This window comes from Limanda limanda, chromosome 5 (assembly GCF_963576545.1).
Source record: "Limanda limanda chromosome 5, fLimLim1.1, whole genome shotgun sequence".
Taxonomy (NCBI): domain Eukaryota; kingdom Metazoa; phylum Chordata; class Actinopteri; order Pleuronectiformes; family Pleuronectidae; genus Limanda; species Limanda limanda.
The window spans coordinates 13,037,732-13,181,910 of record NC_083640.1 but is presented as its reverse complement, the minus strand read 5'-3'; the positions used below and the strand labels follow the sequence as shown (position 1 = coordinate 13,181,910).

At 41.7% G+C, this 144,179-nt stretch overlaps 6 protein-coding genes across 8 annotated transcripts; 3 read left to right on the top strand and 3 right to left on the bottom strand.

Annotated features, from left to right (window-relative positions):
- Positions 1-6,103: 6,103 nt before the first annotated feature.
- Positions 6,104-26,730, top strand: sv2ca (synaptic vesicle glycoprotein 2Ca). Of its 3 annotated transcripts, XM_061071930.1 has the most exons (13): positions 6,104-6,701; positions 16,459-16,639; positions 17,520-17,697; positions 18,679-18,685; positions 22,891-23,024; positions 23,430-23,519; positions 24,443-24,553; positions 24,689-24,777; positions 25,122-25,286; positions 25,483-25,616; positions 25,763-25,969; positions 26,199-26,358; positions 26,547-26,730. In XM_061071930.1, exons 1-13 carry the CDS (start codon positions 6,104-6,106, stop codon positions 26,728-26,730), a joined length of 2,238 nt encoding a protein of 745 aa, XP_060927913.1. The 3 variants fall into 3 exon arrangements, with proteins under 3 accessions (XP_060927913.1, XP_060927914.1, XP_060927915.1); XM_061071931.1 differs by lacking the exon at positions 18,679-18,685 and having other exon boundaries at positions 17,520-17,671; XM_061071932.1 differs by lacking the exons at positions 18,679-18,685; positions 25,763-25,969 and having other exon boundaries at positions 17,520-17,671.
- Positions 26,731-31,032: 4,302 nt separating this feature from the next.
- Positions 31,033-62,627, top strand: iqgap2 (IQ motif containing GTPase activating protein 2). The gene is made up of 38 exons (XM_061071600.1): positions 31,033-31,290; positions 34,911-35,010; positions 40,243-40,399; positions 40,900-40,977; positions 42,754-42,830; positions 44,785-44,852; positions 45,747-45,860; positions 45,978-46,156; positions 46,679-46,766; positions 46,942-47,105; positions 47,651-47,738; positions 47,926-48,089; positions 48,225-48,385; positions 48,815-48,939; positions 49,129-49,292; positions 52,477-52,567; positions 53,112-53,279; positions 53,362-53,504; positions 53,870-54,040; positions 54,189-54,272; positions 54,458-54,529; positions 54,620-54,689; positions 55,116-55,324; positions 55,462-55,614; positions 55,736-55,899; positions 56,042-56,266; positions 56,608-56,748; positions 57,587-57,671; positions 57,817-58,049; positions 58,498-58,630; positions 59,430-59,532; positions 59,617-59,758; positions 60,530-60,617; positions 60,713-60,925; positions 61,008-61,168; positions 61,311-61,454; positions 61,616-61,724; positions 62,011-62,627. The coding sequence occupies exons 1-38, from the start codon at positions 31,245-31,247 to the stop codon at positions 62,122-62,124; spliced, it is 4,989 nt and encodes a 1,662-aa protein (XP_060927583.1). The 5' UTR covers positions 31,033-31,244; the 3' UTR covers positions 62,125-62,627.
- Positions 49,441-51,446, bottom strand: f2rl2 (coagulation factor II (thrombin) receptor-like 2). Its single transcript, XM_061071601.1, has 2 exons — positions 51,158-51,446; positions 49,441-50,839 (listed from the first exon to the last, which is right to left on the bottom strand). The coding sequence occupies exons 1-2, from the start codon at positions 51,219-51,221 to the stop codon at positions 49,794-49,796; spliced, it is 1,110 nt and encodes a 369-aa protein (XP_060927584.1). The 5' UTR covers positions 51,222-51,446; the 3' UTR covers positions 49,441-49,793.
- Positions 62,628-62,950: 323 nt separating the features above from the next.
- Positions 62,951-65,955, top strand: f2r (coagulation factor II (thrombin) receptor). Its single transcript, XM_061072150.1, has 2 exons — positions 62,951-63,035; positions 64,383-65,955. Exons 1-2 carry the CDS (start codon positions 62,951-62,953, stop codon positions 65,603-65,605), a joined length of 1,308 nt encoding a protein of 435 aa, XP_060928133.1. The 3' UTR covers positions 65,606-65,955.
- Positions 65,956-67,931: 1,976 nt separating this feature from the next.
- LOC133001672 (uncharacterized) lies at positions 67,932-70,407 on the bottom strand. The gene is made up of 6 exons (XM_061071301.1): positions 70,151-70,407; positions 69,408-69,550; positions 69,244-69,311; positions 68,857-68,985; positions 68,286-68,381; positions 67,932-68,196 (listed from the first exon to the last, which is right to left on the bottom strand). The coding sequence occupies exons 1-6, from the start codon at positions 70,292-70,294 to the stop codon at positions 68,108-68,110; spliced, it is 669 nt and encodes a 222-aa protein (XP_060927284.1). The 5' UTR covers positions 70,295-70,407; the 3' UTR covers positions 67,932-68,107.
- Positions 70,408-73,983: 3,576 nt separating this feature from the next.
- On the bottom strand, positions 73,984-129,025 carry LOC133002032 (single-stranded DNA-binding protein 2). The gene is made up of 17 exons (XM_061071763.1): positions 128,970-129,025; positions 104,832-104,904; positions 101,018-101,079; positions 100,635-100,719; positions 82,388-82,477; positions 80,504-80,563; positions 80,327-80,390; positions 80,176-80,246; positions 79,662-79,729; positions 78,784-78,832; positions 78,671-78,706; positions 78,512-78,566; positions 78,351-78,421; positions 78,151-78,229; positions 77,969-77,997; positions 77,763-77,861; positions 73,984-76,669 (listed from the first exon to the last, which is right to left on the bottom strand). The coding sequence occupies exons 1-17, from the start codon at positions 129,023-129,025 to the stop codon at positions 76,640-76,642; spliced, it is 1,077 nt and encodes a 358-aa protein (XP_060927746.1). The 3' UTR covers positions 73,984-76,639.
- Positions 129,026-144,179: the final 15,154 nt, after the last annotated feature.

Below are 144,179 nucleotides of genomic sequence, written 5' to 3'. Positions count from 1 at the left end.
TGCTTATATACCCATATATATATATATATCAATCCCCAAAACATGCCTGATTTGTGTCATCAATTTCCATGACTTATTCTCTGAGAATTCACAGTAAGGTTGAAAGGTGTCTGACATGTTAAAGAAAGTGAAAACCCTAAATAAAAAAACCCCTGGATGCATAACCTGATCCGGATCTGCCCTAAAATTTGAATTGTTCTTAGAAAAAACTCTTTATAGGATTTTAGTGCTTCTGATCTTCTAATTTTCTTTTACAATTATATGTATACTTTAATAGCTTCCATGTCATGTGACCCAAACCAATGGAAGCACCTAACTTTTGATATTTTATAGGGATATTATTATTTCAAACAAATATTCTTCCAATGGATCCCATGTTATGTGACCCACGTGTCCTGCGACTCCTGCCATGTCTTCTTATAGACGTGCACAGGTGAAAAACTGAATGAAGCTCCCTCTTCCCCACGGTGTCTCCTCTTCATCACGGTGACACTGCTCTCCTGCGCTGAGATAAACAGTCACCGTTCATGAACCGGTGAATGGATGAAGAGTGTGGTCTGCTCGGATCGGAACTCTCCTCTCGGCTTCTCGCATCCGTGCGCTGCGGCTCCGCGTCATTCAGTCACCGAACCGGAATTACCCGCATCACTCAATGAAATACAATTATTGATTACCCTGCCCTCCCCCCGCCTCCCTGCCTCCCCCCTCCTTCCCTCCCAGCATCACTCTCTTCCTCTCTCTCTCTCTTTCTCTCTCGCTCTCTCTCTCTCCTCTTTTTTTCCTGAAGTGCTGCAGCGAGAGGACTGCACCGGGGGGGAAAAAAATAAAAAAAATTCATTGTCGTGCTGCAATCGCAATTAGACAACACATCTGATCCTATTCTGCACGTTTAAAGAAAAGAAAAAGGAAAGAAGCACACAAGATTGTTTCTCGGAGTCTGATGCAATGGGTTTCCATCAGCTCAGCCCACTCCTCTCGCCATAAATGACGGTAAGTGCGGACTTTTTCTGCTCTGAAAACACGCTGACTGTGTAATATTTGTGTAAAAAAAAAAACAGTGTTTGCTGTTTCCCTCCTTTGTAAGCAGCCATATGCGGTTCTTGTGAGGGATTTTGTGAAGTTACTTGCATCTTTTTTTCAGTGAAATATCCCATGGAGGCTGCATGGGCTCATGCAGGGATTCCTCATTATTTATTCATAAGTTTGTGTATCATTTGTTAAAAGTTGTTCCCGGGGATGTTTTTTTCTTCTGTGGGTGCAATATGGCTCCTGGAAAAGTAGAAGAGAAACCGGCATCATTAGCTGGAAATAGGCTACAGGCAGAAGAACTGATAGAACTGGATGTAAGGAGTTTCATTTTCACATATTTGGTATTTCAGGGAGACATAAAAAAACTCCAAATTCATCTTATACTATACATTTTTGTGTAACATTTTTGATTTATGCTGCATAAATAAGTATTACTAGTATTTGGTCTACTTGAATAGTATGTAGTAAGCTTGAGATGTTAGTTTGGTTTATGAAAACAAACTGGAGCTCATCATTTACCCAATGTATTTCTGGATAAATGGTGGACTACATGTCGTTGGCGTGGGCATGAGTTCTGGTTTGCTGGCTGCAGACTGTGCATGTTGTATATGGTGCAACCCATGCAGCCACCTGCCCTGGAGCAGTTAAAGCACTCTGCACTACCGCCGGAAAGAGGAGAGGATGCGAGGAGAAGGCAACTGACTCATCCGTGAATTGCACCTCGAGAGACAGTGAGCGATTGACAGGCACACAGCCGGTGAACTGGAAATCTGTGGCAAAGTGCTTCGTCTGCAACGTGGAGGCTGCTGTAGTGTGGTCCTGCTGAGTTAACAGTGAAGGTGCCCATCAATGGGAAAGCATTAGATGACATAAAAAAGTTAGTGAAGGTTGCAGAAATAATTCCATTGGGCCAATTTTCAAGTTAATGGAGAATCCTTTTTCTGCCATGGTAAACAGAAATCTCACTGTGATCCTCTGCATCCTTCTCCTTCTCAGGCAGCTCCTGACCTGTGATTTTGTTAGTTTTCCTAAAGTTACGCAGTGTCCCATTTTCTATCTCAGTGTCTCAGAGTTAAAAGAAGGAAAGGTGTCAGTGCAAAGTGTGCTGGTATCTTAGGGGCGATTAAAACCCTAACATGAAATTATCCTCTTGTCATCCTTACATCTGGTATAATGACTTATAAAGACAGATTTCCTCTCTTGAAATAAGGTGTCAGCACAGTCTGTCCTGATGTACAAAAAGAAAAAATATGATAGCACTCTTTCTTTTTCAATGAAAAACTAATCTTTTTTATTATTTCCATCTGAGACAGAGGGTTATCCTTTTTCAAAGCATTCGCCATATAAATATGAACGGAGGGGGAAACCTCAGCAAACCATGGTCCAGAGGTGATTGGAGTCAATACTAGCATTATCAATGCTAGCACTTGAGGAAAGGCAGATGCCAACCCGCTCCAGCTGCATTATGTATGCGCAGATATATTATTTATGCATCTATAAGATGTAACAGAATGGCTTACAATCAGCTGTGCCTCTGAAGTCTATCTTTTTCTGGTGGAGCTTTACATGTCGAGGAGAGACCTGATTCCCATCGAACGTTTTATTCTTTCCCCCTGACCGTTGGACAACCATTTTATTAACCGCATTAGAATCTTGGTAATATACCCCCCACCTACCCTCGCACCCTCCTCCAAGTCAGTAATGGCCTCAGTGTTTGATGAAATCTCTTAACGGAGGACGTCCCAGGCTGGCTGGGCTCCTGCCTCCCAGATGAGGTCATGGGCTCTCCGTTCTGATGGGATTACATGCGGCTCTGCCCACTTAGAGATTGGACCTGCTCCTCTCTGATGCTAATAGAACAAACTGGCCGTCGAGCCGGTGTACTTGCGCGTGTCTTTGAAAGGACACGACAGTGACAAGTCAAGCCGGACGGAGCTGGAAAGCATTAGTGATTCCTATACCGTCCAAACTCTAATATAGAGAAATAAACAAGAAAGGTAGAACATTTAATATGACATAGAGTTGCAGTGTATAAAAATATTTTTGGGTTCATTTCTCGACCAGGGGAGTGCTATTGATTTTCCTGCAAGATCTCATGTAAAAATATTAAGTATTTGTCTCCTCCAGCAGTTGTGGGTAAAACAACCTTAAATTCTAGAACAGAATTGATTTTTTACTTCATTTTCTAACAACCTGCTCATACCGTGACTGCTGCAACACATTGGCATCAATCCTTTTGACAAAGAGTTCTGCTGGTGGGAAACTCTAATTGTACTTATATATGCTTCGTTAGGATCTTCTGACTGAAGCTGTGAATTACTATTATAAAAAATGAGTTAAATGGACAGAGTTAACATAAATTTATTTAAATCTCCCATGTCTCTAATCTCCTCATCCATCTGTATCTTTATGCAAGAGGACGTATAGGGCCAAGTGGCCTGACCTAGTGTTTTTTTTTCAGTATTTTTAAAGAGGTTGAATGAAAGCAGGGGCAACATCCATCATGCAGATAGAGGGTATTGCCAGAGCAAGGCCTATTTTCATCCATCGTCACATGGTTCATATCGCAATGCTGCACCCACCATATTAACTTTAATTATAGAGTATGCCCTGGGTTCAATGTGGATCCTGCTGCTTTATTCTTCCCATTAACTTGTTAATCAAAAATCAAGTTTAGTGTGTATGGTTGTCTTGAAGGGAAGAAATGAGAGGTGAACAAAATGTCACGAAGAAGGGTATGATAAAAAATGACCAGGACTTGAGAGCTTGTGTGAAGACAACTTGGAGATAGAACTAATAGTCTTCAAAGGCATACTCCAGGATTTTTAAATGTAAGAATGTAAAAATATATGGGAAACAACAGATGCAAGATGGAAGTGAAGCAAGAAGATGCAGGATACAATTAATTGCAGTAGAGACGGTGTAAAACTAGAATGGCACCAAATTTCACACACTCCTTAATATGCCAATTTCTTTCATCAAGATCAATGAATTATTCCCTCTGGAAATGTAAAAATGTCACATCTGCTCTGTGTAAATTAAGAAGAGCAAACTTTACCCAAGAAGACCTGAACCCCAAATAATGAATTGCATTCGATCAGTGACACTGAACTCTGACATGCCCCTAGCAGGGCGTTAGACCATTGAGTTTACTCTGCACCTCAACATTGTTCCAGCAAACGATCGATTTTTGCACAAAGGAAATAAATTGCTAAAAAGCTGTTGCGATGAATCATCCTTAAAGCAGGATGTCTGCGGCGCCACCGGTGTCACTGACGGCATTAAAAAATTATGGGCCGGTGTATAAAGGAGTGCACTCATAACTACAGAAGTCATCCAATGAGCCAAAGGAGATTAGTGGAGTCACCTTGAATCAGCAGTGTCATTTTGCCCAGTAAAATGGCATTATGGGAGCTGGAGCTGGCCCTGTGATTTGTGTCCTCCTGACAAGGCTTCAGTGTTCATTATAGAGGCTGTGGTGAGCAGCTCCTCAGACACACGGGAACCACACACGCGCCGGACAGCTCTGACCACACTCACACTAACACACACAAACGGAACAGCTCTGACCATCTCCACTCTACCTCTAAGTATATCTATCTTATCCAAATGTTTCATATAAAATAGAGGATTCTTTCTCATTTAACCAAGTTGAAGTCACAGTAATGTTGTATTTGTTAAGCAATGGTTGTGTCTCTGTGCTGTCACAGATAATACAGTGAATAAACAGGCCACAGTGAGGCCTGTGGAGTCAACATGATGATAATGAACTATAGATCAGAGTTTGAACACACATGAAATCATATTCCATCATTCACACTGTTAGGCTGTGGGTCTCCCGCTCACCAGTCCTGGCCTTGTCAGATGGGAAAGGGCTTCCCCATCCATGTAACGGGTACGTGTGGGTCACACATTTGCATGTTTTTAACACAAACTGATATCCCCAGAGAGAACAGGCTATGCACATGTGTGACACGTGCATGAGCATAGCATGGACAGGGAAGCACTTCCCTGCTGACATGGCGAGGGCATATGGGAGGGAGACCCCTAGTCTAACAGTGAATCATGGGAGTGTTCAAACTCTGATCTACTTTCATCATCATCACGCTGCCTCCACAGGCCTTTCTCTGGTCTGTTTATTCCCTGTAATATCTGTGACAGCACAGAGACACGACCATTGTTAAACAGATACAACATGACTGTGAATTCAAATGAGAAAATTTCTCACATCACATGAAACATTTGGATGAGATAGAGATACTTATGAGTAGAGTGTAGATGCTCAGAACTGTTCTCTTTCTGTGTGTGTGTGTGTGTGTGTGTGCACTTGTGCATTTATCTACGTAGCCACACTTGACCATTTTCTCCATCCCTCCTCGCTTTGCAAGGATTGAAGATGACAGTGCCGTTCCGGTTGGATCGTCAGTCCCATTATAATAAACCAGCTCTTTATTGGGGGCAAATTGATTTTGAGGAGAGCCTTGTTTATTAGCTTCTGTTCCTCGGAGCTGATCATGAGTCAGCAGATTCAGCATATACGTGGGAAAATGCTCATCTCTTTCAAAACTACGTCTAATTCATGAAATAAAGATCAAGGAAATTGAATGTTCATTTTGAATAGAAATTGAAAGCTTCACAGCCAAAGCCTTTTTTTCCTGACATCAATCCCAGTGATTAAAGAGGCCTATGCAGAATGGCAGGTGAATGATTATAGAGTGTATGTGCTGTCTATAAGATGTCACCTGTAAGTTTGGGATAGGACACATGACTCACTATCTGATGAACGTCTCCCTCTCTCATCTCCCCCCATCCTCTTTTTTTAATCTTTCTCTTACCCTCCCTCCCCCCCATCTCTTTCAGCCAGGCCAATGATTGCCACAGCCATTGTGGGTTATCTCCCGTGGTGACTGCAGCCTCAAGAGTTTCCTTCCCTGCTGCATCTTCAGACCCACCGATCTTGCCATTCCTACAATTCTCACGTCAGCGTACATCCACCTCTCTTGCCCCTCTCCCCCTTTTCTTCTTCTCCTGAGTATCTATTGAGGCCCTGTGAAAACCTACCTGCGGAGCCAAAATGGAGGACACTTACAATAACAGGACTTCTCTGGTTAAGGGGGCCAAGGACATAGTCAAGGAGGCCAAGCGGCATGCGACAAAGAAAGTAGGCAAGGCGGTGGACCGTGCAACCGATGAGTACTCGTCCGGCCGCAACTACAGCCGATTCCAAGACGAGGAGGATGAGGATGAGGATTTCTACAAGAACCCGCCGCGGCAGGATGGAGAGGGCAACCACGACAACGAGGAGGGCTCCAGCGATGCCACAGAGGGCCATGACGATGAGGACGAGATCTACGAGGGCGAGTACCAGGGGATCCCCTCGGCAGGAGACAGTAAGCATAAGGACGGCCAGGTGGCGCTGGGGCAGCTGCAGTCGGATGCCACAAGGGACCGTAAGGAGCTGGACCAGGAGAGGCAGGCCGATGAGGAGGAGCTGGCCCAACAGTACGAGCTCATCATCCAGGAGTGTGGCCACGGGAGGTTCCAGTGGCAGCTGTTCCTGGTACTCGGGCTGGCGCTCATGTCAGACGGCGTGGAGGTGTTTGTGGTGGGCTTCGTTCTTCCCAGTGCAGAGACAGACATGTGTGTACCCAACTCCAGCTCCGGATGGCTAGGTAAGGCTGCTCATGTATGTGTGTGTATTTGAGTCCTATTACTGCATACTTTGCAGACACCAACACACATAATACTTGCAGTATGACACACATCCATGCATTTTTTTTATTTCAGGTAATGCAGAAGGCTTTGAGCCATCCCTTTTTACAATAACAATACTCTTCTTTTTAATAAAAACATAGGGTGCATCTTTCTGATGAAAACTATGGGTATAGATATAGCTGGAATAAATGTGATGATATCATACTGATGTCATTACGGATATGTAAGCTTGGGCCTGGAGACTACAAATTTAAAACAGAAAGTGTTACTTTTCAAAGTGGTGATGTTGAGTGGGAAAATCGTGTATTTACCAGGCTGGTAATGCAGAAACATACAAGGTGAAGTGTTTTAGTGTTCGACCCATAATTGGTATATTGGATTTTTTGGGCACTACTGAACAGATTTAGTTTCTCACAAGTTCAACAATGTTGTGGTACAGACAGATTGAATTGATGGATGATCCCTTCCAGAGACTATTGATTAATGATCTGCATGTGATTAAAAGTGTCACTTCAATTTCATCACCCTGTTACTCTAAAGAAATCACTTTATCAGAAGACGTTATCTTCGGTACGGTGGATAACTAAGCAGTGACAGCACTAATAATGACAACACAAGCTTTTGGTGGTCAGGGCACTCTTGAATATAAATGTGCAATTGATCCCACACTGTGCATAGTATACAAGCCTAGAACATCACCTCTCCTCCAACTATCCAGAAATCCAGAAGCCCAAACTTCCTTAATACAAAGCTGCCATCTTACACCCAATGACATCTTTTGGAGCCAGTAGCGATCAGGAGTGGGTTTCGTGGCATTGAGGTCCCGCCCATTCATGCGCTTGACCAATTTCGAATCTGTCTCTGCTGTGAGATATGAAGTTTTACACCATTTTAATAGCATCAAATTTGTAAATAAAACCAAAACAAACATGAACCATTGAACATACATCAGTGTGATAAGAACTAGCAGAAATTATGGACTATCGTTTGAGTAAATGTATTTGATATGCACTTTGACTTTTTAGTTGGGTCCGCATCCCATCCACTAACATGGAGGATGATTTTTTGGCTTCACTTTAGAGGAGCAGTCATGTCGTTCATTAGTCTATGGACTATACAGTGATGTTTTTGATAATTAAAAACAACCACATTCAAATTTAAGGGATTTTATTATGCAAGAATACTCAATTGTTAATTTTTTAAACATGTAAAATAGACGAGATTTTAATTTGCCTGCCACTTGGACGAAAGGGAGGGTCGTACTTCTTTCTGTGGCGCGTTGTTTGACTGACAAATATCACGTGTTTGTGCTTTAGGTTTCTCACTTCATCCTATAGTTGTTCTCCATGTGTGTGAGGGGTTTCGGTCCACTGGTCTCTGTGCCAGGATTAAGCAGGCAGCTAGTATTCCCTGTGAGCTCTCTGTGTTGAGCAGGAGTCCCAGCAGGCCTCATGGCTGCAGGTGTGTAATCCATCACCACAGAGCTGTGTGTGCAGGGCCTGACTCACTGTGTCTGTGTCCGAGTGGCGAGGACATTAAATCAGGAACGCGGCACCTTTCATACTCACTGCCACCGACAGACGTGACAATACATCAACTGCGCCGCAACATCCGATGCTAAATTGATACGACAGGGCCAGTTTGAGGGCGGAGGCAGTGAGAGGAAGTTTGAAAAAATGGATTTCAGAGGGTTAATGTGTAGAATAAATACTTCACACACACATTCATTATCATAATTTTCGATTTTACCTATAGTTGATGATTATAACTTACTTATATTGTTTATTGCATATTGGGAGTATATCTGATAAAATAGTTTGTCAGTGTGGAATCAGAGATAAATCCTCACAAGATGCTGTGCATCGTCACTTTTCCGTCGCTTTCCAACTATTCATGTTAACTCTCCTCTTCCTCTTTATAGCCAAGCAACGTCCTGGAGGCTTTCATGCTCTACGCTCTGCTTCTCCTTGTTCGTGACTCCGCTCCTCACCCCCTGTCCCTCCCTCTCACCCTCTCTTCTATGTGCCTCTTTTCTTCTCCCATCCTCCCCCATTCTCCTCTCCTTTCTCCCACTGATTGCCCAGAGGCTTCTCCCTGTTGAGGTGAACATGATTGGTGTTTGTGTGTTTGTGTGTGTGTTTGTGTGTGTGCATGTCTGAGCATAGCCTACATGATTACTACGACCTTGCTGCTATCCTTTTGGAGTTTTCCACACTAATTACACTTAACTACAGCCAACAGAATGTGGTGAGCTGATGTTTTTCAGGTGCCATGGTAATATCTTATCGCCTTGACGTGCAGAGATTAACAGTGGCCAATTAAATCAGTGAATGGTTTTTGATTGGGATGATCAAATTTTTTAATCGTTTAAGCTTTATTTAACTGAGCAGGACAATGAAGCTATTATTTTATTTGTGACAGCCTCACCATAAGATATCCTCCTACTGGATTGTGGATATATAGAAAAGTCTTCAAAGCGCACAGTGCAGAGATCTGAGGACAGTTTTGGCAACATATTATATTTTCACTCACATCTTTGTAACCACTGCGCTGGTGACTCTACTAGTTGGCTGCAAAGAAGGAGTTGAGATGCTTCAGAGGAGATGAGGTTACACTCCTCCAGGTTACAGTAAACGTTCTGTTGTAATCTGGTTTCTTAAATATCTTCTACTATATAGATTATAAAAGACAAAGCACATTTCTTGGCTATTAATGCAGAACAATTTATCTCATGGATGTCTGCATATGAGCAGGTGCTTGAGAGAGATTTAAGTTTTGGACTTTGGTGATGTGTTTTTCCCCCCCAGCATTTGTTGATTGAGTAATCAGATTTTCTACTGCTTTCGTTCAAAAGCCCCAGCTTGTGCTCAGATTGGCTCAGCTTGTGCTCAAACTGTGCAATTGCTCTCGAATCTTTTGTCGCTTGGGCGGAGACAAGTAGCACCCCCTGAAACAGGTAACTTCCAAATATATCAAACATTTAAAACCACTGAAATCGCGAAATTATCCATTCTATTTGAAATTTCAGAGTCTGAAAGCATTTGGATTAAATAGCCATTTAGTGTTTGTGTATGATAGATAGACAGATAGCAACTGAGCTGCTCTCCCACCACAGTTGCATGGTGCAGCTCCATTAACCATATAACAGGCAGTGACAGAGGCAGGCTGCGCGGACTGAGCTGGGCGTAATGGGATAATGCAGTATGAAAAACGCAAAGGCCCGAACAGGATGGATGAGTAAAATACTGATTAGATTACTGAATTCAATTTGGTCCCAGCCGTATCCACATCTTGTCAGGAATCTTTAATGAGACATGAGGACGGAGAGTTTGGGCGGGAGGAGATGAATCACTGTAAGTCCTTTAGATGGAATTGGACAATGTGGGTGAAGGACACGAGAGGGAAAACAAACTCGGCGAGACGCCGTACGTGCAACGTTCAGAGGAGAGGTGGAGGAGGAAAGACAAGTTAGAGCGGAGTAATGGCGAGAGAGGAGTTGGTGGACAGCAGCAGAGAGGTGGAAGATTGGTGGTATTCAGTGCAACTACAATGTGCGGGAGAGGCTCAGCTATCATCTCAGATACAGCAGACAAAGGGAGTGCATCGCCCCTATCATTACTTATTTGTTCTCTTGAGTGTGTCTCTCCCCTGCTCAGCCGCCTCTCACATCCCTCTCAGAACCTGTTTTCCTTAAACAGCCACCTCTCCTTCCCTACTGTTGCTCCTTCCTTTCTTGTTACCACTCTAACTTCCTCTTTCTATCCTCTTCCCTACTGTCGTCTGATCTCTATTTTCTCAGTTTGGCTGCATTTTCCATCTCTATGCATTTCTTTCTCCATCTTTCCCCCTCTGTCTGAGTGAGCCAGCTGGCAGGCTTTGCGGGACTGGGTGGTCCAGGGGCAGCTGAGCATGGCTAAACTGCAGTAAGCTCGCAACGTCACTACGGAGATTACGCTACTTGAGTATTGCAGCTAGCGTGGGAGAGGAAGGGTGTGTGTGTGTGTGATGCATTTCAGCATATGGACCAAACCTGCTGCCACCAGCAATATCAGCCACAAGTAAACCATGTCTAACAGCTCGCTCTTATCGGAGGTTCATGGCATCGCTGTATTTCATGTGAATTATTAATAGTCTTTAATGAAATGAAGGTTGGATCATTACTGGTGCTGAGGGAGTCATTTTAAACCCCTGCACTCTAAGCCCCACAATGAGTTACTTCCATATAGACTTCATTGAAATCCTGCCCCCACTGATGTGACTTAAATATGACAAAAAGCTTCAATCTGTTTTTCTGCGGAGGTGGCAGAAGACAGAGGCATGAATCCGATCAAACTGACACCATGTAGTACAAATGTGATTACACGCTGCTCAGTGTAAAGGAGCTGATGCCAGTGGAGCACAGAGGAAACTAAGGCAAAAATAAATGAGAGGGACGCACAGTGGAGGAGGGGAAAATGAGAAGTGAGCCAAGAAATTGGAAAAACGATAGGAGAGGGCACACGCTGCGAGAGAGAGAGAGGAAGGGAGGTAAAGGGTGGCAACAAAAAGCTGTGGAGAGGTGAGAGGGAGATGGAGATAAAATAAGTAGAGACTGACCGAAACAGAGAGAGAGAGAGAGAGGGGAGAGGAACACTTTCAAAGAGCTACCACAGTGTTGATGTAGTGCGCACCAGGTGCACAGTTGTATGATAGTATCATCATTATGAATAAAACATGACGGGTGTTTTGGGCGATGCTGAGACCGTTTGCACCGCGGAGAGCAAAGAGCATGAAATCAGAGAAGAGGTCGTGATGCAGCTCAGCGCTCCGACGGCTCTCGGGGGTGGGGGGGGGGGCTCCACATGTGACAGGACAGAAAACACTGCACCAGGGCCTTCCCCTCTCCTCCCCCTCTTCACTCTGTTTCTCTCACCCGATCCAGCAATTACTGAACTCTCCTCCCTCATAACCCTTTTTTCTCTCTTTTGTCAACCCCCTCCCTTCTTTGTTGCTTGTGCTCTTTCTTCTGCCGCGCACATATTTCATCTGCCTGCATCTGTGCTTGCTCTCGTATTCATTTGAATTTTTTTTTTTCATCTTCCCTGCTTTATCTGTAGTTCCTCAGTTTAGCCTCACCAGAAGAGATTAAACATATGTGCGATATTCCAATTTATAAATTAAATGGAATGTGTGTTTACTGTCTTGGGGAGCTTATGGGGACAAAAAATAAGTAATGTTAATTGTGAAATTTTACGGTGAAGACATGTTAGGCTAGGTTAAGTTTAGGTTTACATTAAGCTTAGGTGTAGGTTTACATTTAGGGTACTTTAAGGTTAGGTTAAGGGTTATGGTGAGGTAAGGAGTAAGTCTCCAGGAATTCAATGTAGGTTACTGTACAGTCTCTGAAGTCATAGTGTGTGTGTGTGTGTGTGTGTGTGTGTGTGTGTTTTCGTAGCTCTTATGCTCCATATCTTATCCTGAAAGAACAACACCTTGTCTTTTCTTCAGTGTGATTCCTGCTGAATATTTACCACTCGTAGAGAGATGTGTTTTGACATCTCAAACTGAGTGTCAAGGGGCGAAACCTTTTGCGTCTGCCTGAGAGGTCTCCTGACACACTGTCATTTCTGATGGTGCTCAGCGTCTCCACGGGTCATCGAGTCAGAATTCAGCTGCATTTTACACTCTTGCGCTGAGACGTTGGCACCAGCTGGCATCCATTCAAGGATATTTACCTCTAACATGTCGGAATACATGTCTGCACTGTAGGAAATCAAAACTTTAGATTTTCACGCTTTCCACAGTTTCAGAGGAAAATTTCAGTCTTGAATTGGAGTATATTGATTCTATCCATCTTCCTTTGACAAAGGAGCCACATTTATAGCTCTACTAAATCAATGGTGGGGCAGTAGTAGGTGATAGAACCCAGAGAAGGGGTTTCATTTGTTAAAATGCTCCTGTGGTACAGCCTGATCATTACCACCGGTTCAGTATTGACAAATTGACCGTAGCCTCAGCGTCAGTATAATAAAACATTTCATGGGTGATAAACAGTGTTATACTGTTGAAATAGAGTGGATCATAAACCTCTATAGTTATCATCAATGGAGTGTGTGTTACCTTTATAAACATGTTGTTTTACTTTGGAGTAAAATCAACTGCTTGGTTTTAATCGCAACACTGTAGTGTGGGTGACTGTATCTGTCTCAAGTCACACTGAGTCACAGAGTGTGATTCAGAAAGAAATTGGAGCCAAAGGAGACGATTTTCTGGTGAAAATATGAGCCGTAATTTTCACAGGTTAATTCCCCCAGAAGCAACTTTCAGGTTTTTTCGCGATGAGGCGTCATCATGTTCTGGGATATCTGTGCTATTTTCGAGCTAAAGTTATTTATTTCCTGGTTTGGGCACTGCTGACATCATGCTCTGAGATACAATACAGCAAGTCGGACAGAACGTCAATGAATTCATTACGTAATGGAGTCTCCTGTGAGCGACGTGCTCATTAGTCAACAGTTTTATGCCTTTATTTTTAATGGCATTTAAGTAGCGGTGACCGGATGTTCTTTCTTTGCCTCTTTGTGCAAATGTCTCTAAAACCCAAAAACCAAAAAGAAAAAAAAGAAATGTATTGTTTTAATGGGAAGTGTAAAAATAAAATGAAAAGACCCCTTGGTTGTTTGGAAGAATGACATTTAAATGGGAGGCCAGTGGGTGTTTGCTTGTGCACTGGATCTTTAGCCTCCCCTCATTGAAGCAAATATGAACTGTTTGGAGTGAAGTCTCCCGTTTCATTTAGAGTTGAATTTATGGCACCTTCAGGGAGGATCGAGATGGCTGACAAATGTGACGGATAGCTGTGTTTTTGACCCCTGAAGCGAGAGAGTCAAACACATATCAGTTCACAGCAGAGGAGAGAGACCTGACTGCAGACTGCATTACAGAGAGGAAATGCATCTTGCTATTGAGATTATTGTAATGGGATGAACAAAGTGTCCCTTCGGCGAGTCATGCTGTCCATTTAGGACGAGATGGCAACATTTAAAGTTTCTTCCTTTTGTGTGGACTTAAAATTTTCAAATAAATGAAAATACCTGTGTTTATGTGTTTGCGTTTGGATCTGATCTGGATCATGAACTCTATATATAGATGCCGGCGCATCTCCACTTCCTCCGACTATCCAGAAATTAAGCCAAAATATACAGGATACTTACGTCGCAATCTTGCATCTGCCGACAAACACTCTTGACCCATCATGAGTAGGTCTCAGCTATCGTGATGCTTCTCCCTGTTTTTATAGCATCAAATAACTAAGCTTATTAGAAACTTAGTCACTTGGGACATGCAGCACTGTGATGAGAACTGATCTCTATAAACAGATTCTTCATGTGAATAAACAAAACCTGTCCACGTTTAAGCAGTCTTTGGATGCCCACAAATAATGAGTCTATGGAGAGCAAAAGAAATGGAACACATTGACTGAAATGCATCGGCTATTAGGTTTTGGATTTAACAACATTCATATACACATAGATATAAGCCAAAATGTCGTATGGAAATAAGGAACCTACAAAAGGTATCACTGTTTTTGTTTTGTTTTGCTTGTCTGACAGAAGACTTGGCTGGATATGCACTGTCTACACGAGAAGCCCCAAAACACAGGATAATTCATCATCAGACGTTAGCCAATTACCTCAGAGATTGGATAAGAGCTACCTCTGATTACAGAAACTTATTTTCCTTCTGTATAAAAATAATATTTAACCTGTACTTTTGAGTATGGTCCCTGTCCCATCCACTAACATGAAGGAGGCATGGTCTATAATCTATACTGCAGCCAGCCACTGGGGAGCGATAGAGATGCTATTGCTTCACTTTTGGGGGGAAATCATGTCGTCCATCTTTACACACAGTGTATGGTAAGGATGTGGATTGAGACAAAACCTCACCGTTACTAAATTAATCCACACTTTAATCAGGAGGGAAAACTCAAAAACAGAAATTGCTGCTAACCACAAAATACCAGAAACAATGTCGGCTAAAGCAACAACAATGGGCTTCTCTCGCTCAAGAGCAGAATTATGATGATCAGAGAGAGAAATCGATGCTGTTTTGCTGCTGCATTGATTCGATTTGTGATGAGATGGATTATAAGAGCCAAGGACCATTTAGTAAAGTCACCCAGCAGTACTGGTCACATTTATCTCCTCAATGATCACACGCTGTTTTCAGTTCATTACACACTGTATTTACTCAATGTTGGTGTGTGTTACCGCGGCCGAGTGCTTTTACACAGTATCAGGTTCATTCTCATCAGTCTGTGCCACAGGTTTAAGGATCCAGTGGGAGCGGCAGCAGATTCCATTTGGAAACTGTATATGTAGCAATCTCTTCCTGTCATAATCAAATTTGAAAGTATAGGTCTGATGTGTTACTTGATAGATGTGTGTGTGTGTTTGTGTGTGTGTATCTGGCAGCTATTTTTTATCCATTTGTCCTTCTTTTCAAAACAGCATGATCCTCTATAAATTAAACTTTCCATAAGGAGTCAGTCATTCACAGTGGTGAACATTCAGCAATAATGGAGGCACAATCTTAATGTTGCTCCATATTTTAAATTGACACTTCACCATTTGTCAGCAGAGGCACATTTAGAGGACACCGTTTCTCCTCTTAGCTGTGAGTCAGTGTTCTGGTGGCTTCGACTACTTAGGCTGAGATATTTTCCGGAATTTTCTGTCTAAATTACTAATAATTACATGATTAAGTGAGAACTGTCCTTTACTCTCCACTTGTGCATTGTATCTTACACATTACACCAATTTTCTTCATGCGTTTGTCTCACTATTATTTACTGTTGCTGTTGTATCATTGCTTCACTTACTATCCCAAGTTTGTTAGTGTTAGCGATAAATTACATCAGAGCACACAAGTGGGTAAAGGTTAGCGTAAGTTACCTTTGTTATGTCGTAGATTTAATTTGTTTGTCCCTTTGTTCAGATCCTTGCTGTTAAAGAGGAGGCTGCCCAGCACTTCCTGACTTTAAAGGTGTTGGTGAGGTCATGGCTGACATCACTGGGCCAAACCAAGAGTAGGGGTTTCACTTTAAATAGGAACGTTTATTTGGTTTACTAAGGGAATCAAAATGTGTTCAGATTATTCATATACAGCCATCCACAAATGTAAATTAACTTCATGATTTGTACAAGATTGTTAGTTGATTTTACGTGTGTTCTGTAAAGCTCCACCTGCTTTGTTATGGCTCTGGCTAAAGCAGTGTAGGTGTGTATTGAACAACCTAAGAAGCTGGATTCTGTTACTGCACAAGGATAAGTGAAGCTGTGCTGCAGAAGCATGTGTTTTATTAAATTAATTGTGTCGTTGTCCTGAGTTTTATTACTTAGATTTTTACTGTGAATGAAATGTTCACCTCTGAGAAAACAAGACATCTGCTGCATCTGCCTTTACCACCTTCCTTGATGTTCGAATCAGACTCTCTCACAATTTAATAATGCTAATTCTGTTCCTAAAGATGTTGTATAGGTGTGTGAAGCTAATCCAGCAAATTCTAAGTGGAAAATGTTTTTTCTTACAAATAAAAGAAAAATACTGAGCGAACACTGGCACCAAAATCATCTTTATAAACTCCCAAACTGTAGTTCTAGATACAGAAGCATGCACTGTATATTAAGGCAAATAAAAATCCCAGCCCCTCTCTTCTCCTTTTCTCCCCAGGCAGTGTTGTATACTTGGGGATGATGGTTGGCGCGCTCTTCTGGGGAGGGATGTCTGACAAAGTTGGCCGCAGACAGATTCTCCTCATTTGCATGTCCACAAACGGCTTCTTCGCCTTCCTGTCGTCTTTTGTCCAGGGATACGGCGTGTTCCTCCTTTGCCGTCTCGTCGCAGGCTTCGGGTAAGTCTTGATGTAGTGGAGGTCACTCTGGGGCCGGCGAGGACGGTCAGCGGGACGGTCACACTCTCTGAAAACATGTCGGAAAACAAAGCGTGCGCCAGTGCCAAACCAGGAAGAATGTTTCCTTTTGCATTGCTCTGTCTCCCCTAATTATTTTTCCCTTTGTTGATTTTAACTGAATCATTTTGAAGTTGAGAAAAACTGAGAGCAGTTTTCTTTAATGACTATGTAAAGCTTTCTCTCTCACTTCCCTGTTGATTTTGACAGTTTTATCATCAGGGGTTTTCTCTACGCCCGTCTGTCAAGGTTTCTCTCCATCTTAACAAAAACTAACACTGCCTACGATGTTTGGAAGAAAATTTTCATTTTCATTCAGACAATGTTAGAATCTCTTAAACGAACCTCCAATCAGATGGTGTTTTCATCCCCTTGCAACATAGTACAGAAGGTGATTTATTGTGTCCTCTTCTTTGTGAGTGTAGCTGTTCCTCTAAGAGCTAATTTGGTAATTGAATCTGCATCATTGTCCCCAGAGACATTCAGACTAATTGAAAAGGCTATTTCAACCTGCCAATGCAACGTATGCCACTGAGTCATGAGGACCTTTTTTTTTGTATTACCTTTTGGGGATAAGTGTGCTTATATATCTCCCTTGTAACAATGAGCCGTCATAGCAAAGATGCAAAATGTGAAAAAGCTAACAATGTCCATTAGACAGTGCTTGAACCACATAATTAGGGATCAAGGCAAAGCATGTGAAAGAAATTTGCTAAACCCACTGTATGTGAAAAATGTAAAACATAAGGTTAATTTCCTCCCCTGTTTTTGGTTCTAGCTGCCTTACCCCCCGTCACTGTCCCATTCTCCGTGGTTCTTGCAGGATAGGAGGTGCCGTGCCGATCGTCTTCTCCTTCTTTGCAGAGGTGTTGTCCAGGGAGAAAAGAGGAGAGCACCTCAGCTGGCTGTGTATGTTCTGGATGATTGGAGAGATCTATGCATCTGCTATGGCCTGGGCCATCATACCACACTACGGTGAGTTCCCCACAAATTATCACAGCGTGCACCTAGAATGGGAGAAATCACAGTCATCAAATAAAGTTTGATCTCATAGAAGCTCTAACAGGACAAGTGTAAGAGAACAGACGTGATGTGACTGTATGCTGAGCTCCTGGCTGCCCTTTAAAAATCTGTAAGGCCTCCCTGTGTCCCTGGGTTCTAGAGCCAGTCTTCTCTTCCACGAGAATCAATCACTTAATATCTTTGAGTGGCTGCAGGCAGGGAGAGGCAGAGGTTAAGAGATTACCGTATGCATGGATACCACAGAGCAGACGCAAGCTGAAATGGTGAGAGCTGTGAATTATGACAGCACTGCGTCAGATATCAGCTGGACTCATCATAAAAGGAAACAAAAGGAAGCGAATGGAGCTCTCCTCCTCTCCTCCTCTTCTCCTCATTCTCCCTGCTTTTTTCTGCTGTCCTGCGGTCCCTCCCTTTTACTGCCTCCCCTCTCCTCCTGTTCTGTACTCTCCCCTTCTTTCTACCTCTGTCCTTCCTTTTATTACCTCTCCCCTCTCTCCATTCTCTGTGTCTCTGCAGAGTGTTCTTCTTGATCAAGCATAATTAGGTTTTTCTCCTTGCTCTAATGGGACAAAGCTACAGCTAGAGGTGATTTATGGCCAGACCATTGCTTTAGCCAACCTGTGACGTCAGTGAGAGAGAGACAGTGTGTGTGTGTGTGTGTGTGTGTGGGTGTGTGTGTGTGTGTGTGTGTGTAAGTGGCATGGATGATGTTTCACTGGGCTACAGTGCACATCCAGGTCTTCTTCAAGGGAAATTGAAGGCAATAACATCTGACACCATAAGAGGTCATTCGAGTTAAAACACACACACATGCACAGAGGCACCTAAGAACCCACGGTGACAACAATTGCATAGTTTTTCAATAAAAGACTTGCATGTTAGTTAAAGTGACGCTTGCACACATGCACACATGGATGCAGAGCCTTCTATCGTCCGTCATGGAAGTACAGATACAGAAGCACACTGGTGAAAGCAGAGTGAGTCTTCATGAAGAAACGCTGCTGTCAGATCAGCTGATATCGTACTAGTGGCCTTACTTTGCTCTTATTCCCTCTGACACTCACTACCACTCTTGCCTCCCTCTCTCTGAGGAGGGAACGACGTGTCTTGCATAAACACTCCAGTGCTCACCAGTGGTTTCTATGTTTGTGCTGCAGTGAGTTCGGCCAACGGCACTAAGACGGGCAAAAAAATGCCTCTCGCCTAGATACCTTCACGCCTTTGAACCAAAACTTACTGGTGTCAGCGATGGGTTGACACACGCGTTCCTCGGCACGGGTGTTTAATACACCATTAGAGGTCTCATTTATCTCCTCCACTCGCTGACTCCTAATGTTTCCCAGAAGCCCCCCTGCCAGGCTCACAGCTGGAGACCTGGAGGAGGTCTGCCTGGCACAGAACCTCATCACACTGACGGGAGTGCTGCAGGGGTTTACTCGCTGCCAGGCAAACCTACCACTAAGAGTAACATCATTAGACACTTCTCAGATGTACAGATTAAAGATGAATCATCCCCAGTGGGCTCTGCTTCATCGTCTCATCCAATTCTCAACTTGTATTATATTTAAAAGGCATTGTAGATTGTCACTTAGGCCTTCTGAAATGTAAACCACTAATTATCTATCTCTGTACAGTCTCTCGGCCTGGGTGAAGTGTAGCACTGCTGACTCAGTCAACCATAAACTTCAATTGTTAGTCAATTATGTACATAATCCTTGTAATGAGATTTCCAATGGCATGGGCGAAACACTAACCCTGAGGGGCACGAGGCCGCACTACATATCCGTAGAAAAGGCAATCATTGCTGAACAACTCCTTCCCTTTTCTCTCTCTGTTACTCTGTCTCACTCTGTCCCTTACTTTCTTTATTTCTCTCTCCCTGAGTCACTCCAGACGCGCACACACAAACACACACACAAACACACACACACACACACACACACGCACACGCACACACACACACACACACACACACACACACACACAGGAAATAAACACTCAGACTCAGCTTCGGAGAAAGCAGGGGTACAGACAGGCGAGTCTGTCATCTATTAAAGCCATAACTCCTGGAGCCAAACAAAGCACAAAACAAAAGAACAAAAGACGAGAGTGACACCCAATCACTGACTCACGTATCATGTAAATTGTCCCACACGTAAGATGAGTCAGCACATATAAGATTACTCAGCAAAAAAACTTTACTTTAAACTGACCTGTGAATCTGTGCAATACATATTTTCTGTTGCACATTGTATAGTGTTCTATAGGCTACATCAAATATTGCACTTCTAGTAGATATACAGTAAATACAAAATACATAATTTCCTTTTGCTGTTTTATTTTTTCCATTTCAATCTCTCTGCTCTGTTTTTAGCTGCATCCACCACTTAGAACGGACGCCCACACTCCTTTGTAAATACATATTTTATAGTTGATATGTATTGCTATCAAAGCCGGATTTTAATATGCTGGGAGATTAATTCCAAGCAGTGTTTTGTTTTTTTGGCATAAACATTAGTGTTAACCCCCTCCCCACCCTCTGACTCCTCTCCCACGCCTGTTGATGAATAATGGTGTAATTCCCTCTGGAACGGCATCTCCACCAGGCACGATCTGTTGAGAGACGTGGGAGGTCACGACTGTCACGGCAACCCTTTTTCTGTGCTTCCTCCCCAAAAATTTGGAAAAATACCAGCAAAAATACAAATCTACATATACAATATTCTGTAGTGTACATTTGTAGTTCCACCCTGGCTGGTCCTGGCTTCACTTAAGCCTCACTTTAGTTACATCACATGTATTTCTCTCTGTATCTTTTACGTAATAAACTTTTGCAGAAAAAAGCAATGCATTAAACAATTCAATATTTGGAGAAACAACACATACATCTGCATACTTGAATCCTTACTTTTAATTGAATGTCATATCCAGTGCCTTTTAAGGTCTATGAGGAAACATCTCTGTTCGGTTTAGAATGCAAAAAAAATTGCATTTCAGATTGTGGGATGCTTTCTTGCAATAGTCTGTCTTTTCTTCTCCGAATGGTTTAGAAAGGGTTTTAGAATTAACTGAAATTTTTCAAAAGGAAAAGGAAAATGTGCCCTGTTGAGTACGAATGTTTATGTGTTTGTTTTTGCTTGTGTGGGTGGGAATGTGGCATTATAGAATTATGTTAGTGGTGTCAGTGTCATCTGCATATGGTAATTCATGTTATTAATTTCTTTGCTTTTTTTCTCTGTCACCGTGAGGTTTTCTGTGTGGGTACGCGTGGGTATATGTGTCTGTATGTGTGTGTGTGTGGGTATGCTACAATGATTAATGAGTCTTGGAGACTGCCTGTGGGCTGAGATCAGGTGCAACAAGATTTAACTTAGCAGCAAACACTCAATTCCTTTCCTACACATTCAATTAACCTGTCCCTTTGCACCTCTCTCAGCTTCCCCCGGAGAGCCATTCATCTCAGAGCTAACACATCGCTCTGCCGGAGCCACAGTCTCTGTATAAAAAAGGCTGCGGTCGTGCAGTGCTCCTGTTTAGATGCCATCTCTTTTATTTGCAGATCCTTTGTGTTTGCAGAGTGAGATTCAAAGACAACATTTAGAATTGGCTTCTCAGATCAAGTCGCCCAGTGATGAGGATACTCCACTATAATACATTATACTCAACATCTAAGATTAGTCACTGGCACTGCTTCCTAAAAGCCTAATTTCAAGGCTTATTAAGTATCATATTTATTTATAATTGACTACTGAGAGTATATTTATAAATGAATAATACAAACATTTCTGGCTTTAAAAAAAAGGGAGTGCCATAGTATGTTAAATGTTCATTCGTATTATTTGTGAGCTCAACAAAAACTTTGAGATTATTATGAGATTCCTTATATCAGGGAATGAATAATTTCAGATACCAAAATATCAGTCGATATATATGATTCCTAAGAAGTCATTATCAAACGTTTTTGGCAAAGAAATACATTTGTGGATTAGGTTTTCAAACTTTAAAATTAAAAAGACTTAACACAAATACAACCAAATATATATATATATTTTTTTACAGACAATGAAAACGTTTTTTTCTGAGTTGTTTATTCTCTAAAATAAAAGTTTTCACATTGGTGCAGAGTTGCATTCAGACAGAAGCGATATATTCATCGTGCTATGATTATATCCAATATTTTGTCTTGTCAGTGGCCACAACAGTAGTCCTTTTTCATTTAAGCTGCACTTATTCATATTTTTGACATGATCAGATAACAAAATTTGACATGTTGCCTGCAGTCACAAAGCCACAGAGTATATCACAGTTTTAATCCTCTTGAAGCCATTGTTTTGGTTTGTTAAAAACAGTGGCTATCAGCAGAGAACATTGTGGGACTCTGTCAGCAGTTATGTCAAAGCAGCTTTTAAAAGAAATAACAAGAAACCACTATTTTTGACGAGTCACTGAAGACGACAAATCCAATGAAAATCCCTATCATCATTATTACCATCACACTGTGCAGCTCTTACTCAGCTCTACATGGAGCTTTATAGCATATTGTAACTCATTGTTCTGGTTCCATTGTTGTTAGATGTACTGAGTTGGTTCACTCTCACTTTCTACCAGCAGCAGTTAGAGACTAGCTGGTGAACAGGCTACTCTGGGCAGAGAACCTTCCTTCCTCAGTAGGTGGTGGAGACAAAATCAATGTTACATAGAGAGTGAATATTGGACTCAACATTTGTTCAGCAGCAAGAAATACGACTCGGAAACAACTAGCTATTGTGTCTGTATATGCTGGGAGTGTTAATACGCAACTACAAGTTCATCACACTTATATTATGGTGAGAACTGTTGTTACAGTCATTATAATTCTTCTAGTGTTTGCTTTATGTTGTCTTTATTACTCTCTATGTAGGGCAATATGATGAACAGCTTTATTTTGTCAGACAACTGCAATGGCCTTGTTGCATGTCAGATTCCGTCTCTGCTGTATTGGTCACATATAAATGATCTTAACTATACCAGGTTTAGTTTATTCACTTCACTAGACACATTCAGGATTGTACTCGCAAGAAGATGTAGTGTTTGTCATGTTAACTTCAAGTACTTCAAGAGCACTTCCTATTCTGCCTTGTCATCTGTCCTTATCTGATTCTCACGGTCACTGTTTGTTTCACCCATAACAGGTTGGAGCTTCAGTATGGGCTCAGCGTACCAGTTTCACAGTTGGAGGGTGTTTGTGGTCGTCTGCGCTCTCCCCTGTGTGTGTGCCGTGGTGGCTCTTACCTTCATGCCTGAAAGCCCCAGATTCTACCTCGAGGTAAACAGAATGACACAGTTTTACAGCTTTTACACTTCTTCTGAATCCGTATCTCTAGCATTTCCACACACCACAGTACTGTGTCACACACCATCTCTAGAAAAATACATCCAGCAAATATAAGAGCATTTGGACATTTTCACAGTGATGAGACCAAACCTCAGTGAGTCATCTGAATCCAGGGCTTATAGACATTTAGCCACAGAATAGAAGCTGAGATCTGTGACAGCAGGTTTTCTGCTGCTGGATAATTAGTCTTTGAAGTAAAGTGAGTCACTGTTGTCGTGACTCTCATCATTTTGGCCCATCTTGGAGAAATCAAAGAGTCTATGTTTGTGTGCCGCACCCATGCTTTATCTCCTCCTCTCTCTTTCTCTTCCTCTCCCTCGCCTTCCCTCCTGACAGGTGGGGAAGCACGATGAAGCCTGGATGATCCTCAAACAGATCCACGACACCAACATGAGAGCGCGTGGGCAGCCGGAGAAAGTCTTCACCGTGAGTGTTTGCTTCTGCAGCGCCGCCGCCTCTGCCGGGTTTCCTTGATGCTTAAGGAAGCAAAGAGGCTTATGTTCTGCCACCACTGGGACAGGTTTTTTTTACGCTTTCACTGTGCGGGATCGTATCTGAATTATGAAGCTTCTGAAAGCTGTTTTGTGTCATTCAGGCTTATGTGCTGCGTGAGCTGCACTTTTGGGAAAGCCTCTTAGTCAACACGTTTCTTGAATTGATCATTTACTGTAGTACACACTGTTTATATTCACTTGTCTGATTCTGATTTGACTTTCATTACTGTTATATTATATTGTGATGCTTTCACTCTGGAGATGATCACACAGAAATTAGTGAAAAACCATGATACACATTGTCGCAGTTATGATACAACATTAACTTTACCCGAATGTAGACTGCCCTGATTTTCCTAATATAGTCAGGAGCAGGAACAGGGGCGGGACAAGTGGGGCACTGGCCCCAGCTAAGATCTGATTGGCCCCTGAAGTCTTTTCTTTCAAAACATTTTTTGTCAATTATGAACAACACTAACAAAAAAATATTTGCTCAAAGCTAAAGAGCTAACAGTAAACCATGAATGACTTAAATGTGCCCCTTACTGAATCAGGAACTGTGTCTGGATGTTGGACATTGATGTTGCCCCTCGATGTAATTTCTGGCCCCTTTTTGGCCCCTTCCTTAAATCCTAGATCTGTCGCCAAATATTGTGATTACTTTATTATTTCTATTAGGCATTGGTTCTCTATTTACTCTGTATGCACTTTATATTTTCATTTTCACTTATTTATTCGACTGTACCTTTTTGTATATTGTGTTACTTTACTTACTTTGGGATTTATAAAGCCTATCTTATCTTATCTAATCTTTACTATGTCTAGTTATACTGTTTGTCATGATTCATTTTACAGGTAAACAGGATCAAGATCCCCAAACAGTTGGATGAACTTGTTGAAATGCAATCCGAGTCTGGCAACCCAGTATCCAAGTTTTTCTTTCGGATAAAGTCTGAAACACAGGGGGTAACTATTTCTATTTTTGTTCACTTTTATAGAAGCAATTTATTTTCTTTATGAAACACGTTCCTGTCCTCCCCCCAACCCCAGCATTTGTCTTGTGATCACATGACATGTAATAAGTCTCTTGTCTGTCTCTAGATCTATCATAACCTGATGAAGTGCTTCAACTACCCAATGCGAGATAACATGATGCGTCTTGCCACGGTGTGGTTCACACTGTCATTTGGGTGAGCTCCTTTCTGATGTAATTTGTGTCAAGGAAAAAACCAGACAAGTCTAATTTCTCGGGTCAGATAATAGCACCAGGCAGCTGGACTCGCAACCATATTACAGTTCTGTCATGTTGATCTCTCTGCTGTGCAGAGGCTGCATGGTCTCGAAATCAATCAGAGTGTGTGGATCAATACTGGCACAGAGATAGGAAGGAAAAGCAGCAAGAGAGAAAAAAAAAACAGCTTGAAAACACTTTTTAAAACCAAATAGAAACGGCAGGTGTCCTTGTTTTGTACTTTGTCTGTCTGGTAACCGAGGAAAGCATCTACAATCAGAAAATGTCTCATTGTGGTTGCAGGTATTATGGGCTGTCAGTCTGGTTCCCTGACGTCATCAAACACCTTCAGGCAGACGACTACGCCTCCAAAGTGAAGATCCACAACAATGAACGCATCGAGGACTTCACCTTCAACTTCACCCTGGAGAACCAGATACACAGAAATGGCCTCTTTATTAACGACCGGTAGGTCAACTAACCAGCATGATGAGTGGAGGCAAAATCTGATATATTATGAAGTTGTAAATGTGAAGACAAAGAGGGAGATTCAGGATCTAAAGTCATATGGATGTTACTGTACTGAGGTATAATATATAGTTAACAGTATCTGTTTATTTTGATGATAGAATATTAAAGGGAGAATCTTAATGTCAATTTTCAGATTCATCAATATGAAGCTGAAGTCCATTACCTTCATTGACTCTACTTTTCGTAACTGCTACTTCGATGACGTGACATCAGTGGGCTCCTTTTTCCGCAACTGTACTATCATTGATGGTTTCTTCTTCAACACAGGTGAGACACAAGGATTTCAGATTCTTTCATTCAATGCAATATTTCAGATTCTCTGATTCATCAGGGGAAGTTGTGTAATGTAGAAAAAGGAAAGAATCTGCTCGAAAATTACAGATATGATAGACGAGTGATCTGTTTGGTTGCAGACATCTATGAGTCCAAGTTGATCGACGGCACAGAGGTGATCAACAGCACCTTCACACACAACAAGACAGGCTGTCAGATGACTTTTGATGACGACTACAGCGCCTACTGGGTTTACTTCATCAACTTCCTCGGGACCCTGGCTGTTCTGCCCGGCAACATCGTGTCAGCCCTTCTCATGGACAAAATTGGCCGTCTGTCCATGTTAGGTAAGAAAGAGGGGCGAGGGCCGGGCTCATGTTTGTGTGTGCACTTGAGTAATTGGTTTTCACATTGACTGTAGGATGCTGAAATGATTCATGCTATGGATGTAGCATCCATCACTGAGTATGAAGGCAATTTCTATTATAGCTCCAATAATTTAGCTGAACATTAGTCAAATGAATGACACATGCACTAAATGCTCCTTCACTCTCTTTGTGTCTGTTTGTCAATCAGGTGGTTCCATGGTCTTGTCGGGCATCAGCTGTTTCTTCTTGTGGTTCGGCACCAGTGAGTCCATGATGATTTTCATGTTGTGCCTTTACAACGGCCTGAGCATCTCTGCCTGGAACTCCCTGGATGTGGTCACTACTGAGTCATTCCCTACTGCCAGGAGGTGAGCTGACTTATCATACACTCCCAGATAAAACATTTAAATTTTAACAACCTGTAAATTGAACAATTTAAAAAAAACATTGGAATTTAAAAAACAGTAAATCCAACTTTCCTTTTCTGTTGAATTTTTAGGTATTTTTATATATTTGTCTAAACTTGCTATCTGTCCCTGATTCCCTCTCTCCACAGAGGAACAGGCTTCGGGTTCTGCAACGCTCTGTGTAAGCTCGCCGCCGTCCTGGGGAATCTGTTTTTCGGTTCACTCGTCGGCATCACCAAGGCCATCCCCATCCTCATGGCCTCGTCTGTGCTCGTTTGTGGAGGCCTGGTCGGACTCAGGTTGCCTGACACCAGGGAAAATGTTCTCATGTAACACCGGCGTGGCGTTCATCAGCATAAAAAAACCTGGATCAAACCTGGGTGAGTCCGAGAGGACGCTCAGGCAGCGTTGGGTATAAAGTGCAAATTGCTTGGTTCACATATATCTATCATATCATAATGTTACCTCAGTGAAGCCACCCTTTCACATTGTAATCATACACGTTAAACTCCTTGGATTCAGTGTAAGTTAATAATAACCTCAGTCATTTTGTGAATGTATTATCTGGGAGTTTGTACAGGTTTTCTGCTCAGAGACTTTGTTGGAGTTTCAGTTTCAGTGACTCTTTGCACCTTCCAGCTGCAGCCGTGATCCTGCGCGGAGTCACTGCTTGGTTAAAGCTCAAGGCTTTTAATATTGATACGGTCTTATTAAGACAAGCCAGATGGGGAGACAAGTGAAAAACAAGCTGTAATGAGCACAGCCAGCCTGCTGCTTGACAACATCAGGAATAGATGATCAGACAGAGCAGGCACACGACACACCGGTATGACAGCTGGCTTGCCCACAGGACCCACATGCACAGGTCTTGTTGCAGACACTGTGCAGAAAGTCCCTGTGCTTGAAGACATACAAATCCACACATACATCTGAGACACAAATACATATTTAAAAATAGACCGATACTATTTGGCTCAAAGTGACATTTGCTCAGACGTCTCCAAACTTTTCAGAGTTAATGATAGTAGGACACCAAGCCCTTTGCATTTCCTACCCAACTGAGAATCAATAAGGCCATAATGAAAAACTGTATATTCTTGTACTAATAACTGTCTAGTGTGTTCAATCTGAGGATGTTTGTATTATTTTCTGCTTCGTTATTGTAAAAGTTGGAATTCTACTGATTTTATCCAAGTGTTGTTAGTGTGGGTCGTCACGTGTGTATTATTTGTACAAAGGCTCTCTGATGAGCTCTCCCTCTGAGTTTCGTTAGCTTTGTGTTGGATCTTGCTCGTGGCGGTGGCATTCACATGTCATGCCATGCTGCTTCCTTTTTAAAAATACTGAATGGCCTTTTTTAAATGTGCCTCTCCTTAACTGGAGCAGTCTGCCCATAGTCATGTGGTGTCCCGGGGGATATGAGGATCAGACAGAAACGGAAAAACAGAAGTGAATAGATCAAATACTCATGGGGGATTTGTGATTATGTGTGGAATTTGTTAGGGTGTGAACCTCTTCTCCTTTATTAGTCTTCCCCTTTTTTTGATAAAGCTTTTATTTCTGTGGGAAAAACCTCCTCTCATGAAGAGAAAAATCTGTTGCTCAATTAGTGACAGCGTATGATAATATGATCAGATGATCAGATGGTGTAAGTTACCAACGCAAGACTATAAAGTAATAATGTAAATATCAATCAGGGCCTCTTTGTGCCGCCCATGATGAAAGTGTCTCCTAAGGAAACATTGGCTTTTTTTTCTGATTTTGTGTCTTCAAATCATCTGGGAAAAAATTGGCCAAAAATCCTTTCAATAGTTGTTGCGAACAAACAAAAATCTTGACGATTAATTTGATTTTTAAAATAGGGAAAACATTTTTTTGAACTTGCCATAATCGAACAATTGAAAACATCATCTACCTTGACCGGATGTGTCCTGTCTTTCAACATTCGAGCCTCAATTCATCATAGAGAATATCAAAGGGGGTGAAGTGTTAAAATACCTCTAAATATTTAGTAATCAAATATATTTAAACAGTTGAGACTGTTGAGGTGCTTGCAGTTTTGTTTATTTTGTCCTTGGGGGTTGTATTTTCTGTGGCTAATAGCTGAATAGAGTTCTCCCGTGTTTCTGTGTTATTGCAGCATAGAGGTAGTTTCTTGCTCTGCAAAAGGCTCTCGAGACTATTCCAAAAAAGAAAAAAAAAAGGCTTCCAAACTGGTACTGTACACGTGCATCAATTTCCATAAACCTATTCACAGATTTTCAGTTGGAAACACATAATGAGGTGTGCTGCTATTGTGCAATAGATATTTTTGACCATATGATTTTAATATTTTTGAAAACTAGAGTCTGACATATATTAAATGAATGCACTGATGTCAAAGCAATGACTTTTGTCCAGCGTCACTGCAGTGAAGTACTGTATGTTTTTCGGCTGGTCTACATTTTGTGTTACAGTATACTGGGGATAATTCATGTTACTCTTTATGTTTGAGGTATTTTTTTTTTTTTTTCTCTGTATTCATGTGCGTTTATGCGAGTGTGTGTAAGAATGACAAAGCCAGAGTCCTGTATGTGTGTGTGTGGATGCACGAGTATAAATATTATGTACATATCAAAGCTGATATTGGTGAAGTTCTGGGTTAAATGTGTGTAAAATCCTTGATCGATTCATGTGTCTCCTGCTCTGTCCAAGCGATTAATCCATCTCCTGTATCTCTGTTGTACATCTCTGTGTGTCCTTGGCTTAAGTCCCTTCTCACCTGCTACTTTGTGTGTGTGTGTGCGCGTGTGTGTGCACCAACTTGCATGTATGTAAGAAAACTTCCATTATTTTGTGGTCAACTTTGCGTTCTTACTGTAAACTTCTTCTGGCAGAAAATGATGGCAATATTAAGAGTTTTGTTGAAGAAAATGTGAATGTATCACTCTGTTGATCCATTTTATGGAGGTAATTAAGTGTATGTGGAGAATACAGTTGTGTGTTTTATTGTATGCCAGTCATAGGATGACTGAGCTGTGTGTTCAGAGATCTGTAAGTGGGGAAAGATGTGAAGAAATATTTGCCAAATGATGCTCTGTGAATAATGTTTAAAACTGGAAAGGCAGGGATTGCAGACTGTGCTGCATATATACAATAATATATATACAATAAAAGCTATGTTCTCTAGCAAAACGATGCTGTGCTTCTGTTCTTTTTACACATTACATTACTGCAGTTGTTTAATGACATTTGAGCAAGATGGAGTCCTAATTTCATTTCAGTTTGTTCACTACTTACATTAGTCAACCTATTTGGTGTGATTACAACTATTACAGTTTACAGTGTAATATAAAACAACTGTTAAATAAAGTCTATCTTCACGAAGGTAATTCAGTTTTGCTGAAACTGTTGTAGAAACATGTTATGTCTATTGTATGGTCATGTTAGAGTTTACACAACTGATGTGCTGCAGTTTTGTGTTACCAAAATTGTATCTATCATCATTGATATGTGTGAAAATATAATAAGGGACACCCCCCTGTGTACTTGGTTACTTAGTGTAAATACATGCAGAGAAATACTTTCAATAAATTTGTGTTCCTTATGGTTCCTTCAAACATAATCTCAAAGTAATGCTGCCATCTAGTGTCTGAAATAAAGTATTGACATTATTAGAGTACTTGGTATAGCAATTCTGACAAAGTCAGATGTAAAAAAATGCAATTATATATATTTCTATTATTGTATACATGTGCCTATTATTCCAATATTATTTTCAATAATTAAAAGAACTTTAATTACGACTTTAATTACATTTGTTACAAATATTTTTAAACTGGATTTGCCAACCAGGTTGTTAGTCTAAGACTGTATTTTTCAGAATACACATTGGTAAATTACATGTATTTTATTAACAGTATGTAAGTTAGCATTTTATTTAATTTGTATTGTAGTACAATTCAGAATTTATTTTAAGTTTTTATTTCTGAATTCTTAAGGCCGGTTCTGGACTTAGACAAAGGCTTCGGACCAGAGGTGACTTTTCTGTCTTTGAAACAACTTCAATGAGGAGATCTGTCTGGCCAACTTCTTATCCTCTTCTAAATCTCTCTAACAGACACATCTGTACAGGTGGGCTTTCTCCTAGTTCTGATTATTCCGTCTATTTTAATAATTTTATGATCTCCCCATGGACATCCGGACTGCAGACAGTTTACACATCTTCCGCCGCAAACTAAAAACATACCTCTTCCGACTATACCTTGAATACAATTTTGAAACTAACAATTTAGTAGCACTTAAATGGCGCTTAGTTATAGCACTTTGTAGTTTTGCTTTATTTTTGAAGAAATTGTACTTTCTTGTTGTTCTGGGTTTGTACCCTCTGGGTTGAATGCACTTATTTTAAGTCGCTTTGGATTACAGCGTCAGCTTAATGAAATGTAATGTAATGTAATGTATGACTGTTGGGGCACCAATAAGCAATTACGCCCAGGGCACCCAAATGGCTAGCCGCGGCCCTGGAGGTGGTCGTCCCTTCGCAGTGAGAGCAGCGTGCGCCACCCTTTTCCACCAGCAGATGGTGCAAGGTGCTCAAACTCCAGCTCCTGTCCCGTCAATCATTGCACCTCAGATAAGGAGCCCGGGGAGCCGCGGGGGAGCAGAGCCCGAGGAGAGAGAGAGCAGCATGGGGGAGGTCTGCCAGTGACAGTCGGCTTGTTTCCACATGTGACTCCGGAGAAGGACACTTTCTGTCACTTTGTCCTCATCGACTCGGCCGGGGAGGAGGCGCGGCGCTCTGCGGGCTGTCACGTTAGTTTTTAGTTCAGACGAGTTCACGCGAGTGGAGGAGGAAACGAGGCAGGATGCACCATGAAGAAACCAACACTGCACACAAGCCTCGCTATGGAAGTAAGTAGCTCGGGGTTTTTTTGGGTTTAACGCGGCAGTACCGGTCCCGGGGATCCTTCAGCCGGCTGGCGGAGAGTGTGTGGTGCCTTCCCCGGGAGGTTTGATCAGCAACAGGTGGTCGAGCTCCAGCTGAGCAGCAGTGGGGCGCCTTGTGTAGGTGTGGCAGGAAAGTGACGTTCAACGTGGTCACACGCGAATGAGAGTTTACAAACTATAACTTGAAAAGGTTCCAGGTGAATATTCACTTCACTGGTTGTTAGATTAAAGTTGGGAAATAGTTTAGTTTGGGTTCCAGGTTAAAGATGTTGAAAAGTCCCGACCCTCATTGAACTGCACCTTTTCACTTGAAGTGCACTCAGAGTGTTTTATCATCTATTTATTTAATGGTGGCCTATCAGCCTCTCTGCACATTTGGCATTTTCTCATAGGTTAACCATTAACTTGGGATTTGGCTGCTGTGGAGAAATCTATAACCTGGCTCCATTAGTATGCCAGGAATGTACCTGAGCGTTGTATAAAATAAATAAATGTTCTACGTTTGCACAATGCTTCACTAGGTAAAGTTGCACTGGAGATATCCTGTCACTTGACCACATCTGGGTGCAAGGTACAACTTCTGAGAGATAACGCCAGTAAATGATGTCATCAGTGGAGTCCATCTGCCTTTGACTCCACTCATTGTAGAGACACAAATAAAAGTTGGACTCTTTCATTTGCTGCCCCTTATGTGCAGCCTTATAAGCCTTGGTTTGTTGTTCCCAGTTGGCCTCCCCAGAAAGTTGGGTAGCTAAAAGACAAACAGTGTGAGTCATAATCCTAGAGCCCGTAGCTCTGGTTCATGACAAACAAAGGCAACAAATGCATCCTGAGGGTTAAATATAAGGCTCAGTTCAAGTGTGCAGAAAAGCGACTCCAGGAAGTGTGTGTGTGTGTGTGTGTGTGTGTGTGTGTGTGTCAGCAGAGGTAGTGTGTAATGGGGTTGCTCTGGCCTCTGAGATCAATGTTCATTCATACAGATTTATAACCGCCGCACAGCTGGGCTGATGTGGTCGGATGGCCGGATATAGAGCTCATGAGGGGTTAGGGGCACTTTTGTGTGTGTACTTATACACCATACTAAGACTTAGACCTAGATTTGTCAGCTGCACATTCATTCTGCCCATCTTTCGCTCCACCACATCTCTAAGGTGCCCTACTGGAATCAGATCTGGTGCCTGACGGAGGCCAGTGAAGCTCAGTAAACTCACTGTCATGTTCACGAGACCAGTTAGATATCATGATGCAGTTGAATCCAAATTCTGACCCTTTCATCTGTGTGTAAAGTTGTTCCTAGTGAAGTGCCACATCAGTGTATATCCGTATATTATGCACTAATTTGTCAGTTTATAGATTTTGAGCTTAAACCTTTGCTGTCAAACACATCAGTTCTGCAGTTAATCCTACATTCATGACAGTTGTAATGTTCTAGAAATGGAACATTACACTTAAACTGTTGATTCCATTTAATCATCATTTTGGAGGCAGCAGTTGAAACACTGGTTCTTCTATAGTTTTTTTTCCCAGCCCATACTCAGTATATTAGTGAGGGTACACTAAGCAAGAGCCAGGCCTAATACAGTACAGTTCAGCTACAACACAAACTCCATCCTCAGAAGTGATCGTACAGTTGTAACAACTTCTATCTCAAACAATTTCAGTAGAGATGAAACATTGTAACCTTCACAAACGTAGGATTTGCTGCAGGACTGCTGCATCATTAGTTTTAGCTGGGTGTACCTAATAAACTGCCAACTGAGTGTGTCAAGCCTGTATTGAGACCTTGTGAACGGATGCAGGTGGCTGATGAATAGACAGAGTTAAATGGAGAGAGCTTGAGAGCTTTAAAGCCCCACAGAGACTTCATGAACAGAATATATGTTCCACAGGGAAACTGTTTCAAAGCTGCACTGCAAAAACAATAAGTATAATAAAGGATTTGCAGGCATAACATGCTACAAATGACATGACTCCACTAAGTAATTGAAGCACAGATCAGCATTACAGAGCTACAACTCTTAATCTACCCTTGCAGCACTGGGATAATATTGTTTAAGCTGATCAATGAACGGGTTTAACCAGTTTCACATAAAGGGATAGTTCCCCGAAAAATTAAAATCCACTCATTATCTACTCCCCACTGTGCCGATGGAGGGGCGGCTGACGTGTTTGAGTCCACAAAACTTTTGGAGTCTCAGAGGTAAACAGTGTTGCAGCCAGATCCAATGCAATTGAAGTAGCTTGTGACTCCTTCTTCAGATGTAATAAAACAACAGGAAAAAACACAACATGCCTCCATACTGCTCGTGTGGTGTCATCCAAGTGTCTGGAAGCCCCACTCTCATATTTGAAACGCTATTAATTTACACATTGTTTTTTATGCCCGTGAGACTCCAAAAGTGTTTTCAAACACTTTAAATTCATGTCACATGTGGACAAAAGATAAATTGACTGTGTTGTGTTTTTGCATGAGTCTTTGCATTATGTGTTTTATTCAATGATATTTGAGATCCTATCCTTAAAAGTAAAAACTACAACGTCAGCTGCTGGTCTATAGTTGAACTCAAGACAATGCTCTTGGTCAAGTTTGATAAAGAACTGTTTTTGAAACTGAGCAGACATTGTTCCTTCACTCAGCCATAAATAAAGAGATTTGATTGGATTAGATTAGAGTGGGGTAAGAAGTATTTTGAGGGGGGGGCATGGATCTCATTAAGCCGCAGGTAACTCTCAGCAGAAATTACTTAGACACCCCACTAAGGCCACCACGACATGAGCATTTCTTTTCCCACATAAAGGGGCTCAGTGGAGCGTGTGATAGAGGATAATGTCTGAGGGGTTATCAAACTATTACAAAATCAATTAGATCCCTTTTATAACAGTAAATATCCTCTTAGCCTGATTTTTTTTTTTGCGTTCTGTGAACTCTTTAACAAGATGAAATTGCAGTATCAAAGCTCAGATAAATTATTTTTTTCTGCTTGAAACCTGTCAATTTACCCATTTATATATGTACAAGTAACTTTTAATGTCCGTCTAATGACCAAATTATTTTGAGAAAAATAAATATCTGTGGTGGGGTGAATTTGTACAGTGGACAAATAAGCTGTGTTATGTTAAAGATAACCTACTGTATATCTGATTCTTAAACCTGCACTGGCTAATCCTCTTATTGAAGTGACCTTTCCTGGGATCTGATCTCTTCTGAAAACTAGAATTGCACTCAGAAGAGCGTATACCTCTGCCAGATCTGTATTTGGATCCATACAAAACTGCACACACTCATCAATACCAACCCTTTTAAATATTTCTGAAGTTTTTCATTCATTCACAAATATTTTTCTGAGAAATCAATGAAAACGTTGAAAAGCTCTACCTAGCAATGTTGGTCAAAATAATGGTCCAGATCTTCCCCAAAATGTATTGAGTATTTTGCTCAGTCATCCAAACCCTCCCTGGTGGAGGTATTTATAATTTTTTTATATTTCACGAGCCCTACTTTTACCTGTAATTTATTAAGCAAAATGAATTGGCATATTGGAAAATGATTACATGATAACATGATTTTGATGATTTTCTTTCAGCCATTCAGGATGATGAGAGGCTGTCAGCAGAGGAGATGGACGAGAGGAGACGACAGAATATCGCCTATGAGTACCTGTGTCACCTGGAGGAGGCCAAAAGGTAAGACGTGAGGCAACACAAGGAGCTGGCAGGAAGGTGGGAGGGTGGGAGGGAGGGATGAAGGGAAAAAAACCTTGCAGATAAGAGCAGCTTAATGGCACATGCTGACTAAAGCCAACCACTTTCCTTTAGGTTGTTTACTCTGTCACATCTCGGAGCTCCTTGGAATATGGGTGTAGTTTTTTTGTCAAGCACTCCATGGTTTCTTTCATGTTTGATTATCTAGAACAGTTTCACAGTACAAGTTTGCGTTTGAACTTTGTTATGCAGATATTAAAGCAGCAGGACGTGTTTGAGAAATTAAGTGATAAAGAGAAAGTGAGGGGAATGTGGATAGATAAGGGAACAGAGCAGTGTGTCATTAAAAATGTTTGTGATAGCATGGAGCTGTAATGAGATGACACGGAGCTATAAGCATCGTGTGTGATCAAAACACGGGAGGTGCTGACTGTGAGTGACTCTCTTTCCATCACACTCTTAAAGGTTCAGTGTGTAGAATTTAGTGACATCTAGGGCTGAAGTTGCTTAGCAGCCTCACCATCTTCTTCCAAACATGAGAGAGAACCTCTGGCATTCAGTTGTCATAAAAACTCCAAAAGTGTTGTTTGTCCAGTCATGGCTGCTGTAAAAAACATGGTGGCCTCCGTAGAGAGGACCCGCTCCTGAAGTAAATATAAAGAATATTTAGATATTAAGAGCTCATTTTAGGGTAAAGAAAACAACAATTCAGACAATTGAGATAAAACACACTAGTGAAATTATCACTAGGATTATTTTATTTTTAATTTCTGCCAATAGATCCCTTTCACTTACATCTTACACACTCGACCTTTAAAGGCATTAATTGTTGAATAAATCAAATAACAATCTAGAAGGGTATTTTATATATTTTGAGTTGGGGAAGTGGATATTTTTGTTCCTGGTAGCTTGCTCTCATTTCCACAATCATTTTCAATTGTAATTCTAAAGACAACATGAATCTGATGAAGAATCAAGGTGCCTGAGCAAAACTAAAACGTGCTTCAACGAAACCACTTCCTGTCTCGTAGAGCAGGGCATCCACTAGAACAGACAAGAACAGGAAGTGTGACCTAGCCTATTTTAACACAGTGATCTGTGACAGCCCCTCCCTGTCATGAAGAGATTATTCCCAAAATGGAATATTTATGCTCAAATCCATTTTAGCAAGCTGTAGTTTAGTGGTGATTCAACAAGATTACTGTTTGACAACCAAACATGCACTTTGACTTTGTAAAGACTGTTTGAATAGCCTACATCATCTGCTTATGTCACGGGATAATAAGGGTCTACAAGGGCAGTCAGGCTAGACTAAGCACAGATTCAGTCATACATCATTCAGTAACTGGGCCACACCTAGAGTATGACACATTTGTCTTGGAGTCGTTTGCTGCTAAAAGTTTAGTGGAAGAGCTGAGCTGTTTACTTTACAGTTTAGAGAACAGTTGTTTTAGTGAGACACTATGGTAAACCACAGAATGGCCACTATTTTACTCTCGTACACACACTTTTACTTTGTGGCTGTCTGTTACACCACCCCAGTGCAACTGACTTCTCCCTCACTCCTGGTAATTGTGCAATGGAGCCTCTATTCTGGGAGAGGTGTCACATTCGATTAGGATTAAGACAGAAGTCTAATGAAGCTGTTGTCCACAGAGAGCATGGGATTAGGTCCTGCTCTCTGGGGTCAGGAGTCAGCAGTCACTGAAACCAGGTCGCCGTGAGGAGGCAACTCTCTAACATACAACTGAGTTATGATCTTAGAAGAAGAAATTATTGAATCCCCAACTCAACAACATTGGTAGTGACAAATGTTTGACCATGCACAAACAGGCCAATGTTTGTAAAACACCACTGTATTTAAATTAAAATTGTATTATTGGACATGGAAAGAAAATTCTGTTAATTATTTTTAAATCCATAGATTCATCATGTAACAAAAGGTCCGGTCATTAGGACACTGATATTTGTTTGTAATTATATTTATTTATATGAATGAAGAAATATCTAGTTTGCTATTCATTCTTTTTTCATTTTAATTGATTAACAATTTTGTAATTGAATTCATCACCGTTCAAAGGGTGACAATTTGTTTCTCCTCCATATTTACGTCATTGTTAATTCTATTAGGTGACCTGTTTTTATTAGTTGAGTCTTAATTAGCTACTGTGTGAACGTGTGTGAATTATTTTCTGATAGACCTCATGATGAATAGCTGAAGCTTATGCTGGTGCTAATCAAGATTCGAATAAAGAAATAAAACTAAAGTTATATCTCTGCTTTATCTACTGTGACACAGCTCTATGTCTGCCGTGATAAGAGACAGACAATTGGAATAAATCTAGGTCATTCCAAAGTCAAAATGTCACATATGATCTACTTGCATATTTCATTTGAAGCCAGAAAACTTTACATGCTTTAGTGTTCAAATTCTGCTATGTTTTGAGCTTAACTTTGTGGGTGGTGTTGTCGGTACACACACACACACACACACACAAACACTGTAACCAGACTTTGTACCCTCACTGGAGAGTAAACAGTTGCTGGTTTACACTAGTAGCTTTTTTGGATGCTGACCATTTTGTTTTGGCTTAGATACAGGTCCACTCCTGAGCTATGTTGAGCTATGAATGATACTATCCTAATTTTTATAGACACCCTGTCCCACAGCACACAAACTAAGTCTCTCTCTTTGCACACACAGAGGCACAGGCACACATACAAACTCATGACCAGCATGACTAAGCTAGATGACGCAAGAAGAAACTTTGTAGACAGAAATACTGTGGCTAAAAACAAAGGACTGTAGTTTACTAAATATGTGTTGAGATGTGACAAGCTTAAAGTCCTGCAGTCCAGAGAGCTGTGTTGTGTTGAGCCCGGTGGGCCACAGATTGGACAATGACAGGAAGGCCTGCTGTAGAGGTTTGTAAACAGGACTATACCCTGTCTTGCTTCAGGAGACAAATTCCCCCTGCATTGTTTTAAGTACAGGAAGTGAAGCTCTGTTGCCAATGCAGGATGTTACTTTTCACTATGTTTTCATGTTCCCGCCCACAATGTTTTTGCTTTCTTTTTTAGACAGGTACGTTTTTTTTCGTTTTTTTCTCTGCAATCATCTGTGTGTGTGTGTTTAACTTCTTTAGGACCTTTTCCAGCATAAACACTGACCTTGTCAGGACCAGTAGACCTCATGGGGACCAATGCCCGGGCCTTATGAGGACACAATTTCTGAGGTCCTACTTAACGCTAGGGGTATGATGTGAATTGTGGGTAGGTTAAGGTTTGGTATGAATGGTTCATGGTTAAGGATAAGGTTTTTGGTGAGCCTGTTCCCATCGACTGGAAGTCAATGGGAAGTCCTAATAAGGATAGCTGCACAAAGGGTGTATGAGAGAGAGGACCCTGTGTCTGTATCTGTTTTTGAAGTCATTCATCCACAAATGGGCTTTTCCTGTCAGGCAAGATGTGTGGTTGTTGTAAGTTAATTGATGCATCATTATGGTGATGCTACAATAGCATCTGCTTGATACCAGGTCCAGAAATGCTGACTCAACATCAGTGTGGGTAATTACATTTGAGAGTAGAGCATGTACCTGGTAATCCTAACCATACCAGTAATTGACTGTGTGAAGTGCCGGAGACATATGTAATAATGACTTGAACTTTCTTTGATCCCTAACCTGTAAAAAATCCCTTTCATATGTGGGGAGAAAATGTCTTAAAAAAGGACTAGATCTATGTTGTGACATTTGTTGACATGTGTTCCCGTATTATCCCAAATGTTTCCAACATTGTTCAACCCAGAGAATTACAGGATTGTTTCATTTTGTTTGCCTTTGAATTGCTTCATATCTGCTTTACTCTTGGTTTAGCCCGCCTCTGCTGCAACTTCTGGGGCAAATTACTTTTGACAAAGGAAAAACACGCTGCTAGCCATTTGTTTTTACTGCTCATTTTACAAAACACTGAAGTATGGTGTAGGGTTTCTTGCATCAGCTGACGTTCTTGGTTTTCGCACATGCTTTATCCTTTAAAGTGCCACACCCAATCACCTCACAGGTTTATATTGATAGTACATGATGTGTTGTGGTTATCCTTAATGTGCTGACACTTATTTTGGGAGAGTGTTTCCGTAGCACCCACTTGTCCTTAATTAACACAAACATGGAGTCCGTGGGCCTGGATGTGGGAAGGTACACTTTATTGCTTTAAGGCTCAAAGTAGACAGGAGTTGCTGGTACTAATGAAACTCATAAATGAAACGTAAGCAAACTATATTACCGAGCACTGCACACCTTTACAAAAGCTATTCTCAACTGTACAATGACGAGCGACAGTTTTTGTCATTTCATTGTGCATCAATCAGGGCTGAGGTGTGACCGAAGTAATAAATATGGTGTCGCACTTCCAGGCAGTCAGATAATGTGTAACAGATTTTCAGACCATGATGATTCACAGTGCTCACAAATCATTCACTAGCTCTTAGGAATGTATTTTTGCAAAGATCTCAGGGAATCGACGGGCACAGGCTGCAGCTCTGAAGTCACGATTCAACCTTCCAAAGGGAAATGACATCAGTCAGAAAGATGATTAACAGGATTCAACGTAAACTGAATATTCTCTGTTCAGTTTTTATTTTTTCAAACATCTCAGATTCACTTCTACTCACATTGTTGAAGTGAAACTCATTAACCTTTGCCATTGATCAGTTAAGACTTAATTTAATTATCTTTAACCTAAAATTATACCTTCACATTGTGTCATACTGCAATTCTTTCCACAGCCCTCTTCCCAAAGCAGGTTGGGAACAGTGTTAGTGTTGCCTGTAACAATACAGTTATCTCAGGCCAACACATTTGTCAAGTTGTTTAACCAAAAGCTTGTCAGTTAACTGTAGCAGCAAAAGCCTCAGTGTGTAATGAATAAATAATGCATGACTGGTGCCAATTTAATGAAAGCCAGGCTAAGATCTCAGGTGCCAAGGTAAACACACCAGACGGGTGTTTTTGAATGAATAGCATCACATGGTGTTAATTATTAAAAAGGTGTCACTAAACTGAGCATGACATCTTAATGCTCTGGGGATTTTAGTTTCGTAGACAATGATAGCTGTACAATCTAATAAAAATACATATATTTTTACATTAGCTGATTAGAGATGATTATGAAAATGATTTGCCTGGCCTGAGGTCGATGTTTGTGTACTTTCAGGTGGATGGAGGCCTGCCTAGAGGAGGATCTACCTGCTACCACAGAATTGGAAGAAGGGCTGAGGAATGGCGTGTATCTGGGAAAACTCGCCAATTTCTTTGCCCCCAAGATGGTGTCAGAGAAAAGGATCTATGACAGAGATCAGGCCCGATTTAAGGCGAGTCTCCATCATTTTGCATTCAAAACATTTCAAGCTTCCCTCTTTAGGTAAGGTCCTACTACATTTGTTTTCGTCACCAGGCTGTTTCTAGATTTTTCAGGCATTTCATGGCAGTTTTACAGTTTTACAAAGTTTTACATTAGAAAAGGAGTGGAGGCAGGCTAGAGTTTGGACTTCCCTGTAACACACAGCTTTGCTTTTCAGAAATAGCCTGACTTTGAGCTTATTTTTTCCTCCTTGAATTTTAAACAATACTTGTTGATGTTGTAATCAGTTTGGTTATTCAGTAGGGGGATGTTTGTTTTAAGTGAGCCAGATCAACTGTTGCATGTGTTTTACATTCATTGATGATAAGGTTGCTTTTCTGTAATTATTATTATATATTGTATATAATCATATAACAAACCCTTTATTATTGTCAGTAGTGGGACATTTTCCAAGAATCTCTTTGCAGTTCCTTGTATTAATGTTGCAATATTTCTCATTTTCATCTCCAGAGCAAAGGGCTGCACTTCAGACACACTGACAACACGGTGCAGTGGCTCAGAGCTATGGAGTCAGTGGGCCTCCCCAAGGTAAACCGTTACTGATGCAGACACGTCAAACAATCACAAAAAACATGTATAGTGTAAAAACCCAATGAGCCTGATATCCCAATACACACATACACACACATTCCACTGCTCACTTCTCTCTCTCTCTCCCTCCCTCTCTCCGTCTCAGACTCGGGTGACGTCTTTAACTGGGTATCAGACTTGACTCGCCATTTTTGTGACTGTGTGCTCTGATCAGAAATGAGCTTGGTTTAATTACCTTCCAGGGATGAGTCACATGGTCTTGCTCTCTCTCTCTCTTTATGTAAAGTATTCTCTCTTTCACTCTTGTGTATACATACTCTCTCACCCAGATGCGCTCACAGGTACTGAAATTTGGCACCAATTGATTTAATGTGAATCGGTGTCTGGTAGTACCGACGTAATTCAGTCGTTACCTTTAAAAGTATGGAGGTCAGTACCCAACCCTATTACAGATGGTACCCCGTTCACAGAAGGATTACAAATCATAAACTCATAATATTCTGTGAGAGCTTTCTCCAACTAAATAACATTCCTTGTTCTCACTGAAACATTTGATTTGCGATGGAGCCACATTCATTAAAGTGGAACAATCTGAAATGCCAGTGAACTCGCTGAAGCAACAGTCTTCATCAGCACAACATCATGTTATTAGTTGTTGCCAGTTGTTGAGTTGATTATTTCAGCAGATTTTATTTGGAAGATTTTTTTTCTTTTCTTTTTTGCAACGTTATGCTTTATACAGGACTGAGATCTGTATAAACTTTCTCAGCCTCAGTGGTATAACAGATGTCTTGCAAGTGAGCTGGAAACTTGTGCTTGATGCAAAAATAAACTAATCATCCAGTGAGATCCTTTTAAGTGATTCTTTGCACCATAAACTATGATACTAAGGGGCACTGACTCTTTGGATTGGTATATGGATTCACACACATTAACACAACCCTTGATCCTTAACTTCTCTTCTCTTACCTACTCTGCCAATGTCACATCATCTAGGGCAGCGCTTTGGTTCAGGTTAGTTTTAAAGTTGTTGGAGGAGCTAGGATTCAAACCACAACCTTTCGATAAGTGGATGACCCACTTCTTCTCTGAGTCAGAGCGGTTTCATTCTTATGTGATGGTTTTGCATCTTCATATTCTACCTGAAAATGTCTAAATGGATTACATCTCCGTGACGAAATACCTCCTATAAGAGTAGGTGTGACACAGAACAGTATTTAACACATTAAAGAATTTGAGTGAACACAGCTGTACAGAGGTGTATCCTGGAAATGAAAATAAAGTGAAATTGATGGCCAATTATCTCTGTACTTCTCTTTTGGGATTTATTTTTTAAGTTATTGATTAACAGGCTTTTTACGAATTGCCTTTAGGAATAGTCATTCTGGTAATATAAGCTTAAATAGGCTTTAACATTATTCCATGTTTTTGAATGAAGCCAGCAGAGCAGAGGTAAAAGGGCCAGAACAGCATTAAAACCTTTTATATTATAACCTAGTCTAATGCAATAGCACTGGAGTACAGTTTACCAGTGGGAAGTTTGTAATCCTAAATAACTATGTAAGAGATTTGTGTTGATTCAGCTGCACATATTTAGTAATCTTTATATTGCTGTTGCCTGGGATTATATTATAATATACAGGTGTTAGTATCATTGCATGGAGGACAGTTTTATTAGTGATGGATTGTGTGATCCTGTTCAGTTGCTGTAGAATAGTGTCAAGACCCTGATAAAAGGAGAGTGACTGATTCCTATTGTGTTTTTTTTTTCAGATATTTTATCCTGAAACGACCGATGTGTACGATCGCAAAAACATGCCCAAGGTGGTGTACTGCATACACGCACTCAGGTAAGACAACACGGATAAAAACCTAGTGATTTTTCACTTTGCAGCTACTGCACATTTCTCCCTTCTGACAGTTAAATTCCTCCCCCATCTCTTAAATCTTTTGTTTGCTCAGTGGAAGAGTAAAGTTTTCCTGAAGGTGCAACACCTGACTATCAAATGTAACTTCACTTCTGAGAAAGAAATGAAAACCAGTGGACTAAACTGCTATTGTTTGTAGATGACCTGAAGACCAAGTGCTGCTCTCTGGCAGCTAGAAGTAAACTGTGACCTGTAAATGTTTCTTTTCATTTTACTCAATGGTTATGGCAGACAATGTCAAACACTCGTTTGACGTTTGAGGTTATTTTGCTTTGCACAGAGACATGTATTAAATTAGATAGTTTGAGGGCTGCTCATATGTAGAATGAAAATTGTGTGGAAGTGCATAGTTTTTTCTCTGGAGTTCAGGCACTGGCTATTATTGGGCACATTGAGTTCAACCTCATGTATTTGCCAATAGGAGAACTAGTGTAAAGTAGTGATATGAAACGAGAAGTGGAAATTATTATTCCTACTTATGTAAGGCAGTTAGAAATTCAAACCTCCTTAGGATTTCTGTCAAACAGGTCAATGTTATGCTATAAAGCACTGTTCATTGAGCTGCAGTTTGCAGTTCAATGTTCTGCAATGTCACGTGGTTCCAAGCACTAAATTGTCAGTTTGCTCAAATAGCAATGCTCAAATTCACAGCTATTTTAATGTTTGTTACTCAAGTGTTTTTTAAACGCTTAGATGAACATAACTACACTAAGCTAACTGCTCAACGTCCAACACAGCATGTGAGCAGGGGCTTTGTGGCAAATCAAATATATTTCAGTGGTTAACTCTTTACTTTTAGTTTCACCTCAAAGGGTTACTTCTTTATCATGGTTTCATTTGTGTGAAAAACTCTGGTTGTATTGTTACATAGTTAGCTTGAGCATTTGGTCCTTACTTTTTCAGATAAGATGACTTGGAATGCACTAAAGTCAGTTTTATCTGTCTGACCCTTTCAGTGAGCCCCATACAGATCGAGGGAGTGGTTATGCGAGCTCCTTGGATTGTTTTCTCTGTTCAAGTGTTTTGGTCAGGTCCTGAGAGAATTGGTTTCCTTCCTTCCTTGTGCACACACGTGCTCTTCCTTCCTACGAGTCCAGTGTAAGTCCCATAAGACCTAGTGAATACTCTACGTCCCTGGGTACAAACGCATGTAGATGTGGAGGCAGGCAGTGGATGCTCATTACGTGTGGTGGAAAATTTAAACGGGAACAAAGTGTAACAGGGAAAGGACATAGCTTCTTCTGACAAAGTGGCTGAGACACAGAGCTCAATTTGTATTTAAAATGAAGAGGAAGACATGAATAACAAGGAGGATCCACAGTGTTGAGAGCAAGCTGCTCCAAGCTAGTCAGCTGACTGCTTTTTACTCCTGTGGCTTGTCATCAGCCACTGTCATTACCCCCAGTCAGCTGTTGCTGTGTTTGTATCTCAGACTGAATCATCTGCCTGCATGTTTAAATGTTACTGTTAGCATAAGCGGAGTTTAGATAGTCGTCAAAATCCCACTGTGTCTGAAGGACAGAGGGCATTTCATGTTTACACATACACTGTGACCAAAGGGCAGTCGCCTCTACAACTGTTGTGTTGGTGCTCGACCTGCCTTAAATATCTATAATTCATCATCGCTTATCAGATACCTGCGGCAAGATGAAAGTTTAATGAGGTTTCCAGTCACCTGCTTGTTCAAATAGTTGCTCAGTTTGCAGTCATCAGATAGTGCTTGTTGTTATCTTAGTCAACACTGCCCCCCTGTGTTGTTAGTGGGACACCACATGGGGAGTAGCCATCAGGAGTAATTAAAAAAGATCTAAAGCTTTAAACTGCTTTATTTATTTTTTTTGTGTGTAAATCTTTACCCCCTTTTGTTTTATTTCAGCTTGTATTTGTACAAACTGGGCATCGCACCGCAGATTCAGGACCTTCTGGGTAAAGTGGCCTTTACAGGTAGGATCATGTGAAAGGATGTTGCAATCAGTGTGTGCCATCATGCCCGTGCATCTGTAATCATTTAATTTCCTGAGGAGAACTCAAAATCCCTTTGTAATTTTTTACATAATACTTAACACTTTTGGTATCAAGACAATGAAGTGGTTGCTTTTGATATTCTCTGCATATGTTGTCCACTGATGATTCTTATTTAATAAGAATACATTTTGCCTTAGGTCTTTAAGAAATCATCATTTGTACACGCACCTAGTTGAGCATGTCTCTATGTATTGTTTATACATCCTCTATTTCGATGTTTAGATTAGTACCAAATAATACTCATTAGGACACATAAACAACCAAGCTTCAAAGCATTTGGCCCTTGATTGTCCTGAATAAGCCTTGGGAAACTCATATGGGATTTCTCATCACTGCAGAACAATTCTTATTTTCCCATTTTGACTCAAATTTAACCTTCGGAAAATGTCAGTATTTTTTGTTTGTTTACTCTATGTTCAAGTTTTTCTCTACCGCTCAAATGCACTTATTCTGAAACGGTCTTGTTGCCAGCAGAAGGCTGGCAGTCACCAAAAACCTAATCTGTTATTTACTTTTTCAACAAGTTCATCAGTGCCACCAACATTTAATATGTTAACCTGTAAGGAACTCACTCATAATGAGAGACCAGTTAAATAGTTTTTATGCATCACAGACAAATATTCTCAGCAAAACTGAATAAGTCACAAGAACACTGATGAACATGTATTATTTTCATCTGTGGTCAAAATAAATTGTATTTAGATATTTGCACTTAGACATTTGACTTCTGAGAGAAAGAAAAAGGTTTTGAGAATGCTGATTGTCGTTTTATGCATGCTGTATATTTTAACCAGTAATTAACCTGACTTCCAGAGGAGGAGATCAGTAACATGAGGAGTGAGCTGGAGAAGTATGGTATTCAGATGCCAACTTTCAGTAAGATTGGAGGTATCCTGGCCAACGAGCTCTCAGTAGACGAAGCTGCCTGTAAGTCCTCTTACCGTTTCAACTAGATATTTTTTTACTATTTTAACAGAGACTTCAAAACATGAACTGTAAGAATTAATTCCCAATGTCTGTTTGGCCAACACTCTTTATCTTAAGTGCATGCTGCTGTGATTGCCATCAATGATGCGATTGACAGAGGTCAGGCCTCTGGGACGATGGGAGCCCTGAATAATCCCAATGCAATCCTGAGGAACATCCAGGAAGCTCTGGCCCAGGACTACCAGGACCGTCTAACCCAAGTGAAGGCTCATAAACAGGATCAGTCCTCAGGGAAGGTGAGAAGTCAACAAACCCCTTAGTGACCTCTATAGTTTGTCTGTTGTGTTTTGCTTAATTACAGGTAATATAAATATTCTAATATATATATATTCACCCCATTTGGGAATAGGGTTACAAAGTCTGGTCTAAAATCATATGTCGACCTATTGACTAAACAAGTGTCCTCTGACTAGAGTGTACAGACAGCTGTAGTAACTGAGGAGGACCCTGCACTGAGGTCTGAAAGGGGTCAAATGCACTGACTCACTCCACTTGCCCTGCCAGCACATTCCAGTGGCTGCAGTGTCAGCTGTACTTCAACAAACGCTAACCCTCCACATCATCTGGCATCTCGCCTCCCATTCTTCTCACAAATACTGTAAAAACAGGATCCATTTCCATTCATCTGCTTAAACGTGACATGATGCAACCTCACGAGTATGAATGGGGAAAAATTGATCTGAGCAAGTACAAATTAATTATGTTTTATTAAAGAACCATCTACTAAATGTTTTTTATTTTCTTTGTCCATCTCTTAGAGTTCCTCAATTGCTACTGAAGAAAGAGACGTTTATGAGGAGCTGCTCACACAGCAGGAGATCCAGGGCTGCATTGACTTTGTCAACAGTAAGGTCTTTCCCTCCCATGAGGAAAATACATGGGAAAAACTGTGTATTGTGACAGTGCATGTAAACACAGCACATCTGGAGAATGTACAGAGCAAGAAAATCTCATGAATTTAGACTAAAAATAAAATGCATTATCACTCAGTGACACTGGCCTTGTTTTTCCCTGTCTCCAGTCCAGACGGCCGTAAGGCAGGTGAATGAAGCACTGTCCACACAGGACACGGCTGCACTACTGGCTGCACTTAGACTTGAAGCTCTGGCCCTGCTGGGGGTTCAGGAGTCTAACAGCCACTGGTACCTGGAACATTTTACCACCTACTGCCAACATAAGTCCAAGGTATGCTGAGTCAGCTTGTTTGCTCGGTTATTTGTGAGTCGGGGCCAAGGAGCCAGATCACCACTGTTTTATTATGTTTTTCATTTATGTAGATATTCAGTAATAAGACCATATTAGATAGTTAAATGAAAAACGAGTCCTTGCATTTCCTCAGGGAAACCAATGAAGCATTTAAAGAACATTTTCAAACGGGAACAAATCCCACATATTAAAATGGAAACACAAATGATTACAGCATCTTTGACCCTTTTTCTAAACTGAATTGTGTATTTTTAGCTTTCCATCTAACACAGACAGTTCTTTGGCTGAGGATATTTAATGTAGACATTGATGAAGAACTGCAGCTGCTGCTGTTTTGCTGTTTCACTTCTCAGTAAACTGCAGTAAACACACTGTTATGAAGAAGAATAATCAGCTAATCAGCCTCTTTAACTTCAGTTGGAATGGACTTTTAGACACTTTATCCTCCAAGCCATTGCATTGAAATTTGCTGAATAAGCATTGGATCCTTCTGGTATCTCTGGTTCACTCTAATCTTGCTGCAGGATGGAGGGAGGGCCGTGATGGTGGACAAAGAGGAAATTCAGAGAGTTGTCACCTCTTGCAATGACTTTGCGGAGGCTGAGAAACGAAGTAAGTACCTTTTTTATTTCTTACCGTAGATTTGTATTATAATGACTGATCAGTTGAAAATCAAAGGCATTTCAGTGTGTATTAGTATTGACGGGTAAAAACTGGATTTTCGTATTGAGATCCTTTTAAGGAAATGGCAAATCTGTATGTACTTGATAATGTCGTTGATGAAAATGATCTTGACCAGAACTGGGAGCAGTTGCTGCCATCAATACCGCCATTCGTCTTGGCGATGCTTTGGACACAGCGGAGGAGCTGACAAACCCTGAGGCACAACTTCCTATTGTCTACCCAACTGCTGCCAACCTCTATCAGGCTGAGCTTTTCAGTTTGCAGCTACAAAGTGGGAGGGTGAGACATCATGTATAACATTATGACACTTGCATCTCCACCCTCGTGCTCCTAAAGCTGTAGGGGATGTATACATATATATATTGCAGATAAAGTGACTTCATGCTTGTGATTCAGACCTTTTGTTTTTATCAGTCTGGCCTGAGCCATGAAGAGCTGAGTGTAGCTGTGGAGATGCTCTCAGCCGTCGCAGTGCTGAATGAGGTGCTGGACACCAAAGACCCACAGGCTGTGATCGAGCAACTGACTGACTCTCCGCTGGGCTTCACCAACATGGACCAAGACAACCTCAACAGGTACGATGGCTTCAGGACACATAGCTGTGGACTACTGAAGAAGAAAAGCATAAGATAAGTTCTTAGAAGGAACAACAATAATTGTATGTGTATATATGGTAGCACATTTGTGACAGCAGGCTCAGGGTCTGTGTTGGCAAGCATTTGTCCAGTAGAACAGTTTAATCATCTCCAGTTGTGTAGCAAAGGCCTAACTAACCTGCTGACTTATTTTTGTTGAATTAACTTTGGCAGTTGGGGAAGTAAAATTATGATGATATGGAAAAATGTATCTGACCAACAGATAACAGTTTGAGGAAGAATGTCTTTTAACTTAGTGGTTAGCTTGCAAGTCACTGTGCACCAGCTTTCCCTCCACGGTTACTTGGTCAACACCAGGATGGGCTACTAAGTAGGGACTCATATTATGTCATGAAACTTCTCCTCCAGGTATGCTGACACCCTTATCAAACAGCGGGCTGAGGCTCTTGCCAATGGCCAAGAGTTCCTCACCTGGAACGATGTTCAGAAGTGCATCGACACAGTCAACGTTGAGGTCCATGAAGAACATGAACGTAAGAAAGTCTGCAGAGTTTCGGTTTACATGTTGTAGCATGTGCCTTCATCAGTTGAAACTAATGAACTATTTATACAAACTAAGAGAAAGCTTTTGAGCGAGCATTTCAAATCCTTAGCTGTAGACATTTAATAACTTTTTTTATTGAAAAAAATGAGTGATCACTTGTCAAATGTTTGTTGTCCAGGCATCATAGCCATCGCAGAGATCAATGAGGCTCTTAACTCGGGTGACCATCACCAGACTCTTGCAGCCCTGCTCCTTCCTACAGCCAAGCTGAGTGGGGTGAACGCAGCCACAGCCAAACACTACCATGACGTCCTACAATATAACAAGCAACTTCTCTGCCAGGTAATATAACCCTATTTTTTAAGTATATTTAGGACATGGGAATTTGCTAACATATCCCACATCCCCACAATGCAAACTTTGCAAAGTTCTTTCATGTGGAATTAACCATTGTTTTAAAAATACATTCCTTCTTATTACTTTGATCAGATTTCCACAGCAGCCTCTCATTTCTCAAATGTGTATTCATGTAGGAATCCCAAGCGCTTCATTGTCTTTTTAGGACATTTATTTACATATTTTACAAGTAATGAAAGAAGGAACGATGCAAGTAAATATCTACATAAATACAGAATATGATGTCTTGTAACACAATTTACATAATCATTTCCTTACACTGTACAGAGACTTTGTGTTACAAAGATTATTGTTGTTTTACCGAGCAGTAATTGCAGCATTACCTCAGTCCTAACTTTCACATCATTGTTTCTTGTGCTTCCCTGCTGTGTCCAACAATGGCCCAGCAAGGAAGTGTTCTTTGTGTCCGTGCGCACACATCCAGTCTCATGTCATAGCCGCCCGCCTCTGGGGTATCTCACGGAGGGAAATGAACTGTAGTTCTGAGGCTGGCGTCTTGGAAAGGAGAAAACACAGGAAGGGGTCCAGACAGCTGTGGAGGCAGCAGAGACACACCGCCACTCTATAGTATCCATACAGCATGTCGTCCCCGGTGGAAAACAGACGGATGTAGTGGGCGATATGTAGGATGCCGCTGGGCAAAAAACACACCACAAAGAGGACAAAGACCAGAGTACTGACCCTGATAAAAGCTCTCCAGTCACAGCCAGATTGACCTAGGTGGTATACTACTGCCACATGAGCATAGATACAAATCAGGAATGGCACTATGAAGCCTGGAAAAACCAGCATCAGCCTGTACAGCATCAACCAGGAGTGAGGTTTTTCTTCTAGGGGTAGAACGTCATGGCAGGTGGTGACTCCCAGAGGGGTAATGTAGTAGCTCTGCCCGACGAGAAGCTCTGGCACAACAGCTGCCCCCAACAGGAACCATACAACCAAGCATGTCCCCATTGCCAGCCTAGTCTTAGTCATACTCCGGTACAAAAACGGTCTGACCACAGCCAGGTATCTCTTCAGGCTTATGCATGCTATAGTTTGAGCAGAACAGTAAACATTACCATAAAACAAGGCTGTGATAAGCCTGCAGGATATCTCCCCAAATATCCAGTTGTTTCCACTGAAGTGGTAGTGAACACGCAACGACAGGGAGAGCAGGAGTAGCAGGTCGGACATGGCCAGGTTCAGGTAGAGAACCACTGTGGACATGGACCTGGCTCTGAGTCTGACTCTGAGGAAGCCCAGGATGTAGGCGTTGGAGGGGATTCCCACCAGCATGGCCAGGATATATGTTGATGGTATGACCCAGGTACTGATAATCCCAGTGGTGTAGGCTGTCACTGGGTCCTCTGGGTTCACGTAGAGCCATGGGCGGTGAGCTGGTAGATTTCTTGTGTGGTTAGGTTTGTACAATCCCCCTTTGAAGGTTTTTGGTATCGCAACAGAGTTTTCATCTGACCTGGATCGATTTCCTATAAATGGTGAGGGAAAAAAACAATCCTGTGGCTTTAAAGCAGCTTTAGTTTTTTAACAAAAGTACACTATAAACGATATGTTTTTTAATCATTATAAAAGAAAGCCATTCTATCATGAAACTTAAAATGTTTCAATATTTCCGATTCAATTATATTTATAGCTGTACTAAAATACTAAAAGTTGTGTGGTGTAACTTTGATTTGGAAGAGTAATCTTTAAGCAGTGTAGCAAAATTACTTAATGTTTCTTGACCCTGGCTTAAAAAGTAACATCGTTTTTAAATAATGTTTTTTATAGTATTGTGATAAACTTACCCTCATGCTGAATAGTCTGCACAGCCATTAGACAAAAAATTATTCCTGACACAAAGTGTGCCATATCACTCTTCTGTGTGTAGCCCCGATTCTTAAGAAAAAGTTTCTTGTCCAAATCCGTCTTGATGCGGCGTCTTTTCAGTAAAAGTTCTCCACCGGTGAAATTTACCGTTCAGCATCTCTACAGCGCAACAGTGGAACTGATGACGGTGTGAGCTCCAGCTCAGCTTCCTGCTGGTGTATGTGGGATGTTTGTCTGTTTGTGTGGTGCAGCGAGCATGTTTCCTGCCCGGGGTTCAAAACTAGACTGCCTTTCTGCCTGCGTCAGTCACGGCCCACTGACTCACTGGGGTGGGAGTGTACTTCTCAATGTTAATAAGTGCTGAACAATTTACACTAATCACTGTCACAGTAAGTATTTGTGTTGTGGTTTAGGTCATTTATGGGTTTGGTTTTATAAGTAATTTAGTAAGTAATTTAATTCAGTAAACTTTTTTCAAAGGTTTTATGGTAAAAACTTTTTTTTCTGGTAGATTTCAGTATAGATAAGTCTCGGGATTGTCACAGAAAATCTGATATAATATCACTTACACACAATTTTTGAAATATTATTTTCTTAATTAGAATTTATAAGGAAAATATTTTTTGTGGCTCGTTGGGTATTTTTTCCACTGCATTATTTGCAGGAACAAGATTGATCCTGAAAACACGATTAGCTGGTTGGGAATGTGGAAAATTGTCGGTCAGATGCAGATATAAACAACAAAGCTACGCCCGGTCTGCATTTATGAGGACTTCCATCCTGTTTGCTCTGTGGCCTCCAGTCCCCAGTAGAGTTCTCTAAAATTAGTCTCAGGCAGGAAAAATATTCTTTGTGCTTGTTGTGGTGGTTCACTGTCAGCATCTGTTTTTACAAAGTGGCTGGTTGAGTGGGGGTGAAGATATGATCTGTGGTTTTCATGTAACTAATTATAATTGTTTCCCCTTTTCATAGCCAGACACAGAGAAAATGTTACTGTCTATTTGCTGTTGCTCTAATAGCTCCAGTGTTGCTTTGCAGTGTTACTGCTATAGAGCTTAAAACTGCATCTACAATAATCCTCTATCCTAACCTGATTAATTAAAATGGTATTATTGTAAGAATAACCTTGACATTGAAAGTTTTTACTAAAATTGCTTTGAAAGATTCATAATCTAATATCAATTTTGCATTATTCAGCTATGCATGTACAATGCTTTGTGTGCATAAAATAATATTTGGTTTCTTTTTTTTCAAAACAAGAGAAATGAGCTTGTGCTTTTTTTCCCCTTGATTCTAGAACTCTGGAGATGAGTCTGCAGTACTGTGGCTGGATCAAATTCAAGAGGCCATTCTAGCAGCCAATCAGGATGAAGAGGACGCTCTCACATGTACGTACACAGAGCTGAACTTCACTCATCCATGTCAAATTATCCCAAAGAAAAGTAGAATACAATATTCTGATTGTCTGGAAGTTCATTATTTTCACATCATAGCACAAGTTCATCACTGCTCTAAATTAGTGTTTGTTTCAGTGCTGCCATTAATCAATGGCTCATTGGGTATTCAGTGCTGCTGTAAAAGTGTCATGGTTGCTTTGTTTGCAGATTGTTTCTCTGCTCTGTGGCAGTTCAGACTTTTGCAGATGATGAAATTATGTAGTGATAATGAGACTTTGCACTTAAGTACAAACTGTTTCATGTTTATTATTGAAAGACTCTGATTTTTTTTACTTTAATGTTATCCTTTTTCAGGAGTTTATCTTCCCCTTCAGTTACATGCATACTGCAGTGTTTGTTGTGGCCTGTGTGTTGTTGTTGCTGTCTTCATCCCATCTGCATCATTATTATCGAATTACCTCCTTGTGTTGTTTTCATGTTCAACTCAGCACATCTTGACTCTGCTTCTTTGGTTCACTCTTGTTTATTTGTCCAGTGGCTGGAGCAGTAGCTGACATTAACAGGAGTGTGGCTGAGGGTGACTCCCAGGATACACTGAAGAATTTGCAGGCTCCATGTGCAGGACTGAAAGCGGTGCTGCCTGAATGTGCTGACACGTACCAGGCTGAACTGGAGCAGACACAAACTAGCAGTGCTACTGAAGGTAACTGAGCCCACACACATGATGATTAGTGATGGTAGTCTGTAAAATGTTCACTAATGGGGCAGCTTCTGCTTTCCTCCAGGCAACACAGACAGTGTGTGGGTAAAACACTGCATCAAGGGCAGATATGACTACTACTATAACCTGGAGACTGGAGAGGGCGCCTGGGAGGAGCCTGAAGGATTTGAACACAATGGTGGCCAGCTCAGTAAAGACGAAATCCAGGTACTGTAATTTGTAGGGGCACTACACCATTATATAATGTGAATTAACACACTTGCAGTTGCTTCAAAATTCATCAGAACCCTTTACTTTTGCCAACTTTATTGTGTTGTAGATTACATTTAAAATGATAAACATCGCTACCTTTTGCAATCTATACTCTATAAACTAAAAATAAATAGAGACATATGGCTTTAGAAACAATTGCAATTAAAACTAAACAAAGAATTATCTCAATTAATAAACAAAAAGTTCTAGAACAGTGAATTAGTCCTAATATCGTCTGACACCACATCCAGTAAAGAATTAATTCCCCACGTTGGGACTGGTTTAAAAAATAACTTGAAAACATGCCTTTTTACTCTCAGACCGTCGTCAGCTGTGTGACGGCAGAATATAACAGGGAACAGCTATGGTTGGCAAACGAATCCCTCGTGACGCAGCTGCAGGCGAGGGTCAGAGGTTACCTGGTCCGAAGAAAACATGCTCAGAGAATGGAGTATCTACATCAACAAGAACCACACGTTGTCAAATTGCAGGTAATGTGTTGCTCCACTGTAAATGGAGAATAATGTCAGTCATCTGATCATCTCAGTGAAAATTACGTCAGACCCATAGTAATTATTGGCTATCCACATGTAAAACACATCTTTCAGTGATTTCCATATATGTTTCTTTTTCTTGCAGGCTTGCTGGAAGGGTTTCAAACAAAGGAAAATATACAAAGAAAGAATGAATTTGCTTCAGAAAAATGTTGCTTCTGTTGTCATGGTGAGAAATCTCTAGACTACATCACAGTGAGTTGAATAGAAAACTGTAAAGCTATTGTTAATGTCTCTGGAAGTCCTCAGCCACTAACTAGATTAATCATTGTAGCTGGGAGTAGGACATATGGTAGGAAACATTCATGAAATTGCTTATAAATCAAAGACTTGACATGAAACGGATGTTTTTAGATCCAGTCCTTGGTGAAAATGTGGAAAGCCAAAAGTAAATACAGTCAGAGGCTGCAGTTCTTTAAAGATCATGTGAGTATCACTTCACTCTGGCAGTGTCCTCTGGTTTTTGTACAGTTTTCTTCCATGTTGTGTGATTCGCATTGTTAACTTTGTTTGTAGGAAAAAGAAATAGTGAAGATCCAGGCTTTTCTAAAGGCCAACAAAGCCAGAGATGACTACAGAACTCTAAGTGAGTCAAAAATACATTGAACACTCCTGCAGGTTGCTGAGGAGCTGAGCTGCATTGACATAATGATAATGTTGTGATGTGAGACCAGACATTGTAATGATTCTTTTTTTAGATTGTAACGTTTGTGACATCAGTGTTTTTCTAGTGTTTAATGTTGCATTATAGTAAGGAATAAGTCTGCTATAGCTCTACTCGCTTGAGTCATATTAACATTGCTTCTAAAAAATAAGAAGTCAACTCTTTATTTGTGTAAATACTAAATATATCTATTGTATAAAAGCAACAGCTGCCATAATTATTGTGATTTTTGTCTATAATGCCCAGCCCCAAGAAACGCATGGGAATATAATAAAACAAATATTATTACTCAAGCGTGTGTGTGTACATAACAATGACGAGTGCTTTTGATCATTTACCAAATCTTAGCCGGAGCCAAAGATCCTCCTCTGTCAGTTGTGCGTAAGTTTGTCCACTTGCTGGACCAGAGTCCTCTGGATCTGCAGGAAGAACAGGAAGGGACGCGTCTCAGGGAGGAAGTGGTCACCAAGATTCGCTCCAATCAGCAGATGGAGAAAGACCTGAACTTGATGGACATAAAGATTGGACTGCTAGTGAAGAACAGGATCACCCTGCAGGTTGGCAACCCTCACTTTTATGTGTTCAAGGGGTAGATGTCATTGCTTGGTTCCTAACTCTGATTACATTTCTATAATAAACCTTTCTTGTCCAATTAGCCTGTCATTAAATTGGATGTTTTGTTTCTCTTGAACAGGATGTTGTGTCCCATAGTAAGAAGATGAAGAACAAGAAAAGTAAAGCGAGTAAAGATGGCTTGACGGCAGGAGACAGACTGGGAATTAAGGGCCTGAGCAAAGGAAAAAGACGGAAACTGGAGGCCTACCAACATCTCTTTTACCTGTTACAGGTAAAACGAAAACCTGTCCATTTACCCCAAATTAAACTACAACTCGCATCTATTAGATTTTAAAAGGTTCGGTAGCCGAATCAGACTTAATCTTGCTCCTTCTCTCTCTACTCCCTTTAAGACCAATCCATCTTACCTGGCCAAGCTGATCTTCCAGATGCCCCAAAACAAGTCCACTAAGTTTATGGACACTGTGATCTTCACCTTGTACAACTACGCCTCCAACCAGAGAGAGGAATACTTACTGCTCAAACTATTCAAGACTGCTCTGGAGGAGGAAATCGAGTGAGAACTGCTGCTCTGAACATTACTGAAGAAATATTCTACCCTTGAGGATACTAGTCTCCTTGAATACAGGTTATGTTTTACTTTTGCTTGTTTCGTGGACTCTACTGATCTGCTGTACCATCATCTTCATGTGCCTCAGTTCTAAGGTGGACCTGATCCAAGACATAGTGACGGGGAACCCAACCGTCATCAAGATGGTGGTGAGCTTCAACAGAGGTGCTCGGGGCCACAACACACTCAGGCAGCTCCTGGCCCCTGTGGTCAAAGACATCATAGAAAACAAGAGTTTAGGCATCAACACCAACCCGGTGGACGTGTACAAAGCCTGGGTCAACCAGCTGGAGACGGTTACTGGGGAGGCCAGGTGGGTGTCAGGCGGAAAATGATATACAATATATATCTATATATACATGTACGATTTACAGCATGAGACACAAACCTATTCTTTGTGTAGTTATATCACACAATTATTTTCTGTTGAGAGAACATACTTTGAGCCTTTACATGTTGTAGCCCTGTGTGTGTACTTTGAATTACTGCTAATCTCTTTTCAAAGCAAACGATCAGATAGTGTGTTAGACTGACCGTCTGCAGCCTCTGTTTTCCTCTCATTTCAACATCTCAACTTCTCTGAACCCATTACCAAGTTTGCTTATTGTGTTGGAAATATGTTTCAATGTTTGCCTGATTTTTGTCCTCACTTAGCAAGCTGCCTTATGAAGTGACTCCTGAACAGGCCATGTCACATGAGGAAGTACGCAACAGGCTGGAGGCGTCCAGCCTGGCACTACGGACTGCGACAGATAAAGTCTTGAACTCCATTGTCTGCTCACTGGATAATATCCCGTAAGTTTGGGGATCTGTTAAATGTCAACTGTCCATTCACAGTTTTGTTTTTCGCTTAGACAGTTTTGTTTTTTCAGATCTTGGGCGACTCAGTAGGCTCGATTTTATCAACTGTATTTATTTTTAAAATCAGATATTCAAGGATGAATAAATATGACATACCTTTCACATTTGTCACTGAAAGTGTTCAGTTTTACCTCTTCCAAAACAACAAACAAACAAAACTGCTAATATAGATACTATGCAAAAAAACCTACCTTTGTAAAAAAAGTTTAAATTTAGATGTGGGTTATGACTGTATGAAAGACATGAGTCAAGTCTATTTGTCTCATGCTTTTATCTAAAAGAATCTTGTTATCTTCTCATCCTATTTTTACTTAATCGGTAATGACACACTGAAACTGAGTTTCAGTGTGTCATTACCTGTTCATTCTGGTTATTAAGGGTTCAGCTGCATCTTAGGACGTTGTCATTACAAGATAATTATTGCAATGATACAAGCAGTCATCTGCTCAGGAAAAAACAAGTTATGTCCAAGTAACTTTCTGTCTGTTTTCATTCTTTAATCTAAAACATTCACACAATTGTAAACTGTACCACTAGGTGGTGATGTTTGATTATACAGGGCACTAAAATTCTTGGATTATAATTATTAATACTGTGCATCTAAAGAGACTGAAACACATTAGTACGAGCCGTCATTAATCCATGTTTTGAAGCATCAAATAAGTGGTTTATGCTCCCTTTCATTAGCTTGCTTTATCATTTGTCATATTTTATGTGAATGCACGTTGTTTGGTGTTTCATGTTCCATCATTGCTTTTTGTTTTGCATGTAGTTATGGCATGAGATACATAGCAAAAGTTCTGAAGAACAGCCTTCATGAAAAGTTTCCAGATGCCTCAGAGGATGAGCTGATGAAGGTAGCAGCCCTCAAAAGCATGACAAATAAATTGTATACATTTCCACTCACAGCCCAGTATATGCCATCTCTTTGTGAGCATGCTGAGGTGGGAGCAGTTAGATTTTATGAAAGGTTTTAATGTTGTGTCCTTTTTATCATGGAAGATTGTTGGAAACCTGCTGTACTACCGCTACATGAACCCAGCGATCGTGGCCCCCGACGGCTTCGACATCATCGACATGTCAGCAGGAGGGCAGCTCCACTTGGACCAGCGTCGTAACCTGGGATCGGTGGCAAAGATGCTTCAGCACTCAGCTGCCAATAAGCTGTTTGAGGGCGAGAACGCACATATGACTCCAATGAACAACTACATATCTCAGACATATGAGAAGTTTCGGTAAGAAAGGAGAAATTATGTTGCATGCGTAGCTGGCACAAGTGATCTGTAGAAACCTTTGCCTGTCCATGTGAGTTTGGCTCAGGGGCAGCATTGAGGGAAAAGTAGATCCTCCATGATGTTTGGTTCATGCTTAGAAACAACACTATAACTTTAGAGGAAAGAACGAGTGGTAGAGAGAGAAGAAATGTTCCTTTCAATAACAAATACATGAGGATTAAAAAGTAAATCCTGCTGATGAACATGTTTTTGTTGGAGGGTCAGGTTAAGTTCACCTGGTGGAAGCTACTTTATCAGCAAGTGTTGAACTGAAATCTGGCTGGGCCAGAATTCAGGTTTTTATCTGCATCACATGATCTGTGATTGACTTATTACTGGAAGCCCATGAATCTTAAAAAAAAAGAATATTTGAGGCTGATTCTGTAACTTAAAGTTATTTTTCTTCCAGGGTATTTTTCCAGTCTGCATGTGATGTCCCTGAACCAGAGGAGAAGTTTAATATTGACGAATACTCGGACATGGTTACCTTGAGCAAACCTATCATCTACATCTCAATTGAGGAAATCATCAATACACACACGGTAAGTCCAAACAAAATGAGCCTGTGCAATAAACTGGATTGAATTGACCTTCCTGCAGATGCACAACAATGACTCAGTCTACATTAAAAAAAACACTAGTAGAGGAAAACATGCCGGCTCACAAAGGGCATTTTTGTCAATTTAAAGAATACTTACTGGATCTTGATGAAACAAATCAGGGACTTGTATATGTATTGGTGTGTAGTATCTTGTGCGGTTTGACTGAATTTATGGGAACTGTGTGGAGGTACGTGCTCTTCTGAATTCTATTCCCGTAAGGATATTGTTTCATCCCTTTCTCATCCTTTTTTAAAAAATGACTTTCCTGCACTCCCACGTACTTTCTTTCCATCATTGTCCTGTTTCCTTTCTTTATATTTTCAGACCACTTCCTCAGAAACGAGGTCAGTGGTGAGGATGTCAGTGTGTTAAATCCATCTGTCCCTTTTATTATCAGTTTCACTCACACTTACAGGGAACAATGGAGAAGGGCAAAAGTTCTCTCAGCCTTTATTTTTTTTTATTTAATAATTTCCTTGTTTAAATTGAGACAAAATGCATTCATTATTATTTGGTGTTAAATGGTGTGTTTGTTGCTATATAGAACAAAGTAAATATTACCCTCATGTATATACTAATATGTAAATATAAAATACACGTTTTTATAATATACTAGGCAAGAATTGGTTTGACTTGTACGAGACACTTCCTAACCTGTGATCCATAAATGTCCTCTGTTGTTTTTTACAATGCCACAAACAGTGACATATTAAACAATAGCATCTCTGTATTTCCTCAGCTGCTGTTGGAACATCTGGAGGCCATCGCTCCAGACCACAGTGACTTACTACACGAACTGCTGCAGGACCTCGGAGACGTCCCTGATGTAGAGTCCTTGCTCGGTACTGTCAAACTCTTTATTTATAGCAATAACAAGTTTGCTACAGGGCGTCTATTGTTTTACAAGCTGTGCTGTTTTGTTTCAGGGGAAGGAGCCGTCGACTCAAGTGACCCAAACAGAGAGAGCGGTCTGAACCAACTTGCAAAGACGGAAATCTCCCTCACACTAACCAGCAAGTTTGAGCTGCTGGAAGGAGACGACAAAGACCTGAAGGCTCTCATGACTAAGTAAGTTTGTGAAAGGCGGACAAAATAAAGTCCTTCCTGCTAAACCTGCTGCTGAATTCTGCATTTGTAAATAATTACAAAGACAAACTTCCTAAAATAACTGATTTCATGTATCGGACCATGTAACCACTCAAGTGTTCAATATAAAGTTTGGGATTGCTGTAAACGCTGTGTGACGCACTTCACTTCACCTTTCTTGACGCAGTGTGTTTTTTATGGCTATCACTCAGTAGCTAGCTTTTGTTATCTTTCCTGCTCTTCTATCATTTCCTGTCCATAAAGGAAGGAGTTTAGTGGTCAGGGTTATCTTGCCATAAACATGTATCCGTCTACATCACTTTCTTAAAACAGTCTAAGTTGGAGAGCTGGTCTCTTCATTTCTGGCATGTAGATTTTTCATAAAGAATAAATGTGAATGAATAATTCTGAGTTTACATGTACATATAATTGTGTTTGAGCCATGGTAACATGCCTTTGGAAACCAATCATGGGAATCATTCAACAAAACATAAAAAAAACAATTTGCTATAAATTTCATAAAATACATAATATGAAAAATAAGTCCTGCCTTTAACAACAAATCTATCTTTCACTTATTCGGCTCCAAGCCTGTGTAAATGATTCTTTCTTTATGATTTAAAGGAATCTGATCTGACACAACATTCAACCCAATTAGCAATTTGAAAGTTTTAGCCGATCAGTATAACTTTCATTTGTGTAATGTCAGCAACAGCCGAGTTCCTGCTCTAAAAGATTATCTTTGTGCTTCAGGACAAAGAAGCTAATAGTGGATGTGGTTCGAATTCAACCTGGAGAGACTTTGCCTGCAATTCTTGAAACCCTTGCTACAGCACCACAGGTAAAAAGAAAGAATATATGCAATACATTTAGTTTTTTGTTGTCTTTTGGAACCTGATGTGGTTGGTAATTGCTAAAGTGACTTATTTCCTGAAGGAATTGGAGCACACAAAGATTGTGGAGCGCCGGGCAGTTCAGGACGCTCAGACACCGGAGGGTCTGAAGAGCAACCCGGCCGTGCTGGAGGACGGCCAGCTGCCTCTCGAGCAGAAGAAGAGGAAGATCCTGAGGAACCTGAGGAACCTGGAGCAGGCCGGACTCGCCAGTGCTGGTGACAAGTACCAGGAGCTCATCAATGGCATATCAAAGGTTGGGACATGCGCCTTTAACTAACTAGAAAACTCTGTTGGATGTGTTCAGCCTCTACATGTGTCAAATCTGTAATTGACAGGACATTCGCTACCAAAGACGCTACAGACAGAGGAGGAAGGCCGAGCTTGTGAAGCTCCAGCAGGCGTTGACAGCACTCAACTCGAAAACTGCCTTCTACCAGGACCAGATGAATTATTATGATACCTACATCAAGACGTGCCTGGATAACCTCAACCGCAAGTGAGTTGTGCCACGTTAGGATGAGGTGCTTTACAAAATATCTTTGTTCATATACGACGTCTGTGCTTCCTGTTGGTTTGACATGATGTGACCAGAGTTCTTGTGATTTCTTAAAATGCATCGCTGTGTTTTGTTTATTCAGGAATTCCCGCAAATCTATAAAGCTGGACAGCAAAGGAGATGATAAGGGCAGTAAGAAGTGGAAGCCACAGTCTCTGAAGTACACTGCAGCGAAGCTGCATGAGAAGGGAGTGATCCTGGAGATAGAAGGGCTTCAGACCAACCAGTGAGTTCAGCCCCTCACCACAGGGAAAAATAGCTGATGCATTTGATTCAGTTTCTCTAAAGTCCTGTGGAAATTCCCAAATCCGTCAATGATGGTCCTATTTTCCCCATTGTGCTGTGGTGGCACTTTTCCCCCATGCTAATGTGTTTCTCACATCTCAGGTTCAAAAATGTCATGTTTGACATTTCACCCACGGAGGAAGTCGGGGATTTCGAGGTAAAGGCCAAGTTTATGGGAGTGGAGATGGAAAAGGTCCAGCTTCATTTCCAGGTAAACACTTCACAACATTTCCCTGATATGAAGCAGATCACTGGTCATCACTAAAACTTGATGACAGACAGTTAATGTTCCTGTTTGCCTCATGGAAGCATCATTGGAATAAAGCAAGTAGTTTCCAGTTCAGACGCTCTTGTTGTGATGAGTCAGTATTTTTGAGAGATTTTAGACCCTATAATCATCTATATAATAACTGATTGTACTGGCATTATTATTTATATGTTGTGTACATATCAACTTGCCAAAACTGAGTGTCTCGTTGCAACTGTTGTGTGTCCAGGACCTTCTTCAGCTGCAGTACGAAGGCGTGGCCGTGATGAAGATGTTCGACAAAGCCAAAGTGAACGTCAATTTGCTCATTTTCCTCCTAAACAAGAAATTCTATGGGAAGTAAGAAACTAACGGGAGCAGAGCAGGAAGCAGATTGTGCCTTTTGAGTTTGTTCAACAAAATGAATTTAGTTAGAAAACATGAGATGGTTCAGGACAGAGTTTCGGCTTCTTCTGATTCTAATTTGAGGCATCCCCCCTTAATGAAATGTTGTTTTTGTCCAATTAAATATGTCCATTCTTTATTTTCCATGTGGTGACTGTAAATGTAAAGTATTTTTAAGAATTGTCTTATAATGGTAATCCTGTTTTGTATGTAAAAGGTCCTAGAAAACGTTATTGCTCTCTTGTACACTGAAAAAAACAGTTGGATGAAAATTTCAGCTGAAGCAGTTCTATCTCTGTCTCTCTATCTATCGCTCTGTCTCTGTCTCTTTCTCTGTGTCTCTTTCTCTGAGCTGTGGTGCAACAGCATAGCTTTATAAAATACAGTAGTTTACCAGTGCCTTTTTAATGAAAGCATTTAAAGCAACATGTTTTAATTAATAAAACATTTCAAACTTTTAAAGCTACTGTCGCTGTATTTTTGTATGTGTATTATCAATAAATAAGTAATTTCTAATGTTTGGACTATGTCAATAATGAATTACACATGCCCAACATTTCTCACATTATTGTTTGTTACATATTTCCATAAACAAACCCTTTGAGGGGGAATATTTAAAGCTCATTGGTCATGTCACATCATTTCTCTGCATTAGAGGAGGAGACGCTGGCAGTGAGGAGGAGGAGGCGTGTCCACACTGAACTGTAATAACAGGTTTTATGCTGGATGAAAAACATCGAAGCGACTGTGGTGACAAACAGATCATTTCAACACGTATTCAGAGGATGTACAGTGGAGCCATGGTTCACCTGTCTGCTGGGCTGCTGCTATTTGTTTCTCTCCAGAGCTCAGCACTCGCCCTACAAAATGGTAAGTTGCTTTTTAACCATTGTTTAGAACTTGAACAGTTTGTAATATTTTATAGGACAAATTAATGTAGTTTTCACTGGGTTAATCTCTGCTGGGTTTTGCAGATGCAAGATTCCCTTTTTTTTTTATTAGTTTCAGTCCTTTGATCGAAAATTGAAATGTGGTTTTTCGTATTCATACAGATACTTTAGCAGAACAATGCCACAATTACCCAGATGTCATGGTGTAGATTATAGGCAAGACTGTTGGAAAGGCTTTCAGGTCATGAACAGTGGTGGAAAATAACTTGTTTCATTTGATTAAGTATAATTCAGAGGTAAGACTACTTGAATATTTTTCAATTATATGATAAATATATTCCCTCCTCCCCTTATTTTATTTGATAGTTTGCAGCTTTTAGAGATTTTACCTATAAACTTACTTTCCTTGTATCAGGCTTTATGATTCACTGCTAGACTGACCAGCAATATATATAGTAGTTAAACATCAGCTGCCCTCAGACTTTTAAATGCCGCTACATATTAATGTTTCTGTAATAATCTGAATATATAATAACACTCTTCTTTAAGTGTATTTATGTATTTAAAAACATTTGAATGACAATACATCTGATTTTTAAACTGTGATGGAGCATTTGCTTTTTTGCAAAACAGTATTTAATACTCTTAATAACAGAATCCAATTACTTACAAAATAAAAAGGCCGCCTTGTGATCCAAGACTAATATGAGGTCACTGAGACCTTTGACTTCTGAAATCTAATTAGTTCATCTTTGTGACAACAGGTGAAAATCTTAAATTCTCTAAGGCAGACTTCAGATAAACAAGGCCAACAACAAGATTTTAGTTTTAAGGGCACCCATACCTTTACTTTGAATTAACCACATTAAATCAGTAAATCTGTGAGACTAAGTGAACTAAATTTGAAATAATTATCTCAAGATGTTCTTATGGTAAAACATTCATGAGGCAAAAAGAGGTTTGTGTGATCACAGTGACCTTTAACCTTTGACCGTCAGAATTAAATCAATTCTTTCTGTGAGTCTCCGTGAATGTTTTTACCAAATTAAAACAAATATCCTCATGGTGTTATAAAGATATCGTGTTCACAAGAATGAGGCGTACATATGTTTGGACAACCCTGAGCAAATTGCCTGCGTGTCGCAGAGGCAGAAAAATCCCTCATCCTCCTGAGTTGCTCTCAAACTTACTGAGTTAAGAGTTAATTAAACTAAAATAATTTATACTTAAACGCCTCCAGTCTTAAAAATCCTCATTTTGAAGCTTCTTCCCTTGTGTCTGGATTCCAGAACAGAAACCTGAGTTTCTCTCCTCTGTCTCTTTAAAGGTTCCCTGCCTCGGACTTTCTCTGGGCACTTTGTCCTGGTCACCTATGAGCCCGTGGACTTTGTTGAACTGTCGGCATCAGACGGAGTGAAGGACGACGGGGGGTCGGGCTCCGGATCGGAGGAGGAGCTGGTGAAAGGACACGGTCACCACGGCCCACGCCATCATCCACAGAAGCACTATTTTGTCTCAGAGGGGGTCAAGCGTTTTCTCCAAGGTCGCCTGGCAACAAGCTTTATCCCGACCGTTTACACCCTCGTCTTCGTCATCAGTGTGCCCCTCAACCTCGTTGCTATGGTGATGTTTGTGCATCAGATCCGTCCCAGGAAGCCAGCAGTGATCTACATGCTGAATCTGGCCTGCGCTGACCTGCTGTTCGGCCTGCTCCTTCCTTTCAAGATAGCCTACCATTACCATGGCAACAACTGGATCTATGGCTCCTTCATGTGCGGGGTTGTGACGGCCGCGTTCTACTGCAACATGTACTGCTCTGTCCTGCTCATCACGTGCATCAGCATCGACCGCTTCCTGGCTGTGGTCTACCCCATGAACTCCCTGACCTGGCGCAGCCCTCAGACGGCTACGGCTGTGTGCGCCGCCATGTGGCTGTTGGCCCTCGGGGGGGTCTGCCCTCTGCTGCTCTCAGGACAGACCGTCTATTTGCCAGACCTGGACATCACCACCTGCCACGATGTGCTGGATGTGGAACAACTACAAGCTTACTATCTGTACTTCTTCCCCATCTACTCTTCGGTTTTCTTCTTCATCCCTCTCTTCTTCACCGTCGTCTGTTACGTCCGTATCATCCAGGCTCTGGCGGAGACCAACGTGGAGAACCGCTCCAGGAAGACTCGTGCTGTGGTGATGGCTGCGGTTGTGCTGGTGGTGTTTGTGGTCTGCTTCACTCCCACCAACATCCTCCTGATGGTGCACTACGTTCAAGTGTCCCACAGCTCCAGTGACGACTCCTACCAGGCCTACCTGCTCTCCTTGTGCGTGGGCAGCCTAAGCTGCTGTCTGGATCCAGTCCTCTACTACTTCGGCTCCTCTCAGTGCCAGAAGCAGATGGCTGCTGTGTTCCGATGTAGGCGACTGGCGAAGGTGGAGCGCAGCTCAGAGACACACAGCACGAGAAGCAGTGGGCGGACAGACAGCAGCAGGTTAAGCAAGATGGAGAGCGCTGAAACGGGCCTGGACAGCCACTACAGCCGGCTGGTGGCTTGAGTGCATGAAGAGGCTGAGACACTTCCAACACACACCCACACTATATCACATCAATGTGTATCTGAAACATGACTGCTTCTGTTTGACCAAAGGAAAAATCTAAATACCACATTCACATATTTCCATGTTTCTGTTTATGTGCACAGTGTGGTTTGAAAGGTTTGGGGGGAGATGTGTGCAGTCTTGTTGAACTGGATTTATTTTCTCTTTAATGAGTTTTTCTTGGATGTATCATTGTTCAACATATATTTACAGTCATTTTACAGCAAAGCATTTTTCTTTCAAAACATGACTTTTAATGAATTACAGAATATACAACAATAATAATAATAATAATACTTTTCTCTTTAATCAGAAGGAAATCATGTAATGTGATGTAATTACTGCAGAACAATAAAAGTGTCTGTTAGGTTTTTAAAGGTGAGCAGGTAAAATCGCATTAATTAAGTGTGTAAATACCTAAGCTTGTGCTGAAGCATCAATCAAAACAAAACTACTGCATTACACATATTTCTGCTTAATACAAAAGTTTATCTCTTGTGTTTTTTCTATTACTGCTCGCTGTCCTTGTCGTCTGGGCACAGCTCTGAAACACAGGAAAACATTTAAAAAAGATTAACAGTGAGATCAAAGCAGAGGGAAGTGTTCCCTCTTGGAATTACTGCAAACATAATCGAAATACACAATGCATGACCATGTTAAAAAGCAGCATCACCACCTTGTGGAAACTTGTGTAAGTGGCAGTGTCTAGTAAAGATGAGGACACACGGTATATTCTTCAATAATAGAGCGGTGAAAACTGCTTATTACTGACCGGTTTTTCCATCGTAGCTGTGGAAGTTCTCCGGGAAGTTCAGACACCCGACTTGCTTCTTGAAAATTTCAACATATTTGGGATCTATTTGTCCTGTCCTGGCTGAAAGAGGAGAGAGAGGTTTTCTTTAAAAGAAGGAGCGTGCATGTTTGAAACTCAGTCCGAATGTGTGGAGGAGGACGGGACTCACTGAACTGCAGGATGTATCGACCGGTGACGTCCCCATTTCTGAAGGTGTCTGTCCACAGCAGGCAGTCCGGGCACGTCTGCAGGATGTGTCCTTTGTGCTCAGACAGATTCTCTTTGAAGAAAAGGGACTGATTATCACATGACGTCTATGTTTGTAATTGCAGACTCGACTAAAGATAAATAAACTCACTGCGAAATGTGGTTGCAAGTCCTGACACTGTTGCATTGACCTCCCCCAGGATGCACCGATTACTGAAAAACCCAATAAGTTGGGACAGAGGTTTACTCTCACCTTGTATTTTATTTAGTGCTGTAGAACGTTTTCCGATTCATTTAATGTACTTTAACTTACAAGCAGTGATCTCCCCATCGCAGTGTCACAGTCTGACTGTCAGAAGTGGGAGACAAATCTATCCAGGAGCTCTTCAGAGACTCCAGCGCCTTGTGGTACTGCTTCGGGTCTCCAGCTCCCATCACATACACCCACTTTCCAAACACCTAAGCAAGTCAAGATTCCAATGTAACTCCAGTATTTTACTCCCATCTCCCCGTGCTTACTAATAATGCACTTTCTATAATCATGAAATCAAACTGTCTTTGAGATAAATAAGAAATCTAAGAGTGTCTCACCAGTTTGGGGTCATCCGGTATAAAAGGTTTGACCAGGTCCTTGCAGTCGGGTGCGAATGCAGCACTGAGGGAAGTGAGAGCCAAGAGCAACACAGCCCCACGAACAGCCATGTTCAGACTGATGAGGATGAGAATCGCTGCAGAGGAAGAGCCTGCGACAGAAACCGTCTAACACCGATTCATTTCCCCGAGGGGCTTCAAATAAATCTATATATGTATATGCTAATCTGGGGGAGGAGGGGGTTTGTACATGCCCAGCCGTGCTGATTTCTTTTCTCCAGCACTGAATGCTCAGCCCAGCAGTCCCCTGGTCCCCCTTGTCGACGGCCCTGAATGAACTTGAGCAACGTGCCGAGACCCGTCCTGGACCCGGAGCAGCTTTTCATTGGCAGAGGGACGGTTGTTTCCCTGTGGGGGGGCCGTGTGGACTCCTCTCAGCGACACTTTAAAACTTTGACTCCTTCTCTCTCCCCCTCTAATGGAGACGTTACCCGGCAACAGCCTTTGTTGAGGTTTCTGGGAAAAGGAGTGCAAAGAGCTGCACCAGTGAATGTGAAGCGTATTATGTTGACATGGGTCAGCACAGTGCCTGGCAACTCTGGCTGTTATTTGAGAGGGGATGAGGAAATGTTGGTGCCGAGAAGCCAGTTTGCTTTTCCCTGAGCAGAATTAAACGGCTGGAACACAATGAAGGAGACTGAGAAGTGTTTTTTATTTCTGCACACACAACCAGTGGAAAACCGTGGAGCCGTTAAAGAATCTAAACTACATTCATGTCGCAACACAAGATTACATCAGTGCACAAGCAGATCACACAACACAAGTTAGTTCATGTTAGGCTGGACTTGTTTTAGGTGTTTGGAAGCTGTTCACTTGGCCGGAGGCTCAGCCTCAGTCGGATCCTTCTCCGTGTTCTCGACGACCGGTGAAGCAGGTTCCCTGTCGTCTGCACACAGATCTGAAATAACAGAAGAGCCATGAAAACGGTTTGCTGTGATGATGGAAGTGTGGGCGGCAGGAAGATGCAGAGCTGAAATGACGACTGACCTGTGCCCACAAAGTGGTACTCTGGGAGGAAGTTCAGACACTTGGCCTGCTGCTTGAAGGTCTCTAGTTCGGACGCATTCAGAGAGCCGGTCCGTGCTTTAAGAGAGGGGAACAAAACAGGAAGTGAGGAGGTGTGGGGGCCCAGAGTCAGGAAGACAAAACCTTGGATTGACATAAAAAAAAAACTTGAAATTTAAAGGTTCAGTGTGTAAGATGTAGGTGAAATGGATCTATTGGCAAAAATCGAAGATAAAATATTCCTAGCGATGTTTTCACAAGTGTCTGATCATGTAAATTCAACCCTAACCCTTTTTTTAATACATTAGAATGGGACCTTTTATATTACTCTCTACGGAGGCCGCCATGTTTTTTACAGTGTACAGTAGCCCAGACTGTACAAACTAAACAACTTTTGAGTTTTTATGACAAGTGAAGGATAACACGGGTTCTCTTTCTTTGGAGGGGGAGGGTGAGGTGAGGGGGTTTCAGCTGCAACGTGCCACTTCACCACTAGATGCCACTCATTTTTACACACTGAACCTTTAATACAAAGAGAAAAAGAAAAACTTACTAAAGAGAAAAAGGTATCGTCCCTTTGTCTTGCCGTCAGGGAGGAGGGTGTAGTCTTCGGAGAGGAGGCAGTCGGCACACGTCTCATAGTACTTCCCATCATGATAGGACGTGTGACCATTGATGTTAACTGTGGAACAAAGATTCAAAGCAGCACAAAGTCAACCACTGCTCTTTTTTCATGTCGAGGACACAGGAAAATACATATAAATAGTATAAATACAGCAGATAATATTAGTTTGTGATATATTTGGATGCTTGTGTGACTGTTTTTAATGAAATTCAGACATTTCTTAGTGATGCAAATCAACCACATAACATAACAGCGCATAGAGAGAGGGATGGTGAGTCTGAAACAAAAACACTGTGAATATGTCAAGATGCGTACAGTTGGTGTGGGTGGTCATTCCAGAGATGGTGGCGTTGGCTAAACCCTGCAGGCATTTATCATCATTTCTGTAATGAGAGAGAAAAGATCCATGTCAACTTCTCAATATCAACTATGAGCAGTGAGTTCCAGAGGACTTTGTGTGTCCTGTGCAGAGTCCTCACAGGCGGTCGGCCCAGTAGATGGTCATGACGCTGCTGTCGGAGGAAGCCGACAGTTCCACCCAGGAGCTGTTCACTGTCTCCAGGTCGGTCTTCAGGCCGGGCTCGTCCCACGTCCCGACATGAAACACCCACTTCCCATAGATCTGCCACACACATCATATATGATAAGACATGAACAATACAGTGTAATATAATATGACATAACATTACATCACATCACATCACATCACATAACATAACACAACATAATACAATAAAATATAATATAATATAATGTTTATCCACTTAAAATGGACAACATTTTTAACACACAATTGCACAACAACTATATCCACTGAGGAAGATCATGTGCAATATGATCAAAAGCTCCACAACAAGCCTAATGGACCTTGTGATGAGAAACTTTAATCAAAGACTTAATTTATATATTATCTTTTTTTATTTTCAAACTTGACAAATACCTATTATTGGTTTGTTATCTGCTACGAATTGCTACTAAATCCCAAATTGTGATTGCTTAAGGCATATAATACTCATGCAGTAATGTGAATGGACAGCTTATAATAATTTCCAGTATGCACCATATATTTTCCATGCAGTTTTCTATGTTTAATCTAATTGTAGAAACATAGAAATGAAAAACAAAAAACAAAACTCTTCCTCATCAATAACCCAGAGGACTGCAATGCAGAGCCTCCTCACGGACGACACGCAGCTCACAACAAGCGACCAGCGTTACTCACAGGGCTGTGGCTGTCCAGGACCAGAGGCTTGACCAGCTCTTTGCAGTCGGTCGGTTCAGACGAGACACCCAGGGAGGCAAGAGCCAGCAGAGCCGCAACCAGCTGTGCAGCCATGGTTTGAGACAGCGGGCAGCCGGGGAGCATCAGCAGTGTCAGGGATCCTGCCAGCTACAGCCTCCTCACAGGGACCAGGGGAAGTGCTCTGTAACAGTGGGCTGGGCCACACACACACAAAAACACACACACTCACACACACACACACACACACACACACACACACACACACACACACACACTGCTTGTTTCAGCAGGGGCCTGTGTCCTATTTAGCCCTTTACATAACAGCCATCTGGCAGAGTCTGAATACCAAGACCCCTGCTTCTTTCAATAGGCAATCACCCTCCTGCAAAGAGTCTCACACACACACACACTCACACACACACACACAGCAGAACGAACACTGAAACTAACTCCTCTGCTGTCACATTACAATTCACGTGCACTCTTACGCAACTCGGACTTGTCTCTTTTGTTTGCTGGGAAAAGTTCAGTGACTTTTAGCCCACTGAAGAAAAAAAGTCAATAATAGATATTTTGTAAGAGTGTTTGCAAAACATCTAAACTGGAGATTAAATGACCAACGATGTTGTTTGACCGCAGGGGTTAGGGTCAGGGAAAGAGGTGCAGTTCGGTCCAGCGAAGATTGGAAAGCACCTTTTCTTGTTTTTGTGGTATGTGGATGAGATTTGATAAAGAAACAGCAGATGATAGACAGTCTTTTTTAAATAGATAATGTTAAGGGAGGTTATGTAACTCATACATCAGTGGTGTTGACCCTTTAAAGATGTGCACTGACACGACCTGTGTTGTGAAACGAACAAAAAACTCTTTCAGTTTCCTTACTTTTCTTTCTATGGAGATCTGTGAACCACACGGATCCAGAGGGAGAAATACTGGATGCATTGTTCAATTTGGAAGCAAACGTTTTGGGGTAGATAATAAAACGAGCCCCTTAAAGAATGACAGCTGCGTGAATGTGGAACTTACACAAGACGAGGTTGTGCAACTCTTTTTTAGAACATAAGCCTCAACATGTTTTTCTTCTCTTAGCCGTGTTGAACTGTTGCTTCCTCCCCATCATTCAAGGGGAACTCTGACTAGTAGTCGCCATGAAAAGACTCATGAATGAAAAAGTATTGAATCACATTCAGCTCTGCTCAGTTTTTCCTTCTCTGACTCCCCTGACTTTTTAGATTTGCTCGGTCATCCAAACTCTTTCTCAGAAATCACCGCAGGTTACCGAGCCATGTCATGTCACGAAGTTACCACACAGATTGTATTCAATTCAAAAAGTAAGTAAACAGACAGTCACTTCTTTTTATCAAGCTTTTTATGCACAGATGAAAACAACAATTGTCCATCACGATTCATGAACCGTACAGTTAATGTGAAATCAAATCACTCATCTCATCTGTAATACAGAAAAGGTTTCTAATAACTGGTACAGATTCATCAAACAGGTGATTTGAGGTTCACAGCAGGTGACGACCTGTTCTTTTCAACGTGGGTTTTCCCTAGGGTTCTTCCTCCTTTACGTCTGTGGTGGCCTCCTCCTCCTCATCAGGACACAGGTCTGAAACAGAGGTGCGAGATGAGGTTAACAAGTGTCTCAGTATGTTACCCAGACTGGTGACTTCTGGCGGCCGCGACAGAGAAACTGCAGCATCTCACCTGTGGTCTCTGAAAAGTGGAATTCAGCCGGGAAGTTGAGGCATGCAGCTTGTTTCTTGAACACATCAAGATCAGCATCGTCTAACTTCCCAGACTTTGCTGCAGGGGCGGGGGGGGGGGTTAGGGTTATAATGTTATCTTAGGGAAAATAGAGTTGGTTGAGAGGAGAGTTGAGCAGGTACAGAGATACGTGAACTCACTGAAGAGGAAGAGGTGTCGGCCCTGTTTGGTTTCCCCGCTCCACAGGATGCACCCGGCGCAGGTCTGCAGGTGCTTCCCAGCCTGCTCGTGCGTGTGGATCTTGAAATGAACTAATAATTTCGCACAGAATAAAAGTCAGTGTTACAGCACATGTAATATGTCCTTGATAATAACGTACTCACATTTCACTTCGGTGTCGTTTCTTAAGAAGGTGCCATTAACATCTCCATAAATACATTTCCCGTTCCTGTTAAAGAGAGTTAAACATGAACAACAGAGACAGGAATTGACAGAAGCCCACCTTATGCACTGGACACTTGCCTTTTAAAACAATTTAAGGTATTAAAAAATTTCACAAAGTTTAACATTTACACTCTGTCCATCCAGCGCAGGGTCATATTGTCACTATCAGGTATGGGTGAAAGCTCTATCCGGGAGCTGTTGAAATCTTTAAGTTCCTTTAGAAACTCTTCATTGTCTGATGTTCCAACGTGGAAAATCCATTTTCCAGAAACCTACAGGACAAAGATGTGCAAAAATAAAACCCATAATATTATCTAACCATCTAACTTTAAGGAATATAAAACACTGGCTTGACCTAAAACCTTCCAGATGTTTATAACTCTCAAACCCCAGATGTTGGAATTTGGAGAATACAGCTCAGCATGAACACACCTCAGTAAAAAAATAAATATATCATTGTTATCCTATGTTAGTGTTATTTCATGTAAAAGCACCAACAGGCAAACTAGAGTAATCCTGAGGACAATGGATGCACCTGGCTTCGCTCCTCCAGAGGTTTGATCAGCTCTGCACATTCTGGATCAGACGCAGCCGTCAGAGAGCAGAGAGCCAGCAGAGCTAAACAGAAGTGAGCAGACATGGTCAGCAGAGGACACAGGAACAAGTAGAGGACAGCTGGACTCCTGCAGGAGGGACTGGACAAGCAGAGGGGATGCTACATTTATATGGGAGAGAAAGAGAGAGAGAGAGAGAGAGAGAGAGAGAGAGAGAGAGAGAGAGAGAGAGAGAGAGATATTGTGGGGTTGTTTTTTTCTATATTTAGCTTCTGATAAGTTACCTTTTGCCATTTCTTGTGTTTAGTGGCTCATTTCCTGTTTTATTTTGAAAACCACACCTTGTCTTTGTTTCCTACTTCTTTCAATCTCTGCAGCCTAAAGTATCGATTCACTTTTATTTTATTTGTAAAGCGCCAAACCTTAAAAATGATTGAGAAACCCAACAGTTCCCTCACTGAGCAAATATAGAGAGAAAAAACTCCCTCTCAAAAGGGGCGAGAGAAGAGAGAGGGAGGAGAGAGAGACCAGAAACTTTAGCGTAACCATCATAGTTAAGCTCAGTCACACTGGCTGTCATAGTGAAAATAAGAAGAATGACATTTAGCTAGTGAGGCTATTAATGATAACAGCAGTGGTGAGATACCTGCAGAGATCGAGAGATTTAGTGCATGATGGGAATTCCTACAGCAGCATAACCGAGGGATGGTTCATACCCGTGTCTCCTCGTCTGCCTTCCCTCCTTCACGGATGTCATGCCACAACCTTGTTAGATGCACTAGTGTCTTGTTTACTTCTCTTTTTACACCCTCTGTTCCCTGTGGTGCGATGTCAACACCACTGCTTCACTCTGGCTGAAAAAGATGTCACCAGCCCAAGATGGCAGCGTCCATATCTGGAATAATTTTCATTTTTCTACGGTGGAAGGCAGTGAAAATGCGTCATCCATCTTTTTTTTTTTTTACAATCCATTACCTTACACATACACCAGGACCTAAAGAAAGGAGTCTAAGCAACAGATCTTAATCGGCAAACACAGTCATTCAGTCGTGTTCATGCCGGCACACACACACAGTCCTCGCAATGAAGAGCTGATACTTTCACTTAAGGGAAGAGAAGCTTTATACCAGCATATTCAAAACCCATGAAATACTTCTCTGTATTTACAAAAACACAATAATAAAGAATAAAAAAGAGAAACTTAACACATCACAAATGGAGTCCCACGTTTTGCCACAAAACAGAAAACATGATTCCATTTACAAATGCATGTTCTTGTACTCCCACTTATGGCTTCAATCTAACAACAACAACAACAGAAAAAAACAACATAATAATATTCTTTTAAAAAAGTCGCAGTTCAGTCGTGATGGTGCATCATCAGTCCATCACTCCATTTTGCGATAACTCTCCGGATTTTTCTTTAAATAATAACAATAATATCAAATACACATACAAGACAGAGGAGCTACATTTGTGAGCTGTACACTTTGCAGTAGGGGAGGGTAAAGGGGAATGTTCACAGGCATATTGACCTTTTATACATGATACAATCCTGGGCAGTGAAAAAAGTTCAAAACGTTGATTAAAAACAAGCTTATTTTAGCTCTGTACCAGCCATCCTCTCATAATCCTCTGAGATCACAGTTATTCCGGATGACACTAAAGTATGGGTGACCGAAGTGAAGCTTGTGTCTTATGGTTTTAAATCTTTACGGTTTATCTTCGATTTCTGTCGTTTTAAAATTTCTGTCCATTGAACTGTGACGTAAACCGATCAATCATTTGGATCCGGAGGTCAAGAGAGGCCTCAGCAAACAAAAGCCTGACTAATATTTCCCTATCTGTTCACCTTAGATAACATCTTTACATCAGACAAAAAAACTTGTTTGTGTGGTTGTGCTGTGAACAGAAAAAAAAAGTCTGAGTTGCAACAAGGGTGGTCTGCTCAATGCTCAAAGATCACTTGCATTAAACAAACAAACAAACCCAAAAATGTATTAGAAGTTATCGTTTATCTGTTGTTCAAACCTTCTTCCTCTTTGCTGCAGTGACAGTTGGCATTAGGGCTGATCTGGTTTGAAGGGTGCTGAATGGTATTTGCAGAACTTTTGGAATCTGTCCAGTAGATCGCCTTTGATGTCAGCCGCAGTATGGCAGCAATGGCTCTGATTTAATCTTATGGGGGCTGTTTTGCCACAACTAAAAGGCTAAAATTATGATTCTGGGTCTTTGCTTAAGAGATATTTCCCTAATTACCTCCCAGAAAACGTTTTGGCCATTGTAGAAGCCTGAAATGTTACCTGGGAGGTATTTCAAAAGTTTGAGGGACATTTCTTCTGTTGCCTCCCGGTGCTTATCAAGTTTGAATGTGTGTATATTTCTGAACACGATCTGGAGCTATGGCAGCAGGCGCTCAGTCCCCCGGAAGGGTCTCCTAAGCTGTACAGGTTGAAGGGTGGAGTCCAGATGAAAAGAGATCCGCTGGTCCTCAAGGTGGGAGGAGCCAGTCCCGTAAAATAAGAAGTAATGTTACGGAAACAGCGATAGAGGAAACTAATGGCAGAAAGGAATTTGTAACTTCTTTGTAATCCCTCAGAGGATTTGCTTCTAGTTTGACCAATAGCTTTTTGGTTTGCTATATGTTAGCTAAGGTTACAAACTTGAACTAGAAATTTCTATAATGCTATGACGGACATTACCAAGCCACTTCATGGACTTTACAGTGTTACTCCACTTTTGTTGTTGCAATATGTTTTATCATCATTATTATAATTTACCATTCCGCCACAACTTGTGACATCAGTGGCTACAGCTCAAAAGTCCCGTATTCTCACTTTAAGCCTTGAACAAAGCTCAGTTTTCTCTGTAGCTGTTCAATGCAGAAAGATATTTCAAGTTGTGAGGAGGCCTTTGTGTGATTTATGTTTTAAGTCTGAAAGTCGCTAACATTGCCCTGCACTCATGTTCCTCATCAGACCTTGGAAATATAACAGAGGTGAGACAGAGGGAAGGATTTTGCATTTTTCACATTTGTGGCTGCAAAGTTTGTGACGGAAAATTAAAAAATAATCATGAAACCCATTTTATAAAACATAAAACACAATTTTAGAAAGCCCCAAAAGTTGACTCTACAAATATCTATGTCGATTAAAATCGCATGTTAATATGATTGTGATGTCTCTCGATTCTCCGCCACCAAGTGATTTCTCACGTAAAGACAAAAGATGTGACAACAAGTTTAGATTCCATTTTTACTGTCATCAAAACAGGGGCTCTATCTCTTTAAGTCCTTGGAAATTTAAACTTTAGCATAAATAGGATACTGGCCATTTTGTTTTTGAGCATGAACTCCGTGACATGATTCCAAAAGGCAGAATCACCTGTCTGTGACTGGAGTGATTGTGCACAGTCACATCGTTTGCAAATATACAAAGAGTTCTCCTCCGGGGGGGTTTCATCCGTTTGGTTCCTTTGTACAGTCTCATGGTTGCAGAGGGAGAACTGATGAATGTTCACCACGTAGAACAGGGGGAGACCAAACAAGGGAGGAGGAGAGGTGAGCAGAAACCAATGAAGGAATGGGGGAAGAGATGTAGGGTTGAGGGGGCGGAGAGGGACGGAGCCCTGTGGGCAACTGTCCAGACTGGTTCAATGGTGGTGGAGGACGAGTCACTGGCCAAGATGACGTCACATCCAGTCTCTCTGCTTTTCACTGCACCAGCGCACTGAGCGAGTGATCGAGGCGCCGCCCAAACCTTCACACACTCATCGTCATGTTTGGAGAATACTGCGGAGACAAATGTCAAGTGTCACTAAGTGTGTGTGTGTGTGTGAGGGGGAGAGAAAAGCAGTTTTGTATTTGAATCCTTGTGATTCCGTTCACGAGGATACCAATATTCTAATATTAACCCGAATAAGGTCTACCTCAGAATAAGCAATAATCGAACTAGGACATGTGGAGTATTCCGAACATAGTTATAGTATGTAGACATGTATATGTCTTAATTGCATTATAATGTCCTATTGGAGTTTTTACAGCATATGGCCACATCAACAGGGGACACACGGGTTTAAACTAAATAGGTGGTGCTTTTGCAAAACTTTTTAAGTTTAACGTTTAAGTTTTTGTCGAGAGTTAGATGAGATGATTGCTATAACTCACATGTCTGTCTGCTAAATTTGAAGCTACAGGCAGCAGCTGCTCAGTGGTTAACATAAAGATCGGAAACTGCTCCACAGTTTAAATAAACAGTGATCTCTACTTCCTGCTCCTTGTTGAGGGAATGTCGCTTTGGGGAACTTCCCTCAGCAAACATTCCATATGGAAAATCCTGTTACGTCGATCTATCACTTCCTTCATACGTCCCGCAATAACATAAACATCTCAGATAACTGCTGCTGCTAATATGTTGATATAATAAGGTTGAAATAAAATATTGACTTTATACTGAAACAAATTCTGGCATCATTACATAACAGATTACATTGAGAAATGTGCATAATTTATGAATATATGTATGCTAAAATAAACATAATAACTAATTATACTGAGGCAGGATTAAGGAGCGATACTGCAGCCAGCCACCAGGTGGCGACTGAAAAGTTTTGGCTTTACCTTTTGGGACCTTTCATGTCTTCCATCTTTATAAACAGTCGTTAAGCTAAGCTGTTTGGCTGCAAATTGTAGCTTCACATTTAGCATGAAGATTTACGGGTTACATTGAATTTTTAATTGTGTATTTCCCAGAATGCCACCCACTTCTTTAAAAGCACTGCAATGTTTTTCAATACAATTTTGGTTAAATTTTATGTAAGTTCTCTGCAGCACCACCCATCAACTCCCTATGATCAATCCGAACAGTAGCTGACGACTGACTTACACTTTCATTCTGAAAAGGGTTGAGGAAGTTTCCTCCCATCTCTCCATCCTCCCTGGGGGTCCCCGGCTGGTTACTCATACTTAGGTTACCAGGCGAGTTCTTTACAAAGGTAATTCAAACGAGACTTAATGAGAATACTGTGCCTCAAAAATCACTGTGCAATTTACAAAAATGGAGGTTCAAAATAAATAAAAAGCTTCTCTCACCTTAGGCAGACTGTCCATATCACCTGATCCTGTGAGGGAACATGAGTATCTTAATAATGCAAATCGCCATTATCATGTGATAGATTTTTTGTATAAAATAAATTTATATAAAACATAAATAAATAAATAGAAGCAGAGATATGGTGTCAGTGCAACACCTACAAGAAACTTGTTCCTGTTACCTAATGATCCGTTCATGTGATGAGGTTCCATTCCAGCCATTCCCCCTAATGGGCCATCGCCACCTGCTCCCATAGGGAACTGAAGCCAACAAACAAACACGAGAGGCAGTGATATACCTGTAAGAAATGTGACCACAATACAAAGTAACAGTCCTAATATCCGCCCCCACACACAGTAATATATTAAGGGTATGACTCACATTTGGTCGGTTTCCACCTGGAGGGACTGTGTTTATCAAAGTGTACATGTTGTCGCCGGAGTTGGTTGAATCTGATATAAGAGACGTAGGAACAATAAGATGATAGAAGAGCAAATCATTGTATATACACACTAATGCACACATGCATACACAGAGCTTGCCTGCTGGACTTGGCATTATTGGGGTCCCAGGTGGCCCTCCGCCTCCTGGAGGTCCCTGAAATTACAGGTTTGTTTTCCATAAGATTCATTAATAAACCCATGAATAACAGCTTACATGCAGAGAAACGTAGTTAATAAACTCAAACACACAGCACATACCACATAACTTCCTGGAGATGCAGAAGAGTATGGGGTCTAGAAAAATGCAGAAGGATAAATCATTAAAGAAATGAAATAACTTTAAACTGAGGTGTCTTTGTTAGAGCACTTACCGAATTGGAGTTTGGAGGATTAGGCCAAGGTCTTCCCCCACCAGGTCCCCTGAACGCACACGCACACGCACACACACACACACACACACACACACACACACACACACACACACACACACACACACACACACACACACACACACACACACACACACACACACACACACACACACACTTAGACTTTCTGCCTTTGGCAAGCTTTGTCGTTTCTAATTCATTTGGTCAGAGTTGGCAACAACAAAGTCTCCCAGTGCCAGAGAGAGGTGATGGGAACAACAACGAGAAGAAGAAAACAGAAGCACATCAAAATAAGACAAAATGGAGGAAAGTGGCCTCTCAGCTCCAACAACCAGGATCATAGAGTAAAGACGAGTAAGGATGTGTGTTCCCCATCTACTGCAGCTTGTGAATCCTCACTGAGAGCCTTTTTCTTCACGAGTGCCTTTATACTATGTAAGACAATCTAAAGCCATTTCATCAATTTATTTCATTTCATTTCTTTTTTTAATACTATGTTACTGCTTTAAAACATTTTTTAAGTCTTCTACAGATCATTTTTATTTGTTTGTTTACCCTGTTTAATCTCTTTACCTCTTTTCCTTTGCTTTTTTTAACTTATTTTGAATTGTGCTTTTCGTCTTAAATTTGTCTTTGTTGTTTTAAATGTTTCTATACCACACTTTGAATTTACCTGTATTAAATTTGTTTTATAAATAAAGCTGTCTTGCGTCGGAGTGATATACATTGGGGGTTGGATCATTTAGATCTTAAGAGATAAATGGAGGTGAAAAAGGAAATTTGATGAAGCCTTGAGTTAGTTACTCTGTTTGCTTCACCCTCTCTTTCTATGTGGATGACATCGTGTGGATTCCACTCACATGTTCATGCCAGGCATCCCAGGACCAACCAGGGCGTTCAGTGGGGGTCTCATTCCACTTCCATAACTCTAAAACAAATCAAACAAATAAAAAAAACATCTGTAGTTATATGTGTATCTGAACCTTGGGCTGTATATAAAGATGGACGACATGTCTCCACTTCTTCCCGCCATCCAGAAATGAAGCCAAAGTATCTGGAATACAAACGCTGACATCTTTGCCCATGACATCATTGGGAATCAGTCTCAGCTGTCAATCATGAAGTTTCATGAAATTTTTATATCTTCAAAATAACTCATTCAAACCAGACTTACTGGAGAAATTAACACTTGAACTAACATCAGTGTGAACCACCGTAAATGACAGGAATCATCTTTAATTAAAAAGTATTTGACATGTATTTTTGACTTTTGGGGAGCCGCCATGTCATCAATCTTTATAAACAGTGTGAGATCTGGACGGATTATCAGGAACAGTTTTTGTAAATATCCCTGTGAATCATGTGGCTCCGTACCTGAGGCCCGAGCGGTACCATGCCTCTGGGTGGAGTCATCCGCTGCATCGGCCCTCCCATACTGGGATGTCCTGAAACACAGAACATCAACAGTCAGCAGCAAACACAACCAGCCATACCTGTAGTCCAGGGTTAAGGACTATAGGTTTACCTTGCTGTCTTGAGGGGTCCATTCCACTGGGTAACATCGGCTGACCTGGGACTCCTCCAAGTCCCTACAGAGGAAAGAGGGTCCTTCACCAACAATGTCATCACTTAGCACACATACTGACACTTTCTACAGTCTGCAGTTCTTTCTGCTGCCAGCAGGTGTCAGTGGGGCTCTTACCTGATTGGGTAATCTGAGGGGTGGTCTGGGTCCTCCGGGGTACCGAGGTGACATAAAAGGCTATAAAAAAAACATGCAGGAGTTATAAACACATCATGTGCAGGACATTCACTCAAGCTGGGGCATCACAAGGGTGCAGTGAGGGGAGTCATGCCCATGTTGAGACTATAACAACAACACAGAGATTTTTAAGGACAAATCTAAATATATACAACATAATAAAACCTAGAGTAAACACTACTAAACTTGGCAATAAATCCTGTGTCGCCAAACCACATAAACCCTTTTTATAAATCTTTCTTTCACAGGGCTTGTACAAACTGAGCACTGCAGGGACATTTCTCTCACTCTCCAAAAACAGGAAACCAACCAGAGCTACATGTTGTCTGTTGGGTTTGGGCTCATTTTCCTTGCACAACAATCCCATGACAGGAGAGTGGGGACGACGACCACATTTTCATTGGATAGCGTTTACTGTGTGTGGAAAAAGAGCGAGGGGAGTAAAGGACGAGGTTTGTTAATCATGATGCCAGTCTGTGTGTGTGTGTGTGTGTGTGTGTGTGTGTGTGTGTGTGTGTGTGTGTAATCTGGAAGCATGTGTGAGAAGCTCTTTTGCAGCTGTGAGTGTGTTTTCACTTGTTCTCGCCACAGACGGTAGCAACGCTGTAGCCATGTCTGCTGACTGATTCCACTGAGGTGAGAGGAGTCAGTCTTCAGTGTTGGCGAGGCAGTACTGCAGCTGGCCACTAGAGAGCAATGGTCCACCTGTTATGACCGAGGTTGTCTCTTTAATAAACTAACTTCTTATTCCCTGCTGTGCTGAAGATCCGTTCAAATGAAAACAGAAACGAGCAACACACATATTCAACTACACTATATATGTTATATTTATGATTATGATTATAAATGAAAAACTCATATAAATAACAACTTGTCCAGTGTTAACAACCCCCCTTCTCCCCTTGCCCACTGTCAGCTGGGATTGGCTGCAGTGACCCTCAAAACGATAGGCAGTATAGCTAATGGATGGATGGTTGGATGAATGGATGGATGGATGGAAGGATGGAGGATGAAGCGATGGATGGAAGGACGGATGGATGGATGGAGGATGCAAAAAACGTCTGAGTCCAGTTAATCAGAAACTTCTGCTATAATGAATGAATTTCCTAAAACCTGAATGACGAAACTGTCGTATTTGAAGGACTAATTGGTTTTGACAGGACCTTATTTTTCAATTGATCTACAGACAGAGATGGAAAACGCTGTTCAGATCCATTTCTCAGAATTTTTTGAAAGCGGAGCTGAGAAATGTGCATGAAGGCTATTGATCTTCACGTCAGACACTATCACAGATAATGACGGCCAATCAATGTGCAACTGGCAGAGTCTTTCTGACGGAGAACAGACATGATCTGGGACAAAGACACATGTGGATATTTCCCCCTCTCTCACAGATTAAGGAAACACACTTAGGTGCACATGGCCATAGTTTACCAAGTGGCTCTTTTATTATTTAACTGTGTGTTCTAAAGAACCCAAAAATTATCTATGTCTCTCTCTATGTGAGTGTGTGATGATTTCCTTATCTTTGCGAGAACCATTTTGAGCATAAAACTTTGAGTGAGGACATATTGGGAAATTGGGGACATTTCAGTCGCTCCTCACTTTGTAATTGGACTATTTGAGGGTTCAGATTTGGTTTAAGGGTTAGGCTTAGAATTAGGATCGGGTGAGATCTAGACAAAGGGTTTAGGGGTTAGGCATTTAAGCATGATGGTTAAAGGGAATAAATAATTCCAATGTGTATTCTCACTCAGATGTAACTACAAGAATGTGAGTTTGTGCGTCTTTGTGTGTGTTTGTGTGTGTGTGTGCACCGTATACCTGGAAGAATCCTGGAGGGACTGGTCCCACTGGCATGCCCTCTCCTGGGGGGAGGTTGCCGAGGACTGGGCTGGGAGCTGCTGCAGCGCTCTGAAGGCAGGAGACACAAACACACACACTTGACACTTACCATCACAATTCCAATAGGCCATTATGCATTTAGGTAATTGAGTATTTTCATTTGATGCCACTTACATCACGATGCACAGTTAAGGATTAAACCACCAAACAGAGTAAAATGGTACCTATACATAAATACAGTAATCAAGATCCAGTGATATCAATTCGTATTTCATATTCGACATTTTCTGCAGTTTGAATGGCCTAGTTTTACTTCTGATACTTTGACTACATTTTTCTAATTATGTTACAGGATTTTATTTGACATTTTCAATGCAGGACTTTATTTCTAACTATATTTTTAGACTGCATTGTAGCTTTTTTTTACTTCCCTTTCACTTCCCGTCTGCTTTAACTTACAAAAGCTCTAATGAGGTTGCCACCAGTGAAACAACACAAGAGCCATAAAAACAAACAAACAAAAAAAGCAATCCAAAGTTCTTCCCCTGTCTCTCTCTCTCCGTCTCCCCCTCAGCGGGATGTTTCCTGTTACTGCAGATGCCCTGCCATGCTGCGGCCCAGGTTTATTTTTGTACCTTGTGTTTTTTGTTGTGCTTTTCCCAGACGGGCGGCACTGGCACATTTCAGCGCTGCCTCTGTCTGCTTCCTGTGGCATTGTGCTCCTGACTAGCCCAGAGCTACCACCCAGTGTCGGCCTCTTCCTCATCCTCATCAGGAATAAAGAGCAGCTAGCGACATGCGGTGTGGGAGAGTGTGGATCCATATATATGATAATCTGTGAATGCGAGCACATAAAGCCAGCTTGCTGCCTGGGTGTGTGAGTATTTTATTCAGCCTCTGCCCACTCTCTGTTCTACTTCTCTGATGGCATCGGGCTGGGTGTGAAGACTCCAGCGATATTCACCCACAGTCTCTGAAGTTTCCGCCAGCTGACTTTTTAGGTCAGACAGGAACAAGGTTTAATAAGCGCCGAGATAAAAGCGGACCGACGACGCTCCTGCATCCTCCCCTGCTCCACCATCACCACCACCACCTCCACCTCCACTGTTCCCTCATCCTCCCTCGTTCTCCTTCATATCTCTCGATCGTTAACGTTTGGCAAAAGACGAACTGGATGCTTTGCAGATTTTTGACTCCACATTCTGCTGCAAAAAGAGTCTGTGTTTGTCTCAGCAGATGAATGTGCAGATGGACACAGATGGATATTGTATCTCCATGGTTCAGTGGTGTGAGACTGGATTTGGCTTGTGTGTGTGTGTGTGTGTTTGTGTGCGTGTGTTTGTGGTGTACAACACTGTGCACAGCATCAAGTGTGTTTTGTGAGTTTTTTCCCCCTTTCTTTCCCTCTTCCGTCTCGCAACCTGGATTACCCAGAATGCTTTTACTCCACAGCAGCCTGGAGGTCTGCTGAGTTTGCCTCCATGCCCACGGAGAGAGAGAGGGAGCGAGAGAAGGGGGAGAGAGAGGAAGGAGGGAAAGAGGAGAAAAGAGGACAAAGCTAAGATTATGAGTGTGCATGTGTGTGCATGTGTGTGTATCTGTGTGTGCATGTGTCAGTGAGTGTGTGTGAGTGCTCTTAATGTTTGTTTGTGTGGGAGAAAAATGAGAACTGGGGAAGAAAAAAAAAAGAATCTACCTGACCTGCTGACAAAGCAGCTTTTTCCAAATACAGCAACAAGAAAATAAATAAATACACAAATAAATAAATAAGCAGCACAAGGATATCTCCCTGCCCCCAAACCAGCACCGCTCCTCATCTATACGGTAAACAAAAACATCACCGCCAACAATAATAACTCACATAGACTCAAATGACTGAGGAGAAGCATCAGAGGGGAGATACATGTCCTGAGAGGTTGTATACACCAATCAACTACTCTGTCATTTCATTTCATTATCTATATAGGGGAACAGGAGCCAATCTGACCTGAGCGAGACGTTGCAGGACAGGTCGCCAGTCCATCATGGCGTTGTTATTTAGAGACAAACAACAATTCACCCTCACATTTACTCAATATTTATCATATGATATCACATTATTGGGAATAATTCTCTGATCAACACAAGCTTTAGATTTTCTCCCGATCCCTCTTATTTGCTTCTTTTTTAAAATCTTTTTCGAGCCATATTCTTCTTGACCTTTGACCGATCAGCTCCAGAAGTTAATCATTTTAAGAGAGCCTCCCAAGTAACTCCCCGAAAAAATAAATTTTGTGCCAGAGGCTGGTTAGCTTAGCTTAGCACAAAGACCGGAAAAGAGGAAACAGCTGGATGGGCTCTGTTTGAAGGAAACAAAACCTACCAGCAGCCAATTTACAAGTTGTTTCTCATTAGATTCAAAACATCTACTTCAGTCCTTTTTGATTCTTGGGTCTCACCCCAGAGTGTAAAGTGCTTACAATATATTGGGCTATGTATTACGAATAAGATTTAAGATTTAATTTGAGCCAAAACAAAGGGCAAAAACTAGCTTTGCGGGTTTCTGTGGCTAGGCAGGGAACCTCTGAGAAGCCAAGATGTGCTGTAAGCAGTATCATCCAATATAAACGTAAACATTAGGACCTTTTTTAAAGATAATGATTTAAATGACATTTAATGTTAATTTGATTGGTAACGGCTTATTTGCATAACTGTCGATGGCCGTTAAATTAAACACGCTGATGTACGGAGACCTTTACTGTACCAAACTACACAGTCAATGCTGTCTGTTGATAATAGTGTTAACAGTGAGACTGCAGAGCTTCCCCTGATGAAATGTGACCACATCAATGTGAAGCAATTACCTCATATTAGCCACAACAGTGTGGTAACCAGGAAGGGAATGTTTACTGTGTGTTACTCTGAATTTGACTCGGTACGTTCCTGTCGACCGCCTCTGTTTAGATACTGATTCACAGCCGAGCTCAGCATATTCCAGCACTTAACCTTTGCAAATATGAGACACACACACACACACACCCACAAACACACACCCACACACACACACACACACACACACACACACACACACAGTTAATGAGGAGTCTATCATTTACACTTCTCACACACCAGTGTTTACACTTTCCTGACAAGGCCGAGGGAAGGAGCAATGAGATGCTGATCTGAAGGATTTACAGATTAACTCACAGTATCAGTGTACTGTACCTCATGGTGAGAAAGTAACTGTCAACACTGACTTTTCAATGAGTCTTGGCACACAAGTTTAAACAAAAGTAAGTACTTCTGCTAATATTTACAGAGTTTATCATTATAATTATTTTCATTACTTTATACTGGAGGACCTGATAAACATACTTTTACCAGCTTTTATTGACATGTGTCATATAAATACAATTTATTTTTCAATATTGCACTTGACCTAAAGGAGCTGGCTGCGTTTTTCATTTTGAGAAAAATTTAATTTCTCTTATTTAGTCTGTTTCAGAGTTTGTCTCCCTTGATTCGCCGCTGTCGTCTTTACAGAGACTGCGAGAGACTTCATTCAGCTGTAAGAGTTTGAAAACAGACGATCAATCTGTCTGTCTACGAGTCACTGACTTGTTGAACATTTTGCTCTTAGTGGCTCGATGTGCGCTGTGATCCATTTAGTCACAGTCACTGGTGTTGTGACCACGAGGTGTTTGTGATGAAACCTGAGACAGTGGAACAGCCACAGCTTGTCCTCAGATGAACACTTGCATCTCCTGGATAACTCATTGGTCTGCATGAATTATTCAAACCAACAGGAGACCGCTACATCGAGACTTACACATCGAGACAACAGTACAACACAAGACAACATCGCTGACATCCTCCATGAGGACAGAATTAAGGGGGTAAACCAAGGTAAAAAGGAAAAGTGGATCCTGATTTCCAGGTTTTAAAAACGAATGAAGACAAATTAGTCTCTTTTCCCATGTGGACTAAAGATTCATATTTTTGTTGATAGAGTCTGTGCGCAACATTTTCGTTGGTAAAGCAAAACAAACAACAAAAAAAACATTGGATATCACAATGATAAATAAAGTAAAAAAATATATTCCTGAATGTGCCCCTTCATAGAGATCCACAGCAACACTTAATGGGTTCCTACTTGGCCTGTGTCACATCCCTCCAAAGACACAGACCAACAAACAAACTTAAATGGTTTTCAGTAGAGCATATACATCCATCAAGACCAAACAGTCTCCATATAAAACCACATTTAAATTCACTACCAAGGAAAATGTTGAATAATCTTGCAATGTGAAAAAGTCCTGGATCCCTTCTTTGATCCTGATCCACACCAAGATTTAAATCTTAAACTCTTCCCTGACCCACATCGCATCCTTCCACCGAGTTTCTAGGATATCCGTCAAGTTGTTTTTGTGTAATCTTGCTTACGAACAAACCATGAAACGAACCACAGAGAGGTGACAACATGAGCTCTTTGCTGGAGGTAAAAAAAACAGAGAAATGGTCAAAATTTGCAGTAGGTGAATCAAACATTATCAAAATGACGTCCTGTGAGATTGACGTGAAGTTATGAGTGCAGGTTTAGACGGGTGAGGACTAAAACAGTGAGTAAGAAAACCTCGGCCAAACTTCTGTCACCAACGTGCTCCAGACATGACGCACTTGACTGATGTACAACAACGCCGCTGCCTTACCCAGCATGCTCGGCTTTACATGACTGTGGAACGAGTGCTGAACAGAGAGTTGACTCATTAAGAACAAGAAGAAAATTGCGCAGAACACATTTTATGTAAAGTAATAAAAACATGCTGTGCCCTCCTGGAGAAAACACGAAATGAGCTGAAGGAGGTGCGGACGTTTAAATGTTGTGCAATTTCACTAGTTTGCAACCTAATCAGACTTTAGGCGTATTGCATTCACACTACACTAATCCCATCAGACTAAAGGGCTCAGTAATACTTAATGAGATAACTCACAAACTCTTTAATGCCTTTATGTTTACTGATTGTCTTCGCCGCTAACGTGTGTGCATAATGTATGCATACGTACATTGTGCATGTGTGCGTGCGTGTGTGTGCGAAAAGGCAAGAAGCCATTTTCATTCAGTACTTCAGAGACTGAGAGACCCTCAGAGACGCGTGAGTGGAATCTCAAAAGGCTGTCTGTGTCCATCTTCTCCTCTCTCACTGTCTGTTTATCTCTCTTTCTCTCTCTCTCTTGCTTCTCACAAAAATCAACTCTCTCTCTCAAAGGAAAGCGCTGCAATAGTCTTTATTCTTTCTGACTGTCAACATGAAAAAATTACAAAAAAACAACAAGAGTGGCATTCAGTAGAGCGCAAACCTCTGGCAGGGCACAACAGTCCCCTTAACCTCAATCAAACTGAACCAAATTTCACACACTCATAGACATCAGTCCTCTAGATAGGCCCCATTTATTTATTTAATATCCACGATGCAGTGTCAAATAAAATTTCCAATCTCAGAATGATCCTTTGTCCACATCCTTTTCATTTCATGTATTTATTCGACTTGGACGATGCTGATTAATCAACAGCTAAATTACTGTAAATGAGCCAGAGTTAGCTCAACAGGCTAATTTTCATCTGTTGGTTCTGGCCTGGTTTTTGAAATGGTAACCCAAAATTTAAATAAAATGACTTGTTATAAGTCAACACATACAAGCAATATACTGTATGCAGACTAATTTTCAGACATATACAATGCACAACAACATGTAGCAACACAACATATGAGGCACAGCGAGTAGAAACCAACAAAGACAAACTGCAGGCAGGCAGCAAAAGTCAGTAGGCAGTCAGTCGTCTGATGTGCATTTCTTCAGCTGACGAGTGAAAGAACGATAAGTATTTACTTCTCTTATCCGCACTGGCAGCAGATTCCATTCTTTAGATGCCTTGACACAGAACGCTGTCTGACAAAAAGCACTTTTTCGAGTGGGAATGATACAGTCCCCTCTCAGTCTTGAGTGCCCATACTCTTAACACAACAAATGTCTTCAGTGGAGGCGGAGCGGTGTTGTGTAATATCCTGTGAACTAAACAAAAGGTTTTTCCCAACTTAAAAGTCAATGTGTATTTAAAAGTTGACAGCTGCTTGTGGGAGTCTGATCAAAAACTTTAGGAGTGCGTTTATATAAAGTTTCAAGTGGCTTCCTTTTAGATTTGATAGCCTGTTCCCAGCTTGTCAAAAACAATACGTAAAATGTGGAATATCATTGCAGTTTTAAAGCTGTGTGATTGTCTAACAAATCTAAAATTACTTTAGTTAAGTAGTCTGTTCAATAGTGTGTTGCGTAATCCTGCTGGCAAACAAACAAATCAATCCACAAACCAGCGGACGGGGGTGATAACATAACCTCCGTGGTGGAGCTAACAATGAATTGACCTCACAAACAAACACTGGCTGTGTATCAAACATGTTACGCAAACCCATTTTAACGCCGTCAATTTTTTTAACTCGAGTTAAAGCAGAGCTGCAGCTGCAGCTTCAGTATCTGTGTTTCGCCTCCAGTCTGACCTGCTCTCGCTTTTTGTTTTAATATTTCGCCACCTAAAATATATATTTTAAAGCTATTGTAGCGTCCCACAGGACACGGAACTTCTTCGTGGTTTAGTAACTGGTATTTTCCTCTACACGAACATGTGCACCTCTCGCTGTTACTCCGTCTCTCGCAGACATCAACACTTCACTTCCTCATTGATCCCCGATCCCCCCATCCTATTGGTCCAAACAGTCACATGTCCCACCCAGACCCCTTCATGACCGTCAGACATCAGAGCGCTCCTTCAACAGTGTTTTACTGAGCATAACTCAAAACCAAACATAAACATAAACCCAGTCCGTCACACTATTAGGCTGCAGCTATATGTTTTTATTTATTTAAAAATAGGGTACTTCTTATTTCATACATTTTCCACAAATATGGGGAGGACTCAAATAGCCCTACAAAGTTCTGTGTTTCATTTATTTCAAAGTAGGCCGACACCTGCCTGTGTATTTTGTTTGTTTGTTATTTGTTGCTTGTCTGTTTGAGTAGCTAGCTTAAAGCAAAGAAGTAGTAGGCTTACCTTTTATTGGTAACCTAACTGTTATGGTTCATTGTTTCTGAAATAAGAGGACTGACTGCTATGTTCACAGCAAACTTGAAAAAAAGAAAATATTAAGCCATGGTTTAACTGCACTATAGGCTGAGTCCTTGTTTACCTGAAATGTGCACTTTATAATTTTATTTTGTACCGCCCTGTTAAGCAATGTTGTTTTTCAATAATATAAAACATTTGCATAAAGCAAGCCAATCCACTTTTCCATGTTGATAAGAGCATTAAAACGAAAGTAAAATTATGGAAAAATAATAAATGAAGGAACATTCAGAATAGATACAAATTTGCGATTAATTGCGATTAATCGCGAGTTAACTATGACAAAATGCGATTAATCGCGATTAAATATTTTAATCGTTTGACAGCTCTAATATTTATCCTCTAGTTAAAAATGTGTCCCTAACAAATGCATTAGTATAAACGATTATTATTTGTATTTATTAAAAATGAACAGGCAGTGTTTCACCTAGAACAGTAGAACCGTCCAAGGGTTTACTGAGATGTAAAAGTTAGAAAAGATCCTTTCATTTGTAAACTGGACCACAGAATGTTTGACAGTTTTATACTCATGACTATAAAGTGAAATATTGTATCATCAAGAGATGTTGATAATTCAAGTGTTTCAGTTCTAACATGAGTTTATGGTGGAACTTGGGCCATAAAAAACATCTTTTCTCTGAGGTTTTCACTAAAATGTGAAAACCTCTTTGTCAGAAGGACAAAGAGGCGAGAGCACTGGTACAGAAATGTAAAAATGCAAGTTCACAAATTTCAAGTTCATTTTTTATTCTAGGTGTCTTCACAATTCACATAGCTGTTGGGTGGGGCCAGTGGGGGCCAGTGGGGGGCTTTGAAGGGGTTACCACTGAGTCTCAGGGCCGCCCGCTGAACAACAGGATCTACAAATGACACACCACACAGGAAGGAACTGCTCCTCCTCCCTCTCCCTCTTTCCAGCTCCCTCCATCCTCTCAAATGCCATTAGTCCACTTCCTGAACACACACACACGCACACACATAGGTTTGTACTTGCATTTCTGACTTAGACTTAGTGTATATGCACACACTCAAACTTTGCTGTCTGTAAGTCACTGTCAACAACATGTTTACGTCTATGTGCTAAGAACTTAAAGTAAGAAGACACCAGGGAAGACAGTAAAAGAGAAGACGTGTGTTTTAGCAGCACAGATTAGAATTGGTGTGCGATGCTTTTGAACATGTATTATTCAAAGTCTCCCGTGGCGACCACAGACGGATCAACAAGCACCACTGTCCAATCCTGAGCCAGACTCACTTTTTAATTTCAAGGCAGATAGGCTTAAAATCGCCCTCTGGCACTCAAAGCTCAGATCTTAACCAAAACACACCATATGCTACACCGACACTGCAGCAGGTGGAAAAAACACTCTCCGTGTGAACTTCACATCTCTGGTGTTCGGCAACGGGTTGCTCTGGCTGAAATTCTACTTTCTTTCAAGCTGGGTCTTGATTTTGTTGGTTTGGTCTACTCAACAAGAGTGTAAATATTGACTATATTTGTTAATGTCAACATTGCGTGTGAAAAACAAAGACTGTATATAAAGTTGGACGATATGACAGCGCCCAAAAGTGAAGCCAAATCATTTAGTTCTCGTTTAGGAATGAATAAATCTTACTAACAAGTCTGCGTAGGGACCTTTTGTTTGATCGGCTGTTTTATGTAATTACCAAGATATTTTTAAAACTGCAAGTGAACATCACCCATAGTTAACGTTTATTGTCTTTAAGACAAATCACTATAAAGCACTGGGCTTAGACCTGAAGGCCACAGAGAAGGTAGGATGTTCAGAGAGTGTAAGGGAGACAGTATTTTTAGTGTTGATCTTTTCACTGTTGACAAAAACAAGCTGTAGCTCAATACTATCCTGCTGAGCTCCGAGAACATGGTGATTTCCATGTGGTAAGATGGAGCAAGTCAGGGTCAAACATTGAAGACATTAGTGTCAACCAATAAAGTTTTCAATCTTTTCAGTCCTTATCACAATATCCTATACAGCACCATTGCCATGTTACCTGGTAATCACCTGCAACGTTGCATGACCAGGTGGAAGCACTACATTAATCTACTTGGCCTCACCCGGTGATTACAGTTAGGGAGATATCAGCTGCAGAGGGGGTGGGGGTCCATGCACGCATTTCCTTAATCGCTGATGTCATTATCGACCCCTGTAGACATCTCTGCAGCTCTATACTATGAGATGTGGAGCAGTGAGCTGAGGCACTGTCAGATACACGTACAGAGCTGTAAATGAAACTGCCTGTGCTACGGGAGACAAACTTCCATGTCACGTAATTCACCGACACCCGGGCAGATAAGGGAGACGGACTGAACACTGAGTAGCCGAGAGGGTCGAGAGACACGGAGGAAGATTTAAAAACCCCAGCTTAAAATGAGGATGAGAATATATCGCGGTATTTTCCATCTCCAAGATCGATACGAGATAGAATAGACTATTGAATACTGATTGAGAATATCGATCCACCTGAAATCCAGACGTTTTCTTAATCTTTAACACTGAATAGTGATGCTTTTATTTTGCAACTGCAGCAATTAAACAGGAGATTGGAATTAGACACAAAAACGCAACAATCCAAGCTCACTGGAACAAACTGCGTGAAGTCACTTTCAGTGTCTTATCTCCTGCTGGTGCTGGAGGCCCAGTGGCAGGAGTGAGAGACAGATAAGGGATATGGGTGGGTACAACAGCAGAAAAAATACAGGGGGGTTAGTTGGGGTCAGAGAGAAAACGTGCCAGTCTGATTGTGTCAGCACTTCTCTCTCTGCCATGCTGCTCTGCCTCCGTAGTCCCAGTTCCATAACTTTCCTCCTAAATGGGTCAGGAAATACCCCACAGGTTTTGGCTGAGGTGTCTCGACTTCAATTCAAGAAATACCTTTTGAGTGCAGTGCTGGGAGGCGGGGCTAAGAAACGTCACATACCCACCTCCACAGACGTCTTAGACACACATGTAAACATTTGTCAAACCAATAAGCCAGCTAACGCAAAGTTATTCTGGTTGTCTAGCTGAGAGACGACTCAGACTCAGCCAAGGCAGAAGCCACTGTCTCTGAGGACATGAAAGAGCAGGAGATGAGGGACATGTCTGCATGGTAGATTAAGGGTTTAGTTTCAGCTTGGATTTGAAAATGAGCATAACTTCCCAGATTCCCACCTACGAGCAGTCGATGGTGGAGAGAGGCTGCCCACCTTTGAATAGAGGCTGTGTACTTCTTGAAATAAGTATAAATCTTATGAAACAGAGACGTCCGAAACCGTGAATTCTTCGTAAGCGTTGGTGCTGCAAGGTCCAAGACAGTTTGAAACACTGAGCAACATTATGAGCCACGTTCAACAAATAAATGTAGATATTTTTATTTGATGACTTTGGTAATAAATGTGATTTTAAAACCAGCATAATGCATGTCATCACTGTGCAATTGAGTTTACAGCAGCATCACTTTAAAGTAGACAGAGTCCAATGTGCAAAAATTGACTTAACCAGAAATATTCTTGAAGCTTTCTGGGTGATGCTGATGTGGCACTTTTACTCTGACAGACACGTAAATATGCTTCAGCCCCTGTATCTTCATAATCAATAATAATAACTGCAGTCAAGCTAGAAATGACTCTCCTGTATCATATACAACTGTGTTTGAGCTTGTTCTTGTTCCAACACCCTTGTGTCTCTCCCTGCCCTCAGTTAACCTCTCTCCTCCACTCTGCACCACACCCTCCTCTTTGCCCCGGCCCACTGCGGAGCAGCAAGGCGTGCATATGTTAACATCACGTAAACACTCCGCCTCGGCGTGTCCAAACACGCATGTGACATGACTCAGCGCAACAGGCCACTGGAAAACACATTCCTCCGAGACCAGAGGGCTGAGCTCGCAACAGGCCAGCGAAGGAGGAAGGAAGACGATAAGAGACTAAAGAGGAATGTAGTATGACAGAGAGCGGGGACCGAGAGTGATGAAGAGGAGGGAAAATACTGATGTGAACAGCGGTGATGAAGCTGTGAAGAGAGTGACGGGGAAAAAGCAGAAGGAACAGAACAAGTGATTGTAATGTTTTTCCAAAGAAAGTCAGAGATGTAGAACAGGCTTTAAGCAGCAGCTCAGCGTTCACAGTCACTGAAATGTCCCTCGTTTAGTTTTTCTGTTACAGAACACGACAATCATTTCCATCACTGCTCAACCTATATGGAAATCCCTCCTCTGCTTCTCCCTTCCATCCACCTTCACTCAGCTTACTCTTCATTGCCATGGCAATGATGTTACAGTGAGTCACCTCCACATCTCCCTCCTCCTCAACACTGCCAAGAAGGAACATGGGAGAGTGTGCAAGAGAGAGAGAGAGAGGGAGAGGGAGAGAAAGACGGAGGGAGGATGAGGCAGAGAGCCTCTGTTTCCCTGGAAACAGACTGGGGGTCTCCCCAGCCCCCATTGGTTCTCAACTGGTTGGAATCAGCTTGTTACCCACAATGCTTGGAGCCAACAGAGTCTCTGTTTCTAGGTTGTCTCTGTCCTCTCTGTCTTTACACTGCTTAAATACAGACAAGCACACAAACAGTTTTGCACGGGATTATGCTAAACTATAACCACTTTAGAGCTCGTCAGACTCTTTGGGCCGATGTCAGGGAGTAAAAAACTTCTGGTACCAACAGTATTAAGAAATGGTGTCTTGACAAGCAGCTGATATTTTTCTAGGACTATACTTATACGAATCGACCTGCCGTAAATCACTCATAATGATGCCTTTGTTAAAACTGTATCATTGTTTGTCACTTTCAGCTATTTACTTTTGTATGAATGTTGATTAATATACATGAATATACATTGTCCCTTTTCAAATAAAAAAAGGTAATGATTACCAAATATTTATTAAACATATCTGGCAAACAAATGTAATTTAGGCTTGATTTTTTTTAAAGTTTAACTATAAACATTTTTGATTTAAAAGAAATAAAAGGAAAATACAACCAAATATATATAATATAAATCACATCTTTTCTGAAAAATAAAAGTTTTCATATTGACCAATATACTGAGCCTCATATCAAACGTCATAATATCAATTAATCAGTCGGCTCTAAATCAAATAATAAAACATCAGCCCCAGGATCTTACAGATTTTTAAAAATATAATTGCAGACAGCTTCTCTTAACATATCTGCTGGACTTTTCAATACGTGTTGTATTATTTCCTAGTTAATAAAAGTAAGGCTCAAATATTGCCTGCAGGCACCACAGTGAAATTGTTTAGGGAACTGATAATCAGTGTGAAATTAGTTCCAGTAAGCATGGAAACTTTCTTCTAAGGCTTCATGTAGCTCCAGGTAATTGTGACAATATGTTACAGAGGCTCGGAAGAAAAACAAGGTATAGATGGTTCAGCTCAGGTTAGAAAACTTTAGCTTGGACCTGAACTGGTGGAGCTTGTTATGAGGCAGCTCTGCCTGAGACGACGACTTCAGGGGAAAGAAAGTCCCATATTGGATAACATGTCTGCCAGGATGTCAGGATGTGAAGGCAAAAGATGTATTTGATTTAATGTGGGCTCTGGATGGTCGTTTTAAAGACGACTAGAAAAGATCACTGATTAAAAAAGCAAAACGTCTTTAAATTGGATCAATTTGCGTGAAAGAGTCTGGAAACACAAAAACAAGTTGATTAAACCAGTTAGATTATGAAACAATAATTAGATAATCGTGTGTGCAAAATGGGGGAAAAAAACTGAACAAAATAGATGGAGTCTATTTTCCAGGGAGCGTGAATGTGATCAGTGAATTTCATGGTAATCTGCTCGTCACATTTTTATATTTCCTGGTTATTAGTGGACAAGCTCGAGCAATGGGGCCATCATTGAAATTAAACATGTATAATTAACAATTTAAATCTCACAGCATTTTTCTATTGCAACTCTCCGTCAGTACTGCCTTATTACATTTGCAGAACATGAACTTACAGAAAAAGTGAATCAGGAGTAAAGTCCAGTTTTATGAATAAAACTGCGCTTGCACAAAAGAAAACCAGAAAAAATGTCCACGGTCAAATAGATGAATGAGCGTCCTTCTGTTTAGTGTCACGCTGCACTGACACTGCGCACTACTCGTTTCTCTCTGCAGAGAGGAGTTGTTTTCAGTTAAACCCCAGGGTCACCACGCCTTCATGTCCTCCAGCCTCAACCACACAAACACACACACACACGAACACACACGAACACACAAACAACACAGTGCATTATGTTTCAACAGATATCAAACACTGAGGGTGCATCAGGACGCAAATGAATAAAGCAGCCCGGTATCTTTATTACTTATTTATAAACAGGTGTATCCTTTCAGCTGCACAATAAAGACAGAATGTGTGTTTTGCCCGCGAAATTGGCCGCCGTGGATACGGTTCCAGAGGGAGTGAGTGTGAACGCGATATCAGGCGGCGTGAGACAGAGCTTTTTTATCGAAGGGGGGTTGCTCTTGGCACTGCCTCTTGATCTCTTCTTCCCCTCTAACTGCCGTGTGCCTGCTATCTCCCACAGTGATGCCACGCGATGATACCAGCCTGACTCCCTGTGTTATAATACTGCAGCCGGTCCACGGGGCATTAATGTTCGCTGCTCCAGTTCATTCATCTGTCAACCCCTTTGTTTGTTTTAACTAAATCAGCCAGCAGCTAGTTTTTTTCTCTTTGCAGCTTTACAAATGTTTGCCAAGTAATAAAATCTGTGATTTGTGGAGGTTAAATAAATCCGACAGGTTTAATGAGAGTATTAAAACGATAAGACAGAAAACAATACTGCACACTACTACAATACTACACATCCTTCTCGGTTTTTACACTGTCTTTTTTATTTTCTTGTGAAAAACAGTCTTCATCAAAACTAGAGAGCACTTAGTAGAGTACATACCTCTGGAAAGGCTGAATGGCCACTTTATCACCATTGTAAGTGCATGTATTGAGATCAGATATAAACCATGGGGATACACAGGCAAAATATCCATTCTCTCATTTAGCTGAAAGGAATTTTTCTAACCGCACATTAACTGAGCATCTCCCTAATTTGATTCACCTAATTTGAATCTATATCCAGATCTGCACAAGATCTAATGGGTTCTGTCTTGACCCATCTCACATCCTTCCACCAATTGTTGTAGTAATCCGCACAGTTATTTTTTATGTGATACTAACAGACAAACAAACAAACAAACATAAAAGAACAAACAAACGGACAGGGGTGAAAGTATTATAATATGATACTCAATTTGCTCCTTAGGTTCAGGCCCCATCATTCCACCAGGTTTGGTGAAAATAGGTTAAGTTTACATAATGGCCATCAGTTAATTAAAAATAAAGTTAGGTGTTTTCTTGTTTTCTTTATCGTTAAATTGTTTTGAGCTTTTCTTCTGCGGTTGAGATATCTCAGTGCACATGTACACGTCTTCTCTTTGGGTGTAGTGCAGTGCATTGAACTTTCTTGGCCAGTGTACATTAAACAAACCAATACTCAAAATCAAATAATAATCATTAGTTGCAGCAAATAAACAGTGTATGGGAGTCAACATGAAGTAAAAGTATTTGACGAATTGGATTTGTATTTTCTTTACCTGGCAGCAAATACGTTTTCTGAATATTATGAGATGTAGAAATATCCAGCAGCTTGTCAGAGTGTCTGCTCTGCGTGTGAGGCTGCACGCTCGGCTGATTCTGCATGTGTCCTCGTTTCCCTTAATATTTGTCTTCTTGCTTTCTGGCTGACTTTATAACAATTGCACTTTTCCTCTTTGAGAAATTATACACACAGCGAGGAGACAAACATTTATGTGATGACGGTAACTGTGCATGTTCAGGCTTTTACAAACAACATTCACAACCACATTACAGCTGACACAATACCCAGTAAAAAAATGTATTAAAAATTCTATCAGGAGGGATTTTTCAACCAACATCTTTGTTACGGTTAGAAAGCACGTTCTTATCAGGAGGCTGCACAGCTCAACCAGTACGGCTGCTGGAAGCTGATGACCTCCAGATCTCAGGACTCAGGTATCGCTCACTCTGGATGTTTTTGTATTTATTGTTTTTTGCATCACTTCTCCACAAACTCCATGAAGGTTTCTAACGTGTCAGTCCCTCTATAGCACCAGTCTGCCTCCAGAATAATTCACAGTTAGAACACATACAGTTTGTTTCTTGTAATTATTCTGCTCGGTGTGTGACTCACAAATAAATACTCAATCATGCACCAACCAACTTTGAGACATAAGTAATTCAATTAATTTGACCTTCTTTTGAGGTAGACTTTAAAAGGATTTAAATGTCAAAGTGTAGTCGAGGTAATGCTGATCATTCTGAGTTGTTTCCACAGATAGTACAAGCTGCTTCATGCTGGTTTAATTCTTTCTTGCTCAGCTTTCATTTGATCATAGTTGTTAAAGAAAGATCACTACGTTTTAGTGGGAAAAGAAAATATTGCCATTGGATTAAAAGTACAACATATATTTGTATTAATATAAAATACATTCATGCTAGTAAATATACTTTTTAATCAACGACAAGATCAGGAAAAGCCTGAAATGACCTGGATGCCTCGATGTTGATTCTTCTTCAAAGATTGAAAAGTGAGAGCCTCTGACTTCTGTCTCTTATAAGGCAATTTCCGGGTCAAGCATAAGAGTTTAAAAATAACTTGATTTTATGACTGCCTGGCCTCTCACAAATGGAAACTACTCATTGAGCATCGAGGAACACAATTTACAAAGCACTTAACAGAACTGTAAACGGCCTTTCTGATGCCTGAAAAGCCTCGTCTGAGGATGGAAATCAATAACTCGGCATCCCACTTTGTTCATCAGCCTTTCCTTTCTTTCCCTTTTAACATTAGACGACTGTATTAATGTCCTTGAAGACCATCCTCAGACAGTAAAATGTAGTGATATGATAGAGACACATAAAGTACACAACCACATGCAAAACATCGTAAAGAGACTTAATGGAGAGACTCTTAAATCAGAGAGCAAACTGTATTTACAGTTCAACCTGGGAGAGGCGAACACATACCGTCGAAAGCCCCGTCACAATCCCATCAATTATCTCAGGAAAGAAGGAAAAACAACGATGGTGCCAACAAGCTCCTGCGTGTTGCCGGCATTAATTAGGACTTTACTCAGTAATTAGCAATCTTAAAATAATTACCATCAAAATGTCTGATTAAAATCTCCATCAGTCTCAAAGTCAGGAGACTCGGAGAGAGCGACGCCACTTTGTTTCCCAACCAAGTCCACCGCAGTCGTCCCCTCATTTTGTTTTAATTGAGTGGCAGATATGTGGGTAGTATACCTCTGATTGGATCGGAGAAGCGGCGCGGCGTTGCAACAGTTGATTGAAAGTGACCTTGGTCTAATTACAATTGGTCTAATTAGAATTCTCTGATTAGATCCCAGCAGGAAATGGAGGAATAAAAACGTTTCTTGTGGCCTCAGCTAATGACGTTAAGATATATGCCGGATGATTTCTGAACTGAATTGATTCTGATCAGATAAGAAGGAACAAGATAACGACGTTGTCATCTTGGGAACAATTGACAATAATGGATGTAGATGAGTTCTGTTCTCTGTTTTTGGTGTCAGACTAATAAATCAGACAGACGTGTGCAACTGTTTGTCCCTCTTTTTGACTCTTTCCCTCCTTCTCTCCATCTCCAAGTTCTCCATGTTTATTCTACTCTTTGTGTCTGTCTCTTAGGTCTGAGGTCGAGCTGCCCTCCAGCTCCCTTTTTCGACGGAGCTAGGATGACATCATCCCATAACTGCCTCGTCCTCGGAGTGCCTATTCATCACCCTGATCATCATTGCCCGCATCAGCAGCATCACCTGCGTATGCACAGGCATACAGACACACACACACACACACACACACACACACGTACACAAGCACACACACTTCTACTGCAAGAACAGAGGAGAGAGGAGAGAAAACACTGGTTCTGCAGTATTGCAAGCCTAAAGGAAAGAGCTAGGGAACCGCAGAGAGGAGAGAGACCGGAGGAGGGAGGATCCTGCTGGTGTAGGCAGAAACCCCTGACCTGTGCACTTCCAACAATACATCTCAATAAACCACAGAACAGGCGAATCTGATGAGTCAGACTTCAGGCTACAGTGGGAAAACAACAATATAACGAGCAGGAGAGAGAGACAGAGAGAAAAAAACTTCCCAGTCTCCCCCCAACTCCGCCTCACTCTGCAACTTCCTGCGAGGAGCTCCACACTTCCTCTCCCTTAGTCACCGGTTAATCTGAAACTTCAAGGGCTCTGGCACCGCTCGCTGTATTCCGGTTACTGGGATGGCGCACGACTGAATCAACGTCCGGTGTGTGGAAATTTGCAGCAGGAAAGTGGAGCCACACTGAGAGCGCACAGCAATAAACAATGTTTCCACCATGGGCCACTGTGTGCTCGCCCACTGCTCTCCGGCCTGATGCTCACAATACTTTATATGTGTGTGTGGTGTGTGTGTGTGCTGCAGTGCTCGGGTCGAATATAACCAGCAGGTAAATACTTAAAAAGTACGTTCTCTCCTTTTCTTTATCACACACTGTATCACACACAACAAGCGTTCATTTCAGATTTCAGATTAATGATTCACAGGATTAAACCAGTTTCTAAATGGTGGTCATGTCAGAACCACAGAGTTGAGTTCATTGATCTGGGTTTAGACACTGATAAAAGTTGGGGAATCAAAAAGTCTCATCCTTATGGTCCATCTGCACCTAAACCCTTGGCATTGTTAACACGGCAATTACAAGAAGAGAAACGGCAAAACTATAAGCTACAATGATTCTTCAGTCCCCTTTTGAAGGTACATTCAAATTCACTAGATGAAGATATTATTTGGATCTATATTTAATATGTATTTTAAATTGTTTTATCATAATTATATACTGTGCTTATTAAATCCAAGTATAAAATACTATTTCATATCTATTTATTTGATAATGAACACTTTCATGTGTGTTAATCGGAGAGTGCCGTATTTCCAGAAAGAGCAAGGAACGCTACTTCATTGTAAACTCACATAGTCATGAAAGGCCTTGGCCTCGCTGGAGTGTTCACACGAGTCTCTTCTCTCCGGAGCTGCACAGTACAGGTCCCAGAAAACACTACGACAAACAGAGACACAGTCGCACAATTAGAGGAAATATGACAAAAGAGAAACACTGAAGAACATGACAGATACATATTATGGTTCATATTAGAGGCAGGGTAATACAGCATTGAGGGCACGAGTATGATTCTATTATCAATATTGCAATAGATGACTGAAGGTGTTTTGTGAGTTAGGATTTGTGAACAGAGGAGGTGGAGGGAGAAAGATAAATTCATTCAATGGTGTCAGCGGTGAAATACAGCAAGAGGGGGATTGTAACTCGAATCATTCCACAACACAGAAACACTCACCACCACCACGAGTGGAGGAACCCCGGAGGTTCTCCTAATGTGATGTTCTTCTCCCATCGGATCTACACGAGAAGGAGAGAGCGAGAATGAGATGCTTCAGAAACATATTGAGTATTAAAAACATCTGAATTATCTGCTCTTTAGAATCGGAGAGGGTGCGAGGGAATTCCTAATACACGCCATTATGTAATTATACCATGGATTCATAAGTGGATAAGTGAGTCTATGTGTGTCTAAAAGCTTGTCGATTCACGAGTACAGGATAATGAGCGTGTGTGTGAGCACGTGTGTGTGTGTCTGTGTGTGTGTCTGTGTGTGTTTGAGGTCAGAGAGATGTTTCGGCCCGAGGAGCCCAATCAAACCTTTGTACAACCCACACACCCTTCGGTCGGCTCCTCGCCCACATTATCTGTCCTTGTGCTTCCACTGCACTTCTTATTCAAACTTCCTTAAAACTTATTTAACACATACAGTACTTTTTATTTCTTCTTTACAGTTCCAATTACAACATGTTCTCCCTGTATTTTCCTTTCTTTCACACCTGTGGGCTGCAAGTTTTGGAAAGTGACTGTCCAGTCGCTTAGCAACCATACATATCAGGCCTGTGAAGGATGGTTTCTATTCGTTTTTAAACCAAAAGGAAACCTATACCTTTATTACACAGTGCGTTTATTTTCCAATTCACAAATAGAACAGTGAAGTATTTACTCAAGGCTCTATTCTCTCCTTCATTGGATTTTACACCAGAGTCTGTGCAATTGTGTGTCTTTTTTTCTTAACATAAAAAAAACATAAAACATAAAAAAGGAAATATTGAAGAAACAAAAAGCTTGACAGGAGCACCAGCAGATACAAAAAGCATTCATCAGTTTCAACAATGAGTTTCAGCTTAAGTTGAGTGTGTGTGTGTGTGCTGCAGTGCTCGGGTCGAAAATAACCAGCAGGTAAATACCAGTACGTTCTCTCCTTTTCTTTATCACACACTGTATCACACACAACAACGTTCATTTCAGATTTCAGATTCACGATTCACAGGATTAAACCAGTTTCTAAATGGTGTTCATGTCAGAACCACAGAGTTGAGTTTATTGATCTGGGTTTAGACACTGATAAAAGTTGGGGAATCAAAAAGTCTCATCCTTATGGTCCATCTGCATCTAAACCTGTGGCATTACTAACACAGCAATTACAAGAAGAGAAACAGCAAAACCATAAACTACAATGATTCTTCAGTCCCCTTTGGAAACTACATTCAGATTCACTAGATGCAGATATTATTTGGATCTATATTTAATATGTATTTAACATTTTTTTTATCATAATTATATAATGTACTTATTAAATCCAAGTATAACTTATTTACTATGGTCATATCAAATACTATTTCATATCTATTTATTTGATCTTGAACACTTTCATGTGTGTTAATGGGAGAGTGCTGTATTTCCACAAAGAGCGAGGGACGCTACTTCATTGTAAACTCACATAGTCATGAAAGGCCTTGGCCTCGCTGGAGTGTTCACACGAGTCTCTTGTCTCCGGAGAAGAGACACTGTGTGTGTGTGCGTGTGTGTTGGGATGTGTGTTTCAGACACTGTTTGACCATGACGAGCACTTTGGTTGAAGCATCGTGATGCCTTAACACCTTGGTCAAGGTCAGTGACTAACACGAGCGAGCTCTGACGTCACCGGCAGCAGGGACAATTTATGTTTGCACACAATGTCACAGTGTGAGCGGCAGCTGTGAGCAGCCGTCAGACTGTAGTGCCGTCAGACTGTGATGCCTCGTCTGCCTCTTCTCTCTATAAACACACTTACATCACTCTTTTATCTTCCATCATTCAAGTCATCTCGTGTCCATCTTATTTAATTTCCTCTGCTGAAATGTTTCATATGGATGACAGAACAAGACGGACGCACCACCTGCAGTGTTTGGCAGCGTGAACCAGCGCTAACACAACAGGAAAAAGTGAATCAGGGCACTTTCCATCAGACCGTCCTGACCTCAGCTGCGGATCAGACACAGTGACTTTTAGAAGGAATGCTTGGCTTTGAAGTCTTTTCAGTTTTTTTTTTAGAGGGGGGGGGGGGGGAATCAGGAACTGCCGTCTCTTTGTTTATCCGACATGTTCTCATTAGGTCGGCAGTTCTCTTGAGGACCTGGGTTAACATGAAACATTCTAGGCAACCAGCCATTTCCATAGCTATGGTAGAGATGGATCGGCTCCTCGGTAAAACTCCTGCAGAACGGGCAAGACATTTAATTGGCTGTAGCCGAGTCTGAACACGATTGCAGACGGTTCAGGTCAGGACACTTTTTAGCGAGCTCTTTTATCCCTGCTTCATCTGGAAAGCACCGAAGAAATAGCCCCGACTGCGCCCACATATCTTGTCTTCTTGTGGTCTGCGATCTCGGGAGGTTCATTCATTTACCTTCACTTCACTGAGACGCCTTCAGTGTGATTGCTGTCAGATGTGGGCTGTGTGTGTTGCAGAGGTTGCTCTCATTGCACCAAAAGAGATTTAAAAAGAGCTCAATCTCCAGAGTTTTCTTTCTCCCTAAACCAATATTTTAACCTTCTGCTGTTAAGGTTAAAGTGTATTTTTGTTATCACTGTGCAAGCCATCGCTTTAGTTTGACAGCTTTTTGTGTCCTTTTCTTCTGAGCTGTCTGTCTGTGATTTGTTATTTGCGTTCAGGTATTTGTGTCCGATTCGTGACTCGTCTTTCTGGGCTCTTGTTTCCTGAGCCAGAGGATACACTGTAAACAGATGTGCTTGATACAAAATTGGATAACAGGCCTTTAAAGCCACGTTTTTGCTATTCCAGCAAGAGCTCCATTATGGCTTAATGCTGTGTGCATGTGTGCTACTTGTGCATGTGTGCGTGCAAATGTTTGCATGTGTATTGTATACAAGCAGCTCTGTTTATACTTGTTGCGCTCTTAGCTAATGCGTTCCCACACTTGAACATGACACCGCCTATCCTTTTCATCTCTCACATCCGCGGAAGAGCGAGCGAGTGATATGACAGAGGAGAGAAACAGAGGTGTGTGTGTGTGTTTGTGTGTGTGTGTGTGTGTGTGTGTGTGTGTGTGTGTGTGTGTGTGTGTGTGTGTGTGTGTGTGTGTGTGTGTGTGTGTGTGTGTGTGTGTGTGTGTGTGTGTGTGTGTGCGTGCGTGCGTGCAGAAACACTAAGTTAGAGTGATGAGCATTGGTGCCAGCTGATGATGTAACCTTTTCCATCCCCCTCTCTTTGTTCTTCTCTTCTGGCCAATGCACAACAAGCCTCCAGCCACCGTCTTCCACGTTGTAATTTACGGTCATTTAAAGCGAAGCACCAGAATCAGCTAACCTCGTTTTCACCCCGTCACCTTTTTACCTCTGCTGAATTACAGTGAAGACGAGCTCGCGGCTCGGGGAGAGAGCGGCGGAGGGATAGATCGAGAAAGCGAGGGAGCGGAGAGATCGCCGAGAGAGAAAGAAGAGAAATTCGAGAAAAAAAGAGGACAGGAATAGGATTGAGGGAGATGGACAGAGAGGAAGCTGCTGAGCAGAGATGATGTCAGTGAAAGACGTCACCTCCAGGCTGAGCATAACTCCCCCTGTGCTCCGGCTCCAGTCCCACTGAACGTAACACTCATCTTTAAAAGCTTGTTTGCTGCCACTAACCTCTCGGCTCGGCACGGCCCGGCTACACTTCAATGCTTCACTTACTGGACACAGTGTATGAGGATAAAGACCCCCCCCCCTCACAGAGGACACACCAAGCCCTGTACATGACCCGCGCTCTCTGGCCCACAAACATGACTTACCTCTGAGAGGAAGGTCTGTGCCGACTTCTGGGCTCCTACATGCAGCAGGTACTCGTAAACGTACAGAGCTAACCTGCACAGAAACACAGAGAACAGAGAGGAGGGTCAGTGGGTTCATTAAGATCCAGACAGTCAACATTAAGGTGGATTGAGGTGGTTTCTTTCCGGATCCCCTAAAAAATGAAAAGATGGAGGAACCCGTGTGTGTGGATAGGAATTGCCAATCAGCCCCAGGATGTGGTAACGTGCGGTGATGTGAGACGGGACGAGATGTCACAGTCTGTTACAGATCTCATGAGAAACAGAATTTCACCCCACAGCTTAGGAGCACTAGTCGTCTCCCAAACGCCTGAAAGAAACAACAGGCAAGGCACCCTTCAAATACAAGCAGAAATCACCCAGTGGTATGCTTAATCTCAAAAAACACCTGTTTGAGGAGGAAACAACATGGGAGCGTGCTTCGTGGGACCACACTGTGGAACACCTCACCGCCGTGCTTCAGGATCTCCTGTCACAGCTTGGATCACACTATGAATTCATTACAGGCTTGATTTGTTAATCAATTTCCCTCCCGGGGCGTCTCTGCTGGAACCAAAAAGAACATGGGTGGGGGGAGTTGAGGGGTTCACTGGTCTATGGACACTGATAGATTAGATCGATAGCAGATCGCACCGACACTGAATGGCGGCCTGTAGATTCAGTCTGCTGTAACCACATAAAGGGCCGTGAGGGCAAAGAAAACATGTTCATTTGCGACTGATCCTCACATTGCCTCTAAAACGCAATATTAACCAGGTTGGGGGCTGATTGGTTTGATTTGTAAGTTGCTCAACAGAGAAAAAATAACTTTGAGGTGTTTTGATATCCTGGGGATGTGCTGTTTAATAATATAATAATGTACTTGGCCATAAATGCATGCTCAATTAAAGGCTGGTGTAGTGAGATATAATGGGACCTCAAGTGTGTTAATTTAGCAAATTGTTAGTGAATTATTTAATACATTTTTCATTGACTGTTAAAGTCAGAAACCGGTGAAAATACCCATAATTTATAAGCTTAGTGACAAATTAGTGGCTCAGTATAACCGAACCCCACAAAAGATATGAAAATTACACCATTTACTATTTAATATGACAAACGACAGAATCACTTTGTCACACTCGTGTAGCTGGAAGTAATTTGAATGTAATGTGTGGGATTTTATGCAAAATAGAAGACATTAAATCATTATAACAGTTTCTCCCCTGTTCATCTGCAAATTGATTCATTGGCGTATCGATATGATGCAGATACAAAGAAACTGCAGGTAAGGCTTGTTGTGTGTTTGTGTGCTTGTCTCTACGTGTTGATGGTTGATCTGTGCTTTGCCGCAGCGAGACGGATGGTCACGCCGGGACGGCTGCTGTCCTGGAGCCCCCCCGAAAGGTGGTAACGGGCCGCCGCAGCCCGTCCAGACTCCTCTTATAACGAGGTAAAAATAAACTCCCCAGACGGCCCTGTCTGCCTGTCTTAGGATGATGGACTGCCCACCTTTCTGCTTCGCACACAGGTACGCTACTACAACACCCCCCCACCATCCCTCTCCTCCATTTCCATCTCTCTTCTTCATCACCTTCATCCTCAGTCTCTCTCTCTCTCTCTCTCTCTCTCTCTCTCTCTCTCTCTCTCTCTCTCTCTCTCTCTCTCTCTCTCTCTCTCTCTCTCTCTCTCTCTCTCTCTCTCTCTCTCTCTCTCTCTCTCTCTCTCTCTCTCTCTCTCTCTCTCTCATGCCTTTTGTCTCGCCTGCGCTGATTTCCTCGTGCACTCTTTTTGTTAAGGGGCCATGTTTGTTAAATGACGACAGGATGAAGGGAACCACGTCCTCTCTATCCCTCCTTCCCTCCTTCCCTTTCCCTCCTTCCCTCCCTCCCTCCCTCCCTCCCTCTTTCCCATCCCTCTCTCTCTCCGCCGTGGCCTGGCAGTAATGTTTAACCAAAGAGATAGAGACAGAGTGTTTCACAGGGACAGCGCTAACGGAACAATGAGAGGCTTGACAAAACTCTTGACACCTCGACAACTGAACATGAATAAAAGATGCTCTCATTTTTTTCCCCCAGGCACTGTACAAGACTGAACATCTCTAGAAACAAACTTGTTGAGTCGCCCTATTGGTTCGTTGTGTTATTACGACGCGCTTTTACGTCAGCAACTTTTCATTGATACTGGAAGATCTTGTACAAATACAAATACACATTATTAATGTACTTAAGGAGATTTTTCAGGTATCCCTTGACTTATTTTCTGACAACTTTTTACTTTTTACTCCCTACAATTAAACTCCAGTATCTGTGCTCTCTAGTACTCCTCACATTCACAAATGAATGCGGCAATAATACAGAAAAGACGATCGCTTGTTGTAAATCTATAAGTGCATATTAAGCACAACATATGTAACACGGCGTATAAAGATGACAAGAGATGGAGACCTGGAAAAAGAAGCGCAGTTCTGATGTCTGTGACAAACATGGAAGAAAGTGAAGAATCAGCCAACATCGCTGATAACTTCGACGACGAGGCAGAGCAACAAAACATTCTCATCCCTGGCTTAATTTTAATAAAGACTACTTACTTACATTACCTCCTGGACAAATTTGAATGCTCACAAATATATGCTTGTTTAACTCATGTTTTTAGAGTATTGTTTTTTTTGGAAATAAGATGTTCAAATTGAATAAAAATATAAAATTGTATTAATGCCTTTTACTTTTATACTTCGAGTACATTTCAGAGCCTGCACTGCACTTATACTTTTAACAAGGTAAAGTGGTTCATTCAGTACGTTTATACTTTTACTTACAGTCTTTTCAACACAAGTACCTGTACTTCTATTGAGTAAAAAACATGTGTACTTTTGCCTGCTCTTTCTGCGAGGATGAGTCTGATTGGAAGCAGTGGACAAATGAATTGTATCAGTGGGAATAAAGAGATGAAGCTTGTCCTCAGCAGACACTGCCCTGTTTCCAGTCAGCCATGTTTTACCACACATCAACACAGCCTTTCTTGTTGGCTGCCTTTCAAGCAGACTGAGATGTTTGACCTACGCTTGATTCCACAGGGGCTATAACATGTGATCTTTGGCTCCGATGTGGAGGAAGGGTCGACAGAAGTGAGGAAAGAGAGGCAGCGGTACAAGGAGAGGTGATTCAAAAATAGAAAGAAAAACATTAGAGGATATCAGAGGTGAGTAGGCTAATGCAAGCTTTGGAGAAGAGATCAGAGGGAAGGAAAAATGAAGAATGTCTTCATTCTTTCACTGCTCCTGACCCTACAGACAATACTTTCAATGCAATGATGATTGTAAACACACACAATCTGACTTAAAACCACTCCTCTCTCTCCATCCTATCAGCTTTTTATTCTAAACGCACCAGGGTAAGAAGAGTGAGAATATAACTGATAAACAGACAGCAAAGCATTTCAATATCTATTGGACTTTGACTCAAAACTACTAATTTCCTCAAAGACGAGTGACAGAATTTGAAAACGTTAAAAGTCCTCATTGTTCGGTTACCACTTGTTCAGTCAAAGCCTCCTGCTGATAACAGAAAAAGCCCCCAGCTGACTGACAGAGTGAAAATACTGAGCGGAGATAAAGGTTGAGGATTAGAGGACGGGGCACTGTTCAAGGTTAAACAATCCTCTGAACTTCACACATTGAAGAGGAAGCATTACATAGACTCTTGTCATTAAACAAACTGCCACTTTATTTAATCTCTACATTTGGTTTTACGGTAGAAGTGCTCCGCGGGAGGCCTCCGCCGCGCTAAGATCGTTTCTGACTCCGCATTACTTAATTCACATTAAAGCTGTTTCGTTGTTTGCCCTTGCTGTCGGACAAACACCATAAAATTAAAGAGGTTTTTTTTTGGTTTCCGAGCCGTCTACCCTGGCAATTTGTGTTGTAAATAAGAAGCACTTCACATTAATCACAACTGCAAGCAGGATGATTGAAGAGATCAGGTGCCTCCCACTTTGCTTTCTCTGTGTGTGTGTGTGTGTGTGTGTGTGTTGAGCAGGTAAAAGTGGAGAAGGTGGGGCAGAGAGGGGAACTTTAACATCAATGCCTGACCCCTTTCTCCTTCAGATTCAAGTGGGCTTTTGTCTTCTTCGAGTCACATTTAATTAAATTCGTATTCGGAGCCGACGCGGATTTCTGTCTGCTTCTCTAAATCTGCACCAGTCCAGACAGCCGGCGAGCTCCAAACACTCGGAGACGGAGCTCGGCTTAATGAAGGCGGCAGGAAGGAGAGAAGAAGAGTATATCTCATAGCTCAACCACAACCTGCTGTTTAAAGCGAAGACGTGAACCTGTTTTCACGGGATCAGCATTTAGTGGGGACCAGAAGATCACTGCTAATCAATTTACCGCCGTGGCGATCAAAGACTGGCGGAGCCTCAAATCACAACAGACAATGGCTTCACTGATTGGATTTGCCGGTGATAGATTAGCTCCAGATTATTTCGCCCTTGTAAAAGATGAAATGGAAAAGTGATTACACTTCTGATCTGAATCGCCATGGTAATTGACATATTTACAAGACTTGCTTCTGTGCTGCCACAGCCTAACAACACAAATCTAACCAGGATAAATTAAATGTTAAGTGTGTGGATTCTTTCCAGTCAACATGTCACTGCCATTAACTATGGATAAGATACCTCTTCATCAGAATCATAACAACTGCAAAACAGCAGCACAACCTTGCTCCAACATTTATAGTTGTAAACAGCATTTCCTCATACTACAGTCCTGAAGACAGCCCAGTGTAGGTCACATATTACTTCTTTTGTAGCTGCACCCATTTTTCTCTAAATGTTGAGTTACTTTGTACAACAGAGTATTGTGGTGACTTAAAGAGGAAAACAATTGAGGATGAGGTAATGGTATTACAAAGAATAAAGTCTGGTATGATGAGAATAACGTTGTAAATAGGCTGGGTGTCATTTTAAAGGAGAATAAAAGATGATGAGCTTGATGAGTGTACACATTGTCGACATATATGTGTACAAGAGCGTAGCAGAGAGAGATGAATGGTTCTGGTGAGGAGACTGGAGAAAGGAAGCTTGGTAGGATGGAGGTGATGGGTGCTAGCATGACAAGTCCCGAGATGAAATCTCGTAAGAGCCGCAAACTTTCATATTCTGATGTCGAGGATTCTCTCTGACTGGGGTCTCAGTTAGCCTAGCACCCTGCTGTGAAAATGAACACAAAACCCCACAACATAACGGTGGGACTCAATTCCAGATGCTCATAAGAGAAAAATCTAAAGTGACTGCAAACATAACGTACAGAGACAGACTGAAGGATACATACGCCTGGAGTAAGCGCTGGATTTCCTATGCACAGCATTTAAATGATACTGTGGTAATATAAAGACGTCTTGATGTCTTTGGTCCTTACGATGACCAAAGGCTGCAAACTATACAGCAGCAGAGGTGTAAATTTGTTTTTCTGGATGAGTTCTGGGCATTTAATCCCGCAAGTGTATGAATGGCCACTTGAAGGCAACGCTGAGATATTTACCTTGTAAACCTCTTGAGTGAACAGTGGATTAACCTGGATTAACATAAGCATTCATTTGGAGTCTTGTTTTTGATGAAACCAGCTCCTTTTAGCTCTATTTTCGTCTCCATCATCACCTGATGAAAAGCTGTAGTTTGCTGCATGGCTTTCAACAGCTACTTGCAAATCAATTATAACTCTTACACTGTATTGATAATAAAGTGAAACATAGGTGACTTAATACGGGGACCAAATGGATTTTTGGGGGACTGATGTTGATCCCAAAGAATTCAAATTCCAATATATCTGCTGATTTCTAGACTGTATAAATTAAGTTTGGCAATGATTTCTAAGATGTAATTATAAAACCTCTATGAAGAAAAAATTCTTGAGGCTTGATATTTTATAGTTAAACCACTTACTTTATCAACAATGAATAAAACATTTTTAAGAATTAAGGTTTTCATAATTCAGCATATGGGCAAAACTAAACGCCAGTTTAGTCTAATCAGCTCATCAGCCCAATTAAAAAATAGGAAATGTTGGCTCTTGATTTCTAAGGTATAACATCAGAGCAAGGAGGAAAACCACAGACAGAGTGAGGAACTATGATAAAGAGAGGCATGGGGTAACAGGAGCGTAGCAGAGAGAGATGAAAGGTTCTGGTGAAGAGAAGAAAGTGAAGAAGGGGGATTAGAGAGGCAGGAAAAAAAGGAAGCTGGGTAGGATGGAGGTGATGGGTGCTAGCATGATGAGCCCCGAGATGAATCCTCATGCGATCGCTAAACTTTCATATTCTAATGTTGAGGATTCTCGCTGAATAGTGTCTCAGTGAGCCAAGCACCCTGCTGTGACCTCCTTCTGAAAATTAACGCAAAAATTATTCTTTGAGTCGGGCTGAACCAGACATCCTCTAAGAGAAAAATCAAATGACTGCATGCTGTGCTGAAAACATAACATACAATAAGGACAGACTGGAAGGTACACAGGGAGGCTCTGCTTAGGAGTATGCACTGAATGTCATTATATTTTTATAAATGAATTTCAATGAGCTCTGTGTGAGAGGTAATAACAATGGAGAAGTAATCCTCGAATGAACTAAGTCATCGTCCCTCAGTTGAAATATTGTAATTATTCTCCGGATATGCTTACCTACTACAAAAGACTAAATTACCACCTTAAATCTCTGCTGTGTGTTCACAGCAAAGAATAATGTTAGTAAAAGCGACATCGTGAAGTATCTGCTGAGAGCTATAGTGTCTTTGAAGCACTTAGCTTTCAAAAGAATGGAATACCTTAAAGAATTATAAAGCAATGAGGAGAAATAAAGTAACTCCTTAATTTCTCATAGACACAAAAAGCTGAGAAAGCTGTCTGCACAACAGATTAGACTCTAGTTTGGTACAATGTTTTTAGACAATATGTTAAAGTTTAAAGCCAATTCTAAGATCGTCAGTAAAAAGGGTTGAAAACGAACCTGCTAAAGAGGTTAAATGTTTTTAGTGTAGACAGAACAAATAGGTCCTTGTTGTACAAATCTTCTATCCAATCTGTTCTACTTTCCTGGTATGAAAATACACATATGAAGGACACAAATCAGATGAAAGATATTGTGAAGGTGGATGAAAAGATGATTCCACCGGCAACATCTGTCTTGGACAGAATAAATGACCCCCTGCACAGTGAGTTTTTAAAATCTTAAGGCTGGAGATTTAAAAGAGTGTTACCTTGGCTGGTGGGGGGGTGAAACACTGAGAAGTCGCAAGATGATAAATAATATGTACCTTAGTCGAAAGAAATATTATTTAAATTCAAAAATATTATTTAAATTCAAAATTAAATAAATATTCTGTACAGTTTTGTTGTCTTGACTGGAAGTCAGGTTTCCCACCTGAGATGATAAACAACTGAACTGAACCAATGTTGTGCTTTTATTTTGTCATGTCAGAAATCTCCATAACTGTATTGTATCCAGCGTCTGCTTCTGTATCTTCTGCTAATGCAGCTTGTTTGTGTTATGTCACGATTTCTCAGGCTGCATTTCGTCAGTATGGGACTGATGCAACGCAGGCAGCGACAGCAGTAACCAAAAGTACAAAGACATATCCTGCTGAGCCATACTAAGCTGAATTTACAAAAAAACAACGTGCATCAGATTTGTTGAGGTCCGTCAACGAGGTGTAGATGCACAAAAATCAGAGGAATTCTTCCTACACTCTCATCAATATGAGCACCTTCTGGATGAAAGGGAAATCAATATTTGGGAGTTTTTAAACATCCAATGCTCCAGACTGATAATATAGCATTTTTGCCCCATGATTCCTTTTTGGAGGACACACACGTAAACATTGATAAATAATAAGTTGACCGACATACTGGCCTGGCGGATTTATCGGTGCAGCTGCGTTGCTTCAGCTTTAACATGCTGCCACTGCCTTCGTTCTGTATTGTGCTTCTATTGTTTAGTCCACCCCCTTCATAATAAGATGAGTCTAGATCAGTGATGGAGAGATAAAGTCCTGCTGTTAACTGACGTTTGCTCCTCTTTGTTTGTATCCTTGCTCACTTTCCTCTCACCGCAGCGCTGCAGGCCGCAGGAGCAACACAGATCCCTGTCTCTGACTCAGAGGTGGGATCATCGACATTATCGTCCTCATCAAGCTCAGGCCGACGGCGGCGCCAAGTCTCCAATCAAGCCTCCATCATCAAACAGAGGCCACCTGTGGATGAGGCAAGCGTCGACAGCCCGGGCCCCCCCGAAAAACACTCTGGCGAGAACGGAGAGGGACCCCGCCATGAGAGAGAGTGCCACGATCAAACTGCTGCCCCTGCTGAGGACAGCCCTGTATGTGACAGCCAAACACTTTCCCTGATTAATCAAGCCTAGCAGCAGGGCTTTATGTGCCATTAAGAGCCCTGCTAAATGACTTCACTCCATTCATTAAAGTGGAGCATCCTCTGCGGGCGGAGCCACTCGGCCAACAGACCGACACACGGACAAGTAAGAGCCGGGAGAGGGATGGTGGTGGGGCAGCGATGAGGGTGGCGAGGGCAAGATAAACAACGACAAATATAGACCCATTACAATGTTGAATAATTCATCTTATACGCAGGGCAATCGGGAAAACAACATGGGGGGGGGGGGGGACAACCAGGAGGATTATAGAGCCTTTATACATTGAAGTGCATCTTCAGAACAGGGCTATTTATAAACACACCTTGTCTGGGAAAGCGACAGGATCATGGCCAAATCACTTTATATGGAAAATCAGGTTCCAGTGGACTAATCCCTGATGCTTTTCATTACGCTAAAGTATAGTTTTAATGAATCTCTGCGGCCGAGCCGGGCAGCTAGGTGCGAGCGGATTAAATGTGTTGAAGCAACGTTAGCTGCCTCTTCTGACAATTCACATATGCACGACTTGAGAAAAGCCACAGTAAAAAGCTACAGTACAACTCATACACACAGTTTGAAAAGAGGTAAAGAGGGGAAAAAAAAGAAAATGGAAGAGATTATAGAAAGAACAGGCAATGATATGCATCGATAGTACAGAGGGAAGGACAAAGATAGGTAATTTACCAGTCAACAGAGAGATAAAGATGAAGAGATCGAGAGAAAGATTAGCAGCAACAAGAGAGGGTAGATAGGAGGAGGAGAAGAGAAAGAGCCAGGGCAGAGAATGGGAGGAGGGCAGGAAGACAGAGAGAGAGAGAGAGAGAGAGAGAGAGAGAGAGAGAGAGAGAGAGAGAGAGAGAGAGAGAGAGAGAGAGAGAGAGAGAGAGAGGGGAGGGAGGGAGAGAGTAAATGATTAATGAAAGGAGCTGGGAGGCGAAAGCAGTGGAGGGGAGGATAGGACGGAGACGAAAGAGGAGCGATGCTGCTGCGGCCTGAGAGCGAAACTGAACAAGGACAACATCATGAACTGCTGCTGCCGTCACACACCGTTGTCAGGGTGGATCTCTGAGAGAGACTGAGCTGGTATTAGGCTGACGCGACCCTCTAATTCCAGATTTGCACGAGTTGGAATGAACCCGACTTGAAAACCCTTGGGAGCCTGAATCGCAGTCAGTGAATAAGAGGATTTATTAACGTTGAAGTTATATAGACATAAACTAACAGGTCGTTTTGCCTGTTTTTGTGTTGTCATTAATTATAGAATGTTAAGCTATGAAACTTTATTATATCTACCAAGTAATTCCCCAAACCTCTACTCGATGTCACACTTGTTTATTGTAAATTGCCAAAGGAAGAACAGAGCTGAGTCTAGTGTGATTTGGACCATACATTGATTACTGATCAAGTTTGAATTCTGAGGTCTGCGTAGCGAGTTGAACATTTTTCTTTGTCCTCGGGATAAACCACGACATCAGAAACTGCTTCAAACCGCTAATTGGAGAACAAATATAAGCAGTTCAGTAAAGGATTCAAACTTATATACGATACAAACCACATACAAGAACAAAAATAAAGCTAATTCAGCTTTATTTTATGAAAAACATGAATATTAATATCTTCATTGCAGATAAACCAGGTAGGATGAAAACAAAGTTTTCCAACTTTACTCTGCATTGTAAAGTTTATTGTAGCACTGTTAGAGGAGGTCTCACTGTTCGTAATGATAATTCTGAAATAGGCCTAACATTAACACAGGCTAAACAAAACTGTTTGCAATGTGCTCTGCGCTGCTAATAACAATATTTACAGTGAGCAGGATATATATTGAAAGTGATGACATCGTACATGTTAAAACTGAGCATGTGCTGTAAAAACAACTCAAAACATTGAGATTATTCTGTACTTAAATGTGATAAGACTGTTCAAAGACTTCCATTAGGCTTCTTCAACTTCTCAGTCAAATACATGCCTTCAATTAATCCCCAACATGGCGGTACGCTGTGGGTCTATCGCTGGACGCTCGCTGATGCATTTCTAATTGGTATTTTTGCTGATGGTCACATTTTAAATCTATATTCTCCATTACCCTTCCACAGCAACCCCTGGGGTCTCCCTCTAATGGCTCCTGCTAAAGGCAAAGCACTTGAATGGATATGCTCACATAAAGTAGATTCTCTCTGACGCTGACCGGACTCTGCTCAGACTTTTGTTGAAGCTTCAGTGCGTAGCTGAGACTCAAAGTTTAACAAAACTCGTGTCTGCGTTTAAACAGCCCGAGAAGAGACACGCGTAGTTAGATAAACTGCGTTTTATCTGCTCATGTTCACAGATTTGTCTCACATGCTGCTTTGCTTAGAGAATGTTTGTCGTAGCCTTTATCCTTCTCCTTTCTACAACACATAGTAAAGCCCTTAGTGGAGCTCTGGCTGGGTGACAGGCCTCCAGCACCGGCTTGGCAAAGAGAGGTGCGGCCTGGCTAAGAACAGTCGGGGTGAAGAGCGCTGGCCGACTTCAGGAACCGTGTTTGAGAGGCTGATCCAGCAGCACAAATAAAATCTTGGACAATATGCAGGTGGCGGATAAATGCCATGATGTGAGTTATTGGCACTTGTTGACATACACAGCATAACAGTATACTATCTGTTATAAGCTGATACCACACTTGGAGGAAATACTTCTCATATTTTGCCACTTAATAAAAGAGGTAAAACTGCGAGGATAAAAAAGAAGGCAAAGCGTCTCTCTCTCTACATTCCTCCTGCGAAGAGAGGAATTTGCCAGTTGAAAAGATGAAATGTCATGCGTGTACGAGTCAGAAGAATGAAGCTCATATCCGGACGGAGAGGAAGAGTCCTGAATTCTTTGGCTCACCTCGGAGTCGACCTTGTGTTTACCTTTCATTAACTCGAAATCCCACAATCCTCTCCTCCCCCCTCCTCCCCCTTGGGACAGTCCAATACGAGGGGAAGATAAAAGCTGGAACACAGGCTCTTGAGAGACATACTGTACCTTTCAAAGGATAAAGATTTTAATGTTTTGAGTTAGAAGAAGTTTGAGATGCCCAATGTTTATCTTTTGTTACGGTAGGTATTTTTAAGCCATTTGTTCCAAAACATAATATCGTTGGCATCTCATTCCCAGTGATATAAAAGCAGAGGAAATCCCATTCTTATTTGATTTTTGTTGACCGACCGATCACTCAATAAACTCCAAGTGACTAATGTGCTGTTTTGATCTTTAACGAGGAAGGAGAATAATGTATGAGAGAGAAGGGAAACAAACATTCAGAAACCCGAGCTACAGTACAGCGACTGATAGCAGCCAATTTATCAAGATACTGTGACCACAAGTCAAACTGTAGCTTTAGACCTCCACCCGGTGTTGTGAGCACAGGGCACACTGTGTTCCCATGAAGGCTCCACCCAAAAACTGGTCACCATCACATTTTCTGGGCCATTGACCCGAACAGAAAGTCACACAGGCTAAACTAAATGTAACGGAATTAATATGTGTTCATGATTTCTGATTGTAACAAATTCAACTTTTAGAGAACAATATATATGAGATGAGTGTTTAATGCAACTGATCTGCTGAGCTACTATATCATCCAAAGAAATTCATAATGAGCACAGTTTAACAGGGATACTGTCATGATTGAATAACCCTAATTCTGTAGGTATTGTGTTTGAACATAGAAATATATAAAGACCTGATGTGGTTTCAGCTTAAAAAAGAATAAAAGAAAATTGTTTATCATATTAAAGTTATCAAGTATGACAATATAACTCTAAGTAAAATTATAAATTGAACAAACAAACCAAAAAAACTTAATTTATGTGTAACCGATTGAATTCATTTTTCAGCCACCGGTAATGTTACATTTTAAATATGTTGGCCAGTAATGTTGGAATATAAGGGAGGATCTCTAATGAGGTATTTGTATGACAACTCCTCTCAAGGTTACTTGATACTTAATTCAGTAAAAAACTGGAAATGGCCATAAGTCAATGACTAATTGTTCAGCTCTTAAGTATTTTTATTATTTTAATATATATTTATTATAAGCATAGTTTTAGGCGACTAGATCCTTCACATCAAGTCTGCTTTACTGTTTTTTGTTCAGATTCCTGCTTTATATCACTGAAAAGTTTGGCAACTGAATAAATAATATTTAACTGGCTGTAATTTTACATTCAGTGGTTCTACTAGTGGTTTTGCCTCACTGTGTGATACAGTAAGAATTTTTCTAATTTATTTAATTCAGGGTATTTGCCATTCACAGCTTGGTTTTGTTGAAGATGATGTCATCTTGTCCCGGGGTCTGGAGTATTGGTTTCTGCAAGGTCCCATAAATGTAATAAATATTTTTGCACGAATTTAGTTGAGAGAATCTCCGTCACAAACTGAGAAAAGTTTTGAATCCTGCATGAGTTAAGAAACCCTGCTGTGAGACAATATACAGGCTGACTGACTGTAGGCAGCTCTGGCAGGATTCACTCTCCCACTCACATCCTAAACAGCAAATTAGTGCAGCCGCTATTAAGACTCGAAGAGACAATACAATAAAAAGGAAGCATCCTCCCGTCTGATACAGACACAACAAGACAAAGTGAAACAGTTCTTGTTCTGTCAGCAGTGCAAAGACTACACTGTCTCGCAGAGCAGACAACAATACCCAGGGCTGAGATAACAGGAAATGCCAGCTTATCGGAGAGAGGGAGAAACAGAGAGACGGTGAGAGAGCATGATGCTCACTGTTTACCAACACGCTAACTGAGCCACTCTCCAGTCTTTTACATTTGAATCCATGATTGACGTACAAGTTTCACAAGTTCAAAAAGTGAGATTTGTTTGCAGAAAGTGGATAAATGAAAAAAAAAAAAAGAAGCAGAGGCAAATCCATCACTTTCTTAATTTGAGTTCCATTTCATTGGCTTTGATTTGTTTGGATTGAGTCACCTCTCGTGGGGAGTTTGTTTAATTTCACAGCTGAACGAACACCAATGATTTTTAGGAGTGTTTTCCTTGTTCAACTTTCTCTACAAGCTATTACAGTAAATCTTGAATGCATCACAGCCATAAAGCACAGAATATCAAACTGCTGTTTACATAGGAAACCTTCAGTTCAATGACAACGTTCAGTGATCGCGTGAAGCTAATTACTGTATTCTTTTAAAGTCCACAGTTTCAGGAAGATGAGGGTTTGGACACTAACTGAGCTATTGCATATAGAGTAAAACAGCTCTATTTTGTGCACAGTGCACCGTGCACAAAATAAATCTGGCCGATGACTGACGGGCTGCACCCAATTTCCATGAATGAGGGTTGATAAAAAATAAATTTTACTGATTTTATCACCTTATATTCTGCCCGCAGATCACTTAGGTCATCCTCAAAACAGCTCCTTTCAATTCAGCTCCCATTTGTTTGTTAGCAGCTGTTTTCAAGACACCACTTTCGTCCAGAGCCAGTCTCGCCAGTCAGTTCCCCAGTCTCGTTTAAAAGTTGAAGGGGGCTTTCTCTGTTGCTTCCCCCAAACCTCCGGAAAACTCGCCTGTCTTATATTAGATCCTGTCCCCCTGATAATTTTATAATTTAAAGTCCTACCGTTTTGTCTTGCTTTTGATTTTATCTCACAATTCGGTTAGTGTCATAATTTTATCTTATCTTATTTCATGTGTCTTTTACTCTGCTCTACTTTCTTTTTATCTTTCACCAGGGTTGAGCACTTTGTCTTGAACTGACCTATAACCTGTTTTAAACTTTTAGTCTTTTAGCCATTAAGTCGTTTGCCCAACATGTCTATTTCACAAGCTCAGAGCCGCAAGCATGATTCTTGTGCACAGTTTCATTCATCCTTCCTTTCTCTCTTACACGTATCCTCTCCTTCTTTACTCTCACTTGACACAGTAATGCTAAGGTGTTTCCCTGCTGCCCTCCCTAAATGAGCTCTGCTGACATCTCCCTGTCGTATACTGTACAAGGGACCTGGAATGTGACGGCCCAGGACCCTGCCCTCTCTCAGACAGTCCAGCGGCACACCATCATTGTTCAGCTCACACAATGCAACATTCCACAATCAGCCGCAACTCCAATAAAACCAGAGGGAGACGGAGACGACTAAGAGGACTGTACTGCTCTATCTTATAGGATTAGAATTCCTTTCTATGGGCCTCTAATAGGCCTCTATTCTTCTTGAACAACAAAGCTTCCAGATGAGATAAAAAAAAAAAAACGGGGAAAAAAACTCATACAGATGAAGGCAATCTAGAGCAATTTGCAGAAGAATGTGAGGCCATTAAGGCTTGCACAGTAGCTGGGGACTAAGTATAAATAAATGACAAACCATTTACAATAATGTATCTTTTCTGCAACATGAAGTTGTATAAATTAGCAGTAAAATGAATCAATGGAGAAAACTCACAGAGAAAAGATGTAACTCTAGGGCTGGACAAAAACGTTAAAGAAACAAACCTTCCATAACAGTCGATTGATAATTATCACAATTAATGTAAAATAATTATTTTTTTGAATTTAAATAATGATTTTAGCTGATTTTTACAGCATTTTTTTTACTAATCTGAGGTAGAACATTAAAAGCAAATAATGCAAAAGCAATGTATTGCTATATATTGAAGGTTGTGATAATGCCAATGATGAGCGCAGACAATTCATCCACACACAGATTTAAGACAAGAATAAATACTGACAGATATAAAATCACAAATTTTTCACATGAGAAAAAACCTACTCAATGACAATATTGTGTTAATTATCATCATAATTATCTTCATCATTTCTTTTCCAAGCCCAACATATAACATGTACTGACATATTCCATGACTAGAGCCATCCTGCTGAACTGTCGGACTGTTAGGGTTAGGTATATGGTTAAGAAATGGTATCAAGTGGACCGTAAAAAGTCAGGAACTCTGTCTCAGCGATATAAATCCTAACTGAGGGAGAATACTGCCATGCATTCAGATGGGAGAAAATGTCACGTTGGACTTTATAGGGATCAGTGGACAGGGAAGCCTGTTCAAGGTCATGTAAAGACAGTGAATCTATGTAGAATTAAAGCCAAGAAGTCTGACTTAACTTCACAAAACAGACGAGGGACAATTGAGACAGAGACATACAGTATAAAGAAAGGCAATGCAGCACGGTAAGAGAAATGTGTGTTTGTGTTTGCAGGAGAGGGGGAACGGGGGAGAGAGAGAGAGAGAGAGGAGAGAGAGAGAGAGAGAGAGAGAGAGAGAGAGAGAGAGAGAGAGAGAGAGAGAGAGAGAGTGTCTGAAGCAGTTCCTAAGCCTGGCCGTCACGCATGCTTAACCTTGCGCTAGCGCCTGTGCGATGCTGCTTGCATATCAATGATGGAGGAATATCAGCAGAGAGGCCTCCAACCAACCTCCACTACACTCCGCTGTTACACTGTGACAGGACAGCAGTGCAAGTTACACTGGAGAGCAAGGGAGCTTACTGGAAAAGTGAGGGTGACAGAACACACACACACACACACAATCACAAATATAGACACAGCTGGACCACAGCTGGACAGGTGAGGAACAAATGAGGATAATAAATGAATAATGACAAACAAAACTGTCAGGCTTCAAATGTAAAAGCACTCCTCGGCCGAGCCCTATATAAACAGCGAGTGTTGTTTCCACCATCTACTTTTGGCTGGAGCTCTCAGGTTACAGGAAACGCTCTGAGAGGAGTGAGAGAGCATCCCTACCGAGCTGTGGTCCGGAGAAACGCTGGGCATATTTGGTGTCACCAGGGGCAACAAAGAACTTCCTGACAAAACCACAAGTGCTACCACTAACAACATGAGAGATGCCTGACAGCGTGGATTGTAGTTTGCACTCATGGTCAGAAAAGCATACCCCCCCGCTCCGTCTGCATCATGTCTCCCACTCATCCACAGAGCACTGATCTAAATCCTTCACTCCCAACATGTCAGAATCTCAATCCCAAAGACAAATCTGTGACTAAAGCCTGTATTATATGGATTTTTGGCTGCTAATGCCGATAGGGAATATACATTTTCCAATACAGATTTTTTTTAAATAAAAGTTATTGGAAATGAGATTGAGCCTTAATATCTTACAGTTTAACCATAAACCTAACTAAGGAAACAAAATAAGGAAACACAAAAACAACCGAATACAAAGAACTTTCATTAAGAAAATAGATTTTATAAAGCATTTTAACATTAATATAAAATATCTTTCTGCATTTTTCATTCTGGATAAAAAAAGTGCAAAGTGTGCATACACCAATACCAATTTATCAGTGAAAGGCAAATACCGGCCGATGATAATGGCCAACCGATATACACGAGTCAGGCTCTAACTGATACACTAACTTCTACAGAGAGGAGAAGAGAGGAGAGGAAAAGAGACGAGAAAAGAAGAGAAGAGAGAAAGATGATGTGTTTCTAATTAAAACCAAAGCATTCTGGGACATATCGGGTCCTGAGGGACCAGCACTGGGTGATAAACCCACTCATCCGTACCCTGCATCTTTTGAGGGGACTGATAAAAGTCTTCCAGGATGCTGTGCCCTCTCTTCCTCGCCCCCCCCCCCTCCTTTTCCCACATGCTATCTGATGCCAACAGAGGCCTTTTGTCACATCGATCTTTTCCCAAGGACCCCAAAGCGACCTGTGAGGGTGCCCTCTGCAGGGAAACGTATGTTGATTGACACGTCACCCCTTTTTTTCCCCCCGCCACGTCGATCAGAGGCTGTCTCCTCTCGCTGCGCACAGCTCAATAAGAGGCTGCTGCTTTGATAGTAGTTCTGTGGCAAGTTACGTCTCTGGCAGCGGGGATAAGAGAGGGACTAGGAGGGATGCCAGCAGATAAAAGACGACTTTTAACAGCCTCTTTGTGTTTGCAGGTTAAAAAGTGTTTAATATCAGAGCCTTGTCAATCTGTCCTCATCACTTCTTCTTCTTCTTCTTTTTTTTACAGACAGCTGTGTACACCCCATCTCTTCTCTGGTTGTCTTGTAATCCCAGACTGATGCTAATCTAAACTGCTGTGAGGATTAAATGCACTGACGGCAGTTTTGAGTCGATATCTTTCACTGCGTTGACGACGGGCGACAAAAGAGCGCGGTGACAGTTCTCTGGGTCCTCACACGTGTTCACAAGTGTCCCGTGAGAGCTGGAGAGGCTAATAGCTGTATAATGATCACTGGATGTTGTAGTTCACAGTCACACAGTCAGCGTGACAGACAGATGGAGGTTGATTTTGAGGGATGAAACATATGGGGGAAATGTTGTAAGCAGACGGCTCAGATGGGCTTACAGATTCAGACACGTAGTGGGATCTCTATTGACCCAGAGCAACAAAAACACAGATACACACACACACATTTTTATATTGTTCTCTGTGGACTTACAGCTCAGACCCAATGTGGCTCTTACGAATTTGTGTATGTGTGGGGTGAGAGGTTTCCCACTTTTCAACAAGTCCCAGTTTAAGGCCATTTTCAAACCTGAAAGTCTGAACCAATCATCACGTCTTTGTAAACATTTGATCAGGTTAGTTTCGGTTTCACTTTACAATTTAGGGAGCGGACAAAAGGCTTTTGTATGACATACGTCAGTCCAATGGTCATCACCTATATGTGCGCTGCGTCTACTGTGTCTACTTCGTACACTTAACAATTAACAATGTTTGCGTGTCATATTATATCTGTCTGTCATATTATATTGTCAACGGCACAGCAATTCAGAAGCTGGCGCACAACCAAAGTAGGCTGAAGACGCATCCGTTGGCTGTGTATAAGCCCCCCCAAAAAAGAAGGACGATGCCCAAGCGGCCCACGGAGCGACCGGTGGGTGATGGCCCGTTGGTCTATGGACGGTTTCTGGAGAGACCAGTAAGGCTTATGGTTCTTTATATTCTTCTGCTTTTTAACACTGTCTCAACTTCCTGGAAAGGGTGCGACAGTCCGAACCCTTCAAAAACTGTTTTCACACTGCAAATGATCTGGACCACCCGTTTGGTTGGACTAAAGTTTGGTCTGATGGTCCAACGCCCTATTTTCTTAGTTTGGAATAAACTGAAAAACTAGAAGGTACGGACCAAACTATGCAGGTCCAAGCTCCCTCAGTGATCCACAGACAGATATGTGTGCAGAGTGCAATGGTCTGACATTCTGACATCATGGAGCATTGGACCATGAGGTCCTGCAGGGCATCACTTTTACATGGACACAAGGATTGTCTTTCCATTTTTGCGCTTTCTCTCACTCCGTCCTCGTTTTTTAACCTCTCTTATTGTTGAAGTAAATATTCAATTTGTTTTCCATCATTCGAGTTTCGAAGCTCATTTTCTGTGCTCAGCCTGTCAATTTACTTCAGTTGACCAGCGACATATGTTTGTCCTCTGGCTTCATCCTCTTGTTCACGCTCTACCAAATGATCGTCCTTTCTCGCTCTACTAATGAGCGTCCCTTTCATTTCACATGTGAACTGAAATGTAGCAACAAAAAACAACTTGTCAATTGCATTCATCAGGTCGAAGCTGGCACGGACATAATCAGATTCCCTGCCCATTTGATACAAGTCACTGAGAGGATGTGCATGTGTGTGTGAGAGATACCGCTCCGTTTTTATGTTAGTTCTCCTGTAATGTGACTCACTGTCACAGCTAGAGTGGCAGCCTGAACTGCTTCTGTCGGATATAAACACTCCCAGCATGTATTGCTTTGCCTCAGTCTGCGCAATGCTGCATTGGCAGCCTTCTGGCAAGATTCTGAGGTGTCTAGGTTCAGGAGCAGATATGCGTGTATGTGTATGTGTATGTGTGTGTGTGTATGTGTGCAGAATGATGATAATCCTCACCGCACTAGAAAACTTATAACCGACCAGACTGATGGTTGCCACCTGAGCAACAATGACACTTAATGACAGATGGACTTTTCACAGCTGTGAGTTTACAGTTTTTGTGTATTAATATGATTTGTGGAGAACAAATAACACACAGGCTGTACTATCTAGGAAACCAAAACCACTGACAATAAAAAAAGGCGTTTGCTGTGTGAGTCTGTGACAGAAATGGAGGAAAGTGAAAGGACTTGCGAGAGTTTGTGTGTGTGTGTCTTTGTGTGTGTGTGGATTTCAGGCACAGTTTGTTCCATGATTAACTTGCAAACACATGAAAAAAGGAATGTGTACTATGTGCTGCGATGCAACTCACTCAGGACCACAATCCGCACAGATCTGATGTGGAATGTGTTAGCTAACTGCCAGTTAGAAACCTAAACTCGTTGAACAACTGCAGTACACAGTCAGTGGTCGTGTAGTGTCACTACGAATCAAAATCAAGTGCAGACCGTAACACAGGTAGAGCCAGAGAGAGAGAGAGAGAGAGAGAGAGAGAGAGAGAGAGAGAGAGAGAAAGAGAGAGAGAGAGAGAGACAGACAGACAGAGAGGAGGAGAGTCAGAGGGAGAGGGGGAGAGGAAGGGCTGAACAGTGCTGCGGTCTGAGACTCACAGTGTTCACTACAGGGACATATGTATAAAAACTGCTTCCGATTTCCGGACATCCTGACACAGACACACACACACACACACAGACACACAGACACACACACACACACACACACACACACACACACACAGACACACACACACACACACACACAGACACACACACACACACACACACACACACACACACACACACACACACACACACACACACACACACACACAGAGCAAAAAAAATATGTTTCACCTCATTAAGACCCTGCTCTGGTCCCCATAAGGTCTATATACACTGCTCCTGACAATGTCAGTGTTTCTAGAGTTTTTGAAATGTTACTTTGAGCCACATCCCTGTAGCAATATCTTTCTAGGCAGATACCACAAATCCAACCTGAAATATGTAACACTTAGAAGTAAGTCATAAAACATGTTGTTTATGTGTATTTATGCGTTTTTTGATTTAGGTGGATCATGAAATATGCTTCTAATATTTTGTGCGGTCTGAGTTTGCCTAGTCTGTAACATGTGATGCAAAGGATATACAACATCGAAAAATGTAAATTATCGTTAATAAATGTAGCTGAATGTAAAGATTTAAATTCCGTTTAAATTGTGTTTTAATGTAAATTTACAGGACACAACAGCTCAGCTCACTTTTAGAAGGTGAAAAGTCAAAGCCTGTGGACACAGAGACAGTAGATATACATGCAGTTTCACAGAAAAGAGAAAATGAGACTTCTTACATTTTGTTTAATCCCAAGTGAATTCTGCATACAGTTTGTTTTATCTCCGAGTGTGTGCATTGTGTGCACAAAACCACCGGATAAACATTTATGAATTTGTGCAAAAAAGACTGCTGAGGTAAAACAAGTTACCGAAATGCTTCTGTAGCCTGGACACATCGCAGAAAATCAGGTGCTTATCGCACACACACGCAAACACACACAAACACACACAGGCAGGTGAACAGAGCTACACAGAGGTCAGCTGCATTTAGAGTTCCCCTACATTTACATGGGCCAGACGCCAGACCCTCTGTCTGCGGGGGTCCATTCAGAGGTCAATACTACAAGACTGTAAACTAATGATCCAGCAAATTCCCTCAGTCCCGCTCTCTCCCCTCCTCCTCCGTCTTTGCCTCAATCTGTTGTTGCCCTCCGTCTCTCCCACTCGCTGATCCCCTGCTGCTCTGCAGAAATGAGAAACAACTGAAGCTTCAGCCGCGCTGGGTCCGCTCCGCTTCTCTGATACACACCACTGATAAACAAGGCTGCTTGTTAAGAGACAAATGAAACTCTGCCTTTGCCTGGATTTTCTTATTTTTTTTTGCCGTTCTCTGTCTTTTCATCTGGTGTTTTCTTCACTCCAGTCCTTTCTTTTGTCGAGGCCCTGGCAGTAACGCACAATGGAACATCACCCTTGCATCAAAATGTAAACACAGATAACAAAGTGATCTGCGACAACATGGAGGTCTACATGAAGCGTTAAGATATCTGATCTAATGGACACTTCTGTCTAGATCAGCACAGACGGTGAAGCAGCTCTTGGATCGTGTATGAACATCTCGGACAAAATCCACTATGAAACAGAAATGACATTTAAATGGCTGTTGTATCTGACAGAACTTCTAAATAATCTAAATATACCACTAGATGGTTCACTTATTATAAATATACTCTATTTGTCGATGAAATCTTATGCTTAATTACCCATAAGTATTTCAATCACACAAGTTCTGGTGTCCGTTGATGTAAAACCGCTCGAGTTGATCTGAAAATGAGATTCTAGTTGCTGACAATCGCATCTATGAGCAACATTTCGGTAGATGGTTGCTTTAAATGTACAAAATGCAACTTCAGCCACAAGGGGTCTCTGAATCTTAAAATCAAACCATTTGATAATGAAAGTCGGCACCAGCGCAGGCTTAATGGGAGCTGCCGATGAAAATCAACCTGCCTCAGGTGCAAATCATTTTTACGGATGAGGCAATGTACTAATGTCATAATCACATTAGTGAGAAGAAAATATGCTAACTGGCTAACAGTGTGTTTTTCCTTTGTCATGTGTCATTTACCCTGGAAAGTTAGCAGAGACAAGCAAAGCAGGTAAGGCAGGTACACGCAATTAACACGTGACCAAAATGAAACGTAGCTTGAACAGAATTGGGGATTTTTCTGGATCTGAACATTGCCGGAAACATTTCGGATGATTTAAGTTCACAAGGCAACAAAATGTAGAACATAAGTCCACTTGTTTTTAGACATTTGAATGAAGAATTGTTACCTATTACATCTTTTAACCCAGCAGGTAATCTGCTCTTTGGCCATGATATCACAGCAGGTCTCTTCCTCTATGCAAACTGTCAGGGGTCCTCTGAAGAACTCTTCTGCAAACTAGTCAGCCAAAAAGCTTCCAACAGACACACACTCTCTCTCACACACAAACACACACACTAGGTTACATGTGTTCACACAGAGCATCCTCCAAGCCTGAAGGAAGCACTCCATCTCTGGCCCTGTCACTGCGATGAGGCAGCCACAGATCCCCACTGCTCAAACCTATCCATATCGATTGAGGATAAAGAATGGGGCTCAGGGGAAGGAGCTGAACACTCCATCACACTGTTGACTAACATGAATGGACTGGATTCTGAGGGAACAATAAATGAGCAGCGGCAGTTGCGAGTAGAGGTGAGAGGATTAATCTGGTCTTTCACGACCTTAAAGGACCCTCGCAAGTGAATCTTACCAGTTAAATACAACACAGTGTCACTTCATCATCACTGTTTTAGTTATGTCCTAATGTAGCTGTGTCTCAGTACCCCATTGGAAGACCGATCGCTTCACAGACTGTCCCAATTCGAAGGCTCCTCCAGACCAGACCATCTCACACCAGTTGGGCCTACGTGGTCTACAGGATGCAGCCATCATCGGCTGCATAGACCGGGTCCTCAGACGGATGTGGCCCCTGAATTGAGACACAGCTAGTAACTCTTTTGCCCCCCCAACCAAGAGAAGGCAACCAACTATAAATGTTTTGGTCTGTTCACATCGATACGAACACATTCTCCTCGTGTACGACCATCGCTGGTCACCTGACCCCTGAGCAGTGAGTCCTGAGCAGCCACGGCTTGTTACATGCATCTGAGCAGGAGGTCTTCTGAGAGTCACTTCCATACAACAGAGACCAAACCTTCACGCCACATAAACAGTTTTCCCGGGCCCATGAACATTTTAACTCTGTGTGGCTCAAAATGGTCAAACTGTACAAACGCTCAAATGCACGTATCTAATGTTCATATTGAGCATCTTTTTTCCAGTGTTAATGATTTGTATAAGCTGTTCTGTATGACTTATTATGCTCAGCATAAACATCAAATATCCTGATTCGGATTCACCTTGGATCTGTCGATCCCTGATAGTCTTAGAACATGTGGATTCATAGTTGATGTTAAAAACACGCACAGGGAGATTAGGTAGAAAAATTGCGTGCATGGTTAGAATTTTTCTAATAAATACAACAATCCTGCTTGGAAATTATAACTACGTTAAATCTTAAATCTACTGTACAAAATCTGAGAAGGATTCCTGGGTCCAAAACTCTGTCACACCACAACCAGCATGTCTACTGCTGATGCGTAAAAGACAAGTGCCTGTTCATCTCAGTCTAACATGCCCAACTCTTGAGAGACAGAGACGGGGACAGTTGCTGTCTCTCCAGCTGAGTGTCTGCTGTCTCATGTCCTCCTCTGTGGCGGGGACTGGACCCAGCGGAGCGGCGATCCACTCGCTCCCTGCTGGAGGAGGCACTCCGCGGAACGCTGGGTTTACGCACTAAGTTGCCGCTTCCATTGCGCACGGAGCGACGCGAAGGTCTAGTTTCAAACTGAGGCGGAGCGGTAACACAATGAGCACATGTCAAACACAACAAGGCGATTCACGATCTACAACAACACACACAGCTCGAGATGACAAGAAATTAGACAACAAGCAGAGAGACAGAGAGAAACGCCTGTGTAAACAAAATGTCTCTGTTCCTCCAGAGGGAGCGGAGCAGTGAACTTTCCCCGGCCGGCGGAGCGCGGAGCCCCGGGAGCCTCCCTCCCTACTCCCGCAGCCGGCTGTGTGTGACTGCCGCTGGCCGCTCGCTCTCTCCCCCCCTTCCTCCCGGTTTCCTCCCCCATAAATAACACTTACTTCTCTCTGGCCTGGCTGTCGGACGGCACGTTGCTACTCTTGCCTTTGGCGTACATGCTTGCAGAGAGCTCCGATTGTCACGCACCTGTCAACCCATCACAACCTCCCCGGGCACAGCCCCGTCACCATGGCGACACACGCAGCGTCGGCTCCCATTGGATGCCCCGCTGGTCGGGACCGCCCGCTCGCCATGGCAACCGCCAGTGAGTGACAGCGGCTCGGCCACGCCCCCATGGAATAACTCCACCCCCGTGTCTTTGGCTCTCTTTCTTTCTCTCTCTCTCCCTCCCTCTGTCTGTAACTTTCTCTCTCTCTCTATCTCTCTCTCCCTCTGTCACTCTCTCTCTAGCCCTCTCTCTATCCCTCTCTCTCTCCCTCCATCTGTCTGTAACTTTCTCTCTGTCTGTCACTCCCTCTCTCTCTCTCTCTCTCACTCTCACTCTCTCTACCTGCCTCATCTCTGTCACTCTCTCTCTGTCACTCTTTCTTCCTCTGTCATTCTCTCTCTATCTGTATTTATGTCACTCTCTCTCCTCTCTCTCTGAATATATCTCTCTGTATCTCTGTAACACTCTCACTCTCTATCTCTGACTATCTCTGTCACTCCTCCCTCTGTATGTCACTCTCTCTCTCTCTTCCTCTGTCACTCTCTCTCTCCCTCTCTCATCTCTGTCACTCTCTCTCCCTCTCTCTCACTCCCTCTCCCCTCACCTCTGTCTTTCTGTCACTCTCTCACCTTCTCTCACTCTCTCTCTGTCACAGTCTCACTGTCTATCTGTATTTTTGTAACTCTCTCGCCTTCTCTTTCTCTCGCTCTCTCTCTGTCAAAGTCTCACTCTCTATCTCTGACTATCTGTGCCACTCTCCCTCTCTCTCTCACTCTCTCTGGCTGTATCTAAGTCACTCTCTCACTACCTCTCTATCTCTGTCACTCCCTCTCCCACTCATTCTCTCTCTCTCTCTCAGTCTGTCTGAAATCGGTCTGTCTGTCAGTGTCTCTCTCATCCCTTCACTGATTGGAAAGGTTGTCCTGTCAGACACACACACACACAAACACACACACACGTGCACGCACACACACACACACAACTGCACACACACACACAGCCACAACACACACACACACACCCCTCGCTCAGTGTAAAGGGGGGATTTGAAACCGTCCAACTAGGATTTTAGACATCTGGCTTTGGCTGTTCCTTTTATAGACAATCACACCCTCTACCGATGCACACGCACGCAGCGCACTGCGCAAATGAACTGCATTTGCATTTGTGTTGTATTTACATATGTGTTAAGATATCCAAACTTGCATGGAGCTGAGCATGCTGGGAACAGGCCACGCACTATCAAGGGCCTGAGAACGGCACACGCAGCGTGCACAGGGAGGAGAGATGTGGCCACGTTAGAAGCCTTCCTGTTACACACATGTAACTCTGTCCCTGCTCCACAAACGAGAGGACGTGTAAGAGGGTGATGGACATGATCATGTGTGCAAATGACCTGTTGGAGGATCTAACACATCGGAGTTGAGGACCCCTAAAGGCCTCACATACGCTGCATGAATAAACCCATGTAGTGATGCAGGTTTAAATACATTTGCAGTTGTGCTTTTTTTTAAACTAGAGGTCACAATAAAACACACAGTCGTCTCCTCTCCTGTGGATCTACAGCGGGGAAGAAGAAGTGCTAAGTCATGCTGCTGTCCGGTCTGGCAGCTAACAGAGAGGAGGGTTCACTCCACTGTCATGATGTGCTTATTGCAAATCCACTGAGAGAAGGAGCACAGGAGAAAAGAAATGGACCACAGCTTGGTACCCCGCAGGATCTGACAAACACTACACTGCTGTAAAAAAAAAACTGAAAGCCACAGTGTGTGTGTGTCTGTGTGTGTGTTAGGGGGGGGGATTGTTTTTGTATTCCTGTGGGGACATAATTCTAGATACACACTAACCCATGGGGATTTGCGTCTCTGTGGGGACAATATTTGAGGTCCCCACAGGTGAACTCAATTTTTTTGCATATATTTGTGATGGTTTAGGTCAGGGTAAGGGGCTCGGTGATGCATTATGCTAATTTGTATCCCCCACAGGGATAGTGAAACAAGTTGTGTGTGTATGTGTGTGTGTGTGTGTGTGTGTGTGTGTGTGTGTGTGTGTGTGTGTGTGTGTGTGTGTGTGCTTAGGGCACAGCACAGGGGCAGCAGTGTTTACGCTTACGCAATGCTCCCGCGATGTGACCCAGTTGGAGTGGATGCACGCGCCTCATTCTCTCCCCTTCTCTCTCTCTCCTCCCTGTCCTCACTCTTTCATCTCTCACTCCGTGACTGAAACTCACTCTCTCTCTCTCTCCCTCTCTCTCTCTCTCCCCCACTCCTTCCCTGCCTCCACCCTCCATGTGCCAAATCAGCCCCCTTCCCCCTGGAGAGAGGCGGAGGTTCTATTTCAGACAAGCAGAACTTTTGGTTTTGGGATGAGTCCCTCGGGGTGGATCACCATGACAACCACTCGCAGGCAATAACCATGTGTTCCAAAGGATGGAGGAGGAGGAGGGAGAGATAAAGGACGAGGAAGAGAGACATAGACAGAAAGACAGAGTTTAAAGGTTAATAGGTCAGTTTTCACTCAGGAGCAAATCCTTAGAGAGTGGAGATAAGACAAAAAAGACACATTTTCCCATTATACTTTCAAATCTTATTTCAGATTTGCCCCAAAAAATCCACAGAAATATTCTCACCTATTTCTATTATATCGTGTACATTATTTATCTGTGAGTCATCCTCCCTTTTCCTCTGAACTCATGAGTCTCATTGCCTTGACTTTACACAAACTAAAAGTCCAAGAGAAACTAAATTAGGAGGTGGAATGCATGCCCTTCCTGGGTCAGTCCTCCTCACAAGATATATATGTCTGAGAGATAGCAGGATGATTAAAGACCACATTTAAATTCATTAGATCCGGAGATTTTTATTAGAAACTGCACACAATCATAAATATTAGTGCCCTTAACAGCAAATTCATCAAAGTCCATGAATTATTCTGTGAGAAATCAAAAAAAATGTTGTGCCCTCTGTCTCTCTCATTGCTAAAGAAAGTGGAACCGCCTCCTGATCCGGATACACACCGTTATTTAATGGGCTCTTCCTCCGGTCAAATTTCATTGAAATTGATTCCGTTTTTTTGTTCTCTTCCTAAATAATCTAACTACCTAACTAACTAACAACCTTGGCAGAGATGACTAAATCATCTAGAAGTATAGTGGAACTGCTACCAACTCAACTTATCTGAAACATGAGGGGCTACAACTAGACACTGACAACATGATTGGATGATAAACTATATATTTAAAAACACTCAGTAAATTTCCCTTTGAAGTACAGTTGAACTGCAAACTAACTAATGAAGTAGCATTAAATCGGACTTCAAACTGGAGTTTAGGTAAAGACTAAATGCACTTAGTTATTTTCACTCATTGCTCATCCTGTAAAACATCACACATATCAGATATGATCTAATAACATCCCTCCTGTTGCCCATTGGGCCTCTTCCTCACTCTTCCTCCATTTTCTTTGTCTTCCTCTCTCCTCTTTCTTCTCTCTCCGTCCCTCGGTCCACCCACCACGTCCTTCCTCTCAGTGTTGCCGCACTGAGCCATCTGTCTGAGGTCATCTGCTCCAGACTGTCTAGCCAATGGAAACCCAGCACCATCCAACATGGTGACAAGTTTAATGTTCAGTCACTCTGAGGTATAGTGAAATCCCAATGTGCCCAGCAATCCCAATGTGCCCAAAAATGGCTTTGATCTTCGTCTTCAGATCACTTTCCTTGTCTCTCACTCACACACAGTAGACTGCAGACGCACACACACACACACACACACACACACACACACACACACACACACACACACACACACACACACACACACACACACACACACACACACACACACACACGCACATTCAAACGCCCCTCTCCAGCTTTACAACAACTGCTTTGGCATTTTGGCAAACAGCCTTTGTTTACTGAGCCTGTCGATGGGCTATGTAATCGTATATTTCCACTGAGAGTGTCTGTTAGCAATGCGCTAATTAGCAAACGATTAAGCTCTCACACAAAGGAGCTTCTTGAGATTAATTGGTGCTGAAGTTTACAAAAGCTTGTGGCTCAGTAAATTATTAAGCACGGACAATAGTACACCATGTCACGCTGTGTTTTGGTTTTCAGATGACTAATTGCCAGTGTCAAGAGGTGAACCACTGTTCAACACTGGTTCTTTAAAGTTGACACTGGAGTGGTAATGGTGACGATACAGGACATTGAATTTTGGACGATCAGCACAGCGTCAAACTAACAGCTGTTGTCCAGATCAGACACACTCATACAATGGGAAAATGTGTGGAACACTCATGTAATGCCTGGGTAGCTCACCCAGGACACTGGACGTGACTTGCCAGATGCGTTACATTCTTTTTTACAGCACATTAACACCAACATCTGCCTTTATCGCCAAAAGCTCTTGAATCTCATTGTATTTCCAAGTCAACATCTTTGTTAGTGTCTCCTATGTGTGTGGCTCCTGTTTTTCATTGTGAAACATTTGTATTCTTGTTGTTTTACGTCGCTGTTGTGCATTAGCGTCATTCACACGTGCTCTCACTCACTGTGATGTTTTCCTGCTGTACTCTCACATGGGCTCACTCAACATTTTCTTGACCCGTCTAGAAAAGTCGAGCAACTGACTCGGACAGCTCGAAAGCAGCGATACCTTACCCATGGACACACACGCACAGGATCTATAGTGGAAGGTTGACCCATGTGAACACAAATACAGTAGAAAATAAATACAGTATAATAACCCTGCTGTCCCAGTCTAGTCGGTGCAGGGCATCTTGAAATCTCCTGCCCTGAACAACACTCGTTCCCTCCTCTCCCTCCTCTCCGCTGCTGATGAAGACGAGGGCGTCCCAGCTGAGGGTTTTGTTAACATAGGAAAAAGTTACAAATCCCCGCTCTGCAACTGACTGGAAAAAAAAAACTTTCACAAGCACAATGCAAACAGAGGCAACTTAACAAACTGGTTTCACAGTTTATCTAATCAGGAATCAACATTGATACACTGCAGCCACAGGATGGTCCAGGCTTGCATTGCTTTGGAATAAACTTGGCATTTAGGGGGGGAAAAAATCGTGTTTGCTTTCAGCGGCTGATGCAACAGGAAAGCAAGCGGTGAAAACATCCTAATAAGCATGTCTCGAAACATTCTACGTCTCGCTGATTTAACAGGCATCTAAAGTTAAGCGGCGCTGAAAATGCAAGCACTGCTGTGCCTACTCTTCTGTCCTGATGCTCATTGACTCAAAGGATTAATTCCTGTTTGCAAAATAGCCCGTCAGTTCTTTGCAGGGAATCAAATGTGTTTAACTTGACCTGCGATTCATGAGGGCTTTTATTTTAGAGGCAGTGGTGTGTACTCTGTGGGGGTTTTTTTTAATCAAATGCTAGATTATTGATCATTCTTTAGAAGGGGATTTCTACAATCGACAAATTTTCAGTAAGGGAAACACATGGTGGTAACAGTTTGTATGGTGGTGTTGAAAGTTTAAAATAGGAGGACAGATATTTACGGTGTTCATGAGGTTTTTCATGTGGCTCCAACATAATCACATTTGTTTCTAATTTGGCAAAAACAGACATAAAACAGACACACAAAATTAAACATCTGCACAAGAGAAGCACAAACCCTGTGTGTGTTTGTTTGACGATTCCACAGAATATGATGCTGATTTATGCAGTAATCAGGCAGCTGTTTAATGGTCTGTCACCAAAAGGGGCCTCTGGCATTTTTACTCAACAGATGTTCAGAAAGTGTAATATCATTTTATTTTGGTGATTGACTCGAATGCAGCAATGGCCACTTTACATACAATGAGATATGATTTTAATGAGTATGATGCAGATGCACATATAAACTCTATATTCACTGTAATCATCACTAAATTATTGCCCTTTGATGAGTCAAATGCTCATAGTGTGTCATGATGACTGGAGGGAACCTACGGGGGCCAGAAAATCCCACCATCCTGATTTGCTACTGAAAGATAGACTTTTCTTATGTATTGTAGATTTAATTTCTTTGCTTAATTACACTGGTGAGATGAAACGGCACTTTATCCTGGGACTGTACTATCTGAGAAAAGTGCAGTTGAGCAGGGGGTGGAAAACTCCATCACAATTATATGTATGCACAGCCTTTTTCTGAATTCTGAGCAGGTTTTCCATCGGTGAAATTCCTGATGATCTGAGCTGGGCTGAGCGTGCGCTGGGTGCTGATGTGACTAACAGAACACTCCGGCAGCAGAGCACATTTTGGGCTGTCGCATAGGACTCTGGGTAATAAGGTTGTGCTTGTGTGAAGGTGTGTGCCTGCGTGTGTGTGTGTGTGTGACTGAAAAAGAAAGAACACTGCTTACGCCACCAGCCAAAACCACACTCTTAGATCTGCAGTACGGAATTGACCTCAAGCTAGAGACTTCTCCAAAGACTGCAACATGCTCAAGTTAAAGAAAACACACACATGTTTGTACCTCTATCTTATTGAGGTCACTCATTTACTGAATATATTCCATTGCCCCTTAGCCTAACCTTTGCCATCCACATTAAATACCTAACCCTAACCTAAACGTAATTCTAACCCTAAAACCAAGTCTTAACCCTCACACAACCCAATAAAAAGAGAACCAGTCAAAATGTCCCCACTTTCCGAAAAAAGGCCTCACTCTGTAGGGTCTATGCTTAAAATGGTCCTCACAAGGAAGGATATAAGTACAGGAACACACACACAAAATGTCTCCATGACCTCAGAGGGCTTACCTCCTCTAACCTTGACCTGACATGACCTTAAATATGTATTCACCTTAAACTTCAATGACCTAGATTTGAACTCCATGTGAGGGCGCAAGTGTCGTTTGGTGAAAAATGTAAAATTAAAGCAATGCAGTTTGGATTTTCTTTCTGCCTTTCATTCTCTATCACATGGATTCCTGGTTGCCACAGTGTCTCTTTTGATACTACCGCTGCCAAATAGAAAAAAAGACCCTACACATAGGAGCTGTAATAGGAAACTGGTAGAGTAAAGTTCACAGCCTTGTGTGTTGGGATATTTTTGGACTGATGCATTTTTGCAGAATACGTGCCTACTTTGTTTTTAACAAGTCTCCAGGTTTCACGTCTGAGTCAGAGCAATTTTACAAAGCTCGCGCTGTGGCTTTTGTTTTGTCATATGCAAGCAACCCTTTATATTTACTACCATTAACAGAACCAAACAGAGAAAATCACAGTTTCTACTTATATTTCAAATTATTACATTATTTTTGTCCATTTTTTTTCATAGCAGGTGTGTTATATATTTCTCCTAATTCTCACTCCTCTCACTATCTCAAAATTCAGGACGGAGGCTGTACACTGACTAGGACATCGCGGCTTTAACCTGAGTAAAGTGTCCTCGGTAAACCTCATCCCTTCTCTAAGCCATGATGATGGATGGTCCCGCATCAAGGTCAGGACAGAGGTTGCATGCCCATATTAACTACCCTCTTCCACTGATAGACAGTCAGACCCTTTGCGTCTGGAAGCCTCCCATTGGCCCTGATGTAAACAACTGCAGCAACAGTGGCCGCGCGGCGAGACAGAGGAAGTGTCCCAAACATGCATCACGCAGACAAAATATATATTTCGCAGACGGTTGCCTGGAAAAACAAGCCTTTTTTTCATGTTTTTATCACAACCTATCTTTTATGGCGTTTTAGTGCCTCATAATGTGATCAAGCTGCATCCCTCCTTAAACAGGAAATGAGAACAAGTTGAGTCAGGTCTACAGTGTGATGGCGTCTCTTTCTTCACTGAGTCATAAAGCTGAGGCTAGAGGAGGAGGATCAACTGGATTTTATTTCAAGGATCTCGTTTGTTGCCTGGAAGATTTGCCTCGAAACAGCCGGACAGCTCAAGGCAAATATTGGACCCAGCTTTGACAGACAACTTCGCAATTCTGCAGTCGAGAAGCTTTGAGTGACAATTACGTTGAGATTTTCCAGCACAGTGGTGTGCATATTTCTACACACACGCACATATATATAAAGTTTTATGGAGCAGTCAGCGCCGTGTGGGAAGTTCTACCAAGAAAAGTGACATTAGCTCAAAACACTGCTGTGCCCAGCTGCTACCTCACAGTGCTGCTCACCAGGCAATGCACTCTTAGTCGTATATGGGAGTCTCACATAAATGCAGCCAGCAGGAACAAGTAAATGGTAAATGGCCTTATCAATCCCACAAAGCGCTTTACAGTACAACTCGCATTCACCCATTCACACACAAATTCACTCAGCACACTATATGCTACAATGCTTTTTTCTATCACCCACCATTCATACACTGTCAGTCAATTATGGGTTCAGCACCTTACCCAAACACACTATGGAATGCAGACTTGGGCTGCCTGGGATCGAACCACCAGCCTTCTATTTAGTGAATGACCCTCCTAAGCCACAGCTGCCCACTGTGCAAGTCCAGTCTCGGGAGTTGGAAAGGCTAAAGTCCTTTTGTCTGATGATTCCGAAACAACCTAAGGATAAATGTCTGTTAAGATTCTCAGTCATCCAGGTCATGGTATATCCAAGTGCTAAAAAAAAGGGTCAACTGGACTTGGTTGAGTTTCTTTAAAATGTGTATCATACAATGAATTCCACGCGTATTTATGTCTAGAATAAAGTCGGCTGAAATGGGCAATAGAGCTCGTGGCGTCCAATTTGGACATGAGATACATTCAATATGAATATAATCTGAATAAAAAGGCAACTAGTGGCGTCTGTCTCATCAACGTGATGATCACAACAAAAACATTGTCCATGACATTAACAAGTGATTCTTCAGTTCAGGGTTCTGTGTACTGAGTCCAGCAGCTGGTCTTCACTCACCACTGCTCAATTACTGCAGGTCACTTTTTTACAGTTTCAGAAAGAACTGCAAGCAGCATCACCACAGGCCGAGCAAGCAGCCAAGTCCAAACAGTCATGTTTAGTACAGACCTTGCGATAGTTTCATCTATTAATTCTGAACAGAAATGAAAATCTGAAGGTGACACATGCTCTACGTGGATAAATTACCTGCTTCAGTCTCCAGCAGACACTTTTTGTTCAAAGCTGACAGTACAGTCAGGTGAATAAAGAGCATGGTGTGTAGAGCACCTGCGTCTTCATGCTCCACTGACGGCTTTAAAAGAAAAGAGAGTTGCTCTGTTCCTCGCTGAGGTCTTTGGAAGGTGAACGGTAATTGCTGAGGGAGGATTTAGCCTGACGACGGAACAAAGCACCTATTTTGTTTAACTGAGGTAACTCTTAGTCCGAGATGAAGCACTTCTTTTCACGTGAACTTTAGACATGAATATATCATGTGGGTTGGCAGTTCCCTGGGTGTTTGTGTGTTAACCACAGGGAGAGACAGACAGAGAGTGATTTATCGGCTACATTATGAGACTCCTCACTGTTCCTGACTCATTAGCTGTAGTGTTGGCCCCGTGGTGATGACATCATGGGGACAGTATAAGCTTTTAAAGTCTGACCGCAGTGCGAGTGAACTGTGATGATCTTTTTGAAATAGGATTCTTTAAGTCTGACCTCACCGTGTGGTTAACTTTTCAGGAAACCCCTAAACAGGTTATTGGACATGCACACACACACGCTTCTCTCTATAGTTGTGAGGACACTCATTGACATAATGCATTCCCTAGCACTTTACCCTAACCGTCACAACTAAATGCCTAACCCTAAACATTGTCTTAACCCTCAAAAAGCCAATTTAATTTGTGATACCCAGACAAAATGTCTTCACAACATCAAAATGTCCTCACAATGATGGCATTGAACTAAAATTGGCCTTCATAACTATGGACAGACGTGTGCACAAACACACACACACCTTAAACCTAAACCTGACCCTAAACTTAAACTTGTATTTACCTTGACATTTAATGATTTATTATTCTTTATAGGGACTATGTTTTGGTCCCCATAAGGAAGACCAATATAATATAATATTATATAATACCTGAACCACACATACACAGACACACACACACACTCACACACACACACACACACACACACACACACACACACACACACACACACACACACACACACACACACACACACACACACACACACACACATACACACACACACACACACACAGGAGAAAACACCATGAACCAAAAATCATTGGCAGTCATTGTCATTTTCAAGTGACTAAACATTATCTCTCCCTGTTACATGATGAGCATTGATCAAGTCGGAGGATGATTAAGAGCTTTGTTACGGGGGCTCCTCCAGAGCCTCCTCAGCCCCTGACCGGCATTGTTTGTGAGGAAGAAAGCTATCAGAGGATCTACACAAGATTAGGGTTGCCAACTGTTCCCTCTGCAGCTTCCTGTTGTGCCGCAGGAATTTTTTGGCGAGTGCAAAAAAGAAAAAAGTACATTACTGCACAAGCGTGACATAGTTAACCCTTTCCTTCAGCGCACTCCCATTGGAGGACTCAAATACGATTTCTAGTAGATATTTTAGCTTAGGCTATTCCTTTAAGGTCTCTGAAACTTTGGTTAAATGAACAGTTCAAGATTGTAGGAAACAGAATTTAGCCTGTCCTTTCTTTTCGAGAAATAAATAAAAAGATCAATACAGCTCTCACTCTCTGGCTTTTTAAACAGATTGAGACATTTTTTATGTGGTTTCATCTTATTTAAGTATGACTTGTTTTTAATATATCTATTCACTGTCTCACCTTTGGTTAATGGCGGCTTTGAAACACGCTCCACACAGACACTGACTTGACTCCTGTGTGGTCATGAAGTTGCTTGGTTTAGTTCAGCATCAAGACTGGAAACAGAGGGAAACAGCTAGCCTGGCTCCGAATATAAAATCACTGCCATGTCTTGTTTGTTGTAAAAAAACAATGTGATGTCACGTGCCTGGCCACCATATAGTTTGGTGCGGCTTGATTTCATTTGAGGAGATTGTTGGGCCTTGGGCGGAGGTGCTCCTCATGCACCTAGTTGAACTTGAAATCTTGTTTTCTGGTTTCCAGTCTTTATGTGAAGCTGAAATAACCGTACAGATTTGGTATCAATCATCTCATTAAACTGTCTGCGAGAAAGCATGTATGCATATTACTCAAAATGTTGACCCATTTTTAAACGCTATCTTATGAAGCAAAAAAGTTGCAAAATTTGATATGTTAGACTTGACCTAATTTACCAACAGTGTAGAGCCTCCTGCTGAAATTCTCATTTTCTGTCATTCAAATCCACCCACTCTATTCTCTATTTTCTTCCCCTTCCCAAAAACATTTTCCTGCCGAGCCCCCGTCCTCCTGCTGTCTACTTTTTCCTTTTTATCCATCATCTTTCCCCATCACTCCTTTCATCCTTCCTTCAGGCCCCCCTCCTTGTTTTCACTCTGCCACACCACCTCCTCTTCTTCTTCCTTTTCCTTCCATCTAAATTGCAAATGGCAGCAGCGCCGACTGCCAGAGGAGCTCCTCAATGTCATTAGTGCTGACCCTGTGGATTAACTAGACGAGAGAGGCGGTGTGGAGAAACTCAGAAGATCAATAACGCGGCTTATCCTCTGGGTTCCTTTACTTCACTTTGGATTTAGATCGAAATAACTGCTGCTGTCGACTCATGTACAAACAAACAAAATGGTTGTAATGTGTCAAAATATAAATCTGCATTCTTATGCCTCAGTCTTTTTCAAATCATGCAAGGAAAACAAAAGTATTAAGTAAATGGACACGTTTACAGAAACTTTGAAACACATGCCAGCTACTGAGCTGATCAGGGCTCTTATAAATAATCAGAAATGACAATGTCATGTTTCAAAACCTGTAAATGTGTATCTGGGATAAAGTCAAACAACTTGACTCAAAGAAACGAGTCAAGACAAACAAAAAGATAAAGCGGCCATCTGACTGTGCCTCCACCTGTACTGGAGACGTAGATCAAAACACCAGCTCCTGCTGTCTGGATGATCCAATTAACAAGGTGATGTGATATCTCTGAGATAAAGAGATGGATGGAGAGATAGACGTGTGCTTATGTGTGTGTGTGTGTGTGTGTGTGTGTGTGTGTGTGTGTGTGTGTGTGTGTGTGTGTGTGTGTGTGTGTGTGTGTGTGTGTGTGTGTGTGTGTGTGCGCGCGTGTCGCAGTCTAACTACAAGTGGTTTATTTACCAAGTTGGCGGGCAAATTCAAGTCACCATGAGCTCTAGTAAACCTGATAGGTGCCCTTATCAGAGACAGCTAAAGGCAAAGCCTATTATAAGTGGCCACACACACACACACACACACACACACACACACACACACACACACACACACACACACACACACACACACACACCATGTAGATCTCCATCAAAAGATCACATTACTGACACTAGCTTGAACGTAAAACATGCAGAGTTCTCATCTCCATCAATTTTACACATCCACAATGACCAGCTGCCTTTTACAAAACCCTGATAAACACATTATCTCCCAGAAGCCAATGTTCTCTCTGCACCTTCACCACAGGACTTGTCCAAATTAAGTTGCTATATCACATTAAGCTCAGGGTGTATTATTTGGCAGCAGCAGATGCACAGTAAAAAAAAAAGTACAAAGAAAATGAGGTCCAGCTTTTGATACCAATTATCATTTCTAGAGAACGGAAACGAACAATCATAACTCATGATTGGCTATGGGACACTTCCCGGGACCCTGGCAAGGCCTCCCTCTGGTGAGGGTGTGAAGTGACGACAGCCTAAACATCCCATGATCCTCGGGGGTTCACGTCTGATGATTGGTCCTAAAATTGAGAGAAAAAGATAAACCTAAAGTCAGGAAGGTAAAACTCGAGGAAAATTAGTTGTGCAGCAAAGAAATTAAAACGATGAATACACTCGAAATATGTGAACGTACAAAGCCAGGTTTAACACCAAAGGAATGTGATTACAAAGCTGCAGCTGACTCTGACAGGTACACAACCGATCATGTCCACTTGACATCTGCTGCTGGTTGGCAATTTATCATCGAATCAATTTGGAAGACCTTTAAATTTAAAAGAGTCGTTAATCATCTCAACTCAGAATATTTCCTTTTCTGTACTGTGCCCTTTTTGTTTTATAAAAGTGAACCAAGTCTGGAGGAGGAAGGGTTGCGTGTGTTTGATTTCAAAGTTTATCCATTAACACAACCCATCATTAATCTCAAACAACATCAGAGTCGTCCCTGATGTCAAATGGGAATGCCACTCTGCACGAGATGCTATTCGGGGAAAAAGTACCACTGCAATAATAAACTCTTTCCACTGTTTATACGCCTGCATGGTAAAGTCTTTGAGCAGCTAATGGACACTTGGCTTCAATAACAGAGGTGATTAAAGTTTGTTGATTAAAGCGATTTCAGCTCTTAAGCCCTTCCTGTTTCAAACTGAGGAATTGCACTGAGATTCTGGTCTAAATATCACAAACTGTTAAACGTTTAATAACAATGAAATGTCCGTGTGGTTTCGCGATCGCCATGAATCCCATTCTGTTACAGTGTCCCCCACACGTGGAACAGCCTAGATGCATCTCTAACAAGTCATTTGTCAAGTCAAGTGTTGTGCCTCACTCCACTCCAAAGTAGAGCTGCCGGCAGATCCGTTTCCTCTCTCTCTGTCTCAAATAGAAGGAGAGCGCAGGAAGGAGAATATGTGTGGTCAAGTTAACTGGGAGCCTTGGGTCTTTAAACGCCTTGTGCTGTCAGTGTTAATGGGTCGTTATCAGTATTAAATGGTCGCGTTGTGTACCATCAACCTATTACAGCGCAGTGAACTCATCATGTTTGAAAATGTGGCCGAGCAGCTTGTTCAGAGGGTGATTCTGAAATGATTGATGCAAGTCCGGATGAAATAGGATGTAAAGGTTTGTAATGAAAAGTTTGGCTGCCAGTAAAGTTATAGTTGTTCTGTACTATGCACCAGGAGCATCACAATAAAGCATTTAGCGCCATCTAGTGGTTAAAGGAGCTCAGCTGTTCAGGAGCAGTTCAACCAAATAACAAAATCATATTTTCTCACTTAGTCTTACTACAGCCAAGGCCTATTAATATATAATTTATGACTCCAATCAAATTCAATATGGATGGAGATAGAAGAAGAGAGACAGAAAGAGTGATAAGCGAAAGGAGAGACAGAGACATAGAGAGATAGAGAGAGATAGAGAGAGAGATATAAACAGAGACAGAGAGAAACAGCGAGTAAGAAAAGGACAGAGACTGAGAGACAAACATGAAACTGAAATTCCCTGGAAAGGAAATTTACTTTTTTGTGATAACCACACACTGTCCCAATTTCCTCAGATTATCCTGAAACCTCACCACACCCTGGTCAGGATCTGCTTTCCTCAAAAGAAATAGTGAAAAGGTTCAGTAAAAATGCTTTCTTCACATTCTGGAAGACAAACATTAGCTGATACTCCAAAAACAGTTTGTAGGACCATCAACTTGTGTAAGTGTGACATACTGCTTTTAAAATGAAACAACATGAATCTCCACTGTGTTGGGGAGGAAGCGAAGATGTGTTGACATTTGTTTTGAGAAATTGGATTTGTTAAGTAGGGAAATTCCCTCACCTCACAAAACGGGAACTAATTTCGGTCAAAAGCAGCAAACGTGTTGTCTTGGCTCAGGCCATTCCCCCCCTCTGAGTGGAGAAAACAAAATGGTGCAACATCTTCAGCCAGTTCCCAGCATACTCTCTGAGTGGTTTCTTCAGGAGGCCTCTAACGTGGGAGGTGCAGTTGGAATTTACTGTCTACAGTTTCATCTCCAACAGCTACATTTGGTTTATGATCATAAGAAAAGCCACCACGTCACCTTTATGTCTTTCAAAGTGTCTGACACCAGTGGGTTCTTCTAGTTTTCTGTATTGTTTTAGGCACTGAGAAGGTTTCCTTTGTTCCGCTACCAGGGGTCATGTGGCAAACAGGTGGGCACCAGGCAGCAGTGGACTAAATATAGGAAGTGCCAATGAGGCTGTACCAAGTGCCCACCACATCAAGGGGGGGGGGGGGGGTTGACTTTTAGTTTAGATATTTTGTGCATTTCATCAAACTTGATTTTGGTATTTTGATAT

What these genes read in the sequence shown, in the direction of transcription:
- sv2ca (XM_061071930.1), top strand. Translation starts at nt 6,104, where the DNA reads ATGGAGGACACTTACAATAACAGGACTTCTCTGGTTAAGGGGGCCAAG. An exon ending in CTCCAGCTCCGGATGGCTAG is followed by an intron (nt 6,702 to 16,458) that starts GTAAGGCTGCTC and finishes TTTTCTCCCCAG; the next exon opens with GCAGTGTTGTATACTTGGGG. An exon ending in CGTCTCGTCGCAGGCTTCGG is followed by an intron (nt 16,640 to 17,519) that starts GTAAGTCTTGAT and finishes TGGTTCTTGCAG; the next exon opens with GATAGGAGGTGCCGTGCCGA.
- iqgap2 (XM_061071600.1), top strand. Translation starts at nt 31,245, where the DNA reads ATGCACCATGAAGAAACCAACACTGCACACAAGCCTCGCTATGGAA. An exon ending in GAGATCAGGCCCGATTTAAG is followed by an intron (nt 40,400 to 40,899) that starts GCGAGTCTCCAT and finishes TTTCATCTCCAG; the next exon opens with AGCAAAGGGCTGCACTTCAG. An exon ending in CACACGTTGTCAAATTGCAG is followed by an intron (nt 54,041 to 54,188) that starts GTAATGTGTTGC and finishes TTTTTCTTGCAG; the next exon opens with GCTTGCTGGAAGGGTTTCAA.
- f2rl2 (XM_061071601.1), bottom strand. Translation starts at nt 51,221, where the DNA reads ATGGCACACTTTGTGTCAGGAATAATTTTTTGTCTAATGGCTGTGCAG. An exon ending in GCAGACTATTCAGCATGAGG is followed by an intron (nt 50,840 to 51,157) that starts GTAAGTTTATCA and finishes CACCATTTATAG; the next exon opens with GAAATCGATCCAGGTCAGAT.
- f2r (XM_061072150.1), top strand. Translation starts at nt 62,951, where the DNA reads ATGTACAGTGGAGCCATGGTTCACCTGTCTGCTGGGCTGCTGCTATTT. An exon ending in AGCACTCGCCCTACAAAATG is followed by an intron (nt 63,036 to 64,382) that starts GTAAGTTGCTTT and finishes GTCTCTTTAAAG; the next exon opens with GTTCCCTGCCTCGGACTTTC.
- LOC133001672 (XM_061071301.1), bottom strand. Translation starts at nt 70,294, where the DNA reads ATGCTCCCCGGCTGCCCGCTGTCTCAAACCATGGCTGCACAGCTGGTT. An exon ending in ATCTACTGGGCCGACCGCCT is followed by an intron (nt 69,312 to 69,407) that starts GTGAGGACTCTG and finishes CTCTCATTACAG; the next exon opens with AAATGATGATAAATGCCTGC. An exon ending in GTACCACTTTGTGGGCACAG is followed by an intron (nt 68,197 to 68,285) that starts GTCAGTCGTCAT and finishes CTGTTATTTCAG; the next exon opens with ATCTGTGTGCAGACGACAGG.
- LOC133002032 (XM_061071763.1), bottom strand. Translation starts at nt 129,025, where the DNA reads ATGTACGCCAAAGGCAAGAGTAGCAACGTGCCGTCCGACAGCCAGGCC. An exon ending in CCAAGGCCTTTCATGACTAT is followed by an intron (nt 82,478 to 100,634) that starts GTGAGTTTACAA and finishes TCCTGCCTTCAG; the next exon opens with AGCGCTGCAGCAGCTCCCAG. An exon ending in GGGATGCCTGGCATGAACAT is followed by an intron (nt 78,833 to 79,661) that starts GTGAGTGGAATC and finishes GTGTGCGTTCAG; the next exon opens with GGGACCTGGTGGGGGAAGAC.